This window comes from Hylobates moloch, unplaced genomic scaffold (genome assembly GCF_009828535.3).
Source record: "Hylobates moloch isolate HMO894 unplaced genomic scaffold, HMol_V3 SCAFFOLD_4, whole genome shotgun sequence".
Lineage (NCBI taxonomy): Eukaryota > Metazoa > Chordata > Mammalia > Primates > Hylobatidae > Hylobates > Hylobates moloch.
The window spans coordinates 72,539,528-72,652,915 of record NW_026652279.1 but is presented as its reverse complement, the minus strand read 5'-3'; the positions used below and the strand labels follow the sequence as shown (position 1 = coordinate 72,652,915).

Below are 113,388 nucleotides of genomic sequence, written 5' to 3'. Positions count from 1 at the left end.
GATACAAAGGCATTTGATCTATCCTTTTATGTGTTATTACTTATGATTTTTACCATTATCAAAACAACTACCATTTTCTCTTGTAATTTTTTGTTCACTTGCCTGTTATCACTTGCACCCATGAGTACTTTGAGGGGATAGTGTAGTATTTATCTTTGAATCCATGATGGATAACAGATGCATAACACATGTGGTACTCCAAGGAAGTTTTTAAAATAAATAAATAAAAAGATGATACTAAAATAAATTTTCCTCACAGATACTTTTTTTTTTTTTTTGAGATGGAATTTTGCTCTTGTTGCCAAGGCTGGAATGCAATGGTGCGATCTCGACTCACTGCAACCTCCGCCTTCTGGGGTCAAGTGATTCTCTTGCCTCAGCATCCTGAGTAGCTGGGATTACAGGCATGCGCCACCACATCTGGCTAATTTTGTATTTTTGGTAGAGACAGGGTTTCTCTATGTTGGTCAGGCTGGTCTCAAACTCCTGAACTGAGATGATCCACCCGCCTCGGCCTCCCAAAATGCTGGGATTACAGGCATGAGCCACCGTGCCTGGCATAGACACTTAATTTTTAAAATTGCTTTCAAAATTTTTCTTTTAAAATTTTATTCTCAAAAATATTTGTAGAAGGTAATTTAGTTCTTTTGGAAACTAACCTACGTTTTTACCACCAAATTCAAATCAGTTTTATACAAAATCTACCCACCCTCATGAAGTCATCTAGAAAACCATTATTCCTTTTGCTTCTATATCATTTTGTGGGAGAATTCTTATTCAGTTTTACCTGGTTTTAAAGTTATAAGGGTGTATGGTGTGTGTGTGTGTGTGTGTGTGTACATGTATCACATTTTTTACTAAGTAAAGTCCCAAAAGACAAGAACCACTTCTCCTTTAACAAATTGTATTTTATAATGCATGACACATGCATATAACAAACTAAGCTTTGTGTAATTTTATTTCACAGAATGAATTTCAAAAACCAAATGAGTTTTGCTGGGTGTTTCAAGATGGCCAAACAGGAACAGCTCCGGTCTACAGCTCCCAGCGTGATCAATGCAGAAGAAAGGTGATTTCTGCATTTCCAACTGAGGTACTTGGTTCATCTCACTGGGACTGGTTGGAGAGTGGGTGCAGCCCACAGAGAGTGAGCCGAAGCAGGGCGGGGTGGCATCTCACCTGGGAAGCACAAGGGGAAGGGGATAGGGAATTTCCCTTTCCTAGTAAAGGGAAGCCGTGACAGACTACCTGGAAAAACAGGGCACTCTTGCCCAAATATGGCGTTTTTCCCAAAGTCTTAGCAACCGACAGACAAGGTGATTCCAGTGCCTGGCTCAGCGGGTTCCACACTCATGGAGTCTTGCTCACTGCTAGTACAGCAGTCTGAGATCAATCTGTGAGGTGGCAGCCTGGCAGGGGGAGGGGCATACACCATTGCTGAGGCTTGAGTAGGTAAACAAAGCAGCTTGAAGGTCGAACTGGGCAGAGCCCACCACAGCTCAACAAGGCCAACTGCCTCTACACTCCACCTCTGCGGGCAGGGCATAGCAGAACAAAAAAGCATGCAACCTCTGCAGACTTAAACGTCCCTGTCTGACAGCTCCGAAGAGAGTGGTCATTCTCCCAGCAGGGCGTTTGAGCTCTGAGGACAGACAGACTGCTGCCTCAAGTGGGTCCCTGACCCCCGTGTAGCCGAACTGGGAGACACCTGCCAGTAGGAGCTGACAGACACCTCATATAGGCAGCTGCCCCTCTGGGACAAAGCTTCCAGAGGAAGAATCAGGCAGCAATATTTGCTGTTCTGCAATATTTGCTGTTGGGCAGCCTCCACTAGTGATACCCTGGCAAACAGCATCTGGAGTGGAACTCCAGTAAACTCCAACAGACCTGCAGCTGAGGGACCTGACCGTTAGAAGGAAAACTAACAAACAGAAAGAAATAGCATCAACATCAACAAAAAGGACATCTACAACAAAACATCTTCTTTAGGTCATCAACATCAAAGACCAAAGGTAGATAAAAACAACAAAGATAGAGAGAAACCAGAACAGAAAAGCTGAAAATTCTAAAAATCAGAGCACTTCTCCTCCAAAGGATTGCAGCTCCTCACCAGCAACGGAACAAAGCTGGACAGAGAATGACTTTGAAGAGTTGACAGAAGTAGGCTTCAGAAGGTCAGCAATAACGAACTTCTCTGAGCCAAAGGAGGATGTTTGAACCCATTGCAAGGAAGCTAGAAACCTTGAAAAAAGATTAGATGAATGGCTAACTAGAATAAACAGTGTAGAGAAGACCTTAAATGATCTGATGGAGCTGAAAACCATGGCATGAGAACTTCATGACACGTGCACAGGCTTCAGTAGTAGATTCGATCAAGTGGAAGAGAGAATATCAGTGATTGAAGATCAAATTTATGAAATACAGTGACAAAACAAGGCTAGAGAAAAAAAGTGGAAAGAAACAAAGCCTCCAAGAAATATGGGACTATGGGAAAAGACCAAATCTACGTTTGAGTGGTGTACCTGAAAACAATGGGGAGAATGGAACCAAGTTGGAAAACACTCTGCAGGATATTGTCCAGAAGAAATTCCCCAACCTAGCTAGGTAGGCCAACATTCAAATTCAGGAAATACAGAGAACACCACAAAGATACTCCTCGAGAAGATCAATGCCAAGACACATGATTGTCAGATTCACCAAGGTGGAAATGAAGGAAAAAGTGTGAAGAGCAGCCAGAGAGAAAGGTCGAGTCACCCACAAAGGGAAGCCCATCAGACTAACAGGGGCTCTATCAGGAGAAACCCTACAAGCCAGAAGAGAATGGGGGCCAATATTCAACATCCTAAAATAAAAGAATTTTCAACCCAGAATTTCATATCCAGCCAGACTAAGCTTCATAAGTGAAGGAGAAATAAAATCCTTTACAGGCAAGCAAATACTGAGAGATTCTGTCACCACCAGGCCTGCCTGAAAAGGGCTCTGGAAGGAAGCACTAAACATGGAAAAAAACAACCAGTACCAGCCACTGCAAAAACATGCCAAATTGTAAAGACCATCAATGCTAGGAAGAAACTGCATCAATTAACAGGCAAAATAACCAGCAAACATCATAATGATAGGATAAAATTCACACATAATATTATTAACCTTAAATGTAAATGGGCTAAATGCCCCAATTAAAAGACACAGACCGGGAAATTGGATTAGGAGTCAAGACCCATCAGTGTGCTATATTCAGGAGAACAATCTCAAGTGCAAAGATGCACATAGGCTCAAAATAAAGAGATGGAGGAAGATTTACCAAGCAAATGGAAAGCAAAAAAAGCAGAGGTTGCAGTCCTAGTCTCTGATAAAACAGACTTTAGACCAACAAAGATCAAAAGAGACAAAGAAGCCATTATGTAATGGTAAAGGGATCAATTCAACAAGAAGAGCTAACTATCCGAAATATATATGAACCCAATACAGGAGCACCCAGATTCATAAAACAAGTCCTTAGAGACCTACAAAGCGACTTAGACACCCACGCAATAATAACGGGAGACTTTAACACCCCACTGTCCATATTAGACAGATAAACAAGACAGAAGGTTAACAAGGATATCCAGGACCTGAACTCAGCTCTGCAACAAGCAGACCTAATAGACATCTACCGAACTCTACACCCCAAATCAACAAAATATTCATTCTTCTCAGCACCACATCACACTTACTCTAAAATTGACCACACAATTGGAAATAAAGCACTCCTCAGCAAATGTAAAAGAACAGAAATCACAACAAACTGTCTCTCAGACCACAGTGCAATCAAATTAGAACTCAGGATTAATAAACTCTCTCAATACCATGCAACTACATGGAAACTGAACAAGTTGCTCCTAAAAGAATACTGAGTAAATAATGAAATGAAGGCAGAAATAAAGATGTTCTTTCAAACCAATGAGAACAAAGACACAATGTACCAAAATCTCTGGGAAACATTTAAAGCAGAGTGTCAAGGGAAATTTACAGCACTAAATGCCCACAAGAGAAAGCAGGAAAGATCTAAAATCGACACCCTAACATCACAATTGAAAGAATTAGAGAAGCAAGAGCAAACACATTCAAATGCTAGCAGAAGGCAGGAAATAACTAAGATCAGAGCAGAACTAAGAGAGACAGAGACATAAAAATCCTTCAAAAAATCAATGAAACCAGGAGCCGGTTTTTTGAAAACATCAACAAAATAGATAGAGTGCTAGCAAGACAAATAAAGAAGAAAAGAGAGAAGAACCAAATAGACACAATAAAAAATGATAAAGAGGATATAACCACCAATCCCACAGAAATACAAGCTACCATGAGAGAATAGTATAAATACTTCCATGCAAATAAACTAGAGAATCTAGAAGAAATGGATAAATTCCTGGACACATACACCCTCCCAAGACTAAACCAGGAAGAAGTTGAGTCTCTGAAGAGACCAATAACAGGCTCTGAAATAGAGGCAATAATTAATAGCCTAACAACCAAAAAAAGTCTAGGAACAGACCAATTAACAGCCGAATTCTACCAGAGGTATAAAGAGGAGCTGGTACCATGCCTTCCGAAACTATTCCAATTAAAGGAAAAAGAGGGACTGCTCCTAACTCATGTTATGAGGCCAACATCATCCTGATACCAAAGCCTGGCAGAGACACAACAAAAAAGAGAATTTTAGACCAATATCCCTGATGAACATCAGTGCAAAAATCCTTAATAAAATACTGGCAAACTGAATCCAGCAGTCTATCAAAAAGCTTATCCACTATGATCAAGTCACCTTCATCCCTTGGATGCAAGGCTGGTTCAACATAGGCAAATCAATAAATGTAATCCATCACATAAACAGACCCAATGACAAAAACCACATGATAATCTCAATAGATGCAGAAAAGGCCTTCGACAAAATTCAACAGCACTTTATGCTAAAAACTCTCAAAAAATTAAGTATTGATAGAATGTATCTCAAAATAAGAAGAGCTATTTATGACAAACCCACAGCCAATATTATACTGAATGGGCAAAAATTGGAAGCATTCCCTTTGAAAATCAGCACAAGACAAGGATGCCCTCTCTCACCACTCCTATTCAACATAGTGTTGGAAGTTCTAGCCAGGGCAATCAGGCAAGAGAAAGAAACAAAGCGTATTCAATTAGGAAAACAGGAAGTCAAATTGTCCCTGTTTGCAGATGACATGATTGTATCTTTAGAAAACCCCATCATCTCAGCCCAAAATCTCCTTAAGCTGATAAGAAACTTCAGCAAAGTCTCGGGATACAAAATCAAGTGCAAAAAATCACAAGCATTCCTATACACCAATAACAGACAAACAAATAGCAAAATCATGAGTGAACTCCCATTCACAATAGCTACAAAGAGAATCAAATACCTAGGAATCCAATTTACAAGGGATGTGAAGGAATTCTTCAAGGGGAAATACAAACCACTGCTCTCTGAAATAAAAGAGGACACAAACAAATGGAAGAATATTCTATGCTCATGGGTAGGAAGAATCAACATCATGAAAATGGCTGTACTGCCCAAAGTAATTTATATATCCAATGCCATCCCCATCAAGCCACCAATGACTTTCTTTGCAGAATTGGAAAAAACTACTTTAAAGTTCATATGGAACCAAAAAGGAGCCTGCATTGCCAAGACAATCCTAAGCAAAAAGAACAAAGTTGGAGGCATCGTGCTACCTGACTTCAAACTACACTACAATGCTATGGTAACCGAAACAGTATGGTACTGGTACCAAAATAGATATATAGAACAATAGAACAGAACAGAGGCCTCAGAAATAACACCACACATCTACAACCATCTGATCTTCAACAAACCCGACAAAAACAAGAAATGGGGAAAGGATTCCTTATTTAATAAGTGGTGCTGGGAAAACTGGCTAGCTATATGTAGAAAGCTGAAAATGGATCCCTTCCTTACACCTTATAAAAAATTAAGTCAAGATGGATAAAGACTTAAATGTTAGACCTAAAACCATAAAAACCCTAGAAGAAAACCTAGGCAATCCCATTCAGGACATAGGCATGGGCAAGGACTTCATGTCTAAAACACCAAAAGCAATGGCAACAAAAGCCAAAATTGACAAATGGGATCTAATTAAACTAAAGAGCTTCTGCACAGCAAGAAACTACCATCAGAGTGAACAGGCAACCTACAAAATGGGAGAAAATTTTTGCAATCCACTCATCTGACAAAGGGCTAATATCCAGAATCTGCAATGAACCCAAACAAATTTACAAGAAAAAAACAAACAACCCCATCAAAAAGTGGGCGAAGGACATGAACAGACACTTCTCAAAAGAAGACATTTATGCAGCCAAAAAACACATGCAAAAATGCTCACCATCACTGGCCATCAGAGAAATGCAAATCAAAACCACAATGAGATACCATCTCACACCAGTTAGAATGGCAATCATTCAAAAGTCAGGTACCAACAGGTGCTGGAGAGGATGTGGAGAAACAGGAACACTTTTACACTGTTGGTGGGACTGTAAACTAGTTCAACCATTGTGGAAGTCAGTGTGGCGATTCCTCAGGGACCTAGAACTAGAAATACCATTTGACCCAGCCATCCCATTACTGGGTATATACCCAAAGGACTATAAATCATGCTGCTATAAAGACACATGCACACGTATGTTTATTGCGGCACTATTCACAATAGCAAAGAGTTGGAACCAACCCAAATGTCCAACAATGATAGACTGGATTAAGAAAATGTGGCACATATACACCATGGAATACTATGCAGCCATAAAAAAGGATGAGTTCATGTCCTATGCAGGGACATGGATGAAGCTGGAAACCATCATTTTCAGTAAACTATCACAAGGACAGAAAATCAAACACCACACATTCTCACTCATAGGTGGGAATTGAACAATGAGATCACTTGGACGCAGGGCGGGGAACATCACACACCAGGCCCTGTCGGGGGATGGGGACCTGGGGGAGGGATAGCATTAGGAGAAATCCCTAATGTAAATGATAAGTTGATGGGTGCAGCAAACCAACATGGCACATATATACCTATGTATCAAACCTGCACATTGTGCACATGTACCCTAGAACTTAAAGTATAATAAAAAATAAAATTAATAAATAAACAATCAAATGAGTTGATTCCGTTCTTTACCCTCAGTCTTCCTTGATTTCTTCCATCCTATTTTATTAATCAAACTAACCCTATCATCTTACCAAATCAGCCTTAATATTCTCTTTAGCTTGTCTGAACTTTGTAGAGGGTTTTTTTTGTTCCTGATTATAGGTCCCTGATCTGCTTTTTTAGAGCATCTATTTCACAAAACTTGTAATTATTAATTCTACCTCTGCTTCTTTGAGATGTAAATCTTCTCCCAGACTCTTGACAATCTTACAACGCAGGAATGTCTTTCTGAAGGACTTTCTTCAAGCCATTCCTTTGAAATGCAATGATCAAGAAAGATAATACCCATCTTCTAGTCTCAGTAGGAGGGTAGGAAGCTAACTTCCATAAAGTATAATTAGCAAACACAGCCTAAACACATTGATCAACCTCCCATTAAAATTTTCCAGTATTTTTCTACAGATCACCTATTGCTTAAAACCCTCCTGTCTTTTGTTTCTGCAGAGTTGAGTTCAATCTCTCCCCTCTGTTGCAATAGTCTTGAATAAAATCTCCCTTGCCTCTGAACTCTCTCTGATAAAATTTGTATTTGATACATCTCTCCTGTAAATTTCCATTGCAGGTGACTATTTTCTTCTTGTTGGCTGATATGGGAATAGGCAGATATATTGAGGGACTACAGATTGGATCTAGTGTACTGAATCTGGTGTATTTTTTAATTGGATCTAGTGTATTCAAACTCCAAAAGATAGTCTATTTATTCTTTAGTCCTTTCTGTGTATGTGGTCAAACAGGTTTTGAATGCTTTGTGCCTATGTCATGGGCATAGCGGCTCTTTCTTATCTTCTACTTACACTTTTGACAGCTTTACAGAAGTCCATATGGCCACCAGATTCTGCCAACAAATTTGTGCTGCACCATGGGTAGCATGGTGTACCTTTTCTCTTCTACTTATCTATTTAACACTAAATCTGGGTCATCTACTGTGGTAAAGTGGTTACCATATGGACTCCCTTCTGGAGATACCACATTTAAAAAATAATTTTATATAAAATTAAGGAAGAAACAAAGTTCCTTATCTTCATTTAGCAGACAAGGCTGCAGTAAAGATAACCTAAGTGACTTGGTCAAAGTTGAGCAAAGATTAACCTCATGTGTCCTGTTCTGGATCTTAAACAAAGTAATTTTCTGCCCCCTCTGATAGAGTCGCTACGGAGGACAGAGATCCTTCAGCATAACATGGTTTCAGGAGAAAATTTGTTCAAACTCCCTTCAGGAAAAACAAATTTCCCAGACTGATGGTAAATACTATAATGGCATCGATGCAATTGACTGACATTTTAATTCTAATATATAAACTTTAAAATACTGAAAATCAAGGTACCTTTGAAATGAATCCATCATTTTTCTAACCTTTAATAAAGACTAATAAAACCACTGTGGAAGAAAAGTAACACAAAATTGTCTGAAAACTGCAGAGGTCTCTATTGTTCTTACTTTGTTTTTAATTGCAAACAGAACAGGAATAAACAAATGCAAATTTGGACATTAGAACAATGCCCAGCTATAGAAACATGAAATAAATAAATGAACTCCCTACAAAAAACAGGCTGAAAATGGTTTACATAATAAATGATATGCTAAAGAAATAAGGACAAAAATCATTCTGTAGCTGTGTATTAGTGAGAGTTAATTTTCTCTGTAAGCTCAGAGGAAGAAAACAGTGGATCTTCAAAGTTAACATCCCTTCTTTTTTAATTTTCTCTTTAGATTATCCTCGATACTTGGATAATGTCCATATATGGTGAGTTTGTTAAATAATATGCTTTTCTCATCTCTGGAAAAACTACATAATGAATCTTTATTCTGATACTGCTGCCATTAGGTGTATTATCTTTCTTGTGCTTAACCTATAGATGCACACTTTTCCACTCCTTTTGTTTTTGTTTTCTCGTGAATTCTCCTTTACATATATTTTGAATAGGTAATGCAGTCATAAATATGGTAGATGATTGCTTAGGATACTAATCATTTCCTCCTCCACATGGTTGAGTGTAGGACTACATTTCTCCTCCCAACAGGTGCTGATTTTGGCCATGTAACTTTATTTTATGTTATAGTGAGTAGATTAAATCTCTGAAATTTTAGGCTTTGCCATGTCACTTGCTTTAACCAAATAAATATTTACCGGTGTGACACAAGCAAACACTTGAAGCATACTGGCATGATGAGGTATTGATTCATGTTTCTGGCATTACCATAGGCAGATAATGTGCTGGCTAGCCTGGCTGTCTACGAAAAATAAAAAACACTGGGAATATACTTAAACCCAACCTGAATCTTGGACTCAAGCCTAACTCTGCCCAGCTTAGATCAATTGAACTGCAGCCAAACCAGAGGTACCTGAAATAGAATAAATGATCATTGATTTAAGCCATTAAATTTAGGAGTGGTTTGTTATTCAGCATTATGTGTAGCTAACAACTAGACAACAGTGTACACATTCAAAATATATAGTAAAAGAAATTCTTATTCCTTCTTCCTTTTCTAACCAACCATGTTTTTGCCCAGAATAAAATATATTTTATATATATAATCAATTGCTTACATATTCTTCAAAACATGCATATACAAGTAAACATATATTTACAAACAGACATAGATCCATCTCAAAAAAGATCATATATCACACATACAATTCTGTTTCCTTTTTTTCCACTTAATTTGCCTTCAGAATACTTCTATATTGGTATGAAAATATCTGCCTCATTCTTTGTAATGCCTCAATTACATTCCCTTTATAAAATTGTCATAACATGTTAAAGTAACCTTCATTTTTAGACATTATAGATTCTTCTTGAACTTTTCATTCTCCTCCATTTTGAATAATCTTCATGCTATTATGAGTACTTGATTTGAAAGTTTTATCTCCTCTTATTACTTTTTCAATAGCAGTAAAAGTTAGTACATGTTTATCATTTAGCAAGGGCTGCTTAACTACATTATCTCATTTAATCTTCACACTAATCTCATCAGACAAATATAACCATAACATCACAATTTCACTGAAGCTGAAAAAAGTTAAGAGTTCAAACCCACTCACAGATGATATGACCGAGCTTTCAAATTCGGGCTCTCCTTTTTACAATATTGATTGACCCAGTATAGATGTGTTGAAAATGCACAGGTCTCAGTGCTTGCTAACCCAAATTTTATTATTTCAAGTCCAATAAAGGAACATTCTCTTTCTACAGATGGGGCAGAAGTAGAGGTTAAATAAAGAAATAATAAAATATTATGCATTCATTTACTCAATACCTCTTTATTGCACAATTTAGTACCTACAAAGCACTGTACTATGCACTGTAGCTAGCCTAGAATATATATTTGAAAATAAACACAGATTTTGTGTTTATTCGTGTGTAAAATGTAACAGAATATGGCATCCAAAAATACACTACTTTGGCATAAGATTGTTTTGAGCTACAGGCAATTAAGAGGAAACTGACACAGAAAAAACTTCTCTGCCTTCCCCTTTGTGCCAAAAGCAATACATAAATTTGTAAAGGTATCTTCTCATCACTCTCTACCAGGAAAGATGAAGTTAATTGCTAGAGGCAACTCCAGATGCTTATCAGCCAAAAGATGGCATACAGAGGAATATATAGAAGAATCTATATAAAAAACCTTACTAACGAGCCCTTGTCTAACATTGGCTCCCCAAAATATTTACTTTCTCACAATTTGCCACACCTAGAAGCTCCAAGTTGTCTTCTTTTTCTTGTCACTTTTGTACAAATTATTGTTCTTTGCTAAGATGCTATATAAGCTCAAGTTCTAACCATACCATGGAGTTACTCATCACTGAATGTCTTCGTGTATATGCACAATGTATGTGTTAATAAACTTTTGTCTGTTTTTCTCCTGTTATTATCTTTTTGGCCAATCTAATTTAAAATTTTTTTTAATTGATAACATTATTGTACATATTTATGGGATACAATGACATTTTGATACATGCATACAATGTGTAATGAGCAAACTAGGGTATGTAGGATATCCATCACCTCAAGCATTTACCATATATTTGGGTTGAGAACAACTCAAAATTTCTCTTCTGGATATATTGAAGTATACAATAAATTGTTGTTAACTATAGTCACGGTACTGTACTTTTGAACACTAGAACATATTCCGTCTATCTGGTTGTATGTTTGTGCACTTTATGTACCCACTCTTCATTCTCCCTGGCCCTACTCAGCCACTGGAAGCTCTTCCACTCCACCTCCATGGGATCAAATATTTAGCTCCTACATATACGAGTGAGAATATATGATATTTGTCTTTCTGTACCTGGGTTAACTCACTTAATAATATGACTTCCAGTTCCATTCGTGTTGTGGCAAATGATTGGATTTTATTCTTTTTAATGGCTGAATTGTATGTAATTGTGTACATATGCCACATTTTCTTTATCCATTTAACTGGTAATGGACATAAGTTGATTCTATACCTTGGCTATTGTGAATAATGCTGCAATAAATATGGAGGTACAGGTAACCTTTTGATTTACTAATTCTGTTCCGTTGGAGAAATACCCAGTACTGATACTGCTGGATGATATAATTGTTTACTTTTAGTTTTTTGAGAAACCTCCAAACTTTTCTTCATAATGGCCATACTAATTCTCATTCTCACCAACAATGTATGAGTTCCCTTTATTTGATATTCTTGGCAACATTTGTTATTATCTGTCTTTTCGGTAATAGTCATTTTAACTGGAGAGAGATGATATCTCATTATGGTTTTGATTTGCATTTCCATGATGGTCAGTGATACTGAGCATTTTTTTATATATCTTTTGGCCATTTGTACATCTTCTGAAAAATGTGTATTCACATGGGCTCTGTCCAATTTTTGGAATTTTTTTTCTATTCAGTTGTCTCTATTCTTTGTGTACTTTGAATATTAGTCCCTTATTGAATGGATAGCTTGCAAATACTTCCTCCCATTCAACAAGTTGTCTCTTTCCTCTTCTGACTGTTACTTTTGATATGAAGAACCTTTTTAATTCGTTTATTTTTTGGGGGGGATCTTACTAAAAACATCTTCACCCAGATCAATGTTCTGAAGTGTTTTTCCACAGTTTTCTTCCAGTAGTTTCATGGTTTGGGGTCTGATATTTTGAGTTGATTTTTGCATATAGTGAGAGATAAGGGACTATTGCGGGATCTGGCCAGCAGCCCGCAGTGTAACAGGGCTCTTTCTTTGTTCCCAGGTGGATCAGCAGGTCGAGAAATAAAAGACACACACAAGATAGTGAAAGCTGGGTCCAGGGGCGTCACCGCCTTCTGGTCCCACAATGCCACCTATGCACTGGATATGCCAGCATTTACTATTAAGTTTAGTGAGGGCGGGGGTAAGTTAGTGAGAGATTTAGGGTCATTTGATTATGAGGTGAGATGGTCACATGGGGATGAAGTAATTCTTTAACATAACATCTGTATGCAGAAGTACAGTATACAGAGATAAGAATTTACAATATAGCATGTGCATCAGTAATTTCTAACAGAGCCTTAAAACAGAAACACAGTCTTTCCATAACCTATGATTAGCAAGATATTAATCAGCAGTAACAGTGCAGCAAAAGCTGGTTACAAACAATCCATAGAAACAGGACATGAAGCTAGACAACTGGTTAGACCAGAAATTCTCAGAAGGGAGTATGCCTTCACCCTAAAGAGGCCTAGAAGAGCTGTGGCAAGATGAGGGCGTTTATAGCCCTATCTTATCCATATGAATGGGCACCCCTCATGCGTCCATTTATAGGCTCTCCACAAGGGTCGCATTCCATTCCCAGAGCTATGAACATCTGAATTTCTGGGATAGGAATCTTGGTCATGTGAAACCCTTCCTGACTGCATGTTCATTCATAGGCTCTCTTCAGGAGAAAGCACATCATACGCTGTTGGCTCATTCTGGCAGTCCAACCTGGCATTGTCTTTACACAATCCTGCATAAAATTTTGTATTTACAATAATCAGGAGCATTTCATGTTTCATTCCATAGCAATAGTTTCAGGGGGTCTCCCTACAAGGGACTTGTTTTATTCTTCTGCATATGGATATCCAATTTTCCCTGTACCACTTATTGAAGACACAGTCCTTTTCCCAATGTATATTCTTGGCTCCTTTGTTGATAATGCATTGTCTGTAAATGTGTGGATTTATTTCTGGGTGCTCTTTCTAATCCATTGGTCTATGTATCTGTTTTTTTTTTTCTTTGGCCAGCAGTATACTATTTTGGTTACCATGGCTTTGTAATATGTTTTGAAGTTACATAGTGTTATGCCTCCAATGTTGTTCATTTTCAACAGAATTACTTTGGCTAGTAAGGGTATTTTATGGTATCATATGTTTTGCAGGATTTTTTTTCTAATTCTGTGAAAATAACTGCAGTTTGGTGGTTTTCTGTAGTGATAATTTTTGACAACCTTCTCTTTCTCATTTGTGTGTCTGCTCTACCAATGAGTTTTATATTTTCTCCTTTTTTAATGATGGTAGATTTGTGGTTTGGCTTCCAGATGTAGGAATTCCTTATGAATTTCTTGTATGGCTGTTTTAGTGGTGATGAATTCCCTCTTTTTTATTATGGTCTGGTAAAGATTTTATTTCTCCTTTATTTTTGAAGGATAGCTTTTCTGGGTATGGTATTCTTGATTGACAATTTTTTTTTCTTTCAGCACTTTGAAATATAGCATTCCATTATCTCCTACACTGTAAGTTTTCTGCTGATAAATCTGTTGGTACTTTAATAGAGATTTTCTTATACATGACTTAACAATTTGCTGTTTTTAATTCTATAGCTGGATGTCTATAACCTCTTAAAAGATTTGGGAAGTTTTCAGCTATTATTTTATGAAATAGGTTTGCTACGCTTTTTGCCAATCTCTTCTTCTTCTGTAATTCCCTAAATTCAAATATTTGGTCATTTTATGGTGTCTCACAAGTCACATAGGCTTTCTTTATTATTTTTTTCCTGAATGCTTTTGTTTGTTTCTTTGTTTTTCTGCTGAGTTATTTCAAACTCAGAAATTCTTTCTCCTGCTTGATCTAGTTCATTGTTGAAGCTCTGGATTATATTTTTGTTTCATTCATTGAATTCTTCAGTTCCAGGATTTCTGTGTGGTTATTATTTTATCACATCTATCTCTTTCTTGAATTACTTATTCAGATAATCAAGTGTTTCCCTGACTTCTTTGTATTATGTATTTGTTTTTTCTTATATCTCATTGTCTTTATTTTTTTATTTTTTAAATTTTTTATTATACTTTAAGTTCTAGGGTACATGTGCACAATGTGGATGTTTGTTACATAGGTATACATGTGCCATGTTGGTTTGCTGCACCCATCAACTCGTCATTTACATTAGGTATTTCTCCTAATGCTATCCTTCCCCCAGGCCTCCACCCTGACTAGCCCTGGTGTGTGATGTTCCCTGCCCCATGTCCATGTGTTCTCATTGTTCAACACCCACTTATGAGTGAGAACATATGAGGTTTGGTTTTCTGTCCTTGTGATAGTTTGTTTCGAATGATAGTTTCCAGCTTCATCCATGTCCCTGCAAAGGACATGAACTCATCCTTTTTTATGGCTGCATAGTATTCCATGGTGTATGTGTACCACATTTTCTTAATCCAGTCTATCATTGATGGATATTTGGGTTGGTTCCAAGTCTTTGCTATTGTGAATAGTGCTGCAATAAGCTTATGTGTGCATGTGTCTTTATTGTAGAATGATTTATAATCCTTTGGGTATATGCACAGTAATGGGAATGGTGGGTCAAATGGTATTTCTAGTTCTAGATCCCTGAGGAATCGCCACACTGTCTTCCACAATGGTTGAACTAATTTACACTCACATCAACAGTGTAAAACTGCTCCTATTTCTCCACATCCTCTCCAACATCTGTTGTTTCCTGACTTTTTAATGATCGCCATTCTAACTGGCATGAGATGGTATCTCACTGTGGTTTTGATTTGCATTTCTCTGATGACCAGTAATGATGAACATTTTTGCATATGTCTGTTGTCTGCATAAATGTCTTCTTTTGAGAAATGTCTGTTTATATCCTTTGCCACTTTTTGATGGAATTTTTGTTTGTTTGTTTGTTTTTTGTAAATTTGTTTGAGTTCTTTGTAGATTCTGGGTATTAGCCATTTGTCAGATGGGTAGATTGCAAAAATTTTCTCCCATTCTGTAGGTTGCCTGTTCACTCTGATGATAGTTTATTTTGCTGTGCAGAAGCTCTTTAGTTTAATTAGATCCCATTTGTCTATTTTGGCTTTTGTTGCCATTGTGTTTGGTGTTTTAGTCATGAAGTCTTTGCCTATGACTATGTCCTGAATGGTATTGCCTAGGTTTTCTTCTAGGGTTTTTATGGTTTTAGGTCTAACATTTGTCTTTAATCCATCTTGACTTAATTTTTGTATACAGTGTAAGGAAGGGATCCAGTGTCACCTTTCTACATATAGTTAGCCAGTTCTCCCAGCACCATTTATTAAATATGGAATCCTTTCCCCATTTCTTGTTTTTGTCAGGTTTGTCAAAGATCAGATGGTTGTAGATGTGTGGTGTTAATTCTGAGGCCTCTGTTCTGTTCCACTGTTCTATATATCTGTTTTGGTACCAGTACCCTGCTGTTTTGGTTACTGTAGGCTTGTAGTACAGTTTGAAGTCAGGTAGCGTGATGCCTCCAGCTTTGTTCTTTTGGCTTAGGATTGTCTTGGCAATGTGGGCTCTTTTTTGGTTCCATATGAACTTTAACGTGTTTTTTTCCAATTCTGTGAAGAAAGTCATTGGTAGCTTGATGGGGTTAGCATTGAATCTATAAATTACTTTGGGCAGTTTGGACATTTTCATGATATTGATTCTTCCTATCCATAAGCATGAAATTTTCTTCCATTTGTTTGTGTCCTCTTTTATTTTGTTGAGCAGTAGTTTGTAGTTCTCCTTTAAGAGGTCCTTCACATCCCTTGTAAGTTGGATTCCTGGGTATTTTATTCTCTTTGTAGTAATTGTGAATGAGAGTTCCCTCATGATCTTGCTCTTTGTTTGTCTGTTATTGGTGTATAGGAATGCTTCTGATTTTTGAACATTGATTTTGTATCCTGAGAATTTTTGAACATTGGTTTTGTATCCTGAGAATCCTCAGAATGCTGAAGTTGCTTATCAGCTTAAGGAGATTTTGGGCTGAAACGTTAGGGTTTTCTAAATATATAATCATGTCATCTGCCAACAGAGACATTTTGACTTCCTCTTTTCCTAATTGAATATACTTAATTTCTGTCTCTTGTCTGATTGCCCTAGCCAGAAGTTCCAATACTACGTTGAATAGGAGTGGTGAGAGAGGGCATCCTTGTCTTGTGCCAGTTTTCAAAGGGAATGCTTCCAGTTTTTGTCCATTCAGTATGATATTGGCTGTGGATTTGTCATAAATAGCTCTTATTATTTTGAGATACATTCCATCAATACCTAGTTTATTGCGAGTTTTTAGTATGAAAGGGTGTTCAACTTTATTGAAGGCCTTTCTGCATCTATTGAGATTATCATGTGGTTTTTGTCATTGGGTCTGTTTATGTGATGGATTACATTTATTGATTTGTGTATGTTGAACCATCCTTGCATCCCCGGGATGAAGTCGACTTGATCGTGGTGGATAAGCTTTTTCATGTGCTGCTGGATTTGGTTTGCCAGTATTTTATTGAGGATTTTCACATCAATGTTAATCACAGATATTGGCCTCAAATTCTCTTTTTTTGTTGTGTCTGTGCCAGGCTTTGGTATCAGGATAATGTTGGCCTCCTAACATGAGTTAGGGAGGATTCCCTCTGTTTCTGTTCATTGAAATCGTTTCAGAAGGAATGGTACCAGCTCCTCTTTGTAGCTCTGGTAGAATTCAGCTGTGAATCTGTCTGGTCCTGGACTTTTTTCTTGGTAGGCTATTAATTACGGCCTCAATTTCAGAGCCTCTTATTGGTCTATTCGGAGATTCAACTTCCTGGTTTAGCCTTGGCAGGTGTATGTGTCCAGAGATTTATCCATTTCTTCCAGATATTCTAGTTTATTTGCATAGAAGTGTTTATAGTATTCTCTCATGGGAGTTTATATTTCTGTGGGATCAGTGGTGATATCCCTTTATGATTTTTTATTGTGTCTATTTGATTCTTCTCTCTTGTCTTCTTTATTAGTCTTGCTAGCGCTCTATTTTGTTGATCTTTTCAAAAAACCAGTTCCTGGATTCATTGATTTTTTGAAGGGTTTTTTTTCTCTATATCCTTCAGTTCTGCTCTGATCTTAGTTATTTCTTGCCTTCTGCTAGCTTTTGAATTTGTTTGCTCTTCCTTCTCTAGTTCTTTTATTGTGATGTTAGGTTGTCAATTTTAGATCTTTCCTGCTTTCTCTTGTGGGTATTTAGTGCTATAAATTTCCCTCGACACACTGCTTTAAGTGTGTCCCAGAGATTTTGGTACCTTTTGTCTTTGTTCTCATTGGTTTCAAAGAACATCTTTATTTCTGCTTTCATTTTGTTATGTACCCAGTAGTCATTCAGGAGCAAGTTGTTCAGTTTCCATATAGTTGTGTGGTTTTGAGTGAGTTTATTATTCCTGAGTTCTAATTTGATTGCACTGTGGTCTGAGAGACAATTTGCTGTGATTTCTATTCTTTTACATTTGCTGAGGAGTGTTTTACCAACAATTATGTGGTCAATTTTAGAATAAGTGTGATGTGGTGCTGAGAAGAATGTATATTGTGTTGATTTGGGGCGTAGAGTTCTGTAGATGTCTATTAGGTCCTCTTGGGCCAGAAGCTGAGTTCAAGTCCTGGATATCATTGTTAACCTTCTCTCTTGTTGATCTGTCTAATATTGACCATGGGGTGTTAAAGTCTCCCATTATTCTACTGGAGTCTAAATCTCTTTGCAGGTCTCTAAGGACTTGCTTTATGAATCTGGGTGCTCCTGTACTGGGTGTAAATATGTTTAGGATAGTTAGCTTTTCTTGTTGAAATGATCCTTTTATCATTATGTGATACATAATGCATATGTGTACATTATGTATTATAATCTTATGTGATACATAAGAGCAGCCTTCTGTGTCTCTTTTGATCATTGTTGGTTTAAAGTCTGTTTTATCAGAGACTAGGATTGCAGCCCCTGAGCTGTTTTTTGTTGTTGTTGTTGTTGTTGTTGTTGTTGTTGTTGTTTTTTGCTTTCCATTTGCTTGGTAGATCTTTCTCCATCTCTTTATTTTGAGCTTATATGCGTCTTTGCCCATGAAATGCATCTCCTGACTATAGCACATTGATGGGTCTTGACTCTTTATCCAATTTGCCAGTCTGTGTCTTTTAATTGGGGCATTTAGCCCATTTACATTAAGGTTAACATTGTTATGTTTGAATTTTATCCTCATTATGATGTTAGCCAGTTATTTTGCCTATTAATTGATGCAGTTTCTTCACAGTGTTGATGCTCTTTACAATTTGGCATTTTTTTGCAGTGGCTGGTACTGGTTGTTCCTTTCCATGTTTAGTGCTTCCATCAGGAGCTCTTGTAAGGCAGGCCTGGTGGTGACAAAATTTCTTGGCATTTGCTTGTCTATAAAGGATTTTATTTCTCCTTCACTTATGAAGCTTAGTTTGTCTGGATATGAGATTCTGGGTTGAAAATTCTCTTCTTTAAGAGTGTTGAATATTGGCCCCCACTCTCTTCTGGCTTGTAGGGTTTCTGCTGTTAGTCTGATGGGCTTCCCTTTGTGGGTAACCCAACCTTTCTCTCTGGCTGCCCTTAACATTTTTTCCTTCATTTCCACCTTGGTGAATCTGACAATTATGTGTCTTGGGGTTGCCCTTCTTCAGGAGTACCTTTGTGGTGTTCTCTGTATTTCCTGAATTTGAATGTTGGCCTGCTTTGCTAGGTTAGGGGAGTTCTCCTGGATAGTATCCCGAAGAGTGTTTTCTAACTTGGTTCCATTCTCCCCATCACTTTCTGGTATACCAATCAAACAAATATTTGATCTTTTCACATAGTCTCATATTTCTTGGAGGTTTTGTTTGTTTGTTTTCACTCTTTTTTCTCTAATCTTGTCTTCTCATTTTATTTCAATAATTTGATCTTCAATCACTGTTATCCTTTCTTCTACTTGATCAAATTGGCTATTGAAGCTTGTACATGCATCAAGAAGTTCTCATGCCATGAGGTCATTTAAGGTCTTTTCTACACTGTTTATTCTATTTAGCCGTTCTTCTAGCCTTTTTTCCAAGGTTTTTGGCTTCCTTGCCATGGGTTTGAATGTGCTCCTTTAGCTCAGAGAAGGTTGTTAATACCGACCTTCTGAAGCCTACTTCTGTCAACTTGTCAAACTCATTCTCCATCCAGTCTTGTTCCCTTGCTGACCAGGAGCTGCAATCCTTTGGAGGAGAAGAGGTGCTCTGTTTTTTGGAATTTTCAGCTTTTCTGCTCTGGTTTCTCACCATCTTTGTGGTTTTGTCTACCTTTGGTCTTTGATGTTGGTGACCTACAGATGGGGTTTTGGTGTAGATGTCCATTTTGTTGATGTTGATGCTATTCCTTTCTGTTAGTTTTCTTTCTAACAGTCAGACCCCTCAGCTGCAGGTTTATTGGTGTTTGCTGGAGGTATATGCCAGACCCTGTTTGCCTGGGTATCACCAGCAGAGGCTGCAGACTAGTAAATATTGCTGCCTGATCCTTACTCTGTAAGCTTTGTCCCAGAGGGGCATCTGCCTGTTTGAGGTGTCTGTCGGCCCTTACTGGGAGGTGTTTCCCAGTCAATCTATATGGGGGTCATGTACCTACCTGCGGAGGCAGTCAGTCCATTCTCAGAGCTCAAATGCAGGGCTGAGAGAACCACTGCTCTCTTCAGAGCTGTCAGACAGGGACATTTAAGTCTACAGAAGTTGTTGGCTGCCTTTTGTTTTACTATGCCCTGCAGCCAGAGGTGGAATCTATAGAGACAGTAGGCCTTGCTGAGTTGCAGTTGGCTCTGCCCAGTTCATGCTTCCAGGCTTCTTTGTTTACACTGTGAGTTACTCAAGCCTCAGCAATGGCAGACGCCCCTTCCTCCATCCAGCTGCAGCATGGCAGGTGGATCTCAGACTGCTGCACTAGCAGTGAGCAAGGCTCCGTGGGCATGGGACCCATTGAGCCAGGCAGGGGAGGGTATCTCCTGGTCTGCTGGTTGCTAAGACTGTGGGAATAGCACAGTATTTGGTCAGGCGTGAACTGTTTCTCCAGATACAGTCAGTCACGGCTTCCCTTGGCTAGGAAAGGGAAATCTCCTGACCCTTTGTGCTTCCTGGGTGAGGCAATGTCCCGCCCTGCTTCAGCTCACCCTCCATGGGTTGCACCCACTGTCCAACCAGTCCCAGTGAGATGAACCAGGTACCTCAGCTGGAAATGCAGAAATCACCCATCTTCTGTGTCGATCTCGCTGGGAGCTGCAAACTGGAGCTGTTCGTATTTGGCCATCTTGGAAGTGATTTCCTCACTCACTGTCTTTAATAGCATTGTTTTGAATTCTTTTACAACTGTTTCATAGATTTTCTTTGCATGAGAAACTTGCTAGAGAATGATTGTTTTCCTTTTGAGGCATCATATTTTCTTTCTTTTTCATATTTTTTGTGTTTTTATATTGATATCTGCACATCTGTTGTAACAATCACTTCTTCCAATTTTATGGATTGGCTTTCCTTGAGAAAGACTTCTTCCTGTTGATGTGTTTTGATTGGGTAGGATGCTTTGGCTTTGATTCTGGGTGGACATAGTAGTGTAGTCTCCTTATGATTTCTTTGCCTGTAATCAGTGTCAGTGTGTTTGTGAGCTCTTCAGTGGCTTAGGCTGCAGTTATTAGAATGCTCTGGTGAAGATTTGCTGGGGATGGGTACACTAAGTAGGCTGGTCCTTGGGCATCTGTGGTGGAGGTGGAAGGCCTCTCTTGCTGGTCCTTGGGCTCTTGTGCTGCATACGTAAGCACCAGTGATGGTGGTTTGGGCAGGCTGATCTTTGGGTCCCCCAGGTCACTTGTTTAAGTGTTGGCAGTGGCAGTGGTGGGATAAGTGGTCAGATGGGTTCTCAGGTCACTGGATGGCATGTGTTGCATGGGCAAAGGGAGTTAAGGTTTGCAGGCCAACCCTTGGTCCCTTAAGTGGCATATGCATGCACAGTGGTGGCAGTGGCAAGCTAAGCAAAACCAATTCCCAGGCTTCCAGATGACACCTTCACATGGATGCCAGTGAAGGTGACAGAAGCAATCTGGATAGGCCCATCCTCACTCAGAGGGCACCTGTGGGTGCCAGCAGTGACCAGTAGGGAAGACCTGTCTTCAGATTCCTACAATGGTACACACAGCACTAGAGGCAGTGATATAGGGTAGTTTGATCCCCAGGCTCCTGGACAACACACACAGTCACTGGCAGGGGTTGCACTAGGTAAAATTGAGCCTGTCCTCAGTTACTCTGGTCATGTGCATGGGTACAGGCTGAATCTGGTAGCATGCGTCAACCCCCAGACCCCCACACAATGCATTATTGCCTGGGAATAGTGGCAGGTGGGGCAGACCTCTCCTTAGACCCCCGACCAATAAGCATGGGTGCCTGTGGGGGCAGGTATGGTGGGTCATTCCCCAGGCCCCCAGATGGTGCAAGTAGGTGTGCTGATGGCAGTGGGCAGGGCCACCCTATCCTCAGGTCCCCAGGCCATGCACATGGGCACAGCACAACACTGGTGGTGGGCAGCAGTGGTGCTGGGGAGAACAGTCCTATAGCCAGCCCCCTTGATGACAGTGGCAGTGGTGGCAGGCTGGTTGGGTCAGTCCTAGGCTGCAGGAAGATGTCCAGATGGACCAGCATCCAGACCCCCTGAAGTTACATTCAGGTAGATGGCCCTGCTGCTGGGGGATGGCTGCTATCACTGGCAATGGCCCATGGAAGGCAGTTCTCAGGCTCTGAGTAGCATGTTCTCCAGCTCGCTTTGTCCTAGGGCAGCCTCTTTGGTGTGGTGTGCCACCTGTTCCTCACTGCATGGGCTACAGTGCTAGGGATCTGGTCAATGGGTCAAATCACTGGATCCAATCAGCATTATGATAGATCAGCCCTTTGCGTTGATGTGAGGAAATGTCAGTGAAGCTCCAGAGATGTGGAGATGCAGAGGCTTCTCCGAGCCAGGGCAGGATGTAATCTGCTGCGGTCAGGGCTTTCAAATTGGCACCATGCTACAACTGCTTGGATTTTGGGGTGGTGGGGAGTGGAACCCAGTATGAACTGCCTCTCTGAAACAACGCTTTTGAGTGGATTCCAGGCAATTCCCAATGTTAGTCTCAGGGCTCGCAAAGGACAAGAAGCTCTCCTGTGGCTAGGATTGCAAGAGTCAGCAGTGGCAATGTTGACAACTGGGGATCTTTTGCTAATTTTTGTCCTTACACCAGGGAGTTTTTCCTAGTTCCATGCTGGTTCCAAATGGGTTGGCTGCTTTGCTTCTCTTTATTTCCATCCCTGAGAGGTTCTTCATCACTCCTTTGCTGAATTCCAGAGTTCTCTTTTAGAGACTACATTTAAGGTATGATTATCCAGTCAGGCAATGCTTTTCGTCTTCCTTCTGGAGGAGGCAAGGGCTGTGCACATAGCCATATTGCTGCTCCCTCAACCTGTCAATCAAATGTGCAAGGCCCAGCCATTGAACCAAAGATAGGTAGAGGAAAAATTTTGTTTCTTCCCTTAAACGTATCCATTCCATCTGTTTGCTGTTAGCTCCAAAAGTGATATTCAATATAAGTTTAAATTGTAAAGAAAAGCAATTAAACCATTTGGCTAATGGACTTGGAAACTTCAGTAAAGCAAAAGAACATAGTTTTCCACGGTGATGAAAGATTCATAAAATGGTTGTAACTTTCAGAGAGAGGGAGAAGAAATTTTTTAAAAAATAAATCACATGGGATGTCATAAATAATAATAATGAGTTATCATTTGTTGAGTGCCGACCCTGTGCCAAGTGATGTATATGAATTTATTAAATATTAATAATAATTTTATGATACTGTTTTTATAATTGTGATTTTACAGTTAATAAAAATGAAGTTAAGAAACATTGTTTTTATTTTCCAAGGTTACGCAATAAAGGACAGAACCCAGATTTGATCCTTTATCTGGCAGATTCAAAGTCCTTGCTTTTAATTATTTATAAAGTGCTTGCTCTGGAACAAGGCAGAAAATGGAAAGTTGAAGATTTTAAAATGAAACATAATGATCCCTTCACTTTTTTCCCTAAAACAATGAGGGTAGATTATTTAGATGTCCTGCTTTTTGGTGTATAAGGATGCTGTGGAATGTGAAAAAGCAACCAGGCTCTAAGTGTGTCAATATTATGGAATAGAAATATATACAGTGAATCATCTTTTTCTCCGAATATGTAAAACTGGTTTCTAGGGGCTGAGCAAAAATTCTACCCTTTTTTTTCTTTCCGCTGAACTTACATGGTTTCAACAAAAACCGTGTAAAATATTTATTTAGTGATGTATATATTTGTAGTCACACAAACACACATAAAAGTGCAATATTCTGGAGCTCCAGATACTAAAAATTCAGCTGAGTTAAATATGATAAGTTAAAATACAGTATTTTTGCCCAAAACGTTTACAGCAGAGAATGCCAAATATTTCAGTTACTAATCAAGGAAAATAGGAGTCCTGCAATTTTGTAAAATAATGAACCTTTCAAAAAATTTCCGAAACCTTGTTTATTTTCCAAATAAACAACTTTTGTTTGCTTTCAAGTTTTAAATATTGCCAAGTCACATCAACTGGGAGAAAGATTTAGATCCAAGCACGTTTAGATGATCTTTGCATAAATAATTAACAAAACAGAAGATAAGCTAACAAAACGCAAAGGCTAGATATAGTGTATGGGATAAATTGATATTTAAACTCAATACAGTTTGAAGGTATTCTAAAATATATGCAAACATATTAAACTAAGTAAGCTTAGAACACAATTAAAAATTTGTCTAAATCTATTTCCCCCAGAGTGGAGATTTTATAGCAATTGTTTAATTATATATGTGTTCATAATTCACTAATATTTCTAAAATATAAAAGAATGGTATATTGTTTTTAACACCTAAAAAGTTTGAAAAATCTATAAAACAAGGTATGGAAAAATTTTCATTAAAAAACTAAATATTTGACAATTATGTATTAAATTTCCTAGAATTTAATATACTTACAGGGTTTATTTATTTGTTTAAAGTAATATCAAACTTTCATTCTTGGATTTCCTCTCCAAGACTTGGGGATAAATATAATTTTTTCAAGCCAATAAACCTGAATTGAATACATATACACTAACTGAGAGGTTCAGGAAAATTTAAACGTTAAAAAATAAATATGAAGGAAGGAAAAACATTTTAAAAATTGACTCTAGCATATGTAATCTAAGTGCAAACTAAATCAATCCTGCTCATCAAGATCTAGAAAATGTTTTCTGAAATATCTATGCCACTATTGATGGAAAGTCTAATGTTTTTCCTATACTTTATAAATTCATAGTTAACATAGCCTCTCATTTTCATCATTGTTTCAGAGAAATTCCTTCTTCCAAATCTGTTCACTTTATGGGTTGGCTCACATGGATGAATGTGCAATTCTTTTTCCATACTGTATCAATACAGATATGGTACTCAGTCCTGATTTGCATACCTAAATAAATTACCTATGTACTTGCATACATGAACTTTGTGTGTATGGACAGCTTCACTGAGTTTTGGTGGAGAAAAATGGGGCTAATATCATACCAATCCAAACTTAAATGGAAAGTCAAACATAAAATTCAGTCAGTCCCTCTCTCTTACTGCTGCCTTTGACACATGGCATCTTAGCAACTTCACCACAACCCCAACAGAGCATTTCTGTTACAGAACTTTTAGCACCTAATGTTCTCCAACTCTTTCCAACAACCTTTTCCAATAGAACTAATATCATTTCTGGTAGTAAAGAAGAGAATGTTTGGCAATACCATGTTAAAACATTAATTAGCATTAAATCCAATCACTGGAAATTTCTTCCTTTCAATATTTCTTTTAAACTCAGAAGGAAATTATCAGTTTGTGGTTATTATGTCTTACACATTTTCTAACATGAGCTACTAACTTTTTAACAACAAAAATACAAGCCTCAGATAAGGGCTCTAGAAGGCAAATGTATCTAATAAAATGAAGCTTTTTATTGTCTCTGTTTGAATATCTTTTTATTTGTGGTAATTAAAATTTTATTTTAAAATAAAAGTACTTTAATGAAAATGAGTCAATTTACAAAATACTAGGTAAAAATAGTAGAGGAATGATGAATTCATGGCAAAACATTGTAAAAATTTATAAAATATTAGTATTTGGGAACACTTGCCTAGAACAGAGACAGTTGGATTTTTTAGAGAAATTCTGCTGCCAACTGCTAAGTCAATTTTTTAATCCAGGTCCACTTATAAGTGATTTAAAATTAAGGTTTCTTTTGGATTTTTAAAAGCCAAATACCTGAAAAAACACAATGGAGTACATGACACTCATGGTTTGATAAAGTGAAATGTGTGATTTCACTGGGAATGTTGAAACCTCAACTCTTGCTAATTCCACAAACCCTTCATCCCAAGATTCCATTTGAAATAGCATTACACTCTAATGTATTTGATACCTTCAACAACAGATTGTAAAAGCAATGGAACTATGTGCAGTCAAAATTTGAGAGAGATAAACCGAAGGTATTACCAACGGTAACTGTTTCAATCTTAGCATATGATATAGCCCACAAAACCTCGAAATGAGTCATTAGTGAATAAATGACTTAAAATAAAAATTGTCTTAATGGGATCTTCCCCAGAAATTGGAATTTAAACCAAAGTCCTTGATTTTCCACTGAAAAATATGTTGTAGTGTTCACTGAGAGAATATACAGATTCACAGTCAGTGAAAGTGAGATGGTTTTGGTAATAAAGGAAAAAAACTATTTATTTATTCATTCATTCATTCATTCATTTATACTAAATGAGATCGTGGCGGCAAGACATACAGTAAGTTTGAGTATCCTGCAAAGAAGATGAACTATTTTAAGTAGAGAAATTATTTGTTCTAGACCTCAAATTACTTGCCTATAAATCATGGGAGAGATGATTTCGGCCTAGAGAACTGTAAGGCTGCTAATAATACTGGCCTCTTAACACTAAAAAAAAAAAGAAAAGAAATAAATGCAATTTATATGGGCTCTTTGGCTTGCCATTATTAATGGAACTTGACCATATTATGGGTCCACCATAAGGAGGCAGATGCAAAATGTCCTTCAAAAATGAACTGACTTTCTAAATAGAACCATCTAATATGGCACATTTTAAAACTGGCAAAAACAATGATTTGAGTATTGATATAAATGGTGTTAACTTGAGATCAAGGATGTAAAAAACAATTTTATTTTGCGAGTAGACAATCTTGTTCCTCGGTGTACCTAGTATTTCCAAGTAACTAAGTCTAGATATCTTCATATCAATTTGATTAAATCAAATTATGTATTTCTGCAAATTCAAGATTCACAGCACAGTTCCAGCGCAGTCTGCAAACACCTCTAAATTTTGGTTGTTGTTGTTCAACCACTACATGAGGTCGTGCAAATGTGCAAATAGTAGAAGGTAGCTAGAGATAGCGGAGGTGCCATTGACATAATTTGATCCTGTTAAAGATGAAGAATCAGAGAGTAAATCTCAATTTTGTGTTCCTGTTGTCTTTCACTGCTGATGTTCTCCTAACCTGTCTCTTGGCACAAGTAATTCTCAGTGATAACTCTGATGGTGGTATATTTGCCTCTGTTATCACATAGAATGAATGGTAACATGGAAATATTGTTGTACTTCTTTTGTCGTAATTGGACATTTTTGTCCTTCCGGTTAGACTCCTGATGCTTGCCTGACTTTCATTCTTCAAGTTATTCATGAGTATGTTTCTAAGGACATTAGAAACTTGTACATACTTTTCATGATTCACTAGGCCATGGGACTCTTGGGGAGCTCAAGGGCTCCTCTTGTTTCCAAGTGCCTTATGCCACCAGCAATCTACTCTAATATTTATACTCAGGAGAGACCTGAAGTAGGATTTAAGGAAAAAAAAAAAAAAAGCTTAGAATATGTTTGCAAATTGGACTAGAAATGATTTGTGAATGTTGAATTTAGCTGACATAAATAATTAAATTGATATGAATTGATAATGATTTACTTGAAAATATCTAGATTAAGTTATCTGTGACAAGATTAGTAGGGGTTTAAAAACATGAAAATAGGCTCAGTTGCAAGAAATATTCTTTTTAAATTCTTTATTTCTTGTTAATAGCATCTATGTTGAAACCTCAACACTTATTTCTGGCATAATTTTTGAGGCTGCTGCAATCAAACTTCAGTCTGGAAATGACATGTTATTGTTGCCTTTTCTAATTGTCCCCAAATTTCTTTAGTTATGGGCCACTAAAATTTATTTAATTTTTTCTTTCTGTCCCCAATTCAGCTCTTATCAGTAAGATAAAGTTAATCTTTTGTCAAAAATTTGCCATCTTATAGCTTATACCTGTTTCTTTGTCTCTAATTTTGTGCCTCCTCATTTTTAGCTCTTTTCATATTTGAGGCCAATACAAACATTAATTTTACTAGAATCAATTAACATTCAAATTTCCTCCAATTTACATCCAAATCTTTGGCTTTTTCTCTCATAAACAGAATTTAGCATTCTTCTCTAGTCCTTGGCAAATGATTCTGCCCTTCCAATTGTAATGAATAGTGATAGAAGGAATGTGTTGAACAATACAGTAAAAACTGCACAACTGTAAATTAATAACTATGTCCATCATCCTGTCACAAGTTGACACAATGATAATTTCCATATTTGGGTGAGTAAATATTTGTGTTGAGCAGGAAAGTCCCAGCTAATTTCTTCATTTTTTAAGATGGAGTTGTTTCTAGCACTATCAAAAGCAGAGATATTGTAAAAAATAGGAAGATGTAAATGTCAGTTGCCGGCAATACACATGTATATGAAGTCCCAAGACATGAACTCTGGTGATCCTCAATACTATCTGTCTGTGGTTCAACACAGGTAAAAATTCAACTCACCCAGACACATCATATTGGTCATACCATTGAATTGGTCATACCATTCATCTCTTCCTTTAAACTCTGAAAGGATAGCCTGAGTGAAGATCTGCCGACTAAGGGAGGCTAATGAACAAAATTTCACTCTTGCTTTCTTTCCTGCTGTCTGATGAATAGTATTGTTTAGTGAATGAGATTAGTTTCAAATTTGGTTAATAAGTGTGCCAAATGAAGGCTAAAATGTATGGGCTATAAACTTCTTGAGCAATGGTAATGGCCCTCAGGGAGGCCAAGTAAAAGAGACTTGCTCCTAACCACCTATCTTTGCATCCATCAACCAAGCAACAGTATAGGATAGAATACAGCTTAAACTATGAGGCTAGTGAGGTTCCCCACTTTCCCCCAGCTCAAATTCTTTGATACCTTAAGAAATCTGAGTCTGTATCTCTTTTTTTTTTTTCTTTCTGAGATGGAGTTTTGCTTTTGTTGCCCAGGCTGGATTGCAATGACAAGATCTTGGCTCACAGCAACCTCCGCCTCCCAGGTTCAAGCGATTCTCCTGCCTCCGCCTCCCAATTAGCTGGGATTACAGGCACCCACCACCATGCCTAGCTAATTTCTTGTATTTTTAGGTGAGATGGGGTTTCACCATTCTTGCCAGGCTGGTCTTGAATTCCTGACCTCAGGTGATCCACCTGCCTCAGCCTCCAAAGTACTGGGATTACAGGCGTTAAGCCACAGTGCCCGGCCCAGAAATCTGAGTTTAAATCTTTCCAGAACAAATATATTTGAGGTTTCTTCCAGTTCTAACACCTACAACTGTATGTGTTGAACTCAGAAATTTTATTCTCAGTAAAAGATTCAAGAATATAAAAATGTACTGTTAGTACATTTTCTTATTATTAACAGTGAAAATATCTAGCAAATCATCTAAATAATCTGTTACGATTTTTCTCTAAAAATTTCAATACTTTAAGTAAATTTTAATGTTCTTTGCAATGGAAATAAACTTAATATTAAGTGAAAAACATAAAACATTATGTTTTATATTGTTAGAATTGATATGGTTTGGCTGTATCGCACCCAAATCTCAACTTGAATTGTATCTCCCATAATTCCCACGTGTTGTGGGAGGTACCCAGTGGGAGGTAACTGAATCATGGGGGCCAGCCTTTCCCATGCTATTCTTGTGATAGTGAAAAAGTCTCACTAGATCTGATGCTTTATCAGGGGTTTCCGCTTTTGCTTCCTTCTGATTCACTCTTGCTGCCTCCATGTAAGAAGTGCCCTTAGCCTTCCACCATGATTGCGAGACCTTCCCCAGCCACGTGGAACTGTAAGTGCAATTAAATCTCTTTCTTTTTTAAATTGCCCAGTCCTGGGTATGTCTTTTTATATATATATACTTTAAGTTCTAGGGTACCTGTGCAAAATGTGCAGGTTTGTTACATATGAATACATGTGCCATGTTGGTGTGCTGCACCCATTAACTCGTCATTTACTTTAGGTATATCTCCTAATGCTTTCCCTCCCCCTTTCCCCCACCCCACAACAGGCCCTGTTGTGTGATGTTCTCCTTCCTGTGTCCAAGGGTTCTCATTGTTCAATTCCCACCTATGAGTGAGAAAATGCAGTGTTTGGTTTTTTGTTCTTGCGATAGTTTGCTGAGAATGATGGTTTCCAGCTTCATCCATGTCCCTACAAAGGACATGAACTCATCATTTCTTATGGCTGCATAGTATTCCATGGTGTATATGTGCCACATTTTCTTAATCCAGTCTATCATTGATGGATATTTGGGTTGGTTCCAAGTCTCTGCTATTGTGAATAGTGCCGCAATAAACATACGTGTGCATGTGCCTTTATAGCAGCATGATTTATAATCCTCTGGGTATATACCCAGTAATGGGATGGTTGGGTCAAATGGTATTTCTAGTTCTAGATCCTTGAGGAATTGCCACACTGTCTTCCACAATGGTTGAACTAGTTTACAGTCCCACCAACAGTGTAAAAGTGTTCCTATTTCTCCACATCCTCTCCAGCACCTGTTGTTTCCTGACTTGTTAATGATGGCCATTCTAACTGGTGTGAGATGGTATCTCATTGTGGTTTTGATTTGCATTTCTCTGATGGCCAGTGATGATGAGCATTTTTTCATGTGTCTGTTGGCTGCATAAATGTCTTCTTTTGAGAAGTGTCTGTTCATATCATTTGCCCACTTTTTGATGGGGTTGTTTTTTTCTTGTAAATTTGTTTGAGTTCTTTGTAGATTCTGGACCTTACCCCTTTGTCAGATGAGTAGATTGCAAGACTTTTCTCCCATTCTGTAGGTTGCCTGTTCACACTGATGGTAGTTTCTTTTGCTGTGCAAAAGCTCCTTAGTTTAGTTAGATCCCATTTGTCAATTTTGGCTTTTGTTGCCATTGCTTTTGGTGTTTTAGACATGAAGTCCTTGCCCATGCCTATTCCCTGAATGGTACTGCCTAGGTTTTTTTGTAGGGTTTTTATGATTTTAGGTCTAACATTTAAGTCTTTAATCCATCTTGCATTAAATTTTGTATAAGGTGTAAGGAAGGGATCCATTTTCAGCTTTCTACATATGGCTAGCCAGTTTTCCCAGCACCATTTATTAAATAGGGAATCCTTTCCCCATTGCTTGTTTTTGTCAAGTTTGTCAAAGATCAGATGGTTTTAGATGTGTGGTATTATTTCTGAGGGCTCTATTCTGTTCCATTGGTCTATATCTCTGTTTCGGTACCAGTACCATGCTGTTTTGGTTACCATAGCCCTGTAGTATAAAGTCAGGTAGTGTGATGCCTCCAGCTTTGTTCTTTTGACTTAGGATTGTCTTGGCAATACAGGCTCTTTTTTGGTTCCATATGAACTTTAAAGTAGTTTTTTCCAATTCTGTGAAGAAAGTCATTGTTAGCTTGATGGGGATGGCATGGAATCTATGAATTACCTTGGGCAGTACGGCCATTTTCATGATATTGATTCTTCCTATCCATGAGCAGGAAATGTTTTTCCATTTGTTTGTATCCTCTTTTATTTCATTGAGGAGTGGTTTGTGGTTCTCCTTGAAGAAGTCTTCCACATCCCTTGTAAGTTGGATTCCTAGGTATTTTATTCTCTTTGAAGCAATTGTGAATGGGAGTTCACTCATGATTTGGCTCTCTGTCTGTTATTGGTGTATAAGAATGCTTGTGATTTTTGCACGTTGATTTTGCTGAAGTTGCTTATCATCTTAAGGAGATTTTGGGCTGAGATGATGGGGTTTTCTAGATATACAATCATGTCATCTGCAAACAGGGACAATATGACTTTCTCTTTTCCTAATTGAATACCCTTTATTTCTTTCTCCTGCCTGATTGCCCTGGCCAGAACTTCCAACACTATGTTGAACAGGAGTGGTGAGAGAGGGCATCCCTGCCTTGTGCCAGTTAGGGCACAAAAGATACCAATTTAGGATATCTGGTGCAAGAAATTTCTAAGAAGCAAAGCATTCAAGAGATGACTTGGGTGTTGTTAAAAGCATTCTGTTTTAAAAAGGACACAGAGCATTACAGTTCAAAAAAATTGCACCCTGACAATGAAGTAGAAAAGAAAAACCCATTTTCTGGGGAGAAATTCAAGCTGGCTGCATAAATTTGCCTAAGTAGCAAGGAGCCTAATGTTAATCCCTAAGACCATGGGGAAAATATCTCCAGGCCATATCAGAGACCTTCACAGCAGCCCCTACCATCACAGGCCTGTAGGCCTAGGAGGAAAAGGTGGTTTCATGGGCTGGACCAAGGGTCTCTGTGCTGTGTGCAACCTAGGGATTTGGTGTCCTGTGTCCCAGCCACTCCAGCCATGGCTGAAAGGGGTCAACACAGAACTTAGGCCATGGCTTCAGAAGGTGCAAGACGCAAGCCTCGGCAGCTTCCCCGTGGTGCTGAGCCTGTGAGTGCACAGAAGTCAAGAATTGAGGTTTGGGAACTTCTTCCTAGATTTCAGAAGATGTATGGAAGCACCTAGATGCCCAGGCAAAAGCTTGCTGCAGGAGCGGGGCCCTCATGTAGAACCTCTGCTAGGGCAGTGCAGAAGGGAAATGTGGAGTCAGCGCCCCCACACAGAGTCCCTAATGGGTCACTACCTAGTGGAACTGTGAGAAGAGGGCAACCATCCTCCAGACCCCAGATTGGTAGAGCCACCCACAGCTTGCACTGTGCACCTGGAAAAGCCACAGACAACAATGCCCAGCCATGAAAGCAGCTGAGAGAGAGGCTGAACCCTGCAAAGCCACGGGGGTGGAGTTGCCCAAGACCATGGGAATCCACCTCTTGCATCAGCATGACCTGGATGCAACAAATGGGGTCAAAGGAGATCATTGTGGAACTCTAAAATTTGACCGCCCTGCTGTATTTCATACTTGCATGAGGCCTGTAGCCCCTTTGTTTTGGCCAATTTCTCCCATTTGGAATGGCTGTATTTATGAAATGCCTGTACCCACATTGTATCTAGGAAGTAACTAACTTGCTTTTGATTTGAGACTCATAGGCAGAAGGGACTTGCATTGTCTCAGATGAGACTGTGGGGAACTGTCAGGAAGGCATGATTGGCATTGAAATGTGAGGACATGAGATTTGGGACAGGCCGTGGTGGAATGATATGGTTTGGTTCTGTCCCTGCCCGAATCTCAACATGAATTGTATCTCCCGGAATTCCCATGTGTTGTGGGAGGGTCGCAGTGGGAGGTAATTGAGTCATGGGGGCCAGTCTTTCCCATGCTATTCTTGTGATAGTGAATACGTCTCACAAGATCTGATGGATTTATTATCAGTTTCCACTTTGCCTCGTTCTCATTCTTTCTTGCCACTGCCATGTAAGAAGTGCTTTTCATCCTCTACCGTGATTGTGAGACCTTCCCCAGCCACGTGGAACTCTAAGTCCAATTAAACCTCTTTCTTTTGTAAATTGCCCAGTCTCAGGTACGTCTTTATAAGCAGAATGAAAATGGACTAATACAAGAATATTATCCCATGTTTATTAAAACTACTATTTCAAATATTCAACCCTTGATTAATAAAACTAATATTATGTTTCAGTTACTATGCTAAGAACCTTAGATCAGTTAACACATTTAATCATAAAAACAAAACCATGAAATAAGCATTATTATTGTCATTCTTATTTTGTAGGTGAATAAACCTCTAGAGGAAATAAATTAATTAAAATGTCCAAAATCACAGTTAATCTCTACTAAAGAATTTTATGATCATGCACTATAGTTTTAAAAGGACATTAGTTAAGATGTTAAATCATACATGAAAATATAACTTGTTCCAGATAATACTTACATGAAAAGAATTGAATGCCCTCTTCTGTATACATGACATGAAATATTTGTAGTAAAATAACATATATGTGATATCTTAGAAATTTTTTATGTATGTGTGGAGTGTGTATGTATGTGTGTGTAGATCCTTTGACCTAAAATTTATCCTTTATTAACAAATTCCAAATAAAATATTTAGAGATTCAGGATTTTGTGCAGGGATAAATATATTAACCACAGTACAATTATAATAAAATCAAATTGGAAACCAAATAATGTGTCTTGCCAAGAGACTGTAAGGGAAATTATGATATATTCATAGAAAGGCCATGGGAAAAATTTTGCAAGGATTTTTAATGACATTGTAAACTGTTTCTAGAGCAAAGTTAAGTAAAATATGCTGGATTTAAATATTTATAATCAATATATTCATTCATTTAGTGACTGTTTCACTAATCAAAACTTATCAGGCAGTATTCCAGTAGAAGAGGAAGATGTAGTGCTGACTAAGACAAATGAAAGCCCTGTCCTCGTGGGCATCTATTTATCTATCTACCTATCTGTTGACCTAACTGCTTACCTATCCACTTCTATCAGTCAGCTCTTACTGAATAACAAACCATTCCAAAACTCAGTGCTGTAAATCAATTATGTGCCATCAGATTCTTGCTTTTATATCAAAGGGTCATCTAGAGAAATATGCAGTAGAAATAAATTAATAAAAATGTCAAAAGTCACAAAGTCAATCTGTTTTAACAAAGACAGAATTTTATAACCATGTGCTATACTTTTGAAAGGTCATAGGCTAAGATGTTAATTGATAAAGGAAAACATTAGTTTCTCTTGATAGTATCTATGTGGATAGATTTAATGCCATCTTAAATATGCTGGGCATAGGGAAGAGCAGGGGTAAAAAGAAAAAAAAAAATCTACTGGGCAGCTAGAGATACAGCAATAGGAGGCTCCAGAAATCTGGAGAAATCTGGAAGTCTTAAGATGGAAGAAAATGACTGAAAATCTGAAGTAACCAGAAGAGACTTATTCCTTCCTCATGTGTATAACCCCAGTTGAAATTCCTCACCCTGAAAGTGACAGATGAGGCCAGGTGTGGTGGCTCACGTCTGTAATCCCAGCACTTTTTGGGAGACCAAGGCAGGTGGATCACGAGGTGACAAGTTCAAGACCAGCCTGGCCAACAGGGTGAAACCCCATCTCTACTGAAAAAAATTAAAAAAAAGATTACCCCAGTGTGGTGGCATGCTCCTGTAATCCCAGCTATTTGGGAGGCCGAGGCAGGAGAATTGCTTGAAGCCGAGAGGCAGAGGTTGCAGTGAGCTGAGATCATGTCATTGCCCACCAGCCTGGGCGACAGAGCAAGACTCTGTCTCAAATAAATAAATAAACAAACAAACAGAGTGGCTTGTAGTTTTAATGAAATTCCCCAAACCAATCTCATTGTGCCTACTTAGAGTACACCAGCACTAGCTGGTCAAAGCCTCTTTCTCAGAATTTTATTTCCTCCTCTTAATAAGCTCCCTCTTTTAGACCTAAGGCATCATTATGAAATGAATTGTGTCCTTTCCTCAAGGTCTGCAACCAAGTTCTACAGAATCTTTCTTCACAGGCCTTCAGGTACAAGTATCAACCTTATCAGGAGTCCAGGTTCCATTTTAATGAGGTCTCTCCTCCAAACTTCTATTATTAACAGTTTCAGCCTCTTTCCTTTTTAACCTCCAGCCTTAGGGATGGTAAGTGCTTTTCACAGCTACTCCATGGAAATGTAGTGTTTCCTTTTGCTTTTTAATTAAGTTGTCACCAATATCTAATTATTAAGATTAGTTTATATGAAAATATCTCTGTTCAAACAGCTGGTGTGGTTCATATTTCTTGAATAGATTCTGACTAATTTACATTAGATTGGTCAAAGCAAATCACACGACCAAGCCAATATCTGTGGATGGAAATACATACTCTTCCTCTGCTAGGAAATTCAAACATGATATATTTTCATCCTTGTGTGACATAAGAAGGCAGTAATTGGAAATATGTTTGTGAATTATTGAAGGAAATAATTCAACAAATTCACTATTTTTTACTGGATATTTATATATTCTCTATTTTCCATTTGTGGAAATGTATGACAACGACAATAGCTTACATTTATTAAATGCTTGCCAGTACAGGCACTGATGCCTAATCTTCACAACAACCTTATGAAGTAGTTACTCTTATTACCCCATTTAAAAAATAAGAAAACTGAGTTTGAATCATATTAATTAGTCCAAGGTCCCGCATTTTTTATGTGACATATCCAGGATTTAGAAGCAACGGGCTGTTGGAGAGCTCACATGGTTAAACAACACAAAACATTTTGTCAAAATGAAATGTTGATGGCGGCAGTAGCCTGTCTGGAGTGTCCGCTGCCATGACGCTAGCTCAGTGAGGGAGGCGCAGCTGGGACTGCCGCTCAGTGAAGCTGGCAGGAGCTGGGAACAGGTGGCAGCCCCACCCTCTTCCAAGTTGGAGGGGTGGGAGCCCCGCCCTCACAGGCACAGCTGCATCTGCTTAGTCGTGGCTGTGGATCTGTGTATCCCTACACTTTGTGGGGATGGGAGGGCAGGAAGCCTCCCTGCCCCTGCAGCCTCAGAAGTGTCTGCTCCTGCTGCCTGGTCTCTTTCCACTCCCACTGCCCATTCCCATTTCACAGCAAACTTGTGGCTGAGCCCAGGCACTCTCATGACCTGGAGAGGTGTGCACGTGCCTGGGGCAGCAGTGAAATGCTAGCCCCCTGCCACCTTGGTGCCTTCTGGACTTTGGGCACCAATAAGCATGGGAGGGAGCTGGAGGGGGGCAGCTTGGCGTGGGCCTGTAGGTTTCCTGCAGCAACAGCCTGGGCGCCATGGGCACCGTGGCTGGCAGGTTAATGGTGGCAGGAAGCAAACAGGATCCTGGGTGGAAAGGGTCAAGTTCCTGGTGAAACCCCACCTTCAAGCCAGAGAGAGCCTGAGGCCTGGGCTCCAGGTTGCCTGTTCCGTGGACCAGAGTGAAAACTCGTGCTTTTTCCGGGCCTGCCCATGGCCACCTACGGACCAATCAGGCATGCACTTCCTCCCGTATGAAGCCCATAAAAACCCTGGGCTCACGTAGACTCTGGCAGATGACAGGGTAGTCTGCCCGTGGACAGGTGCTACCCACTGTGGGTGTCCTCTCTGCTGAGAGCTGGACACTCATTGGGACGTCCTGACTGTGGAGAGGAGCTGCCCAGTATAGGTCTCCTCTGAGCTATTCTGTCACTAAATAAAGCAATTGTTTGCCTTACTCACCCTCCACCTGTCCACATACTTTATTCTTCCTGGACACAGGACAAGAACTCAGGACCCATCAAACGGAGGGACTGAATGAACTGTAACACAAACAGGGCTGAAACATGCCCCTTGCTTGCCACATTGCAGGCAACAAGGAGGAGATAAGAGGGAAAGAGAGAAGAGCTGCGGCCATTCAGGGAGCCCAGACCTGGGAGCTCCCTGAGCCAGGGCTGTGACACCCTCTTTGGGGCTCTGTGGTTCCCTGTGTCTCTAAGGTTCTGGGCGCAACCACGTTCCCTGGTGGCAGCCATAGGAGCTGCTTGTGCCTGGTCCAGCTGCAGCCTTGCAGGGAGCCAGCCCCCATGCTGGCACCTGGAGCTGCCCACCCCATCACAGCTGGCATGCCTAGCTGTACACAGTGACCAGACCCCATGCTCACTCGCTCACACCCCCTCACTGCTCCACTTGACTCACCCTTGACAGGCATGGGAAACAGGCCAGTAGCATAAGCCAAGATCAGCCTGCCAGGCTGAGTGGGTAGAACAAGCCCCGTGGGCCTGAGCAAAACTCAGGCAAAGGTGCCATCCTCTGTGGCCCCAAGGATCCTGTGACAATGTTACTAGAAATAGCAGTCCTTTGGCTTTAAAAGTCCATCTAATCCACTAGGTAATTACATGTTTATGCATATTTAGAAATGATAATGTTTTTAAATTTTACTTTAAGTTCTGGGATACATGTGGAGAATGTGCAGGTTTGTTACCTAGGTATATACATGTGCCATGGCAGTTTGCTGCACCTATCAGCCTGTCATCTAGGTCTTAAGCCCTGCATGCATTAGGTATTTGTTCTAATACTCTCCCTAAACTTGCCCCCCACCACCCAAAGATAATTTTTTAACAAAAATTTTCTGTATTGAAAACTTTTTATTGTATGTACCAGAGAATATAGAAGAACATGCCATTAATTTGTTTACTGAATCCTCATAGTGAGTGATACGTGTGTGTGCATATGAAGTTAAGTAATCTTATTATCTATTTTTTAGCATGTATTATTAAAAGAGACATTTGAAAAACTCACAAGATGTTTCTCTTTATTTTGATTCTAGACAGATTTTGGAAAGTTCCAACTTAGACGATATGTTCAAAATAAAAATACATTGCAAATTTCCATGTTCTAAACTAATTACAACAAAAGCACACTTTAGGAGAATTGAGGGTAGGGGAAATTAAATGAATTATAAGCTTCATTAAGCATAATTTGATCATTGAGTGTACTGAATTAGATTTTTACATTTTTATTCTTTCTGATCTAGATCAATATGTCTTGATCATCTGTGTGTGTGTGTTTTTGTGTGTGTGTGTGTGTGTGTGTACGATCACCAATGGTTTTTGTCATTTTGGAATGTCATGTAAAAGGGAAATGACAATACCAAACTATTATATGTGTACCAGAGAGTACACAAAAATAGGCATTGACTTATTCACTGAATCCTCACAGTGAGCAACATAAATCAAAACTCCCCATGACAGTAGGGAAAGGCTGGTAACTTTTAGTAGGAAATTGATACAGGTATGGCTTTCAGAGAATGAGAGGAGATTCTTTCCACGGTGCTATCTACAGTAACTACTTGCAGGGATGTTGTTCCTTAATGAAAGGTTTCTTTTAAGATATGTGTACCTTTTGTAATGCTAACAGAATTGATGATGGGAACTGAAAACCTAAGATGGACTGATGAACAGATTGGTTTGCATACACCTCTTATGGGTAGAAAAATGTAGGTATAACATAATTTTTTACTGTAATGAATTATTATTATTTGCAAGAATATATGACTTTTTTCTTTCTTTCTTTCTTTCTTTTTTTTTTTTTGAGACAGAGTCTCGCTGTCTCCCAGGCTGGAGTGCAGTGGCACGATCTCGGCTCACTACAGGCTCTGCCCCCGGGGATTCACGCCATTCTCCTGCCTCAGCCTCCCGAGTAGCTGGGACTACAGGCGCCCGCCACCACGCCCGGCTAATTTTTTGTATTTTTTTTAGTAGAGACGGGGTTTCACTGTGTTGGCCACGATGGTCTGGATCTCCTGACGTCGTAATCCGCCCGTCTTGGCCTCCCAAAGTGCTGGGATTACACGCGTGAGCCACCGAGCCTGGCCAACTTTTTTCTTAAAGGGGAAAGATAAAGAATTCTGTATTTTGTCAGAAATTTAAAATTTGTACATCAATTAGTGTAAATGGAACTATCTTGTCGACATAACATATACAAAGCATTATATAAAAAGTGCTATGAAATATACAATTGTGAATAAGTCATAATATTCCCCTCATGATAAAAAAAGTTCAAAAATTGTTATAAATCTGTATAGAGTAGATTTGAGTTTTAAGTAAACATAAAATGCTATAAGATTCAAAACCTGAGGAAATCACATTCATCTGGGTGTAATTCTAAGTACAAAATTTTTGCATCTTTTGGGCATGTTAAACCAAATAAAAATAGCATATGTGGGTATCATACGCTACCAAGTATCACAACGCTACAGGCCTTTAATCAGCCTTAGCCATCTCGTACCCAGGTCCCTCCAGTATCATGAGCCTCAGTGTGCATTTCAGAAACACACACTTATAGCATATCAGGTGAACCACACTTGTTCCAAGTCATTCCTGTGTAGTCTTTAATAATAAATAATACTATGTAATAAATTTAGGGTCAATCAAATGGGTGAGTTAGTTCTAGAAATTTTTGGAAGGCTTTAATGGGCTATAATTCATTCTGTTTTGTCTTATCCTGAAATTCCCGTGAAGCCACCAGGAAATCCTGTAGGAATTTTAGAACCACTCTGTTTTCTCAAAAAGAACTCTAGTCTCCTCAACTAACTTCAGCTCCGTATTCACTTGGTATTGTAGTTTTGGCTGGGGCCATGTGCCCAAAACCACATTGCTGGATTAGTCTGATTTATGGAATTTTCTGCCACAGCAATTTGTATCATGTTCATTTTTTACTATAGCAACCTACGGAATGTTAAACAAAGTAGTTCAAAAAAAGAAGAAGAAAGAAGAAAGAAGAATAAGAGGAAGAGGAAGAAGAAGGAGGAGGAGGAGGAGGAAGAGGAAAGAAGAAGAAAGAAGAAGAAGGAGAAGAAGGAGAAGAAGAAAATTTCTATGAAATACATTTTGTTTTGCTGTTTCAGTCCATAATCTATTCTTCTGGAATTGGGAAACCTACGTGCACCACCTGATTTAAAAAGTGGGTCTGAGATCAGTGTCATACTTTATGATCCTCTTTTTCCGCAGTCATAGCTTATTGTTTCAAATGTGACCCTCTGGCCCATGGAAAATTATTTAAATGTATCTCATTTGGGAAGTTGAACTAAATAGTACTAACATACTGATTTAGTAAATTGTAGCTAATATCTCAGTGGTGGCAAAATACCACAGTGAAGTTCTAAGAATTTCTTGGGCTGAAACTTCCATAATTGGCCTGGATTCCACTTTTCCTGAGGCTTGCTGTGTGTGGTTCTTTACAATAATTTTCCTTTATTTTTTGAGCTATTGACACTACTGCCTTAAAAGCAAATGCAACCTAATAAAAACAGTCAACTCTTGGCATAGTTGCCTGTAAAATTAAACAGTCTTAATTTATTATTTCTGTAATCCTTAGTGGCATTTATTGGATTAGGATTGAAATATCAAAAGCAGTTATAAGCACTGGTATTCCTTGGAATGAAGAATAAGAAAATATATAATTTTATATAGTTTTATGTGTATGTGTGTGTGTGTGTGTTTAATGTTTTTATGCTATCTGATATTTATGGATCTTAATGTAATAAGAATCTGTCATCTCTTGTGCTATATGGGATGCTGGTGGTTTCTGGAGTGTCACGACAAAAGTTACATCAACTGGCAGTGACCAGAAATGAAGTGCCTATGAAAGACAATGCCTCAAGATACCAAATAACTGCTGCCCTAGATTGCTGGGGGAGGAATGATGACTATAGACATACTAGATTTTTCTGACTATACTGGCACATTAACAACAACAATAAAATGACAAGTTTAGTCCTTTAAATACTTAGTTAAAGGCACAGTCAGAGACCATGTTTCTGTGGTTTATCAGAAAGCATGTTTTATCTCTTATTTTAAAAATTCTGTTTCTGAAACCAGATCTAAAGTTTGATTCTGCAAACAGATTTACAACCAAGTTAAATTCAGGTCTGCTCCAGATGTTTCAGTAATAGGGAAATAGCAATAACCCGAATATCATACTAGGGACATTTGAGAGGATTTGTATGAACATGAGTATGCTGAATGCCTAAATTCAATGATCCTGCCTTACCCATCTTTTTCTTCTGCATGAGGAGGCTACAATCCTTTCATTTGAAGATCCTGTACTTTCTTCACTTGAAGCAGTCACTATTCTTCATGATATTCATTTCATCCCTTCTTCTTGTTACTTCCAGAACTGTAATTAGAGTTAGATTTCAGCATGGCTGAAGGAAATGGGCCCAAAGTCTATTTGGAAGAGATAGCATTTGCACCAAAAGTGCAAGGTTTTGACACTTCATATCAAGCAGAATATGGGGGAATATGTGTGTAAAGAAATTCTTAAAGTGGAAAAGCTATTAGGAAAGAAAAATGCATGGTATTCCATGGTGCATATGTGCCACATTTTCTTAATCCAGTCTATCATTGTTGGACATTTGGGTTAGTTCCAAGTCTTTGCTATTGTGAATAGTGCCACAATAAACTTATGTGTGCCTGTGTCTTTATAGCAGCATGATTTATAATCCTTTGGGTATATACCCAGTAATGGGATGGCTGGGTCAAATGGTATTTCTAGTTCTAGATCCTTGAGGAATTGCCACACTGACTTCCACAATGGTTGAACTAGTTTACAGTCCCACCAACAGTGTAAAAGTGTTCCTATTTCTCCACATCCTCTCCAGCACCTGTTGTTTCCTGACTTTTTAATGATCGCCATTCTAACTGGTGTGAGATGGTATCTCACTGTGGTTTTGATTTGCATTTCTCTGATGGCCAGTGATGATGAGCATTTTTCCATGTGTTTTTTGGCTGCATAAATGTCTTCTGAAAAGTGTCTGTTCATATCCTTCACCCACTTTTTGATGGGGTTGTTTGATTTTTTCTTGTAGGGACATGGATGAAGCTGGAAACTATCATTGTCAGCAAACCATCGCAAGGACAAAAAACCAAACACCGCATGTTCTCACTCATAGGTGAGAATTGAACAATGAGAACACATGGACACAGGAAGAGGAACATCACACTCCGGGGACTGTTGTGGGGTGTGGGGACGGGGGAGGGATAGCATTAGGAGATATACCTAATGCTAAATGACGAGTTAATGGGTGCAGCACACCAACATGGCATATGTTTACATATGTAACAAACCTGCACGTTGTGCACATGTACCCTAAAACTTAAAGTATAATAACAAAATAAAAATAAAATAATAAAATTAAATTAAATTTAAAAAAAGAAGTTAAGAGCTGGGGTTCACACAATATGGCTTGCAGAATACAAGTGTGAACTGAGGAGGTCCCCAAAGTCACTTCTTACTAAGGTAATATTTTGTTTGTTTTTTTTTTTTTTAGAGAGAGGGTCTTGCTCTGTCACCCAGGCTGGAGTGCAGTGTTGCAATCATAGCTCACTGCAGCCTCTACCTCTTTGGTACTAGCCATCCTCCAGCTAAGAGTATAGGTGTACACAAAGTCATGCTTGATTAAATGTTTTATTGCCCTTTTATTCTAAAAGATATACTTGATCAATATAGAAAATATGAAATATAAAAACTACAGAAGAAATAAAATTTATCAACAATTAGCAACTAAAAATGATCACTTAGACATTTCATCACTCTTGCAATATTTCCATTAATAGCTATTTATCTAGTGGATGGAATATTTTCCATGTTATTTCCTAATTAGTCATGTCTAATATAAAAGGAAATCCTCGAAATCCATCTTATATATTGATCCTTTGATTATTTTTTCAATAATTTTAATTAATTCATTTGCACTTTCGAAGCATATTATCTTTTTCTGAAAATTATTTTCTGTCTGTTGTATACAACATTTCTGTTTCATATCTTATGCATTGGTTGTAACTTCTAGAACAACGTCAAATAAAAATTTTAATACATGACATTTTTCATCTGATTTTAATGGAAGTACATGTAGATATTTTGCTGTTTGGTTTGAGATATTCTATGTTATCTGGAAAAAATCTTATTCTTAGTTTCTAAGGAACTTATTACAGGAATGGTTGTTACTATATGTCTAAAAAAAGAAAAAGAAAAGAAAAATGCATTTAAAGTGGCTGAATGTAAAAGTACGAACACACTAACTAGAGATTCTGGAATAAATGTATTAATTGGCTTATTGTGCTTGATTGGATAACCAAATTCCAACCTAAATGGTATCCTATGTTAAAGGAATTTGAGTTAGTGTAACTTTCTTAATATAATGTTCATAAACAAATGCCAAAGCTAAAAAATATGGAGATGTTTAAGTCGGTTTATTATTTCTGTTATCTCTTGGAAGATCCTCAGAGGACATTCATGTCATGAAAGCATAGAAAATATATTTGTGAGGGAAGTACCAGCACCCTTGAAGCACTCTGCATTGGATGTATTCATCAGGCATGGATTAGCTAATGAGGACTGGGCTCCTTGTTGTTAATAGGCATACCAGTATCCCACTGTAGACAAAGCCAAATTATAGCACTTAGCAGCCACTGATTTAACAACCAATGTGGTTACTGAAATGGGCAGCAGTACTGAAATAGCAATATTAATAATTTTCGCATTGGATATCTTTGGAAGTAGCAAACTGATCATGAAGCCTCTAGAACTGAAAAAGATGAACCAATATACCAACATGTTATGTAATGTTTAGGAAAAAAATCATAAAATCCTCTATCTGGAGACTTTGAGTTGTCATGATGGAGAATAGCAAAGTGAATATATGCTGTCTATAAGAGACACACTTTAAATTCAAAGACACAAATAGTTTGAAACTTAAATGGGTAGGAAAAGCTATATCATGGAAACATAAAAAGTGTGAATACATAAACACACAAAAGTTGGAGTAGATATCCTAACAGCAGAAAAAAATGGACCTTAAAACTGAAAGTGTTACTTGAAATCAAGGTAGACATTTTTTGTTTTATTTTGTTCCCAGGCAGGAGTGCAATGGCATGAACATGGCTCACCACAGCCTCAACCTCCTGGGCTTAAGCAATCCTCGAACCTCAGGCTCCTCAGTAGCTGGGACTACAAGTGCCACCAGGTCCAGCTACTTTTTTTTTTTATTTCTTGTAGAGACGAGATCTTGCCATGTTGCCCAGGCTGATCTTGAACTCTTGGACTCAAGCAATCTTCCTGCCTTGACCTTCCAAAGTGCTGGGATTACAGGCATAAACCGCCATGCTGGCCTGGACACTTTTTGATGATATAAACTTAATTTATCAGTAATATAGTAATTATAAACATATATAAACATATATGCTCCTAGTAACAAATCATCAAAATGTATGAAATAATGACAAAAATTAAGGTAAAAACAGATAATTCAATGAAAATATTCAGAGATATCAGTAACCTACTGTTCATAATGAATAGAAAAACTAAGAAAAAGTTGAACAAAATAATAGAACTCTCAACATAAAAAATAGCTGTCAAACATACATACATATATCCATACCTGTCTTTATAAGTTACCCAGTCTTAAGTATTCTGTTATAGCAACACAAAAGAGATTAAGACAGAAAACTGATACCAAGAAGTGTGGTTGTTGCTGTACAGATAACTTAAAATGTGAAAGTAGTTTTGGAACTGAGTAATGGGCAGAAGTTTAAAAAGTTCGAAGGAGCAGGCTAGATAAAGCCTAGATTCTGGCAAAGACAAAAGATAAGAAGATTAGGGAAAATTTGGACTCCTTAGAGTTTGGTTAAATGTTTGAAACCAAAATGCGAATAATAAAGGCCATTCTAATGATGTCTCAGATGAAAATGAGTATATTATTTGGAAATGAAGTAAAAGTCATTCTTGTTATACAATTGCAAAGAACTTGGCTGCACTGGATTCATATCCCAGCGCTTTATGGAATGAGGAGCTTAAAAATGATTAATTAGAAATTCTGGCAGGAAAAAAATAAGCAAAATATAGAAGGATCTGCATGGATACTTGCATCTACTTCTACTGAGATTTGGAAGAACAGGAATAATTTAGTTAGAATTTATAATAAAAAGGGAAGCAAAATAGATTTGGAAAACTCTCAGCCTGGCTATGTAGTAAAGAATGAAAGAGCATTTTCAGCAGAGGAATCCAAGCATGTGACCAAGTGACTGTTTGCTAAAGAGATTGATAGGGCTAGAAGGCAGCCAGAGGTTATTCACAAGGACTCCAAAGGCATTTCAGAGATTTTCAAAGCTGCCCCTTTCCATCACAGTCTCAGAGGCCTAGCAGGGAAGAACGATTCTGCAGGATGGCCCCAGAGTGCCTTCCAGAGTCTCACTGCCCAGGAATCCCTCATGACTATTCTCTGCATGCCAGTGTTGTGCTCCTCAGTCATTCCAGCTGTGATTCCAGTTGCCCCACTTGTGGCTCAACCTGCCTCTCCAAAAGGTGCAAGCAAGTAGACTTTGGAAACACTACATCATAGCTTAAATGGACCCAGATGCAGCTTATGCCACTGTTCCAGAGAGCTCAAGCAGTAAGACTTGGTAGTGTCCACATAGTATGAAATCTGCAAGTGTGCAGAATGCGAGAGCTAAGAAGGCATGGCAAAGATTTCAAAGGATGTTTCAACCAGGCTGGAGCCCAGGAAGGGACTTGTTGCATGATCAGAGCCCCACTAGAGAAATGCAGAGCAGAAATATGAGGTCAGGGCTGCCGCAGAGAGTCACCACCAAGGCAATACCTAGCAGAGCCATGGGAGCAGGACTGTCACTGAGAATCTAGAACTGTACAGCTACCAGCATGCAACAGCTACAAGCAGCTACCAGCCAACTTATAAGAGCTTGTTGGACTAAGCCCAGCAAAGTCACAGGGCTCGGACTGCCTAAGGCTTTTGGCATCTAACCCTTGAACCAGTATCTCCAAGGAGCAGAACATGGAGTCAAAGAAGAATATTCTGGATCCTTGAGATTTAATCTTCTCCATCCTGTTGGGTTTTAGACTTACTTAGGAGCCCTTACTCCTATATTAGTTCCTATTTTTCCATTTTGGAATGGAAATGTGTACCCATGCCTGTCCCACCATTGTATTTTGGAAGGAGATAACTTTTTTTCACAGACTAGCAAATGAGACTTTGGACTTTGAATTTTTGTGTTGGTGCTGAAATGACTTAATGACTTGGGGCTGTGTGGACAGAATGAATGTATTTGTATTAGAGAAGGACTTGAGTTTGGGAGGCCAGGCATGGAATGCTGTCATTTGAATGTATATCCCTTCCAACAGTCATGTGGAAACTTAATCCCCATTGTAACAGTATTCAGAGTGTGGAAAATCCAGTTGTGGTATTTGAGAAGTGGAACCTTTGGGAGGTAATTACGACTAGGGGAGGTCATGAGGGTCGGTCATTAGGGGCTTTATAAAAGTGGATAGATCTGAGGTAGCATGCTGAGTTCTATTTTCACGTGATGCCCTGCACTGCCTTGTAGTTCCTACAAGCAAGAAGGCTCTGGCCAGATGTGGCCCCTAGACCTTGGACTTCCCAGCCTCCATAACTGTAAGAAATAAATTTTCTTTATAAATTACCCAGTCTAAGGTATTTTGTTATAGCAACAAAAACAGATTAAGATAACAATCTTCAAAAATAAGATAAAATAAAATAAAGTTGAAACATTCACATTATCTGACTCTAAAAATTATTTATAAGCTATAGTATTCGAAAAAGTATGGTCATACCATAAGAATCGACTTGTAGATTTTTGGAATAGAATTGAGATTCCAGACAAAACCATTTGTCTATGGTCAAGTAATTTTGGACAAAAAAATGAAGAAATATATTTAAGTTCTGTAGTCTTTTAAAATTGACATGAATTTTGTTTTGTTTTTATAGAATAATTTAGCACATACAAAAGATTTTGGGGCCAGGTGCAGTGGTTCACACCTGTAAACCCAGCACTTTTGGAAGCAGAGGCAGGAGGATTCCTTGAGGGCAGGACTCCTTGAGGGCAGAAGACCAGGCTGGACCCTGTTTTTACAAAAAACTTAAAAAAATTATCCCCACATGGTGACATGCACCTGTACTCCCAGCTACTCAGGAGGCTGAGGTGGAAGAATCCTTTGAAGCCAGGAGTTTGAGGCTGCAGTGGGCTATAACGATATCACTGCACTCAGCCTGGGCAACAGAGCAATATTCTGTCTCAAAAAATAAAATAATAAATAAGTAAAATAAAATAAATATAAGGTTTTTTTTCAGATAATACATGTAAAATTCTGGACATTGAGGTATTTTAGTTTTCCAACTCTCATTCTCTGCTTTAATCAAATTAACTCAATCAAAATACAACATCTTTCAGAGGAAGCTATTTTTTTATGCAGTCTTGTCTTCTCTATCACCTAAACGTGTTGCCTCTCAAGAAAGCTATCAATAAAGAATATTTGAGCTAGAATCTATTGATTTATGAAATAAAAATTGATTTGAGATTCTCAGGGTTTTCTAAAGAGACCTAGCAAGAAATCAGGCATGTGATGTTAACAACGACAGTCTCTCAAAGCAGCATAGTAAGAGGGAGCAGTTGCAAAAGAGGAGTAAAATGATAATTAAAGGAATAACATATTCAGAAGCTAATGATGAAACAAGAGAAACATATACTACATAATATCAGGGCAGTGTGTGGAGAGAAAACACTTAAGACTTTTCAAAAGTATGCCTGCATTAGGGCCAATAAAATTCTGAAATAGGCTACCAAGCAGGTGGAAGCCAGTCTGCCAGCAGAGCGGGCAACATAGCAAAAGGAAGTAATATGAGACTATGGCTAATTCCAAAGCAAAAGAAGAAGAATATGAGAAAAGACACGCATCAATTACAGCTCACAGAATTGGTTCTTAGCATCGCTGATGGAAGCAGGAAGAAAAATAGTAATTTAAGTTTAGGTAACTCTAACAAAATGATGAGTAAGAACATGGGAAGCATTTGAAAATTGTTACAAATGTCTTAAGTGCTATTTCAAATAAATGAAGATATAATTATATAGTTCTTTAATTTCAAAGAGAATAATTGAGAAAATAAAAGTTGTGAAATTTCTGATTAAAAAATTGCAAAACAGCAAAGGTATCTAAAAAGCTATTTGCTCTGAAATGTTACAACTTTGAAATAAGCATAATGATCATTAAAGATTAACAATTTAAATAAACACATTTTTTTTTCTAATCCAGAGCTTATAACAAAAAGGTAAAAGCTTAATGGAAGCTATATGGAAATAAATGTCAACGCAAATTTAGAAATGTTAAAGAAAAAACATCGAAAAATAAACCCAAGATTCAGCAAAACAGTTCATATTATTATTTTAAATTATCATCATTTTAACGAAGTGGCGTCTCACATTCAGTGTATAGCGTGTGCACAGGGCAGAGAGAGAAGAAGGTATCTGAGCACATGTGCACACAAGGACGTGTTGCGCAAGTTTTGATGTATATTTTCAAGATACGCATAATTATAATTAAGGTTAATTTCATGTATACATAAACAACATATATTTTAATTAACAAAATACAAGTGAGAGTATTCCTGCTTTTGCAAGTAAACCCAAAGCAAAACAAAACGGAAGCCATTCTATCATAGTATCTGATAAATATTTATCGTATATTTTTCTATATTTATCTAGTATCTTTTATATATTCCTTTCTTTGCTCTGCCTTTATGGAAGACTGGCATGTGTATAACCAATATTAAACTATCCATTTGATTCCAAAGCCGAAAACAAAAGTCAACATATAGTTTTTAGATTTTGTTGAGCTTAGTTTAGGTTTTGTTAATTTTTCACGTATTTAAAATGTTAAATACTAGTTGCACCTAAAAAAACTCTTTAAGATGGAATTGAAAATTTTCTCTCTCTCTTTTTTTTTTTTTTTTTTTGAGACAGAATCTCTCTCTGTCGCCCAGGCTGGAGTGCAGTGGTGCAATCTCAGCTCGCGGCAACCTCCACCTCCCGGGTTCAAGCGATTCTCCTGCCTCAGTCTCCCAAGTAGCTGGGATTACAGGCATGCCCTATCATGCTTGGCTAATTTTGGTTTTTCAGTAGAGACGCCCGGCTAATTTTGTTTCTTCAGAGGGTTTCTCCATGTTGGTCAGGCTGGTCTTCAACACCCAACCTCAGGTGATCCACCCACCTCAGCCTCCCAAAGTGCCGGGATTACAGGCGTGAGCCACTGTGCCCGGCCTGAAACTTTTCTATTTCTTTTCACAGATGTATGATGGATCATGAAAACAGACTTGGATTTTTATTCATGAAAAATGCTAATAATTAAAGACGATTTTGTGAGTGCATTAAAATTCATTTTAACCAAGAATGCATACAAAATTATGGTAAGTAAATATTTAGAAAACTCAGAATTTGAGTCATAGTATTTAGTTTTCTGCTCTTTTTTTTAAATATATCAAGTTCTAATCTGCAAAACACCTAGAAATGCCACACGAATTATTAAGCTGTTGCAATATTACCATTTGATATAATTGCTATAATGGCTGCTGTAAAATTATTTTAGAAAAAAAAATTAGGCCTGGAGCGGTGGCTCATGCTTGTAATCCTAGCATTTTGGGAGGCTGAGGCAGGCAGATCACTCGAGGTCAGGAATTTGAGAGCAGCCTGGCCAGCATGGTGAAACCCCATCTCTACTAAAAATACAAAAATTAGCCGGGTGTGGTGGCGGGCGCCTGTAGTCCCAGCTACTCCAGAGGCTGAGGAAGGAGAGTTGCTTGAACCCAGGAGGCGGAGGTTGCAGTGAGTTGAGATCGTGCCATTGCACTCCAGCCTGGACGACAGAGGGAGACTCCGTCTCTCTCTCTCTCTCTCTCTCTCTCTCTCTCTCTCACACACACACACACACACACACACACACAGAGAGAGAGAGTGAGAGAGAGAGAATTGTAAAAAGACCTTTTGAAAATAGTTTGAATGAATATTATTATGCCTTTTTTTAAACTTTATTAGATCTTCCAAGAAAAATATTTAATGTCTTAAAATGTAATTTAATGGAAATAGTTTGTTGTTGCCATAAAATCCCCATTTCTGGCAAGAAAATGCACTACTCACCAGAAAACACTAGAAACATTTTCCCTGTTTGCTAGACGTTCTTCTACCTCAAATCCCCTCCACAGTGAAGATATTGTTGACTATACTTCCCCAATGTGGTTTAATTTAGGAGAAAATAGCAAGTGAAGATGATAAAAATATGAAAAAATGCCTTTCCACATTTTCTTTTTTTTTGAAACCACCATGCAGATATTCCACACTCTCTATCAATTTTCTTAAATAGAAGGATATATGGCGTGGGGGAAAAATGTCCATCTTGTTAACATTAAGACATTCCTGACTGTCCTTTCTCTTCCACCACTGTCTTAAGCTGATTGAGTTGCTATAACAAGGCACCATAAACTGGGTGGCTTTTAACCACAGAAATGTATTTCTCACAGTTCTGGAGGCTGATAAATCCAACGTCAAAGCACCAGCAGATTTGGTGTCTGGGAGGTCTCTCTTTCCCGTCCTAGACAGTGTCTTCTCACTGTGTCCTCACATGGTGGAAGGGACACATGAGCTCTTGGGTCTCATTTATAAGGACACGAATCCCATTCATGAGAGATATAGCCTTATGACCTAATTATATCCCAAATGTCTTCCTAATACCAAAATTTTGAGGGTTAGGATTTCACATATGAATTGGGGGTGAGGGGCACAGAAACACTCACTTCATAGCAACCACCCACTATGATGCTGGGGGAAGGTTTAAAATAGAGAAAAAGAAATCCTGGGAGAGGGAACGAAAAAAAAAACCCAACTATGACTGGCATTTTGCAATTCGCCATATTAATTTGTCCTCCATGAAAACCCCTATAGCCATCCTGCTCAGCTTAATCCCTATTTCTAGTAGTCATTTCCCCAGAATCGCAAGTTTCAACTCGTGCTCTGGGCAACTGACCCCAACCCAACTACACCAGTCCCACATTCTGTTTACAAGAAAACCAGCTCTCAGGCATAAATATCATCAATACTTGCTAGTTTGGGTTTTGTGGCACCCAAAACACTTTACAATGCATTATTCTGGTTTTTTTGTTTGTTTGTTTGTTTGTTTGTTTGTTTGTTTTTTTTTTGAGACGGAGTCTCGCTCTGTCACTCAAGCTGGAGTGCAGTGTTGCCATCTCAGCTCACGACAACACATTATTTTAAAATAAGATTGTTGGCCGGGTGCAGTGGCTCATCCCAGCGCTTTGGGAGGCCGAGGCAGGTGGATACCTTGAGCTCAGTAATAAGGCTACTATTTTGGCTTCCAAATGCCTATTATTTAACTTAGTTTTCAATTTGTTCAGAATCCTGGCTGAGAAAGAACAGTGACAAATACTGAGTCTTTCAAAGACCCCCAAAATGGGTTCAGAATTAAGAAATGTTGAGAACCCAAAACAAACAAACAAAAAATGACCATTTGCAGGGGGGAAATATGTTAGGGAGAGAATTTGGTGGGACCAGGACCAGTGGCTTTGAGCTTTGTGCTCTAGGGTATTTTGACCTATACTGTCTATAGCGGCTTATGTTGGGACTAGCCTGTATTTGCAGTGATGCTATTGGCTTTTATGTTCTGTGCGCTAGGGAAGAGGCTTTGGCATGTAGTTTATCTTGGCAGATGACAGCTGCATGAGAGGATTAGCACTAGCAAAGGCATGGGCCACATGGGCCTCAGCAAAATTCATGGGTGGCCTTTGCCAAATGTGGGGAACTTTAGGATAGAGGCTGCTAATCTTTAGCTTGAATTACACCTAGAATATATATGCTGGCATTCAGGGCAGATGCTGAAAGATCACAAAGGCCTCAGTAAGCAGGAACAGCTGAGGCAAATATGTAATTATAAACAAAAGAGTGTCTTCACAGGCTACTAAGGCACAATCTCTGCTAGTTTAAAACTGCAGCTGTGTTAGATTTGTGCTAGCTACACTGTGCAGGTTCTAACTTCGGATTATGAGTTCCAGACTTAAGGAGGTAGCATTAGATAGGGGCCCCCATTTCAGCTGAGTCTTCTAGAATGGAAAAATAAAATTAGATAATCAGAAAATACTAAAAAAAAGGGGCAAAACAAGAAACAAACTGTCAAACACTTATCACGGGGTGCAGAAAATGCAGCAACAATGAAATGCTACTCAAAAGTTGTAACATTAAAGCAAAGGAAAGACTACCACTCATGCTTTGTTCTTATTAGGCCACTAGGGGCCAGAAACATCCACAGCAGTTTCAGCTACAGAGGATGTCTTTTTAACTGAGACCAAAGTTTTGGAGGGTAAACATTTTTTAGGAAAAGGGTTTCTTAGGCCTTATGCAGTACATTGCAATTTGTGGAAATGATCCAGGAATGACAAAGCCTGTTTGAATGAGAGTGTGCACTCTATGTTGCCAGACTGAACCTGTCCTCGTCATTATTGGAGTGCCAGAAACACAGGACTTGAAGAGCAATAGCAATTAATGTGGTAATCACAACTCCATGATTAATTGTTTGACAGGAATGAGTTTTCATTCAGACGATTTTGGAGACATGGCAAAGAATGAATGATTTTTTTGGTCCAGGGAGGCTAAATTCAATTTTTACTCCATCTTCTCTCCTTTACTATCTTAACACTGAAACTCCACTATGGTCTCTTACAGCATGAAGAAAGTGTTCTGAGAACAAAATTTGGCTAGGGATAAACTGTTCTAGATGTGATGGACTGTTTCTAATCCACATTTGGGTAGCTTTGGTTTTGTACATAAAATATGATGTGTATGATTAACTCTTTGGACCCTCTAAAAGTGAGGCATATCATTTATGGCTAATACAACTCAAGAGGCTCTAAAGAACTGAACCCATTCCCATGACAGATAGTTCTGGTTGTAGTTACTAAAGAAACATGGCTCAGGCACTGAGACCCAACTGTTTGAGAATATACAAAATTTGTAGTTAGGGTGGGGAAATTTTACATTGATTTATTCAAAATAAAATATTGCAAGAGTAAATATAACTTCAATACGAACTTCAATTTCTCTGGGTTTTAACATTTTAGGACTTTAATTTGTGAGGAGGTTTATTCTTTCTGACTTTAATTCTCCCAAGTCACAATTGGAAGGAGATTATATTCAAATTTGGGGCATCTCTTTGTTGCTAGAATTTTATTGCCATGTCTTTATATATTTTGTTCTTAAAGTATGTTGCCTTCAATTTCAAGGTAGATCTGAAATGGGCCATATTGGACTAAGTGAATTTACATTTTTAATGGAAAATAGAATAGGGAACAATTATTTAGCATTACTATAATGAAAACTTGGATTTGGTACAATTATTGTGTTTTGATTCATTTGTATCCTTCAGTGACTCCTGGAGGACAACAAAAAAGTGTAGTGGTTGGGATTGGGAACCTGGCAGCATGAAGGTGGGAGCAGAAGTGTCCAGAGTGATGGTCAGTCTTCTTGCCAGAGGAAAATAGCCAAAACTCTGCTTGACTGTAGATTTAACAATGAAGCCCACTTAAGTAAAGGAAAAACAACAATAAAACCAAACCAAACCAAAACTGTGGCATATCATGGTAACTATACTGGGAAGAGCACACTTTTCTTACAAAGTTTTCCTTGTGTGAAGGAGCCTCAATTACTATGAAACTTTTGGCTTCTTTCTAGATCGAGGGATATGCGATACCTGTTTGGTAATTTTGGGAATCATATTTTTGACATAATTTTTTCCTTCTTCTCTTCCTCATCTTGGGAGTGAAATGCTCACAGGGAAAGAACATTCTCTTTTGTTAAGGGTTTTGTTTTTAGTGTCACAGCATTACCCAGGTTGAGCACTAATTCTCCCACCCCCTCCTCAACCCTCTCTTTAGAAGAGCTAATCCTGTGACAGAAAAGTGCATTTGATGGTGTTTATAACTGTGAAGATTCAGGGTTCAATTAGCAGAACCCCTTGACGAACACAAAGGGTTCAACTTGTTATCTGCCAGGTAAATAGCTGATATTTTGGCCCCCAAACCTTATTCTTTGTATTATTTATCAAAATTTTCAGATCCTAGGTGGTAATTAAAAGTATTATTTAATAGTCCCATTTAAAGACAGAAACGCAAATAAACATTTACAATACAAACCATTGTTAAGTTTAGGTTGCTGAAAATCAGCTATAATTCTACAGTTTCTCCTATATGTAAAGCCAGCAGAAAGGTAACTTTGGCTGCAGGCTGTTTCTTCCAAAGCACACGGTAGCTGCGAGCAAAATTCACTCTCATTTAAATCAGCGTATGTCAGAATCTAGAGAACAATGTGATCAGTCTTTTGCAGAATTATGCAGACATGGAAAATAATAGTTCACATTTAAATAGATACAAATAAACAGGATTTTAGATACTAAGTTACACCAGCTATGATACTGTTTTTATTTATGTTGAAAAAGAAAAGTGACCATTTACCTCTATGGAAGAAGAACTGGTTAGAATTATGAAATCAGAATTTTTGGTTAAACGTGTTATCTGTGAATTGTTCATATAATTTTTAAAACATAACTGCTCTGTACTGTTATTAAATAAACGATGTTTCGGAAAGTCCAAAGAGTGTGAAAATTTTTTTTTTCTAAGTGATGCAAAATGGAGCATGTGGTAAGGATAAAATCCCTCTAGGGTTTTTGGAATGCAGACCAGTAATGAAAGCATAGAACCTAGTTTATGAGTTAGAAGGATAATATGTACTATAGAAATAATAGGAGGGCAAGTGGGAAAATTAAAAATATAGAAGCTTTGTGTGCCTAAGGAAAGGCATTGACATTTTCAAATGATATTTGGTAATGCCATTTCTGTAAATATGTTTTAAGTACAGAAACTTTTTGCATGAAAAACCTGTGGAAATTTTCCTTGGGAAGTCTTGAGGGACAACAAAGAAAGCTTTCAAAAATAGTGCTGGTTTTCACTTTGTGGAATGGATATCTCAGATATTCTAATGTATGCTGAGGTAAAGGATTTAGTGTTCCAGCAACTTCTATTCTAACTTTCTTATTTCATTCTCTTCCTACACAAGGACTCATTTCGGGGATAGGAAGTGCACATCAGATGGTGTGGATCTGACCATGGTGCTGATTTCTCTTTCAGTAGGACTTCCATATTATCACCTCAGTGTAAAAAGAATAAAGCATATTTTGTAATAATGATAATTTTATATCTCTGTTTGCTTAGGTTTGCTAAAGGAGAATATAAGCAATCACAATATTCAAGATTTGAAGTAATGTTGATCTGGCATTTACTACCTTTACAACTTGATAAAATTTTTTAAACTTTCTGAGTTCAGATTATTTGTTTATAAATTCATATTGATAATAGATATATTTTATTGGATTGATAATTATATGTGGTATTATAAAAGCATCTTACCTAGAAAAAAGTCACAATAAATGTTATATCTCTTTCTCCTCCACTATAATCATTTATTGAAGAACAAATGCCTAATTCATTATCAACTTGTAGCAGTCTGGATGACTTCATTCCTATGATACTGCTTGCTGAGACAGTTGATCATATAAACTCCATTATATGTGAGACATTTTTATACTGAATAATTTAAAAATTGTCTAAATGTATTGGTGTAATCTGAATATGATCTTTCAATTTCTAGGTGGATGTCATATGATAGAGACATTTTTGGAGGTAGATAATTTACCATTTTTTGCCAAAACTATCCAGTGAATAAACAATACCCAGAAGGACTTCAACAATGTTGCTGTGGGAACACACACCATCTTTAGCATTTGGCTGTGCATCAAGAAGCATTTTGTTCCATTATTCTCTTTCTATTTAAAATGTTCTGTGTTCTTAGACAAGTCATTAAAATCTTTATATGCCTTTTTTAATATATTCAATCATTTTATTCTATGAAGGTGGTTGGTTAACATAGTCTGTATACATTCATTCAGTACAAACACAAAACAAAACAAAAAAATCAAAAGAAAAATTTAAGCATAGATCTATAATTTCCTGGATCTCAAACTCCAGCTGAGTTTGATTCCAAAACTTTTTTTCTTTTCTCTAAACAAGGGGTCAGCTAGGAATTCCATCCATAAAATGTATTTGGTTTTTCATCAAGTTCTTCTGCTTTTGTCCTGAACTTGGGTCTTTCTCTAAGCATTGTGCTCTCAAGTTCTGTTTTCATGTTGCCCACAATTCCTTTTTGGGACTTCAAATTTGCATTTCATTTTATCTGATCCTAGGTTTCAGAATCCTGGTCTTCACTCTGCTTATCAAACTCTATAGGCATAGAATATGTCGTTCTGCCTTGCTGAACTAAATACTTTCTCTGAAAGCAATCTCATAAAATGCAGAGAGCTTGCAAGCTAACTCTGTTTCATCCAAGTCTAAGTTTTTATCCAAATCCTAACAAATAACAAACCCTTTCCTGGAGTACCAGTAAGGTAATTTAAGACTGGAATTCTTATGATTCGTGTGTGTGTGTGTGTGTGTGTGTGTGTATGTGTGTGTGTATGGGTGTGTGTGCATGCACATGTTTCTTGTAAACATTTAGGTAAAATAATTAAGAACATGTCTAATGTGACACAGAGTTTGCTTGGTTTGCTTTGATCTTAGAAGCCCAAACTAGAATTTAAAATGACCTTGATAAATTAGAGTAGTCATTCATCAAAAACAGTATGAAATTTAATAGAGACAAGTGCAAGGAGGCACACGGGGAAACAACTAAGTATGCACGCAATAAGCGCAGGGGTGACTCTAAGCAATTCTGAAAAAAATATGTGAAAATTATAAGGGAGAAAAGCTGGAAATTAATCAGCATTTAACTGTTGTTAATTTTCAAGAACTGATATGACACTTAGATACACAGTATTGCGAGCTATCATAGAAAAGCAGAAAAGTAATCTTTTGGCTCTGTAAAATCTGAGGATAATCTTCTTCTACATTTTGCCAGTAGTGAGAACTTTATTACAGCAGTATGTTTATTCGTTCCATAACTATTTTTTGAGACACTACTGTGTCCTGTGTAAAGTGCTAAAAATTGTCATTTTCTACTTCCTTCTAACTATCATGGGTAACAAAATAACATTCGTATCACTATAAATGTCCCTTGTATTACATTTTCTAATTTTATTGTATTCTGTCTTGGGACATTTGTTACATTTTATCTTTTCTTTTAGAATTTTGTCCTCCCTTCAGGCAAGATAATTTAATTAAATATCTGCACTTCTGTCTGCCACTGGCCAATCCACCAAAGTGAGTCATTGAAGGATGAGCACATAATAAAAAGTGAACTGTTTCTAAGTCATTCAAGAATCCCTGTCAGAGTTATAAAGAAATAGCTCTTTTCTTTACTCTGGAACCTCTAAACATAAGTATAGGGTAAGCCAGAAATCTGTTGACCATCTTTGTTTGTCTGTGTGGAGAGCTTGATTAGTCCTTAATGAATCCAAAAGAAATTAGAGTTCATATTTGAATGAAATGAAACACAATTCTAATTCTATCACTGAGTCATTAGAATCAAAGTGGACTTGCTACACCCTATTTGGACTTTAAAGTTACATGAACTAATAGATTTCTTCTTCTTAAGCTAATTTGATTTGGATTTATGACACTCACAACCAAAGAGTTTAGACTAATATATATATATGTATTTGTTTATATTAATAGACTGTACTGTAAGGTAATACTTGGAGTATCTCCCATGCCAATATAATGATTTTAATATCAGTGTTACCAGAAAAAGGCAAATCTATAGCAAAATAAACAAACTGCATTAGGTAGCACATTGACATAATTGAGAGGTAAATCTTATTTCCTCTTAATGGTAATATCTGAAATTTAGAGCTAGGGTCGTGAAAATGCCATGGTAGTGATGATGAAGGCTAATATGATGCATATCAGATGAAAGGGGTGATGCTTAATTTTGTGTGTCAATACGACTGGGCCACAGGGTACCCAGCATTTGGTTATATTTCTGTCTTTGTAAGTATGTTTCTGAATGAGGTTAACATTTGAATCAATAGACTGTAAAACAGATTTCCTTCTCCAATGCATCTGGGCCTCATCCAACCTGCTGAATGTCTGAATAAGAAATAATCCTCTCTCTCTCTGCCTATTTTCAAGTTGGGGCATCAGTCATCTCCTGCCTTTGGACTTCTACTCAGACAATGCATTAGTTAGCATTCTCTAGAAAAACAACACCAATAGTAATTTTATTCTGGAAATTGGCTTATGTAAATATGGAGGCTAAGAAGTCCCTCCATCTTTCATCTGCAAGCTAGAGAACAAAGAGCGCTGGTGGTCTAATTCAGTGAGTCTGAAGACCTGAGAACCAGTGGTGATATGGGGAAAGGAGGAGTAGAACCTGGTGTCAGTCCCAGAATTCAAAGGCCTAAGAACCACGGGCTCTGATGTGTGAGGGAAAGAGAAAATGGGTGTCCCAGGTTAGGGAGAGGGAGGGGGAATTTTTTCTTTCTGCACCTTCCTCCGTCATTTTATTCTGCTAGAGCCCTCAACAAATTGGAGGATGCCAACTCACATTGGTGAGGGTAGGTCTTCTTTCCTTAGTCTACTGATTCAAATGGTAATCTCTTCCAGAAACACCCTCACAGATACATCCAGAAATCATATCTTATCAGCTATCTGGACATCTGTAAGCACAGTCTGGTTGACATATAAAATAAACCATCACAGACTGAAATTATATCATCAGTTTTCCCGGGTCTTCAGCTTTCTGACAGTAAATCTTGGGACTTCTCAGCCTCCATAACCCTGTGAACCAACACCTTATAATTCCCTATAATAAATATCATTATGATATCCTTATGCAGAAGAATGAAACTTGACACTTATCTCTCACCATATACAAAAGCCAAATCAAAAGAATTATAGACTTAAATCTAAGACCTCAAATTATGAAACTACTACAAGAAAACATCGGAGAAAATCTCCAGAACAGGCGGAGGTTGCAGTGAGCCAAGATTGGGTCACTGCACACCAGCCTGGGTGACAGAGTGGGACTCTGTCTCAAAAAAGAAAAGAGAAGAGAAGGAAGGAAAAAGAGAAAGAAAGAAAGAAAAATAAGGAAAGAAAGAAAGAAAAAGAAAGAAAGACACAGAGAGAGAAAAGAGAAAAAGACAGAAAAAGAAAGAGAAAAGAAAGAAGAGAAAGAAAGGAAAGAAAGAAAGAAAGAAAGAAGAAAGAAAGAAAGAAAGAAAGAAAGAAAGAAAGAAAGAAAGAAAGAAAGAAAGAAAGAAAGAAAGAAAGAAAATGAAAACAAAAAAGAAACAGGGAAGGAAGGAAGGAGGGAGGGAGGGAGGGAAGCAAAGAAAGAAAGAAAAGAAAAGAAAAGAAAAGAAAAGAATCTCCAGAACATTGCATTGGTCTGGGCAATAATTTCTTTAGTAATATCCCATAAGCACAGGAAACTGAAGCAAAAATGGACAAATGAGATCACATCAAGTTAAAAAGCTTCTGCACAGCAAAGGAAACAATCAATAAACTAAAAAGACCACCCACAGAATGGGAGAGATTTATAACCAGAAAGTATAAGGAGCTCAAACAACTCTACATGAAAAAGAAAACAGTAATCTGATAAAAAAAAATGGGCAACATATTTCAATACACGTTTCTCAAAAGAAGACATACAGATGGCAAACAGGCATATGAAAAGGTGCACAACATCATTGATTATCAGAGAAATGCAAATCAAAACTACAATGAATATCAACTCACCTGAGTTAAAATAGCTTATATCCATAAGGCAGGTAATAGCAAATACTGGTGAGGATGTGGAGAAAAGGGAACCATTCTATACTGTTGATGGAAATGTAAATTTGTGCAAACACTATGGAGAACAGTTTGAGGTTCCTCAAAAAACTAAAAATAGAGGTATCATAAGATCCAGCAATGTCACTGCTGGGTATATACCCAAAAGAAAGGAAATCAGTATATTTAAGAGATATCTGCACTCCTTTGTTTGTTACAGCACTGTTCACAATTGCCAAAATTTCAAAATTTTGGATAAAGAAATGGATAAAGAATGGATAAAGAAAATGTGGTACATATATACAATGGAGAGCTCTGCAGCTGTAAAAAAGAATGAGATCCTGGTATTTGCAACAACATGGATGGAACTGGAGATCATTACATTAAGTGAAATAAACCAAGCATAGAAAGATAAACATCACATGTGATCAGTTATTTGTGGGATATAAGATCATAACAATTGAACTCATGGTCACAGAGAGTGGCAGGATGTTTACCAGAGGCTGGGAATGGTAATAGGGGAATGGGAGAAAGGTGGGGATGGTTAATGGGTATAAAAAAAGTTAGGGCCGACCTGGTGGCTCACGCCTGTAATCCTAGCACTTTGGGAGGCCGAGGCGGGTGGATCACGAGGTCAGGAGATCCAGACTGTCCTGGCTAACACGGTGAAACCCAGTCTCTATTAAAAATACAAAAAATTGGCCAGGTGCAGTGGCTCACGCCTGTAATCCCAGCACTTTGGGAGGCTGAGGCGGCAGATCACAAGGTCAGGAGTTCGAGACCATCCTGGCTAACATGGTGAAACCCCGTCTCTACCAAAAACACAAAAAATTAGCCGGGCGTGGTGGCGGGCGCCTGTAGTCCCAGCTGCTCAGGAGGCTGAGGCAGGAGAACAGGGTGAACCCGGGAGGAGGAGCTTGCAGTGAGCTGAGATGGCGCCAGTGCACTCCAGCCTGGGCGACAGAGTGAGGCTCCATCTCAAAAAAAAAAAAAAAAGTTAGAATAAATAAGATCTACCATTTGATAACATAATAGGGTCACTCTAGTCAATAATAATTTAATTGTAGATTTTAAAATAACTTAGTTTAGTTGGATTGTTTGTAACACAATGGATAAATGCTTGAGGGGATGGATATCTCGTTATGCAAGATGTGATTATGATGCATTGCATGCCTGTGTCAAAACATCTTCTGTACTCCATAAATATATACACCTACTATGTACTCACAAAAAATAAAAATTAAAAAACAACCCAGGCACAATGGCTCATGCATATAAACCTAGCACTTTGGGAGGCTGAGGCAGGCAGATCTCTTGAGCCTAGTAATTTGAGATCAGCCTGGGCAACACGGCAAAATCCTGTCTCTGCAAAAAATACAAAAATAAACCAGACGTGGTGGCATACGCTTGTAGTCCCAGCTGCTCGGGAGGCTGAGGTGAAAAGATCACCTGAGCCCAGGGAGGTCAAGCTGCAGTGAGCCAAGATCCAGCCACAATGAACTCCAACTTGGGCGACAGAGCAAGGCCCTGTCTCAATATAATAATGATAAAAATAAATAAATAAACATCATTATGGTATAGATGCCACACACACACACATACAGACTTCTGAATAGTTCAGTTTCTGTGGAGAACCCAGACAAAAACAGATTTTGATATAGTAGACAGTGCTATCCAGTAGAACTTTCTATGATAATGAAAATGTTCTTATCTGTGCTGTTCAATACAATAGTCACTAGCCACATGTGGCTATTGGGTGCTTAAAATTTAATTAGTATGACAAAAGTGCATAATTTAAATTTAATTGCATGTTAATTATTTTATATCAAAATTTAAATAGCCATTCATGCTTAGCGCCTACCTGGTGGACAGCACAGCTCTAGAGAACAAGCCATATTTTTTAAGCCATACTATTTTGTAACTTGTATGTTATCTTCCAGCTCCATTTCCTGCTATTCTCTTCTGTTCTTTTAGTAATTGTTAGTTTGCTACTTCAAGATGCTTTATTGCTTTTACTTTTTATTTTTATTGTATCAAGGTACAAATTAGATGTTCCTTAGAGATGTATATAAAATTGGCTATTTACAATAGTGAGATTTTAAGGTAGTTTAATTTAGCTTGGGTTTATCAAAAATCAGTAAAATCATAATGTTCTTCACAATTCCTTTATTTGAGCTATGTGAATTACCAAGATAGCTCCTGTTATATAGTCAATCTGGGTCAGGAAACAGCGTCCTCAGTTGGTTTCAGTATTTTTAGTCTGCCCTTCTCATTCCATAGAAGTACTCGTAATATTCCTAACAGAAATTTTATTAAATGGTAATGCAAATACAAAGAATATTCTACTCTAAAGAAATACAAAGATTCACACTAAAAAACAGTTACTGACACTTAAAAAATGCACACTTTAATAAATGACTATAGGTTTTCTTATTTATTTATTCCAAACTATTTGTGGCTGAAAAAGTCAGGAACAGTTAAGAAATGGTGAACAATCCGCTGGGTGCAGTGGCTCACGCCTATAATCCCAGCACTTTGGGAGGCTGAGGCAGGTGGATCACTAGAGGTCAGAAGTTCAAAACCAGCCTGGGCAACATGGTGAAACCCTGTATCTACTAAAAATGCAAAACTCAGTTGGGCGTGGTGGCACACACCTGTAATCTCAGCTACTAGGGAGGCTGAGGCACGAGAATCACTTGACCCTGGGAGGCAGAGGTTGTGGTGAGCCGAGATTGCGCCATTGACTCCGGCCTGGGGGACAGAGACAGTGTCCCCACCCCCACCCCCCCAAAAAGGTCAACAATTATTTTGAATGGGGAGTGGAATTTTATTTATTTCTCCACAGCTTATATTTGTAACAGCCCATATGGACTTCTTTTGTAAATGAAAAAAGAAATAATTTTTTTAAGTGCAGAATTTTTTAGTTGGAGTCATTCCACTTAAGAATACTTAGAATTACTTATATAGGGAAATACCGCCCTTAAAACAGACACAAAGAGGAAAGATAAAGGAATCTGTATTTATACAGGATAAACCAGACACCCATTCCTTTAGCAAATACATAATGAGTGATTACTATGTTTATTTTTAGCTGCCCAAAATTTGGTCAACAAGACAAAGTCCTTGCATTCTTCCTGCCACTTACATTTTAGTTGGGGAGAAAAACCAACACACATGTAAATAAATGATTTAAATTATATAAGTTCAAGTTTACAAATGATATGAAGAAAAATAAAATTAGAGGCATGAAGAGTGACCAGAGGATGTGGGGGTGAAGAGGAAAAGGGTTATCAGCAATGCCTCACTGAGAATGTCAGACAATTTGGGCAGACTCTTTGGTAATGTAAGGAAATGACAAATAGGATGATCTCCAATAGGAGTGTTCCAGGGAAAAAAACCCCACATGCAAAAACACATGTATCAGTAATAAAATTGGCTTGAATAGCTATAGAGTGATTGTTGTGAGAGGTTTTTTTGTTGTTGTTTACTTTTTTTTTTAATGAAGTCAATTTTCAGTATGATTATGTTCAAAAGTAGACAGTGATCTTCAGGATGTTTCTGTTTATAGATGATTATTTGCAAAACTTCCATTTTACTTATCACCTGCTGTTAAACTCAAGGATCATACGATCATCTATGAATTAGGGTTAATATGTGCTTGTCCTGAGGAAAATGTAGAGAAAGGAATTATCCTTCTTGATGAGTTTAAGAAAGTACATGATGGCCACATATCTTAGATCATTTAGATTCAATCATTGTATAAATAGAATTTACACTACATAAGATCATTAGGTCATTTGCACTCTATACGTTGTGATTGCATATTTTAAAATGAGAGAAGGTGAAAATGTTGATCATATTGCTACTTGATGTAGCTATATAAAAAGGAAGGAAGAGATCATCTTGAGGTTATCAATTTCTGAATATTTGTGAATTCATTTTCATTACTTTTATATACTTTCATCAACATAACATGAAACTCTAATAATAAGACATGTGGAGTGGGGTGAGGTAAAATAATACGTTATATTTTGAAGAGGGACACTTAATGTTTTATAAACAGTAGCAAAATTGTAAGTTAAAAAACTAAAGCAGTAAATATTGCTATAAATATATTCAAAAAATACATATACCAACCATACCAACCATTTTGTATATAAATATATACAAAAATACATATACCAACCATATACACACATCACATATATTAAAAATACTACTTATATTGTGATGTATATACTATATATGCCTATAAATTCTTAACGTTTCTGCAACACAGGCAGATTATCTCATACTTAAAATGCTAGCAAGCAAGGAGAATGACAATCAATGTTTCCAGTACTCAATAAGCTAATTTTCTTCCACAATGGTGTACATTTTCACCAGGCCATGAAATTTGTTTTTCTAGGTCAATTTACTACAAGGGTCAATTTGCTATGAGAGTCAATTTAGCATGGATTTTTAGATTTTCAGTTCTGGGAATGACTGTATATTAAAAAAAATTTAGATATTTCCCCTAAATTTAGCATTTTAAAAGAGAAATATAAATGTTCTGGTGAACCATGTGAAATCACAGGAAATTCATCCATAGTGATAAAAGTGACATTTGTTTTCCCATTTTCATTTCAATATTTTTAGCATAATTAAAACTGTAGACAGTTTACTTGGCTCCCAAAAGCATAAAAGAGCATAATCATCACAGTCAGAATAAATTTCAATACTTTCAACTGTGGTAGAAACAATCATAAAATATAAGCTAACTGTAGTCTCTTTGGTGATAACTACCTTAAAAAAAAAAAAACCTATCTTTGGTACTATTGAGAGAGGAGGAGATGGTTGTCATCTTATTCTGTGATAGTATAAAGAAAGAGGACCAATATGTTCAAGGCAGAAAAAAATATAAACTATCTTTTATATAACACATTAATTACTAATGAATTACTTGCTTGTAAGGCATTAATTTCTCTTCGTTTTATAATGTATTTCAAAACACTTAATTAAATATTTAAAAATATTTTTGCCATGAAGTGAAAGAGAATACGGGGCTTAATTATAAAGAAAGTAAAGAAAATTTTGCAAACAGGTTTACTATTTCAAATTATTGCATATAGGGATGCATGGAGAGATGCCATCTTTTGGCAATTTATGAAACTAATTAATTGATGATTACTATCGGGTCAGTTAATTTATACATTTACTGCCATATTGATGATATATGTAGACAATATAACCTTAAACCTATGAAATGAAGATACTGGAAGATATTTAATTGTATTCACAGAACAGCTGTAAGTTTTAGAAATGTATTTATTCGTACAAGTCTATATAACATTTTGACAATGTCACATTTTTCTAAAATATTCGAATATCTCACAACATTGAGTATTGGCAATTTTTAAATTAATTGTGTAATAGCATCTAAGAATAGACTATTTGAAAAATAGAGTATTATCTTTTCTTTGTACATGAATCTGACATTATTTATCCAAATGACCAGAGTTTATGTTTTCAGTATTTTTCTCCCAGAAATGCAATCAGTACACATTTCTCTTCTAGTCCCCTGGGTGTATGGGCTAAAGAGAGCCCTTAATCACAAGAAAGTTCATGACTCTCACTTAATCAAACTTTCAACTTAAAAAATATATAATTAAATTAATCATTTTGTTTCATAGTTTACCAATGGAGTTACTTTTGTCATGAGAAGGATATTCCTGGGGTTTCTGAAAATAGTAATTTACCAAAAATCCCCTGGGCTTTTTAGGTTCTTCCATTTCAGAGATTGCCCACTGAAATTGTCCCTGGGGGCGAGTATGTGGCAAAACAGTGTTAAAGACCAGTGCTTCTCAAATTTTGTGTACGTACAAATCACTACAAATCTTGATATAATGAAGATTCTGACTCGGTAGGTATAGGGCAGGGCTGAGATTCTGCTGTCCTGATAAATTCTTAGGTGTTGCTGGTGCTGCTGGTCTGAGAACCACATATTTAGTAGTAACGCTATAGTTTATATGAGGGTACAAATCCGAATTGCTGTCATGGTTATCAACAAGAATCAGAAGAAGACTCTTTTTCAGAGTATTGGTTACAAATGCCTATATATTCATGCTCAAATGGGGTATTTTCTTGAATATAACAATCTTAAAGTTTTTTTTCCCCTATTTCTCAATGTAGCTTTACAAGTAATTAAGCCCAGCTCCTTCATATTATAGCTGAGGCCACTGAGGGTCAAGGAAGTTGAATATATGCCCAAGGTCATACAGCTAGAAGCAGGATGTGCACTAGAACCCAAAAACTCTGACTACCATTTCAATAAACAAACCCTAACTTCTTTGGCATTTCCATTTGTTATATTCTCCCTGACACAAAACCTAAGCGTGAGTCAATAATGATTAGAATTTCACCTTTTGATCCTCACAATAGGTTAAATGATAGCAGTATCTGTGGACTCACTGACTGACTTTCCTAACAGCTAAAACTCACAGTAGGCAACTATCTCCTAAAATAACACAGGTATTCACACATCTTTCTTCAAGAATGTGCTTGCAGTTTTATTATGGACATTTTGTTCCTTAATTTTGAGAACCTGGGGAGAAAGGTGGGCAGAGAAATGAATGGGTCATTAGTTAAAAGGCAAGGGTTGAATTTGCAAAAGGTTGTGGCAAAGTAGGCAACAAATGGGAAAGAGTGAAGGGCATCAATATTGATCTTGCCTCTCATCTTTCCCTCTGTCTTCTTGCTTGCAGGTTTCTATTGTGTAGTCTCTCAAACAAAGCCGACTTTATTTATGGTGTGACTGATTTAACACTACTGAACCAGTCCATCATCTGCTAATTTGGTCCAATTAAAAACTGGTCATAGGGAAAACCTGGGAATTAAGCTCATTTAGAAACACAACTTCTGATTCATTTATGTCTTGCTCATTTATGTCTCCTCTTCTAAAGGACACTTTTCAGGATGTTGATTTATAGAGGTGGTTCTTTCCAGCTTCCCGAGTTTCTGTGACTCCTTTCGGTTAGGTCCATTAAAAAAGTGCACTTCTGCCTCTCTCCCCTCGTAAGGCTATTGTTAAAACATTTTAAAGAGGCTTGCCTAAGATTTCCTGCTATCCAGAATTAGAAAAATCCCACTAAACAGCTAAAGTCACCATTTATAAAGTACGTACGCATTGCATGGACTTACGCTAACATGATTGCTTTCTCAATTAATCCTTACAACCCTTAAACTTAAGTACTATTATCCCGGTTTTGCAGTTGAGGAGGCTTTAGACTTAAACGTTCAAGTAAATCATCAAATATTATAAAACAAGAAGCGACAGCTATGCTATTTGAACCAAAGGCTGCCTGATGCCAGTGCCAGCACTGCTACTCACCAAGCTCTACTGAGATTTATACCTAGACTAAGTAAAATCTCTGAACAACAACAACAAAATTATTTCCTCCACTTGTTTTTCCTTTTTTGCACCACAAGTTCTTGTAGGCAGGTAGGTGTTCCACTCCTTATACTTAGCCTCTCCCACGCCCTCTGCAATCTTTCCCTTTTGCTGCTGGAATCGTCAGAGATTGCTACTGCAGCTGGTGAGTGGGCAGGTGCAGCCACCATCTGCTCTAGAGTCCAAATGCGCAGAAGAACCTCGCACCCAGGACCTGGCCCAGGCACCACGAATTCCAGAACATGCTGGGGACACGGCTAACCCCGCCCCCTCGCGGTGGCGATTGGCTGAACCCTTCCTGAGTGCAAAGCGCTGATTAATGAAGGCAGTTGTCTCGCCTGCAAGTTTGGGCGAGACGTCTCTAAAGAGGTAAGATCCGCCGGGGGTGCTGAATGGGGGCTTCAGTTCTTCCTGCCCGAAGGGTCCTTGAGAAGCCTGTTTGTTTTTCCCGGCGCTTGTCTCCACCCATCCCCTTCTCTCATTGGCCAGGCCTGGCGGGCGGGTGTGTTTCCATTGGCCGGGGGGCGGCGTCTGTCCCTGGCCAGGGTGGGGGCGGGGCCTCCGCCGCTCTGAGCTTGCCCTTGTGTCTGGTGCTTCGTAGAGCTGCCGCCGTCGCCGCTGCCGCTGCCGCCACAGCCGCCGCTGCAGCCGGAGCATCCGGGAGCCGCCACTGCCGCCGCCGCTGCCGCTGCCGCTGCTACCGCCACTAGCGCTGCTTCCACTGCTTCTACCTCCCCTCCCAGGACCCCGAGACACCCCGGGCGCGAGCGGCAGTGCTGCTTGCTTGCTCCCCCTCTCCCCCAGCCCTTCCCCTCTGTGACCTACCCACTCCTCGCAGCCCTCGCCCGCACCTTCTCCGACACCCGGCATCCCTGCACCACCTGCTCGGGCAGCCCCGGCGGGCTCTGGGACTTGCTGTGGGCGCCGAGAGGAAGGCAAGCTCCAAACCCCTGCCTGGCAGACGGGCTGTCGCGGCTGCACCACCGGCAGGAGGAGGAGGAGAAGAAACTATTTCGCCCACCGATACCCCATTCTGCAGGTGCTTTGCCGCTGCCGCTTCTGCTGCCGCCGATCCGAGTCCGCGGGTTCGAACACCGCAGCGGTGGGGACGGTGGGTCCGGCGGGCGCCGGGAGGAGGACACCAGCGGAGCCCTGCACTCTCGTGCCCCGCTCACCAGCATCTACTTGCGCCCTCGTTCCTTCCCCAGCCCTTTAGAGAAAGGAAAATGATTTGGAAACGCAGCGCCGTTCTCCGCTTCTACAGTGTCTGCGGGCTCCTGCTACAAGGTAATCCCCGCCCCGCCGCGGGGAACATCAACTTCTCGCCTATTCCCCATCTTCCCCATTCCACCCCATGTTTCCACTCTCCCCTACCAGTCCCCCTGTCCCCAGCGATTTCCACCCCCTCCCCCTACTCTCTGGTGCGGCAGGGGGCAGTGGCAGTTTGCACCAGCCCCTCGAATTTCTAACGCTGGCTCAGCCCTGCCTTCCCAGCAGTCAGTCCCTTACGCGGCACCTTTTGCCTTCTCATTCACCTGAGCTTCCTTCATCTCACTCCATCCCCGCCAGCATCCCCCTCCCACGCCTTTTGGCTGGCAACTTGTGCCTCTCTGAACATTCCACCCTCCCGACAACCCCCCCGCCAGCCACCTCCCACATCACGCTCTTGAGCGACCCTCTCCATCTCTTGTCATCTCTTTAACCTCCCCGTTTTCAGGTCGCCTTTTCTTTTCCCCCTCTTCCCACCATCATCATATCCGTGTGTCTTTAAAAAGTGTGTGAGAGCCTGGGAGCGAGCTACCAAGACGGCGAGAACAGCAGCAGCGGCAGCACCGTGTGCATTGCAATAACATCCCCGGGGGGAAAATGTGTTGTGAGACGTGTCATTCACCTAGGAAGAGAGAGGGGACTCTGTCTGGGATTTAAAAAAAAGAAAAGAAAGAAAAGAAAAGGAAAGGAAAAAGAATAAGAAAATAGAAAAAAATGAATGAATGAATAAATAAACCAAGAATTTAAGAAAGGGGAGAAAAGGCAAAAAAATTAAAAGACCCAAACCCACTTTATCAACACATTGACTTTTTATTATTCAGTCTGTGTCGTTTCTTTTTTTTTTTTTTTAACCAAAGAAATATATGCTCCCTAGCAGTTACTTTACTGCTAAGATATTTTCACTTAGATTTCCTACCTCTCCATCCTCTCTCTGCCGCTTCTTTCCGTAATTAATATTATCCTTTCACGTGAAATGTAAGAACCCCTGCGACCACAGCAGTGGAGGGAAACCGCACAAAACGCTGTTATTATGCAAATCACTGGGTTTGGATGCCGGATGGCTAGGGAATCTGGGTTTACTTTTCTCCAGACCCTCTTTTTTGGAGGAGGGAGTGAGGGGGCTGTGTGGAATGGGAGGACGATGCTGATTATGAAATAAATGGCAATACATAGTACAGGAGTGCATGAGGACACTTTGGGTGGTGGAGGAGGCAGGGGCGGCGTGCTAGGGCTGGGTGGGCAGGGGCTGTAAGGCGGAAGATTGTTGCTTTGAAGAGAATAGTATAGGGATGTGGCTTGAGTGTGAGATATAGCGAGGATGGATGTGAAATGATGATTGATAGAATATTTTTAAGCTAGGTGACTAGATTTTTTTTTCTTTGCCTGTCTCTAACCCTTCTGTCATTATTTGGGTATTTGCAGGAAAGATAAGTTGATCAAATTAATTTTTCCCTGGGTAAAAGGGATCTGAAAGTAAGACACACGTAGACTCACTGGCGTGCAAAACCCAGTCGGCCTTTGGAGGATTTAAATGAGGTCAATGAACCATCTTTCAGCAAGTTCTTGGAATGCATCCTCTCTCCTGCCCTCCTCCGGGATATAGACTAGGGACCCAATTTTATTTATGCATATTTATGAATGTGAAAGAAGAGGCGGTGGGCAGAATTTTCCTGAATTAACTAACTGACCTTTGTAGAGATCTTGTGTAGAATATTTTGGTGGTACTTCTGTGTATTTTACGTTGGGTGTAAATTTCAGATATGTCGTGTGTGCCAGAATCTCCGTGAAGGCAGACAGCACATTCTCCCTGCGTACGCCGCCGAGTCCCATTTCTCACCGTTCACACCCCCATCCTCACACAAGTAACCCGGGTGTCTGACACGTTACTTAGGTTTTTAATCCGCGCTGAGACAATCTCCCAGAGACCCTACTTCACCTCTCAGTAACTTGCATTTCTCAGATCTGCTGTGTGTGTGTGTGTGTGTGTGTGTGTGTGTGTGTGCGCGCGCGCGCGCGCGCCGGTGTGCGCCGTGTTGGGGGAGTGTGATGTGGGAGAATCAGTTAATTTGGTGATTGCAGTGAAAATTCGACACCGCTAGATGTATTTTCCTGCCAATCTGTGTGTGCTGGCCCCGGCCGGTCAATGCACACACTGCTGGGCTGCTGCGAAATTATTTATTATAGAGCGTGTGGGCCATGGACTGCACTTGGGGTCGCCTCCTCTCTTCCTTCAACATTTCCCTGTGAATTGTCTATTCAGTGCAGTGCGAAATAACTGTTTGCTGGTGCCTCTCTCTCAGCCTGGAGGAGGATTTACTGTTTCTCTACCCGGAGAGATTCCATCAGCAGCATTCAGGCATGAGTCTCTTTTATTGAGTATGTAAACCAATGATTAAGACAGTGCTGCTTTTCACAGCAGACTGGGGTTGGGGGGCGGGTGCGGGGAAGGGGTATGAGTATAGCCGAGTAAATGCACCACTGCAACCAGCAGCAACACCAGCATTAGGTCCAATAAATAAATAAATAAAGGTCCTATACAGCAACCAGGGAAAGAGCACAAGTCCATCCATGTCTGTGGACTTGGGAGCATCTTAGATCAGGCCATATGAATACACTAAAAGAGATAGGAGAATTTAAAAAAAAAAAAAAGAAAGAAAGAGGAGGGGGCACAAAGCACCATTGGATTGTCTTCTCATGTTTATGGCTGCCTCACATTTATTCATCAAACACTGCTCCACAGACACATCATACTTTGTTGATATTGTCAGTTTTTGCTCAAACAAATTGCTCATGCCTTCCTTGTCTTAGGCTTGGCTGAAAACATTGCTTCGGGGTTCAGATTTATGTTTCTCCCCCTACCCTACTGTTTTATTAGGACTTGGTTAGGTTGTAAAATGAAGGCTTTATTTCCTGGACATAGATTAAATACTTAGCGGGTCTTTCTATGTGCAGGGAGAAAAGGGTGACAGGGGAACTAGTGAGCGACTGATTTTGGCTAGAGGGAGTCTGCCCTGCCTGCTAGTAGTTATGACTAGGCAAATACTATAGTCAGTCAATAGCTTCTTTTTTTAGCTTTATCAGCACTACAGTGATATGCACTTAAGTAATACTAATCAGTTTATTTATCCCATGTATTACTATTCCCTTTCTTGCAGTATCATTATTAAATACAAGAAGTCTCATTTGAACATATCTTCTCCATGTTTCTGTGTTTTAACTGACTGTATTTTATATTATCACCTATATTTTTTACCTTTTTTTCTGGGAAGCAAAATCAATTTTCTGGCTTGTTAATATGTGGAGCGATAAGCCAGTGGTGAGAATCTAGTCAATGATAAAATGAGTTTTTTTAAAAAGGCTTACTTAATTCTATAACATCTGCCAGTTTGTCCTCATCCTCATCGTGTCTTTAGGAAATGAATAATAGATAGAGAATAAACATATGCTTTTGGCTAAACATTTGTTTGGCCAAAGTATAACTTGGAATGTAGGCTACTTAAATAGCAAAATTTGATTTAGTGTTCAGTTACAATGCATCTTTTCTTATTTTCCCTCATCACAGAAAGAGGAAAATCTGGAGTAAGCGCAAGGGACACATTACAGAAATGAATTTCTTTGCAAGGATTTTAAAAGCTTGCCACCTGTAACTAAGTCCTCTCCTGGCTATAGAGTAGATCCAGTTCAATTGCTAACCCTTGCTGAAACCTTATCCCTTTCCATGCCTGAGGGGGCACTGCAAAGATGGAGAGAGTGCCCTGGGCAGCACAGGGAACAATTCTGGAAAGGGCAAAAAAGAAACAAGGGCAAAATATAACAAGAAATAGTCATGCATACATGCATACAAGACCTCATTTTGTTGAGAACTGTGTTTACTTTTTGGAATTAGTCGTATACAAAAACACCTCCAAGACAGATACTGGGGCTTTAGGTTTTTTTTTTTGTTTGTTTGTTTGTTTGTTTGTTTTGCTGTGGTATATTCTGGTAAATTATTTGTTATATTTAGTAAAAATATAAGACAAACAATTTAATTTGAATATATATTCAAATTCAATCTCATTGGATATACATAATACTTGCCTCAGTATGTGTCATAACCTCACCTTACATTATTTAGAAAGCACATTATAATACATCTTATATACACTTAAGGAAATACTTATGCTTCCTAAAAGCATATCTTTCCAACTATTTTACCTTTACATGTATTAACTTTAGTCTTGTGAAGCTCATTTCTTATGCCAAATGCGGTTCTTGAGATGCAGTTTACTCACTCCCTTTTTTGATTAACATAAACTTTGGAAAGTGGAGCCTATATACTTAAATGCAATAACTGTGGCTTCAATAGTCAAACATCAGACAATTGGTAATTAAGAACATCTTTGCAAATATGAGGAGTTTCTAGACTAGTTTTATATCAAGACATAGAAGTTTACTTCATTGTCTTTTTCCCATTTCTATAACTATTAGAACTCTGGGAACATAATATGACAAAGCTAAGTATCAATTGAGGTGATCTGTTCTTGTGTCCTTCATTAGAAGGTAAGACATTTGAAAACTATTTGTCACACAATTAAATAATGGTAGAATGTCATTTTTCTTAAAAAAAAAATACTTAAATCACTTAAAGAGCAAAATGGAAGTGCAAAAATGTTGGAAGGCATCCTAAGCATGCATTTGAAAGTGGCCTGGAATCAACACCAAATGACATAAATTTTCTCTTTAAGTAGTCTGTGGTCTATCAATGATTGAGACAAGTAAGCCTTATCTACTATGAAGGATTTGGGGGTGCATTAATAATCAAATATAGACCTAATGTCATATGGATGTTTTATTTGATCTTGCTGACAAGTGGTGTATGATACTTATTGAGAAATAGTCCTCATTTTATTAGACTGTATTAAACCCATTGGCCAAGTCACCTATTCTGTAGCAGCTAACTGAATAGATTGAGGAAGTAGAGAGAAGGAAAATCACAAACCAAGGAAGCCGATTCAAAACTGAAGTCAAAAGCCCTTTGTTGAATTGGCAGATATTGGTCTGATTTACTCTCTTAAAACAGTTCTAGTGCCCAACAGTTATTACACTTAAGCTTCCTGAGGGCAAGCTCTGAGCCTTACATAGCTATGCAATTTTCTTATCTTCATTTTAGTAGATGCATAAACAGTCATGTTGGATTGAATAATAGGTATGTCCTAATTACTTGTGTTGGGATTAAATGATCTCTTCTTTTCATAATATGGAAGCACTCATACTTTGTCAAGTCACATAAGAGTTAATTTTGACATTTTGTAAGCTATATTGGTTTATGAAAGTTATCCTATATTAAAGTATCACATAAATAGTTCTTAAGATACATCTTTAAGTGAATTCAATCTGATCAGTCATTTTTAACATTTTTCCTACCATTTTTTTCTTTTCCTTGATTAAAAACCCCAGATACTTTACATTAGATTAGATCATAAACTAATTTCATAAAAAATGAAGGACATAATTTAAATTTACTGATTTAACCTAAAATATTTAAAAGGACACGTTCATTGCCAACATTTTATTTGAAAATGTCAAGCATTTTTGGAGTGCAATTCTGTAGTATCAAGAAAGGCATCTTCTGCAAATTCCTTGTGTAAAGAGGTGGGTGAGGATTAACCTAGAGCTGTGGCAGCTGAAGCCCCCTGCTGTGTGATGATGCAAATGGCATCTCGGGCCTAATGTGCTCTGCAGAGGCCGCAGACTCACAGGAAAGCAGTCATGTGGCATGAGAGTGAAATGGGAAGTCTTTTTCATAGCTTGTAGTGGACATAAAACATCCTTTAGCTTTTTATGACCAGAAATGATCCAGAGTATTTGTAATCACATGAGGTTATGACAAAGCAAAAGAGAGAACATGTATTTTGTTTAGAGATGAATAAATAAATCCTACTAAAACTATCAACATTTTCATCCAATGAATGGTGAACATTTAATTTTCTTCCAAACTATGAGGAACGTAGGTCAGTTTAATGAAGATGAATAGCAAAATTAGAACAGGATTTCTATGCTATTTTTTACATGTGTTGGACTTAATAACTGTTGGGCTGGGAAGCATTCTGTTATCCAGTTCTTCCTTCAGTGAGTAAGGAGGTAGTCCCTTAATCTCATTCTTATTAGAGCATTTCCTGTACTATGAGACTATAGCAGTTTCTTTACAAAATAGGAGTTAACTGTTCAGTGTATCTTCAGTTTATTTAGTGTTGTTAAGTATAGTTTGTATTATGTCACATCAGTAGAGAATGTTTCCTATCTGAACAATATTATTTATCACATAGGCAAACTCATCTGATGTTCTCTAAAAATGTAAGAGTTGTAAACCCATTATTATACCATTAAACCCTATCAGATAAAAGGAACTAAGGTAGCTTTGTATATTTTGATTCCATTTGCCACAGAACAAAAAAACTGAACATGTTATACATACTGATTTTTATTAAGTAGTGAGCCCAGTTGGTCCTGTTAATGTGTTCAGTGGATTTCCTTAAGCATATACGAAATTGTTTTAATCTTAGAAGCATGTAGCCTATTTAAAAATTAGTGAAGTAAATATTCTGCTTAAGTAGGGATCAGTTAAATATTAATGTCAAAATCAGAGATGTAGTTATTGAGAAAGGAAATATTCCACTGTCACTTATTTATATATATGCACATATATACACATTTAAGTGTGTCATTATTTTTAAGACTGAAGAACATCTTTATTAATTTTGTTATTAGAGTTTAGGGCTTTCAGGGATGTATAATAGAATGAAGGAAAAGTTAAGAGTTTGTTTTGTTTTTACTCATTGTGTTCTTTTACTCTTTCAATTAAGGTTAAGAATTTTATATTTTTTTTAAATAAATTTTCTCGGGCTGCAACAACGATTAACAAGACTTCCACCTAAAACACACACACACGTCTTACAGTTTATGAAATAACAATAGGGTTCAGTATTCTGGATCTATTTTTGTGCTTATGAAACTGAGTGATAAGAACTTATTACTACTTGAATAGATACAGAACTAAGTTAGTAAGATCTGCCATAGAGAGAGGGGGCCATTAACTGTTCACATTATATTTTAGAGGTCTTTGAAGTAAATATTAACACAGTCATTGTTCAACTTTGGAAATAACTCTTTCTGAGTCAGCAAATCATTTTCACTTGAATATTTAAATTATCTTTCAGCCATTTCATTGCTGAAGAGGAAGTCCCTGTCTAGCCATAGTTAAGGAGTTATTCCGGGGGTTAAATACTGACGTCATTAGGCATTGCTTAGAAAATAAAAATAAGCATACTTTTGCTTTCAGAAAAAAAAAATCTCAAAGCTAAATGTGATCAAATAGTGCAAATAATTTCACATTATAAGAAAACAAAGTCCTTTAAAAAGTCAAATTGAGTTTCTAAAAATTTTATATATTTTATGATGGTTAATTTACAGTAAGGATACATTGCTTATCTAAAGTTGTCCTTGAGAACACAGTGAGAAAGTACCTTTCCTGACAAAGATATGCTGCCGACAGCTAAGTGTATAGCTGTTATATTGATCTGCTGTAATTTATAAAGCCAGTTAATTTATTCTTGTAAAGAAATATTTTTAGCTTTTAGGCTAAAATTGTTTGTATTTTAAAATGCAGATGCCTTCCATAATGCTTATTTAAACACCAAGGTCTAAAATGTATAGTGTGTAAAAAAAGTCCTAATTTTCTTAATAAATTCATATTTTATATTAGCTTGTTCTATATCCCCCATGGGGGAAAATATCCATGACATTCATAACTTCCGTTCATTCTCATACCTTTTACATCTCTGTTTTTCAATCTGGAGTTGTAGGCTTAAGTTTAAATGAGAAATAATGTATTACGAATTAGAATATTTATATGTAAAAGCAAAGAAAAATATACAGTAAGCTTTTTATTTAATTGCCATTTCTTTACTGCTGTCTATTTTATGTGCTGAAGTCTGAATAGTGACTCGGCTTCCTTTATACTCTCCAGGAATATAATATCCCTCCCATTCCCTGCCCATGCTACCGACTTGAAAGATCCATTAAAATGAATTAATGGGGAATGAAGAATAAAGCAGTGGAGTTTTGCTAAAGGATATGTACAGAATATGTACAGATTGGGTGTTTTTCCTTTCAACCTCCAAGGAGCACACCCCAGCGTTTCAGGAAGGATAAAACATGTACAATGTGTATTGAGTTGTTTTTGTTATTGTTATTATTGCATTTTTTTGAAAGCTCCATTCTGTAGTCTCTTAATAAAAATGGCAAAAAGAAGGGGAAAGGAATGTGAGTCAGCCAGCCAAACACACAGAGAAACGCCTGGCAAAGCTGCCTAAATTAGCATATGCTAGGCTGAGTATTTCCCTCTGTTGTTACATAATCCCTTTCTAATACGAAATCAGTTCTCATACTTAACCCTTTCAGGAGGTTTGGAATTTTCCCACTGTTATATTTTTATTTTGCTTCATTTATTTTCTCATGAATTGTGTAAATCATCTATTCAAGGGCTTTTATGTCAAGTTCTTTCTTTCCCTCTCCAGCCCTTCTGTATACAAATGTTCCATTCTATGTCCAACTTCAGGATTCAAGAATCAACTTTTCTATAGCTTCCACTGAGAGGATCTAATTAGCATTTTAGTCTCCCTTTACTCATGTGCAGCTTTCTTTAGAAAATGTATTAGTTCTATGAGGTTCCCCTAAGGATTCATAATACTCTAGTTTGTTACATGTACTGTGATATTCAGTGTGCCTTAATTATGCACGTGTCCTCATTTCAAAGCCTTTTCAGGGATCATGTGGGATAGAACAGGGGTCTGGCTGTAAGTTCACTGTCATGTATTAATGTGTAGGTGGTATTCAGAGAAGGATGTTTCTGAAGGCAATTATATATCTATGACTCCGATATAGCAAGCAGTTACTCACATTCTGCACTTACTAGTTACCCTGCCAAGGCAGAATTAAATTCACCATTGTGATACATAATACAGTATCTGTTATTTCTAAATAACAGATACTGCTCTAGGATTGAAATAAAATAATGAGTGAAAATGTGTATCCCCTACCCTGAATAGGGATTGTTCCTTTCACTTTCCCAAACAAAAAGAAGAATCAGAAATTGTTCCTAAGTCAATACTGTATTCCTTAACTAGCCCATTAACACATTTTGCTATGGTGGGATCTTGAAGTTTTGCTGGTTTTTATGTGAGGCTGTAGATATTTAAGCAGTATTGATTGCCTGCAATCTTTATGGACTGCCAAATACCAGTGCATTGCCAAATTTGAGACATTTTACTTTCGGGTTTTAATTCGGATGCAATTTGAATACTGGTGAAAGTATAGAGAGACGCTGAACTCAACAGAGAGAGACAGACATCTTTTTCTTAAAGAGACTTCAGTTGTGGAGAGATTGCTATAAGAATTGGCTTGTTTTGTATGTGTTATCACTTGTAAGGGGCATACTTTCCTATATTACATGAGTATGAGAGTGCATTTGTCTTCATTGTACCCTTTGGCTTACATGTCTTCCTCTGTGTCTTATGTCATAAGAAAATGGTGGTTTAATTTGTAACTGCAACTTTTGTCTTTTATTCTTTTATTTATGCTTATGGCAAGAAAAAGCGTTTTATAAGCTGATATAATAAATATGTTTTGACAATTTTTGTTTGATTATTTTCACAATAGCATAATTTTTGAAGCTATAGTTTTAGTTTTAGTAGACAAAAGAATGCCATCTGCCCTCGATTATTTTAAGCATATATGTGTTCTTATTTCATGAGAGAACTGAGCATTTGATTTTGTCTATTCTGTGATCTACACCAAACTTTGTATATTATTATGATAGTATTTTGAAGGTTATGTGTTTATCTGCCTGTCTCCTCTAGTGGACGATAAGCCCCTAGTGTACAGGGCTGAAGTCTTAGTCCTCATTATATTTCAAGTGCCTAATCGAATGTCTGGTCTGTCTTTTTTTTTTTTTTAATGTTTTCATTCCAATGATTGATTAGTTTTCTTCTAATAGATATAATCTTGACACAACTCTTTAATTGGATCTAGATAATATTTAAGTATTTACATTATAACTGCCAAAATGCCAATACAGTACTCCAAATAGAATAAATATTTGCAGTGACTTTTCATTTATATGTAATATACAGGAAGAAGACAGAAATGCACCCCAAGAAACAAAAGTAATACTAAATAATGGTGTACTTAACAAAAATATGAATTAATTGCTTTCAGTCAGGGCAGTCAATTCAAATTTGCACTGTAAACATTTATATGACTCTTCCTGATATTTTTGGGTATTTAACCCCTTATCTTTAATCTACTTTCTAAAGATCTTATCTCTAGCTTCAAAAATATTCCTGATGATGACTTTGGTTAAACGTGAAGCCACATTATCTTGTTGTTCTACTTTGAGTAGCTGGCATTTCCGGATAAATGTATAAACAAAGAGGAATTACAAGCTGACCTCGATCCACCAGATTATGTGTGGACTGACCTGCTTTTTTTTTTACTGCCAAGCTAGAGAGTAGAGGTTCTCTGATTAGTCCCTGGAGTAAAGATTCAGGGTGCATTCTTCTCAGTTAACTGGAAGAGATTCTGTCAGTATTATTTAAAAGGCTCTTTAAAAATTCTAAATATTAGTCTCTTTGTGTTTTTAATGCTTAGTTATTTATACTAATGCAATTGATGACACATATATGCTGTGATTGAATTTGATTTTTTTTTTTTTTTGCATTTGAAAGATAGAGAGGTAGGATGGAAGTATTATCTGCTTTTTAAAGAAAATATAAATACAGTTACTGGAAACCTGAAACCAAAGGAGAAAAGACTCTACAATTCATAGTGACTATATTTTCACATAAAGCGTTTTAAGAATACTTTTTCTAAAAAGTTCCAGTGAAATGCGACTTTTCTTAAAAGTCATATAGTTTTTCTTCACATTTTGAAAATCAATTTCCCTGATGTCTTTTGGATTTTTGACTGTTTCATGACTCTTAGCATTTGAAAAGATATTATTAACTAGACTAGCTTAAGATTTACCTGAATGCCAGGTGCTGAAATCACTCTACCATCCTCATAGAGAAATATATATTCTGTAAATAAATGTCAAATGAAGATAAACTAGCTAAATTTATTAAGGGTTCTTGCCACTTTATACAGTTGGTATTAAGAATTATATTCTCTCATAGCTTCTATTAGCACCTAGTCTTGCTTTATGTTAAAACATGTCTGTATGATGCTACAGTTGCAGAATAAACCTTCTTCTCTAACATGGCTTCTGTTTGGCCCCTGCTCATCAACTTTCCAGAGACTAGTGAATTAAAGGGAAGGTAGTTTTTGTTGCAATTTTTGTTGGAGGCAATTTTTGTTGACTATTTCACTGTTTCAATGAAACATTATTTTAATATGTTACTGAATTTATTCATTATACTGGGAATATTCCTATAACCTATGGTTAAATATGACACATTTTAATTTTTTGTGTGTAGCCACATAATATCTGAAACTGGAACTGTGAGGAAAAGCTATACCTTCCTATTTTCAAGACTTTTAGTCATAATGATTCACTTAAAATTGAATTTCAGTTTGTTATAAGAAAGAAACACCTTTACCTGTTACTTTACATGCTAAAGCATTTCAGACCAACATTCTTGTCCAGAGGCACCAAATTAAAAACAATATCCATAATATTTGGCAAACAAATATTACACTAAGAGTACTGATTTTATAGAAAGACTATTGTACAAAAAGTATTGATTTTACAGAAAGATTTCATGATAAGTAACATGAAAAAGAAGTTATATGTTCAATAACATTTACAAACATATTTTTAAAAATCAAGTAAAATTTATACAGGATAGTTTCGTGTTCACTGGCTTGCTTTGTTATCAACATAGAAATGCTATGGATGAGGTAAAACTAATGGTGTTACCATTTAGTAACTAACTTCATTTCTCCATGTCATTTCATTTCCATGAAATTTACAATGCTATAATAAAAGTATTCTAGAGAGATAAGAAGTGCATAATATTATAGAGGTCTGGTGGAAGTCACTAAAGTCGGATTTATTTTAAACTTTGTCTTGCTTTACCCAATTTTATTGACTGTGCAAGTATAGACTATCAACAAAGTAGAACATATTATCCCTGAAGGATATGACAGCATAAGAGTACATGTTTTAATAAAACAAATATGCTTGATGGGTATGGACAGACTGGGGAGATTAATATTTTTTATCATTTAATGATGGACTAACTCTAAGGTAAAAGTAAATTCCATCAGGCATTAGGGATATTTTCTCCCAGGAAATTCTCATCACCTAGCCATACCATGATGGAGTATAGAGGTGGATTGGTAATAGAGGAATGGGGTGGAACACAAGCAGCAGACATGGTCAAATTGTGGTTCGTGTGGAAGTGGTAGTGAGATTGGCCTGGTGCAGGTCTTTTATTTTGCAGTGAGTGTTCTTTATTCTGTAAAGGGAGGAGCTATCAGTGGACTAATTAAAACTTTGATTTTGGAAGTGCCTTGCAGCAATAAGACATGATGGTGGAAAGCAAGAGCCGTAAGTTCTCAGGCAAGCCGTGTCACTGTCTCACTGGCCTTGAGCCAGTTACTTCTCTTGTAGCTTAGTTTTTTCAGCTGTAGACTGAGTGGTTGGAACCACATTCATTCTTTGGTGATGTATTGTAGAAGGAACTTATGGATGATTGCAAACTGCAGAGATGGCATTTTTCTTTTTTCCTTTCCACCTAAAGATGTTTTATAACATAGTATAACATGAACTGCATGCTCTTCAAATAGCATTTCCTAAAATTTAACTTTTTATATCCATCTATGCATTTAGTGCTTAAGGATTTTACATATGTAAACAGATTTTTTATTGTGATATATGTGCCTCTGTAATTTTCAGAGCTTTTCTTTCTCTGTCAATGAAGTTTATAAATTAATTTTGTAGCCATTGGCCTGAGTTTGAGCCATACATACTTTTCTCACAAAATCACATCCGTAGATCAGTTCTACAAATTAGGAAATTGTTTCCTTGGTCATTTTTATTATTAGGAAGTGGACTGGGTTAGGTTTTTCAATTTTGAATTTGATTTCATATTTCTGTGCATTCCATGTACATTAAAAATTTTCTATGGTCATTTTGTTCTTCATAGCCTTTGGTTTTCTTAAGCATAACTTATTCATTCGTTGATTCATTTATCAACAAATACCTATATGAAGGCAGTATTGTAAAATGCTGTATGTATAAATGAACAAGATGGAAAGAGTCTCTACCCTTATGGAGTTTACGGTCTAGTGGTGGCCACATAATAAACAAATCAAAATATGTAATTCCTTTCTTAGTTTCTATCTTTCTTTCTTTCTCTTATTATTGTTATTATTTTTTGAATCGGAGTCTTGCTCTGTCGCCCAGGCTAGAGTGCAGTGGCATGATCCTGGCTCACTGCAACTTCCGCCTCCCAGGTTCAAGGAATTCCATGCCTCAGCCTCCCATGTGGCTGAGACCACAGGCACGTGCCACCACGCCAGCTAAATTTTCTATTTTTAGTAGAGCCAGCATTTCTTCATGTTGGTGATGCTGGTCTCAAACTCCTGGCCTCAGGTGATCCGCCAACCTCGGCCTCCCAAAGTGCTGGGATTACAGGCATGAGCCACTGTGCCCAGCCTGTAATGCCTTTCTGAATTAAAATTAGAAATTTTATTTTTATAGTAATATCTTTCAACAGCAACAGAATGTGGATATATCAATGAGGATGTGAAATCACTGGTTTATAACAATGTTGTAAACCTCACTGGGCTTTTAAGATTTTTTTTTTAATTTAAGGTTAGATTAAAGAGCTCTCATTTCCTCCAGTCGTTTATCCTGAAAACGTTCTCAGTATGATGCCTGTTTCTTTATTTTTATTACTATTAATACAACTTGAAAGAACCTGACAAGTGAACAAGAAATATTCAAGAATGCGCTATTCTAACTGATTTGTTCGAGAGGATGATTCATTTAATTTCATAAAGGCTCAGTGGGCCAGAACAGTGGATGACCAGGTCAGCAGAGGGAATGTAGGGGAGAAGAGGTCTGTGAGAAGGATCTATGTAACAAGCAACAATATTTAGTTTTTTTAGAGCTAGGGTTCTGCTTGAGCAATTCTGATGTTACCAGCAACATTCATTTAAAGAGCTGCTGATGCCTCGGGGAAAACATTTTTAAAGTGTCCTATCTAGAAACAATGCTCCTTACACTGTGTCATATATATTAAAACTCCCGCCCTTGCTTATATTACAATACATCATACTTGGTTAAAACCTGTACTAACATAATTTGGATTTTTGAAAGTGTCAATTAAATGTTGTTCCTTAAACTTTTCTTCAATATGTTTGAAACATTAACCACCTGGTCAACAAAGCTGAAGAATACATGGGGATACCATTTAAGAAGTTTAAAAATAAAATGAATGTTTATACAATTATTTAAAACATTGGAGAGAAACACACATCATATGAACAGGCTACAAATATTCTTGGCATCATATTTTACTTCCTTTAATATTTAACTTTGATGATCCCAAGATGGGAATGATACCACATTTCTAACAGATTGTATGATATTTTTGAATATTACCATTTATTGGCTAGAGATATCTCTGGAATGGATGATATACATGTTGAAATAGGTAAGCGAACTCTGTGTAATTATATATATACACTTTGGAAATCATAATGATGGTGGTCTACCATTTATAATAGTTCAGTTTAGAGACTTACTTATTTGGATTATACACAGTAATACAATCCACAGTTAGAAAAACCTGTGCTTACCCATTAACTTTAATTTTACTTTCTTTCGGTTTTAAAAGAAACTTTAAATCAAGTAAATGCTGTCTTGCAGGTGATAAATGGCTAGAGTTTTATGTTAAATGATTTATTTTGAAATATATTCAGTTTTCCAAAGTCAGAGATGCATACATGTTTGGAAACTTTTATAAAGGGAACTAGGTGGTGCTGTTCTGTCATCTTTGTGTCTTAGTGACTTCTTTCGTCCTGTTCTGTTCATTAAATACTCTCATACAAGAAGTGCATTAAGTAAGGCACAGCTTTGCTTTCCCAGTGGTATTATTTTTTACTAACCAACTAAGTTTATGTTGATTTTGTATCATTGTTTTCAGCAGTATTTTTGTACAGTAGATAAAAACTTTCCTAAGCAGCAAGATATATCACACTTTATTACTTACCTCATTTCTGTAACATTTAAGATAATATATTACATTCTGATACCTTCAGAGTTTTTATTATGTTTTGTAAAACCTCATAGTTGGCTTTTTATTTACCAAATCTTTGATTATTATTAGAGTCAGAAGTTAAAATGGTAACATTTTTGTACAGTTTGGGTTGATTTAGTGTAAAATGCTGCAAATATGTAATCTCAAGAAAAAGCATTTATTTGTTACCATTATTTGAAATATTACTAATTGCGTTAAGTCTTTAAACAAAAGAAAAGAGAAAGCTTTCTCTTGAAAGGAAATTTTGTTTGCCTAATTTACCTCCCTTTCAAGAAAAGTGACCTCAATTAGGCTGTCTGTTAATCTTTTCAAGTTTCAGGATGTTATTAAGATAACTGTGCTTTCCCATAATCTTGGTGCTACCTGATAGTCGAAAATAAAACAGTTATTTAAAACAAAGTAAGTAAACAACAAACAAAGTTATTTCACTCTCCATCTATATTTAGTACACTGGTATCTCTGGGGTATATTTTATTGGTAATAATTATAGCTTCTTTCAGATCCCTTTACATTTTGGAAAGGCAAATAAGAGAAAACTTATAAGGGATTGCATTTTTTTCATCAAAAATCATCCTGTGTTCTGTATAAGCAATTGTAAGTTATGTTTCTTAATGATTTTGTAATGCCATTTCTGAAGCATATATTATATATTTTATAATGAAAACCCGGATATAAAGTAATGAAGTTACTCTAAGAGTTTTAACCAAATACCTCCTTGTAGAATTGTAATTTTGCATAGCTATCATTTTGAGTGGGGAAAGGTAATTTATATCCTTTATTTCTCACATCATAAATCCCCCTTGCTGCTACTTAGATCATAAAAACTTTAATAGAAAACTCAACATTATAGAGAAAACTCTTTGTGTTTTCTGTTATTTTGCAAGTCTTTTATCTGTGGAAGACATCAATACAGAATTTCAAAATGGTTCCACAGGATGTCATCTGACAACATAGAGAGATAATCTCTGAGATGAACATCTTCTAAACTAATAAGCATAAGTGAATGCACTGCTGGACCTCTGTGTTCTTGTCTGGCCTCCCCAAACAAAATGAAAGACAAAAGTATTATAAGTGTTTAGAATGGGGGATCTGCTTAAAAGAACTGGGATTGTTTATTCACAAGGATGCCTTCATTTTCTATTGAATGAAAGTTTTCCTAAGAAGAATTGGGTAATTCCCATTTTATACCACCATAACCTTAAAATGTGAAGAAACCTAATGGTAAATAGATAAAATATTTAAGATTATATTAAAAAGTATGTCTTGGGGAGTAATTATTTGTATTATAATACATTCTAGCTTTCAGTTACTATGTTATGGGAATCAAGTGTGAACTAGATAAAGAAATTATGAAAGGTATTTGTAAATTTGTCATATCTGCATGTTCAGAAACCATTCCGTGTTTGATTCATTTTTTGAAAGTTGACATTTTGGTAGAGATACCAAAAAGAAAATATTTAAATTTAATATATTTGATACTATATTTATATTATAGAAAGTTAAATAAGACTATCGGACCAATACTTATTTTTCAAATATACCATACTTTAAATAAATTAAATAAAGCATAGTATTTAGTGAAAAATCCATCATAAGCCAATATAATTCAAAAGTAGATTTCCTTCAAAAATATAGAAATACAGAAATCTATTGGTTATTTTATTTATTATCAGAAATACAATAAAAAACACTTATATTTGGTGATAATCTGGTGATTACTTGTCTTAGAATTAAAGTTAGACACTAAACACATCTCTTCCAGTATTTTTCTCCTTGGATTGAGGCTCTAGAGCTCATACCGAAATGCTCTATACATTTTTATAATATCCTTTGGTCATTATTTCTTTGAGAACTTTTATCCAAATAAGAAGAGGCTTTCTTAATAATTATCTTTGATGAAAATTAATCCTAGGCAATGTAACATAGCCACTGACTATTAGTAAGCAATGGCTGCAAAGAGATTACTCTGGCATATCATCTTATCTTTTCAAATACACCCTTGGAAACTTCTGTAGAAGACTTTTTTCATCTTGCCACATTTTATCAATCATCAAAGATTTATATCTCACAGATCTAAAGGTGTTTTTTTACTGTAAAAGATAGACTAAATAACAACAAATTCACCATGAACAAAGACAACAGTAAGTAAGGGATTTCTGGATTTCTTTTGAAATCAGAGTCAGATAGCAGAATAGGTGAAAATGCCAGAAAGGAGACTATGCTGGTCAAGAGAATAAAAGCAACAGGATAATAAAAATGATGGATATAGATCTTTAGTGCCTTTAAGTATATATTTCTTTATTACACTGAAAGAAATCAGAATCTCCAATGAAGAATTGATACAGATTTATAGCTGATATCAGCAAATCAAGGTCTGATGGACCCAGTGGGTACTGACATAATTGCACATGGTGAAAGAGATTTGCATATAACTAGTTAAGAACTTAGGATGATATTTGGTGCAGCATGTCCAGCACCTGATTTCTTGGAAGAGCACTGATAATGAAGAAGCCTAACACAATTAAGAGGTAGGTCTAAATGATAACCACATACGACCAAAAATAAAACGATAACCTTTGGGGAAACTATCTTACCACAAACTTAGCATACTCTCACATACAACTTTAACTGGGAACTTTCTAGTTGACTTTGTGAAAAGATATATTTTTTTCTTAAAATTAATAGTTTAGTCTTTCAATGTTGGCACTAATATGAGTGGAGGTGATGGGATGCAATAATTAGGATATGCTTTTATTTTGTGGGTGAATCTCAGATACTCCTCTTATTATAGCTTTGCAGTTTACAAATTATCAGATTTTCAAAAGTATTTTATTATTGGCTACATATGATCAGATATAAAACTGGAAAAATACCACAACAGAATAGTTCTTAAAAACAGAGAGCAATGGTTTCATCGTTGACTTGTTTTCATGCAATATTGACATCAACAGAAAACAACACTTACAAAAGCAGTGTCTACATTTAATTCCTAAGGTGTCAATCAGCAGGTGTTTCAAAGGGAACATTGCTTGCTTTAAACTAAGATCTTTAAATTTGGGGAAAACCTGACATTCTGGGGGAGCCATATTCCTTATGCAAAAGTTTAAAAATAAAGACTTTTGAAGGAGAATAAAGGCATTTGCAAAAAGTTTGTCTTCTCCTTTCACATAAACATACAAAATACACAGAGTAAATTAGAGATTCATGGCAAATTTTTAGAAATGATAAAGGTGTATTTGCTCATCTAAACATTAAGAAATTAATATAAATGTGCTAATAATCTAAAGTACTTCCTTGACATCATTTAAAATATTTGTGTCATTATCAGGAATTACGTATTGCTTTCTTGTTAACTTGTGTGTATTTTCTGTCTTTTCCCTACTAGTTGATAAGCTCTGTGAATGCAGAGTTATATTTTACCATTTTAATCTTCCACTTCTGGAATATTTTCTGGCACACTGTTGTTCAATAAGTTTTTATTGCGTGAATAAATATAATTATCTTGTGTTATTTTTGAAGTAATATTCTTTACATTTTGAGCAGCTTCCTACAGTGAACAGAAACCAAATTAACACGTGTATTTAAAATGGACCTACTTAATGTTAGTAATGATTAAGTAAAGTCCATTCTCAGACACATCATTTTCCAGATTTGATAATATATCATTTGTTACTTGAAAAACATTTGTAATTGTGTTTATGTGTTTATGGCATAAGACTTAAAGCACAATACCAGTGTTCATTTAAAACAATAAAAGGGAAAATAGAGCAGAGGAATTTGCTAGCTGAAATGCCATAAGAAGACTTTTCTGAGTCTAAATGTATTTCCCGTTTTATTGCTTAACATTGCTACGAGTTCAGCGTGTGTGTTCTTTTTTATCAGAAATTTAAAGTCATGGGATTATAACTGAATTATACGAAAACAATAAAACCAAACATCATAATAGGCCATGGGGGAAATTTTACGTAAGAAATATGTTTTAGCAAAATTGAATGTAAGTTTAAAAATCAGTTCTGTGGCACTTTAGATTTAAACATGATCTCATTTCAACCCTATTTAAATCTTATTTCAGAGGAAGCATTGTGTAAATGGAAAGTACAAAAGATAGGGCATCAAGAATTAAAGTTCTGATTGCGGCTGTGCCATTGGCTCCCCCCATCACCCGGGGAAACAGCTCATCTCTCTAGAGGTCAGTTACTCAGAGGGTGTTAGGCTTGGATCATCTCCAAGGTCCCTTTTCAACTTGAAGACTGACTCCAATTCAGCAGCTAAAATTAAATAAATGGATATGCTTTGCAAAGGTTAGAATATGATTATGTGTTTGTCATTAGATGAAAAAGTTTTAATCTGACAAAAGTGTTATATAATGATGAAATTTATCACTAGCGGTTTTTGTAAAATTCTACTGATGCACAATTCTTTCATGTGCTTTAAAAATATATGGGTTTGCTGCTTGTAAAATGGGGGAAAAATATATGTGTGTATTTATTAATGTGTATATTTATATATTGGCATACTTACTGATATCTAAGTATATAAATGAATAAATCTTATTGTTACATGATTCCATTTGTTTAAAAAATGTGTGTGGCTGTGTACATACTTTATTGCATTTCTGACTTTTCACACTATTCCCTATAAATAGAGAATAACTAGAGTTATTGAGTAAGTAGATGAGGTATCTTTGAAGAAATACTCAATTTTGTAAAACACTTCTTCTAAGAAAAATCTTAAATTATTTAAAACTGTCAGCCCTAAGGGGGAGAGAAATAGATGATTCCAGGAATAAACTTCAATAAATGAAGATGATTTTACACTAAGTATTATAAACTTTTTTTTATATCCATAGAGTCTCAAAAAAAAAAAGATGTTCTTCAACTACTCTAAGAGTCCTTTAGATTTTTATTAAGAAATAATTTCCAGGCGGGACTCCTAGGCTATAAAATTAAACGTAGTGAAATGCTATTTTTGATGTCTAAAATGATAGATTAATTTTTCCATCTTTCTTGGAGTAACTGAAAGTGTGCTGTCTTCAAGATAAAGTAAGAGAACTGAAGGACTTCATGAGATAGATCCTCATGAAACCAGTTTGCACACGTAACTAATCCAAAATTTCACTTTTATTAAATAGAGTTTGTGTTAAGAAAGCCAAATTTCCTTTGTAAGTATGTCATTCAGTAAAGGTTTTATTGATTAATTTAGAGTGGATTTCATAATAACCTTGATGATAATCATACAAAGAGTTAAATTCCCCTCATTATGGAGCAAAGCTAATGCATAGTGTTTATAGGCGTTCTAGAAGGTCAGTCCTCAGACTAATTCACCGACAGCCCCAGATGCCTGGCTTAGCTGCCAACACAGTTGCTTTCGAGTCTGCCAGAAAGTCAGCTGCAGCTGCAGAGAACGTTCTTTTTTTCCCCCTGCCCATTGCTAAGCCTGTGGATTTTACAATTGCCATGGAAAGAACAGAATTAAAAAATGTGATTCAGGGTGATGATCACCTCACTTACCCTATTAATGGGTTTCAGAGTAATTTATTTTGAACAGCAAAATATTAACAGATAGAAGAGTTTTTCCACATGTGCATGTTCTCAAGTAAACTATTTAATCACATTTTGGAAACCAATCTTTCCAAAAAGCGGTGAGATTGTTTTCCAGTTTCAGATTCTATCTTATTCATTTTTTAAATTCCTGGCAAGATAATAATAAAAAGAGCTACCGTTTTATGTTGTATTGTTATCTTCAATTGGAGGAATATAACCGCAGGTTACTGGTACAGAGAGAGCTAAGATGGTGTGATTTTGAAATCTAACAGGCGTGACCTGTGTTCTTTCTTTGCTGCGTGACTTTAAATAAGTGATGCTACCTCTCTGAGCTTAAGGAGTTTCACCTCAGAAATGAGAATTGTGATATCCAGTTCAAAGGATGTGGTGAGGCTTAATAAGTTAACATAGTAAAATGCCTCATATCAGATCTAAACTCTATGGAAACTCAGTAAATTATAGAGATATTGTGAGCGGAAACAAAATTGTTAGATCCAAAATTTATATTAGATCCTCAGAATTTTGGATGCACAATACTCAGTGGTATTTTGTAAAATATGCTTGATTAGTAATGTAGGAATTTTTAAAGGTAATCTAATGAGAAAGAATAGAAAATCCTGTTAATAATTACAGAACATTTAGAAAGGATATACCATAATCTTCCATTTTAAAGTCTAAGTTTGTTTGGTCTAGGGTGCCAAAGAAAGGAGGTGCGTAGAAGATAGAAAAGGGAGGAATCTGAATTGTATATTACTATTTATAAATCTATACATGAGTATTGAGAGAGAAATGGCCATAAAATCCTTAACAGCAATTTATGTTAAAGCTACATTACTTGAGTTTTGGATCTCCTATCCATTAAGACAACTTGAAGAACACTTCTGTATTTGAGTGTAGACAGCTTCTACTTGCCTACTTTTCCTTCCTTATCTTTCTTTCCTTTCCTCCTCCTCCCGCTCTGTCCTTCTCTTCTTTCCTTTCTTCCACCTTCCCTCCCTTCCCGTTCTTTCTTCGTTAAATCAGAATATACTGCAAAGAGTCTTTCTCTTTGTTGGAAGTATTAAATATATTCCTGGGAAGAATCATCTTATTTTGGTATAGATGGGTTTCAGAAACTAAACGAAATCAAATATCAACATCGTAGCCAAAAATTGTGCCACCCAAGTGGGAACTGTTGCCAAAGTCTACGGGGTGATCATATTCTCTTGCTTTTCTAGTTTCAAGTATAATTACATTTTAGTGAAAAGCATTAATTTAGATGGCAAGAGAAACCCTGCTTATATTGTCATTTTAAGTGAGGTCCACAGAAAACAACTTTTAAACTGTGTCTTTAAAATAATCTAATCAAAATTTAAAATTGCCAGCCTGGTTCTTTGAGCTGACAAGCTATGCATACAATTGAGATACCAGGATTTGATATCTTCCCTCCCACATGACTTTTGAATAGTGTGGATTTGTTTGACCTTCTGATGTCACATTAGATGGACACTTTCTCAGTGAGAAAATAATTCTTTTTAGGGTTCATCTTTTCAAGGTGATAGAATATGTATATAGTCAAGTTTTTTTGTAAATGAAATATTCATTTGAGTTTCTAGATGTAGACAAAAAATGGACTCCAAATTTTAGTATTTCAAAATAAATATAAGCCTATAAATTAAAAGTAGTATTTTAAACAGGTAAAACAATTTTTATGATGATTTATGCAGATAGTCTATATCAACATGAGCTGAATATCTGGATATAAGTCTAAAAATCTAAGATCAGTATTTCTATCAAGGATGTAAACTAATTACACGTTTAGGTTTTTATTATCAATATTCATACACAATTTTCTTTACAATTTGAGCTGGAATTTTAAAAACAATACTAGTCTAGAGATATGAAATTCATAACAGACAATACAAAATTACTTTCCTAAAAATAAAATAGATCATTTAGCATGAAAAGTATATCAAGTACTAAAATATGAAATGGCAATATATTGTACTGACATATAGATTGAAAACTATAAAGCATATTTATATATATATATATATGTTTTTCGTTTTTTAAATTTTTTTTTGAGACTTAGTCTTGCTCTGTCGCCCAGGCTGGAGTGCAGTGATGCGATCTCAGCTCACTGCAACCTCCCCCTCCCTGGTTCAAGCAATTCTCCTGCATGAGTCTCTCGTGTAGCTGGGACTACAGGTGTCTGCCACCATGCCCAGCTAATTTTTTGTATTTTTAGTAGAGATGGGGTTTCACCGTGTTAGCCGTGACAGTGTCAATCTCCTGACCTTGTGATCTGCCCGCTTCAGCCTCCCAAAGTCCTGGGATTACAGGCCTGAGCCACCGCGCCCGGCCAAGAATATATATTTTTAAATGTTGTAGCTTTAGTTAAACAGGCTATTTATGGAACCCCATTTAAAATGGCATAGTTATATTTTCATATGTCCTATTTGAATATTAAAAGCTGGATATTTTATTTTGCAATGTGTCATTTTTGTACTCTCACTAAAAGACCATTTAAAATAGATATAAAGTTTTTTTCATCAGTTTCTTATTTTTGCGTCAAATATTTTGGACATCACATCTTTTAATCTGTAAATGTTATGCTAAAAATAAATCCCAATAAAATCAGTTTGTTTTCTTCTCCTGGAGATTTCTTGTCTATATCTGGTTTTTTTTTTTTTCATTGAAAATACAGATTTTATTATTCCTGTGTAGTAGTTTGGAATTTGACTATTATGCCTAGAATTCCAAAGCCAATTTTTAATAAAATAAATTTTATGATAAATCCCACGGATATCTTTTAAGAGAGTGCTGATGAAATAATACCTGCATATTGCAGGGAAAGCTTTTTTCTGTTCAGAGTTCTTAGAGGTGTCAGACATCATTGTCTACCTCCCTTTATTTCTGCCTGGAGCCAAGCGGGGAATTAGGAAACGAAGAGAAGTGCTCTACACACAATGGCCTTCAGTGAATATTATTGATGACTAGACACCTGCTAGGATGTAAAGGCATTTAATCCATATTATTTTCCCTTTTAACTTGTCAACTCAGACATGGCAGCCAGAAGAGTTTTCTGTCAAACATTAGCTTTTGCATTGCATTACAATTTTTATTTTTCATTCTTGGAATTTCAATATACAACACAAGTGGGGCTTTAAATAATATATTTAGCTGCATGATGATGAACTGGAAAATATGTTATCTGAATATCAAAACATTCAGCAAGTGTGATATACATAGGTGGACATTATCAACTTCAAGAAATTATTTTATAATAAAGATGCCCAGTATTTTAAATCACTTTGAGACTTTCTATTTTCACAAATGGCTTCTTCATTGTGATTAACCACCACCTGCTACTAAGGCAACACTAATAATTTATTTTGCTTGTATTCATTTTTCAGGGTCTTCCAAAAGGGAATTGATGAAATATTTGTTTTTTCTCCAGAGAACAGACTGAATCATATATTCTCAGGAGATGGAAACAGTGAATTCCTCCATTGCAGAAATCTTTGTCTCCCATGCCTAGGTTAAAGTCTAATACATGGTAGGCTCCCAATATTATAACCTGAGAAATCAGTTCACTCAGACATATTAAAACAATATTGGCTTTATCTAATTTTTCTACTTATGATAGAATATAAGCATTGCATTCGTTAACCTTTGACATGAGAACAACGTAAGTTATCCAGCATCTTGGGGAAGTGATTTGTGACACATATAAGCTTTATAGGCAACTGGAAAATCTTTTTATCACTTAAATAGAAACCTTTGTATAATATATTATGCCTTCTCTTACAGAAAACGCTAAAAATAATATAACATTTCCCAATGTCTCAAGCAGCCTCTCATCTGGTATCTGCTACGCTAGATAACAGAGTTCTGCAAGTCTTTTTGAGCTTTTCCATCTCTCCTAATTGCTCGTTCTGCTTGCCTTTTACAATCACTTTCTTGAATTATTTGCACAATTTGATGTTAAGAATGCAAGTTAAAAAAAGCGTGTTAAAAATCCATATGTATATATATATATGTGTATATATATATATACACACACACACACACACTTATTTTTAAAGGCACAAACAAGAGCAAGAGAGTTAGTGCTAATTAATAAAATAAATCTAGATATCTAGGCCTGAGCTGTTTCTCATGTTGCATCTCCTTATTTTGAACTGCCTCCCATATTTCTTCACCAAAAGATGCGTAGGCACACAAAAGTGTAACATGTCCAAAGACTGAACTCATTAGCTTTTCCAGTCAGCTGCCTCTCTCCAGGCCTTCTGCATCTTTGCAATTCCCTAGCTCAGTTAATGCCCTCATAGCCACCTCAAGATTAAGCTAAAAACAAACAAACAAACAAACAAACAAAACAAAACAAAAACACTTGAGGCTGTCCTTAACCCCTCCAACTCCCTTACCTCCCATGTTAACTTAACTCATAATCTCTATATGGCCTTTTCTTTTCACCTCTATTGCCATAACCTTGTTTGAATCCTTGCAGTCTTTCATCTTTACTACTACTACATTCTCTCTTTCAACAGCTAGTCCCCACTGCCTCTCACCCTCCACAGTCTCCAGCTTTACATTCCTTAAAAAAAAGAAAAAAAAAAGGTCAGGTTACTTTTCCCTTCTATGAAAAGCTCTCTACAGGATCACTCTTTTCAATACTAATTTAAGAACAAACTATTTAGCTTGACACAGAAGACATTCTCATTCTGAACCCCCAAACTGGCCACTTACTGCTAGCTACTCCACCCACTCTCTAAGAGTTCTATTTCCATTCAATTTGCAGCATTTTCAAAAGCACACACATCTTAATATCACTTTAAGCATTTACACATGCCAAACATTAATGGGTAAATGAGTGTACTAATGATTTCAAGTGTAATTCCAAGTAACCTTGAAAATAAGCCATACTTGGTACCCAAAGCTTTATGAGATAGTGTTTCTAATAGTGAAATTTAATAGGTAATAAGATTGTTAATCCAGTTCTCTATAGACAGCAGTAGAAGAAAATAAGATGAAACCAAAGGAAAGAGATTCAAATTAATTTTTGGTATGTGTGTTTACGTTTGGGGCTGAAGAGTTATTGTCCTAAATATAATTAGTTTTGATGTGATTATATAACTCTGGTACTTAAGTGAAGACCAAGTTGTGAATTTTTACAGGGCTATGTATATGCATGTAGTTCTATATTTTAATATATTGCCAATAACATTCCTTTGTAACCTTATGAACTATATTATATTAACTCAGTATTTAAAGTTAGTATTCAAAGACGTATGGGCACTCTGGTCAGCAGATATTTTAATTCTTAATCAGACTTATGAATTATCAATCAAAATATGATTCATTAAACCTAAGTAATATTACAAAGTTTTAACAAATATAACTTATAGTTATATTAATATTCAGGTAATATCACAAGGATTTTTAAAATATAACTTTTATTATGTTAAGCTAATGAGGTAATATACAAAATTTTGGTCTGTACTTTTTCAGAGAGATTTGAATCACTCTGGAGATTAATATTTAATCATGGCTCATTAATAATAATTAAGATGAGAGAACAAGAAAAATATGCATTCATTGATGTTTGCTTCTTTGATGCTAAATGATTACACATACCCCGTTTAAAATATTTCAATATATACTTCACTATTCCAGATGTATACGAAATTATCCACAACGTCACTAAAAGCAAGCTTTTCTGAAATATTTTTTGCTCCTTAATAAAAGCAGTTATTTTAGTAGAATTGCTGACCTGATAATTGCTAGTGGGTCTAAACTGAATGTACTTCAGTTAATGCATCAGTAAGTGAAGTACCTTCAATGCAATTAAAAGATTCTAATCTAACTGAAGAAGAAATCTTGTTCATATTGACCACTTTAAATTCAGACTATGATTTCATATTTTTAAAGTGGCCCATGGCTTAGCTGACCCCATTAGTGGGATACAACTCTCCTTTGGCATAGCCAGTTGCTGCTGAGTAAGCATTTCTGAAAGCCTCTCAATGAACTTCCTCAGACAACTACCATTACCCAGTTTCAGAAAAGGCAACACTAAATAAAAAGTCATCAAGACACTTAACATGGAGAATTAGGAAAACACTAGATTGAAATGAAGGCTAATAAATAACCTATCAAGCAACAATAGTTACTGCAGTTTAAGTGAACTGGGTTTTAACTTTCTTACTTGATATTAATGTTTTTCTGCAAGACATTAAATTTGTTCAGGCATTTGGGACTCGACTTGCTGAATACTTAGAATTCTTTAGTTGTCCTCTTGCGATTCATTTAGCCATGATACTTTTGAGTACCTGCCCACAGAATTTAATATATGGGGGTCATGTCTTCCTGAATGCAGAGCAGTTGCCTCACTCCATCTCCCACTGCTATTATGGGGAATGCAATTCTCAAATGAATATAGAAAGAAGGCATGGCAATGAGTACATCTAAGGTGTAGTAGCTTTCTTCTAATTGTTAAAAATGGACCTTGCATTTTTAAATTAGCAGACATTAGGAGAAGGATAAAAAACTTCCTACACACTTTAGGAAGGATACTCACTTTAAGAAGTTAGTTTGACTTTGGGAGCTCGAGGCGGGCGGATCACCTGAGGTTGGGAGTTCAAGACTAGTCTGACCAACATGGAGAAACCCCGTCTCTACTAAAAATACAAAAATTAGCTGGGTATGGTGGCGCATGCCTGTAATCCCAGCTACTCGAGAGGCTGAGGCAGGAGAATCACTTGAACCTGGGAGGCGGAGCTTGCAGTGAGCCGAGATCGTGCCACTGCACTCCAGCCTGGGCAACAAGAGCGAAACTCCGTCTCAAAAACAAAACAAAACAAAACAAAAAAGAGTTTGGACACTAACTGCATTTGCAGTCCAGTTCAATGGAATGTGTTAGGCAGCAGAGCAATCTCCCAGGTTGTGGCTATGGGTATGTGTATGTGTAGCCCAGCTCAGGCTGGAGTGCAGTGGCGCGATCTCGGCTCACTGAAAGTTCCACCTCCCGCAGAGGCCAAGAAGTTGGGAGAGACTACACAAGGAACTCTTCCAGCCAAATGCCATTTTCAATGACTAGTCTTTGTTTTGCTGTGCAATGCAAGGCATATTGCTTAGTATAAAGGATTTTTCTTACTACTTGTGAAGAACTGAAGTTCAGCTCCAATTCTCTTCCAAAAATTTCTCTCTGACACCCTGAATTCCTTTTCTATAGGGCTCTGAGTATACTTGAACATAGTCCTCTTCTTGTTAGTAATATGAATGTCTTGCCCACCAGATCATAGATCTTCTAGAAGTTAGTTTTTCATTTTACTCCTATTCTGCTGCTACGTAATCTACTCAAATTTGATAGGCCTTCAGTCAGTGGAGTGAACTGAATTAAAACTAGCTGATCTGGCCTGATTGTGTTGATTATGCAACCACAGTAGTGATAACTGTGATTATTAATGTTTGTTTATTAAAAACTATGGTATATATAGAACTTTCAAAGCAGTCAGCAACTCATATTTGTTTATGCCTAGCCCAGCTGTCTCCCGGACTTTTCAGACCATGCAGTACCTTGCCATCTACTAATGTACCACAACTGTTCTGGGATGCATCTGTTTTCCTAATTGGTGGAACTGATGAGGATAAATGAGCCCAGTTCTCCCCCTGCAGGAGTGTGTATGCTGTTATAAACTCACTGAACACAGCCCTCGTATAGGGCGTGGAAGGATGAGAATTACCCCTAGGGAAGGTCTCGATTTGGAGCTGTGGCCACAGACATGGAGAAAACAAAACAAAACAAAATGGGAACACCTGACTTGCTTTAGTAGCACTCTCACTCCCCATCCACTTTTTGACCACCATCCAGCCAGAGCCAGATTGGATGCTGCTTTCTCATGTTCACCCTGCCTGTTTTGGAGTGTCTGAGAAACAAAGAGAGAGGGAGAGAGAGAGGCATTTGCTTCTCCTGATGGACATCTTTTGTCAGATACCAGATCGTAGTATCCTTTTTCTTTGGCACTGGCTTCCAAGGTGCACATTTTTCCTACTTCTATTTCCTTTTCCTTTGCAGTATCTTCTGTGACTTTGGCCTTAGGCCAAGTTCTAGCCAGTGCTAACTTGTGCTATTTTATGTAACTTTCTAGTTGTGAAATGCTTCTGTCTTTATAGTCTCATTGAGTTCCAGGTTTTTTAGCTGTTGTATTCATCGTTCCATCCATGAAACCTAGCAGATAGTAAAACTTCTGTAAGTATCTGTTCTCATCAGTAAATTAAACTCTCAATAACTTTAGCTCTCCTTTCACTTTGAGTAAATTCTTAGGATCACACAATATCATTATACAGCTTGTCTTGGGTTCCTTGGCTTTGAAACCCTCATTGGCCACCTACTTTTTTTACTTTTATCTTACATCCTATTTATTGACTCATTGCTTTTAGTAAAACTTATGTTTAATTGAATTAGTTTGATCATCTGGTTCCTATTTTTCAGCATGTTAGTATGCTTTAAACATTTTGTTTATCCTATCTTCAACTTAGCAGCCTTTTCCCATATTTCCACAAATGCAATCTTGAAATCATGTATTACCTACAAACTGTTTACTTACTTAAATAAAAGATACAGCTAATCTCTCCTTCTACTCTGCCTAAACTGTTGTACCACTAACATTTTTTATTTAAAAAATTATTAATTTAGAAAATGTTTTTTGAACATCTGCTGTGTTCTAGATCTAATTCTAGGTTTTGGGGAATAGACAGGAACAAGAGACAAAATAAAGACAGAACAGTATCCAGTTAAGGTGCCATTCAAGGCTGATCTGGAATTCCACTTCTGCCTTTGCTTTCTGCAAGTTTGGAGACCAATTACCTGTTTTGCTGAGAGTTTGTTTATATGAAAAAGAAGTGGATGATTGCACCACATCTGAAGTGTTTTGGAGCTTTAAACTTTAGTTATCTTTGTGTGAAATGGCAGATTTCTTAAAATCATTTATACTTAATAATTCGAAACAAAAATTCACAGAGCTTTTAACCTAGATTTTGCTTCCCTTCCTGCCCTTTGGAACAGGTTTCATTATAGTTGACCTTAAACCTGCATAAGTTTCCCACCAGATTTATCAGGTTAACATTTAACAATATGTAGTTATTTAAATAGATAAGTCTTTAACAATAGCAATCAAAATTAATATATTCTGTAAACAGTTTAGTAGCTGTTTTTTGTTCATTTATAATGAGCAAACTCTCTTGTTGTTAATGGTTAGATAATTTCAGGAGAATTTTTTTTTTTCTGCTTGTGTTTTTCTGTAGTATTTATGTTCATGTATTTATAAACAAGTGCTTGTTTAGCTAATGCATATTATAAAAACTATGACCTTTTTAGTTGTATGTTTCCAAATTTTAGTCAGAATTAAAACTCTTAATAACCTGAGCTGCTTCTCACTAAATTGCATGAGATTTTGTGTATACATCTTAAGTTCTTCAAATGTAAATTTGGATTTAATGGAACTATCAACCTCAAAGTGTTAGAGTGAGAATTAACTGAAATAATTTTTTTAACTTAGCACCTTGCTTGTCACATGATAAGGACTCCATAAATATTAAGTATTGTGACTATTTTCTTTTCCAACCCATATCATTCTTCCACCTACAGGTTTTTAAAACAAAAATATAAAATAAAACTGCAGTAAAAGAAAAAAAAGTTATTTAAAAATGAAAGAAACTTAGAACTTAGAAGAAAATTAAATATGGTTACAGATTCTTAGTAAGACAATTGATGAATATTTAAGTGTGGAACTTAATTCATGAAATGTTGTATATACTGACAATATTCTACCAAAGAGGCATTTAATATTTAATGATCCCATTATATTTAATAAAACATGAGAGGGTATGGATTTCAAGAATATAATTCTATCCATTAACAGGAAGATTTCATGTAAATGAGTGCCTGTATAATTATCCTTAAAGACTAAGCATATTTACAATATATTAAAGGGACCTCTAGAAACCATATCTGAGTTTCTTAGTATTTTAAGTAATTCAGCAAAACATTAAGTGGAATGATTTATATATTTTTTTTAATTTGAGTGCTTGATCCAATATTTTTTTTATATAATTTTGCTTTAAAGCACTGTTCTGTTGAATTCTACAGAGGCTACAATAACTGGGATATCACTAGATTTTATTATATTTCAATATAATTGTATAAAATATTAATTTTGAAGTAGTTTAAAGATTTCTTTCCTGCATTAAAAAATCAATTTATAATTTTAATTGATTTAGTCCTATAGTATTATCTGAAAATTATGGTTTCCTTTTGTCCTTCAGTGATATCGAAATTATGGTTGCTTGGTTTATTTATTAAAGTTACTTTTACAGTACTAAATTAAAATACGTTTTTATAATTTTTAAGTATGTATTCAATGAAAATGAGTAGGAGGTGGTATCCAGGAGGTGGTATCCCTTTATAGAAATCAAAGTGATTGATAAGCGGGCATAGTCTAACATTCCTTAGTTTCCAACCAGTATCACTGTTCAAAGAGAAAAATCAAATGTGGAAATAATTCACTCATTAATTCACATAAGCTTATTCATTCTTATTCCTATTTTCTAAGATGACAAATCACAAATATGAAAAGCATCTGACTTCGTATTGATTAGGTATTTCACAATTTTTTTTCTTGTTTTATTTGAGAAATAAGGTAAAATAATTTATAGATGTGTATAATGGGTTACAAGTCTCATTAAAGTTCCATTTCAGTAAATGCCAAAAGAACCCTATCACAACTCCATTTTACTGACTTTTACTCATTGAATAAGCCAAATCAACTGCTCCAAGATAATTTCCAGGATACCAGGTTTGTGTACTTTATTTCTAAGCTCTTTGGTACTTATGCATCTACACTCTTCTCGTGGCCTGCAAGAATCTTTCTAGTAATTCAGATCTTGGTACAGATCTTTCAGGAGTTTTTGTATTTAAAAAGTTATAAACCTTTTTGTATATAAAAAGTTTTTGTATATAAAAAAGTTATAAAAAGTTATAGGGGGCCTGGAATTGTACTGGAAAATTCATTGGAATTTTCCCGAGGGAAAATTCTGGAATATGATCCATATTCTAGGTTCAAAGCGCGTCCTAGATTGCACCATTTATACAGTAGGCTTGTCCTGGAAATGAGCTGGGGGCAAAATTGTGAAACAGCAAAGTGAATTTTTAGTGTTTGTTAGCTTTCTGGATGGCCATTCTGTCTCTGTAAAGCTATTATGGTCTCTACTATATCATAAAGCAAATTGATAAACAAAATCAATAACAAATCCTAGGAAAAATACCAATAGTCTTCTACACACCTGTTAGAATGGCCAAAATCCAGAACACTGACAACACCAAATGCTGTTGGAATGTAAAATGGCATAGCCAGTTTCTTACAAAACACACTCTTATGATACAATCCAGTAATGAAGTTCCTTGGTGTTTTCTCAAAGGAGCTGAAAACATGTCCACAAAGAAACATGCACATGGATGTTTATTGCAGCTTTACTCGTAATTGTTAAAACTTGGAAGTAATCAAAATGTCTTTTGGTGGGTGAGTGGATAAACTGCGGTTCATCCAAACAATGTCACATTATTCACTACTAGGAAACAAATGAGCTCTCAAGCCATGAGGAGATATGGAGGGAACTTAAATGCATTCTATTAAGTAAAAGAAGCCAATCTGGAAAGGCTACACATTGCTTGAGTCTAACTATATGATATTCTGGAAAAGGTAAAACCATGGAGACAGTGAAATGTTCAGTGGTTACTAGGTGTTAGGGAAGAGAGGATGAATAAGTAGAGCACGGAAGAATTTTAGGGCAGTGATACTACTTTGTATGATACTATAATGACGGCTATTTGCCATTATACAGTTTTCCAAACTCATAGCAAGTACAACACCAAGAGTGAAACCTAATGTAAACTATGGACGCTGGTAAGGGACATTGATAATGGGGAGGCTATGCTTGTGTTGAGGTAAGGGGTAAATAGGAAATCTCTGTACCTTCAGCTCAATATTGCTGTAAGTTTAAAACTACTCTAAAAACAAAGTTTATTTTAAAAGCCTTGATTTTACCCTTATTTATAGAATTTACATTAAAAATAAAGCCTTTGGAAAATGCTACTTAACATTCAGAAAGGGGATCTTTAGTTAAAATAACAATCCCAGTACTTTGGGAGGGCGAGGCGGGCAGATCACAAGATCAAGAGATCGAGACCATCCTGGCCAATGTAGTGAAATGTTGTCTCTACTAAAAATACAAAAATTATCTGGGCATGGTGGCGCACAACTATAGTCCCAGCTACTCAGGAGGCTGAGGCAGTAGAATCACTTGAACCCAGGAGGCGGAGGTTGTAATGAGCCGAGATCACGCCACTGCACTCCAGCCTGGTGACAGAGTAAGACTCCTTCTCAACAACAACACAAATATTAATAAACAAATAACTAGTTTCTTTGGTACCTGGGATTGAACTAATAATTGGGGACTCTTAGTACCTCAAATCATATTATAAAGGGTGCTACTAACCAGTAAGAGCATCTTTATTATCAGACCTGCAATTCAATACAGTTTCCACTAATATCTCAAAAGTGACAAACAAAACAACAAAACAAAACCCAAAGCTTGCTACGTCATGATAACAGGGAGAATATGAGAATTTGTGCAAGAGATGGAGCTAGAGATGAGCAACCTTTTCAAGTACTAGATTTCATGTCCCTGTAATTTAAGTTGATTCCCATGTTTAGATTGGATGTTGAAGGTTGTCAACCCAGGATGTATGGTTTAATAATCTCAGTGACTCCAATAATTTTAATTCTCTTACTACTCATTTACAAGTGACAGATACCTAAAACAAACTAGTTTAAGAAAAAAAAAATATGTACTAGAACATAGAACTAAGGAATCCTTTCATTACCCAGGCTGATTTAATATTTTACCACTATTCTGGGGGGTGGGCTTGTTTATCGGGCCCAAGTGGGGACCCAGAGAGTTAAGGAGGCAATTCCTAAAACGAAAAGAAGTGTGTTAGTAAAAGGAGGATAGGAGTGTGCATAGCTACTATAGCCCATTACAGTGACATACAGGATTTAGCATATTAACTGGAATATTTTGATGTCCATTGCTTTAGTGAAGCTACCTTAATGACTAAAGCAATACTGTCTCTGTTGCCATGTAGAGTAGTTTCTTGACAAGGAAAAGGGAACACTGAGGGAAAAGAGATAGTACATACTGTGGGAGAGGAAGTGGTAGTAACAGTTAAAATCAAGTTACTTCCGGTCCTAGTTGACCCTGTAATAGTCAACTTTAAAGAGTAAATCTTGAGCAACACTCTGGTGGTAAGTGGTGCACCATCAGGAAAGGATTAGCAGAAAGTCAAAAGGCTGTGTTTTTTCCGTGGAAAACACCCTTACTATAGCTTCCTAGAGTTAAAATCTGAAAGCCACTAGCAGAAACACACTGACTGATATGAACTGTTGCATTTCTTTATAGACATGTTCTAAAAGGAGTTAGGATGCTTTGTTTAGCTCATTCCATGCTCAGTAGCCTTAGGGTGCAGAACAGAGAATGCACGATGACCTTTTTTCCTACTATTGTCTCTAAATGGATCTCAGCGTGACAATAAATACTAATGTGGTAATAGGAATTGAAACACAAAAGTAACAAAATTAAGGTTAAAATTCTTTTTCTTCTGTTAAAATTCTATTTCATTAGTGATACACCCCCAAAATAGTACCTATTTTTCGAAATTGTTAATACTTGCTCAAAAGCTTGCAAATTAGTATAAGCTCAGGACGTGCCGAACATCCTTTCAGCATTATGAGATTCCAGAAAATGTGAATAGGATGTTTCACTTGTTAGGTAGTTTCCAGATGCCTTTTTTTGTGCTCAGATAATTCAAATGGCTTCTTTTCAATACTTCAGGCTTGTCATGTACACTATATTAGAGTGTGTAACATTTTTGAAGGAATTTGGCACAGGCATCGCTTTTCCACTTCTAACTCTCTAAGTTTGAAGAGTGCCTGCCAAGATCGTTATAAATACATCCTAATAAATATATTTTCACCAATTTTTGAAGTTCCCTTTTACTTCAAGTGTCAATATTGTATGTGTTATAAGAGTAGTTTAATTAGCTATGGTTTTTACTGATATTTTGAATAAATACGCTTAGGCTATATTTATAGCAAACCTCAATATTTGCAAATCATACAGACAGCATGATTTATATGTGATCATTAAGATACACACTTAGCTTAATTTAAATCACTATTTCTGTGTCCTTAGGTAAGTAGGAAGGTAGGTAAAATTTCCTCAAAATTATAGACACAAAATTTAGAGTGTTTCTTTGTCTTCTTTATTGCTTTTTTGGCTTAGTTGAGTCATAATTTACATTACTGTCATTTCCCGTTTTCTTACCTTAACATTACTATAACAAGAAAATGTGTAGAGTATGACTTAATAAACTGCTTAAAAATGTTTATTATATTTTTGGATACACATAAAATTTTTAAACAATTTTAGAATATACAAGTGTTCGGCTGGGCGCGGTGCCTCATGCCTGTAATCCCAGCACTTTAGGAGGCTGAGGTGGGCAGATCACGAGGTCAGGAGTTCGAGACCAGCCTGGCAAACACAGTGAAATCGTGTCTCTACTAAAAATACAAAAAACTAGCCGGGCATGGTGGTGTGTACCTGTAACCCAGCTACTTGGGAGGCTGAGGCAGGAGAATCATGTGAACCCAGGAGACGGTGGAGGTTTCAGTGAGCCGAAATTGAACCATTGCACTCCAGCCTGGGCTACAGTGTGAGACTCTGTCTCAAAAAAAAAAAAAAAAAAAGAATATGTAAGTGTTCATCCATTCGAACATTTATTTCCTCATTATTTTTATAAAATCTTTCTAAATGAAGAGTGCAAATAGCTCCCAGAAACTAATTTTTGCTAAAACATTTGAGGCAGCATGGTATAAGGGTTAGTCACATTCTATGTTGTAGAGGGCCTGCCATAATTTCATGCTAATATAATTCAAAACTGATTCTAATGGAGGATGGCAGGTATATTTGTTAACCTGATAAAGCAGAAATGGAAAGCAAACCTAGTTTGCAACTAACTCAGTCCACCAATATTGAGCTTATGTTATTCTTGCCAAATTTAATAATTTTTGGGATTAATGCAATTTTAAAATTTGTGCATTAAGAGAGAATTTTCCCTAATGAAGATTTGCATAACTCAAATGCAACCACATTATAATGGAAAGAAACTTTAATTTGGATTTGATAACAGTTGGGTTGGAATCCTAGCAATGTGTAAATTTAGAGAAGTTGCTTAATATTTCCAAGACTCAGCTTTTTCATCTAAAAAAGGAGAGAATAATACATACTTCAGACAATTTCTGGAGATTATATGTATTGCCTAAGTACTTGGCCTACAAAAAAGATTAATATTATTCTATTTATTTGCATGATTGCTAACAGTATTTGATCGTTCCTCTAGCTTATTATTTCCACAACTGGCTTTTTAGCTTGTTGTTGAAATTTACATCTTCTGTAGGGGGTGGTCAAAGGTGGCTGAAATGCCTGATGAGATTTCTGATATTTTTGTATGTGTCCTTGTACTAAGTGATGAGTTTTCTATGCCTATTGGTTCACAGATGGGGAATCCGGTAAACTGATAAAGCTTCAGTGACGGGAGAGACTATAACTTATTTTCTCAGTTAATTATGAGAAATTTGGACAGACAAATGTACAAGATCTTTCAAGCAAAATCTGGCAATTTTACTCTCCCTACCCTCTTTGCTGCTGGGATTGTTTAGTTCATGTGTCCAGGGTTTCAGATGAAATGTGGACTACACTAACTTTATTTAAATTTTTTAAAATATTGAAAATGTTCTTTTAAAAGGGAAGCAGCTTTATATTCAAAATATAAATTGGGTATAGAACTTGTTTTCATTAAAATAGTAGCAAATGGCAAGTTATTAATATTAAGTTAATTGCCTCTATGTTTAAATTATGGTTATGAAGAAACAATAATATGGTTCATAAAATTAGTGTGCTTATTTCTCATAATCTATGCTTCATTCACCTAATAATTAATTTACTTGTATAAAAGGAACTTTATTACAGTGTATACTCTATTATCAACTGTCTGGACTTGTCTTAATGAGACTAGCTATAAAAAGGGAAAACTAAATTCTGACAGCTTTATGTAGTTATTTACATTGCTTTACTTTTTGTATGCTTTTAAAAATTAGGTTACTCATTCAATGGATTTAGTGGTAAAGAATTACTATGAAATTACCTTATTAATTAAAATCATGCTTTGTGTAATTTATCCATAACTTTATATGCTTTGTGTTTTTAATAGAAAACACATTGCCCATATTGTCTGTACCCTTTTGTCTGGTAACTTTAGAATATAGTCTATTTGTCTAATACCATTGTCTTCTAAGTTAATTAGATAATTTACAAAATCAGCATCGTTAAAAATACTCTAGCAATGTCCTTTGGATCAGTTTCTCTCACTAATTTTGAATAATTCTATGGTGCTCAGGGATTCCTTACAAATAAATTGAATTAATTGAGAATGAATGAATATAGAGGGGAACAATCAATTTCAAGAAAATGTGTGAATGATACTCTTATTGAAAGACACCAAAAAATTATTAACTGCTTGTCAACCCTTGCATCTTCTATAGACAACAAGAGGAGTTGTCATAAGCATTATCTGGGTCACAGCATGACTTCTATGGGAACCATGTAACAGAACTGTGTTCTGGAATCAAACTAAAGAAATAGCACTTAAACATTCTCTCTGTTTCAATAGTGTTTAGAAGATACACTATGCTGGTTATTTCCTCTGATTTGTCCAATAAAACTTAAAATTATTTTACTGCCTTCTGGAATGGATTTCCACATCTTGTGCTTAGTTGAAACATATTTACTTATGTTTGGAATCCTTTGCTTTGTTAAAGGGTATCACTCTCATTGTCATCACAAGATTCACACGATGCATTTTTAGATGACAGAGAACATAAACCTCTCTAATTATGTGAATTAACAAATAACTTTTGGACTGATTTCTCCACTAGTTTATGTATTACTTGAATTACTCATACAAAGAATTATGTTTCCTTTTGAAATTTATTCGAAAGCCAGAGTATTTAACAACATAGAAAATATAAGCTTGTTTTTCTGATTTTTTTGTGAATTTTGAGAAAAATGTTGGCTATTTCTTATGAAAATAGGAAGATGCACAAAATTATCTGAAATATATTTGAGTTTTTCTCTCCCATATTTTGTTTTGATTTTGTTTATTTTATATATTATTTATTTCAGAATATCTAGAAAGTATTAATTTGCATACGTGGTTCTGATTTTAAATACTACCAAGTTTATTTTATATACGAATATCAAAAAAACTCCACAAATTTTCCAAATGGAAATATTGAAATAAAACAAAAACCCACATGGTTATCTAAGATGAGAATGAATTGGGTGATTATGGTTCATTTTTATTTGATAATAATCCAAGTACCCAAGTAGTAGCTAAAGATAGTGGCACTGTCAATATAAGAAAGCTTTTACTGACTGTTAAGGGAAAACTATTCTAAAAATCATTTCCTTGATTGTCTTCCTTATGAACCTCATGTTATTTGACTGTAAGAGTTAGTTTTTCCCCAAGTAAAATTGCAAGCAACCATTTTACTGGATTGTGTTGGGTTCTGTGTTTTGCAAGTAAGATATATCTTCTTAATGTGTTTATTGTATGAAAAGGCAAGACATAGGTTTTACAACAAACATAAAATATAACAGGGCCTTCCTTATCTGTTGTGTCCCACGAGGGTTCATTTGAAATCTACTTGAACTATAGTAAGTTATTTTTATAATGAGGCTCAGATAATCAAATCAAAATTATGTGTGATACCTGGTCTCAGTGCATGATCTTCCAGAGGTTATCTTTAGATTAGAATGGCTTTATAAACATAGAGATAATTTTGCATTCATATTTTAAACCACAGTTTAAATTCACAAAAGTTTTTCCTGCCAGTTTTAATATAGCAGATATGTTCTCTGGAGCAAGTAATTCTCATCCAATTTTAAGGTCCTGATGTTCCCCTTTTAATGCCTGAAGTACAGAACTGAAAGAAAACATTTAACAATAAGGGACAGGTACTGAGGGACAAACTTCAGAAACAACACAATTACTGATCAAAATGCAAAGAGTGAAATTTTATTTTTTAAATGTTGTTTATAATTGAGCAAGAGTAGATTTGACCAGCATGAAGCTCTGTAAGCATTTTGGTAAATTTTGAAACTTGCAACGCTTGCTAACAATTGTTCTGGAACTCTGGATTTCTCAGGCTTGGTAAGAGCCTTATAAAAAGTTTAGCTTGGACGTTTCCAGGAATGGACACAGAGCAATGCGTGTTTTCTTCTGTGATCAGGGGCAGGCAGCCAGAGGCTCAGATTTGCTAATCTCAATTTGGCACCAATAAATAACCACCTGGTTGACTGTGAGTTATAATAGCTTTCACTAAACAGAAATGGATGCAAAAATATTTTATTTGTTACATTATTTTCTTCAGATACTCCCATACCTATTTGATCTAATACTGTGAGAATAAGGAAAAGATTTAGAAAGTTAGGTGTATCTGGAAAGGGGAAAGATTTTTCATCAAAAAGCTAGATAACTTTCCCTGAAAATGATTGCATTATCACAGATTCACAAAAATTACAGTAAGAATACCAAGCCATAAGCTATTTCTTTGTGAAGTTAATTTTAAACTACAGCCTTTCTTCTTCCCAATTGGAACACTTTTGGAGAGGTTTATGTATGCAATGTAAGCTTTATGTAGGGAATATAGTCATTTCTTGTTATGTTCTATAAAGTCACTGGAACACTCACTTAACAAATACTGAGCCTCCTTGGGAAAATACAGGGTTAGAATTCTGTAAACCATTCTGGTCATAACATTTTTGTCAACCAATCAATATATAACCTTGTTGCGTGTGTGTTTCTATTTAAAGACACAGTATTTAATATATATTGTTGAGTCATTATCATTGAACTCATGCCGACAGAGGTGTAACTCTTGCCTGAACACAGTTTATCTAACATAGATATTTTCTCTCTGAGGTTCATCACAGCCTTCTTGCCCTTAGGAGCACTAGATAGACGGTACTTATGTACTCTGTTTGGAGGCTATTTTAAACAGCAAAATCATCTGCATAAAGCACAAAAAATGAGGAAAATGTAGCATGAAATAGACCTTAAAAAGGACACTTGTTTACAGTATGAAATCTAAAACAAGAAGGCAGAGCATTGCCTTGTTTGACCTCAGCTGAGAATGTGCGTATCAGGCAGCTCAAATTTTTTAGTGCTCTGCACATGTAGGCAAATGACCATGAAAGCACTGCAAGTATTGGCTTTAGGGTTGCAAAAAAGTTTTATTAAGTAGGCAAATTTGCAAATACAGAAGCTGGGAATAATGAGGAATGACTTTACCACATATTTTGAAAGAGAATGATTTTGGAACGTGTTTGTATATAAGACCACTCTATGGAGGCTCTGAATTCTGGAAAGTAATTATATAATTTTAGAGTTGGATGAGATCTTAGGAGCCAGCTAGTCCAAACTCCCATAGCATGTAGAAATTTCCTATAAAATATTTCTGAAGAATTTACATCAAATTTCGGTTTTAATGTTTACCATATTTACTGTGATTGGGACCTTACAAATTTCACACGCATATTACTACTTTGGCTGTTTTAATATAACATACAGGTTACTTCTACTTTCTCTCTCTCTGTCTCCCCGCCCCAGGGTATAGTGTAGTGGTACAATCATAGCTCACTGTAACCTTGACTTAGTTGGCTTAAGCAATCCTCCTACCTTACACTCTAGAGTAGCTGGGACTACAGGTGTGCATCACCACGCCCAGCTAATTTTTTTTTTTTTTGCCTTTTTATTTTTTGTAGAGATGAGACCTTGCTATGTTGCCCAGGCTGGACTTGAACTCTTGGCCTCAAGCAATCCTCCCACTTCGGCCTCCCAAAGCACTGCTTCTCATCTTTTAAAGCTATAGAGAGCATAAGTCCTTGACTTTGTTCACAAAAACAAAACAATCTTTTACATATTCCAAGGTTGCTAATATGCTGATACTTTTCTAAGTAAAATATCTTAAGATGACTTTTTAATACTAGTTTTGTATGCCTTCATACAAATTGTTGAATAAAAAACTAAAAGATGAATAGGAGAGTCTCAATGTTCAAAGTTTTAAAGCCATGACTGAATGCAACTCTTGGTTCAACATTCTGCATGTCAGTTTGCTGAAACAAATTCGCTCTTGGTTGTTGTTTTTTTAATGTAGTTGCTTTTTTCAAATACTTTTTTGAAACACACATACAGTTTTGTATGTATGTGCTCATGTGCATCTGTATATGTGTGTGCATGTGTATATACAGACATAAATACATATATGTGTCTATGTATGTACACTTGTATAGGTATATAATATAACTTTGTACTCATGATTAGCCACTCTGGTGACATTATCGATAAGAAAACAAAGTAAATGGCTTCACTGATGAAATTTCATTTTACAAGGGATTAACTCCATGATTTTGCTACATGTCATAATCAATGCATTTCTCTTTACCTTCCACCTGTTACACAAAATGAGAAACATTGTGGATATTCTTATTGTCACAATCAGATTAACCTAGATAACTTGTTCAGTTGTTGGGGTTTTAAAATTTAACAAATTGAACTGAATCAAAAAATATCTCTTCACGATAATCTGTTGAGATTTCTATGTCTTGTAACTGGCCGTTTGACATCCTCTCTGTCCCTTTCTCTCTCATCTCCTTTCTCTATGTATTTAATTATCCATTTTCTCTAGAGATATTCATGTTTTTGAAATTTTTTAGTTCATATAAAAATATGTGTTTTCTGTATCCTGATATTCTATTTTTAATATTTTAGTTTAACCCAATTTATTGATCTATTTTATCTATCCATTTTCTTTCTATCTATCCATCTATCCACCCATCTATCTACCCATGTATTCACGTACATATGTATAAATGTGTGTATATACTATGGGCATAACTATAACAGTTTGCAGTAACTTAAATACATGAAATTATTTTTTCAACAAAATCTTTTTTAAAAAAAATACAAAATAGGTTCAAAGATCAGAAAGGCAAGTGATATTTTTTGCTCACCTAGAGATGGTCATTTGTTAATCTGAATGTGTCTTTCCCATCTATACAGACAGTACTATTTATCTTACAGAAACATTTTAAAGATAAAAGAGGTAAGATTAATTATACCATGGGATCAAAGATATGAAATGCCTTCTAAGAAGTGTTGTTGATACTCATAGTTTTATACAGGAAAAGAATATTAAGTACCTTAAAACATTAATATCTCTGAGACCTTTGAACTATTTTCTCTTTAAACATAATTTATTTTATATAAAAGTTAAAAAAATAAACGTATTCTTAATCCCACTCCCTCTTCAACAAAGACACTCAGATTTCAAATAATTAAATGCCTTCAAATATGTGATTAATAGTTGCAGAGAAACTTAGTTGAATCAAAACTGTTAAATACTTTGCTGGTACTCTAGCCAAGAAAAACTGGGGGTGTCTTCTGTGATTAATAGGCTTTTGTTAGGTAAACTCATACTTTAAAATTTTTATTCTACCTTATGATGTTATATTATGTTAGGACCATATTTTTTTTTCTTAACGTGAATTGCTCAATCTGATATTTACATTTAGTAGCAAGATCATTTCTTAATGTTTTTGGTGAACTTTTGTCCCCTTTACTGTCTGTATCAATTGTTTCTGGCCATGTTCTTTGCTCCCTTTTCCTCTGTTTATGCTATACGGTTATTTCGTTTTTTCTCCAGAGATATTTCTCCTTCTTTACTTTTGTGGTGTCTTACTGTTATGCCCCTTGGTGTTTTCCAAGGTTGCATCTCTTTGTGAGTGACAGCAAAAAGGAATTTTCTACATCCTTAGTTTTGTTAAAGTCAGTGTTATGAAGATGAGAATTGGAGTCTGTTTCACTTTATTACCCATCGCAATCAGAAGCAAACATACTGTAAAGGCATACAGATTCATTCAAAGGAAGCATAGACTGACAAATTCTCAGATGTCTTTCAACTATGGATTACTTAGAAAACAACTTGCTAGAGTAAATAATTCTCATTTTTTTTGTCTTCCCTTTTTATTATTTTCAACCTAGGCTTTCTAACAACTAGCTGGTGAATACGTTAAAGTTGAAAGTGTTATTATCATTTGTTAATCTGGGTTGCTCTTTTACCATCTCCACAGACAAAGATGTACAGTCATTGAGCAGAATTTACAAGAAACGCCTTTTACCTGGCTTTCCTTTTCTTTCTATTTTTATTCGTTTCTTTTTATTAGAGACAGAGTCATGCTCTGTCGCTCAGGATGGAGTGCTATGGTGTGATCACAGCTCGCTGTAGCCTTGAACTCTTGGGTTCAAGTGATCCTCCCACCTCAGCCTCCCAAACAGTCAAGCCTGCAGGCAAGTGCCACCATGTCCAGCCAATTTTATTTTACTACTTTTTCATCATAGAGATGGGGGTCTCCGTTTGTTGCCCAGGCTTGTCTCAAACTCCTGGCCTCAAGCAATCCTTCTGCCTCAGCCTCTCAAAGTGCTGGGATCACAGGCATGAGCTACCTCGCCTGGCCGTGTCCTTTGAGAACCTCCACCCACACAAGGATGCACTTGTTATCCTAAACTAGAAGTAGCTAGAGATAAAAGGCCAAATACTAAAAATAGTGGTCTATTTTTCTATTAAAATAATTTCTTTCCATTCTCAAATTTTTAAGCCTCAGATTACAAAGTATGGAATTACACAATTTATAAGAGTTAAAGAAAACCTACTTCAGATTGTTACTTGTTAAGTAAATAATACATTTTGCTACAATTATCTATGGTTACCTGGATTTTTCAAACCTGAGATTGTTTAAAAAATCTTATATCTTTTAGGACTAGAAATTCTATGAAAAAGCTAGAAAAGTGACTGAAAGTATTATATTAGATGGCTAAGATAGAAAATTTACCATATTTGGTGAAAGACAGGATCAAACAGCAAAATAGAATCTATTTTTGGAAGCAGTCTTTTGTTGCAATCTGTTGGCAACAAGAGTTAGCTGGTTTTATTATTACCGATCTGTTACAAATATGACTACTTAAGACTACTTAAACCAAAAAAATAAAATTTTGTGAACTTGCTGCTATGATGTACACATTTCTTACAGAGTATTGTGCAATAAGAAAGGATTCCCAGACAACTCTTTAGTGTGTTATTATACAAATAACTCTTATCTTACTATTGAAAACTTTGTAAAGAAAAAAATGATAACGAAAACCCTATTTTTAAAGTATTAGGCCTGGAAAAGAGATGGAAATTTATGTATTTACAATTTTATTACTTAACTTATGGCCTTGAAATAGATGGTTTAATTTGCCTCTGTATGTGTGTCTTCTCAACTGTAAAATGTTGATAATAAGCTAATTTAAATTTGTAAACTGTAATTATAGCTTCAAAATTATAAAAATAGAAGTCTCTAGTAACCCTATTGATAGTATTTGCAGATAGGGTAAAATGTTTTTTCGGTTCACAAACTTTTTAAGAGGCTGTTGAGCTGCCAGTTTTTCTTCCACAAAATTGTGTTGTGGTAAAACAATATCTTACATGATTAAATTGTTGATTGCTGATAATAATGACAAAGTTAGAAGTTTTGATTTAGCTGGCCATTGTTTTTTATTTAAATTTTTTAAATTAATTATGTAAACTATTTCAAGTTCCGGTTGTAGAAGAGGGAAAGCAAAGAAGCGTTTGCTGGTTAACACATACATAACACAAATAACT

The 113,388-nt window shown here is 36.6% G+C and overlaps 1 protein-coding gene and 2 long non-coding RNA genes across 3 annotated transcripts in view; all 3 read left to right on the top strand.

Moving 5' to 3' along the window:
- The first annotated feature begins 1,021 nt into the window (after nucleotides 1-1,021).
- Nucleotides 1,022-42,218, top strand: LOC131383202 (uncharacterized). The gene is made up of 3 exons (XR_009213023.1): nucleotides 1,022-1,093; nucleotides 8,928-8,961; nucleotides 42,108-42,218. It is a non-coding gene; the product is annotated as an uncharacterized LOC131383202 (long non-coding RNA).
- A 7,264-nt stretch (nucleotides 42,219-49,482) lies between these two features.
- LOC131383351 (uncharacterized) lies at nucleotides 49,483-55,228 on the top strand. Its single transcript, XR_009213345.1, has 3 exons — nucleotides 49,483-49,511; nucleotides 54,039-54,155; nucleotides 55,216-55,228. It is a non-coding gene; the product is annotated as an uncharacterized LOC131383351 (long non-coding RNA).
- A 13,334-nt stretch (nucleotides 55,229-68,562) lies between these two features.
- CADM2 (cell adhesion molecule 2) overlaps nucleotides 68,563-113,388 on the top strand; it is a 1,095,912-nt gene continuing 1,051,086 nt past the window's right edge. The window contains exon 1 of the mRNA XM_058437644.1: nucleotides 68,563-68,640. Within this exon, the coding sequence (XP_058293627.1) occupies nucleotides 68,580-68,640 (61 nt within the window). The 5' untranslated portion in view covers nucleotides 68,563-68,579. The remainder of the gene's footprint in view (nucleotides 68,641-113,388) is intronic.